Source organism: Carassius carassius, chromosome 44 (genome assembly GCF_963082965.1).
Source record: "Carassius carassius chromosome 44, fCarCar2.1, whole genome shotgun sequence".
Taxonomy (NCBI): Eukaryota; Metazoa; Chordata; class Actinopteri; order Cypriniformes; family Cyprinidae; genus Carassius; species Carassius carassius.
In genome coordinates, this window is record NC_081798.1 from 17,237,257 (window position 1) to 17,381,435 (window position 144,179).

A 144,179-nucleotide genomic window follows, 5' to 3' on the forward strand; every position below is an offset into this window, starting at 1 on the left:
TGAGTTACAGTTCATTTTAATGACGCGTGTCTAAATGAAAATCAGCGCAGACAAAGGCTGCAGACAGCACACCTTGTTTGTTGTCTTTATTTTATAAATGCACAAAGTTTTGTTTTTATTATGTCTGTATACAAAAAAGTAGACCTTTTACAGATTCAATTGATGTATTGCTCTTATCTGTACGATCAAAACTGAAAGTGTAATTTAAGTTATTTTCAGGGTTATCAGGAGAAAATGACTCATCATGCGTATACGCGTGAATCGACTCCAGAGGGTTAAATGGCTGGTAAGCATCCACTTGAGCATTTTGCAGTGCGCTTTCAGAGTCCATCAGAAACCCTCCACCTTCCTCAGCTCCACTTGTCTAGGTCTGCTATGGGTTATTTCATCTGCTATTTGTGCAGCAGCAATATCTCTTAAATACTCCCAGCACCGTATCGCCAAAAGCACTGGCAGTACGTTTCTGTACTTGATTGCAGCAGTAATCTACAACTATTCAGTTCAATTCAATTCAAGTTTATTTGTATAGCGCTTTTTTAAAATACAAATCGTTACAAAGCAGCTTTACAGAAAATTATGTTTCTACAATATTTAGTAGTAGCTTATAAGTGGTGACTATCAGTTTGTGCACGTATGACAGGATTTTTAGAAAAATTAATACAAGACGTAGTCAGCCAGACGATGAACATTATTAATATTATTAATAATTAATAATTATTATATGTTGCAGTCACACTTGTAGCAATATTTGTTAGTTCTGTTTGTTGATTCAGGGTTAGCATCATCTGGGGTCCTCTGAGGGTCAGCATCATCTCTTCTCAGGTGTTCTGGATCCAGACTGGAGCTTTAGCATAGCTGCTGATCCAACAAAGTAAAATTAATTAGTTTGACCCAAGCGAATGAATAAAAATGCACATTTGATCAGATGCAACTACACTCACAATTTAAGAGATACATTATTCGAATGCTTGGCGAAAGAGATGCGTTTTTAATCTAGATTAAAACAGAGAGAGTGTGTCTGAACCCCGAACATTATCAGGAAGGCTATTCCAGAGTTTGGGAGCCAAATGTGAGAAAGCTCTACCTTCTTTAGTGGACTTTGCTATCCTAGGAACTACCAAAAGTCCAGCGTTTTGTGACCTTAGGGTGCGTGATGGATTGTAACGTGGTAGAAGGCTAGTTAGGTACACAGGAGCTAAACCATTTAGGGCCTTATAGGTAAGTAATGATAATTTGTAACTGATACTGAACTTAATAGGTAGCCAGTGCAGAGTCTGTAAAATTAGGGTAATATGATCATATTTTCTTGACCTTGTAAGGACTCTAGCTGCTGCATTTTGGACTACCTGTAGCTTGTTTATTGAAGAAGCAGGACAACCACCTAGAAGTGCATTACAATAGTCCAGTCTAGAGGTCATGAATGCATGAACTAGCTTTTCTGCATCAGAAACAGATAACATGTTTCGTAGCTTGGCAATGATTCTAAGATAGAAGAATGCAGTTTTTGTAACATGGGAAATATGATTTTCAAAAGACAAATTGCTGTCTAATATAACACCCAGATTTCTGACTGTAGAGGAAGTAACAGTACATCCGTCTAGTTGCAGATTGTAATCACAATCACAAGATTCTGTGTAGTGTTTTTGGTCCAATAACTAATATCTCTGTCTTATCCGAGTTTAATTGGAGAAAATTATTTGTCATCCAATCTTACATTTTTAACACACTCTGTTAGCTTAGATAATTTAGAAGTTTCATCTGGTCTCGTTGAGATATATAGCTTAGTATCATCAGCATAACAGTGGAAGCTAATTCCGTATTTTCTAATAATATTACCAAGGGGCAACATGTATATAGAAGGAGACCTAGGACAGATCCTTGTGGCACTCTATATTTTACTGATGATAAATGAGATGACACCCCATTTAAGTAAACAAAATTGTAGCGATCGGACAGGTAGGATCTAAACCATCTTAGAGCCTGCCCTTGAATACCTGTATAGTTTTGTAATCTATCTATGAGTATGTCATGATCTATGGTGTCAAACGCAACACTAAGATCAAGTAAGACTAGAAATGAGATGCAGCCTTGATCCGACGCAAGAAGCAGGTCATTTGTAATTTTAACAAGTGCAGTTTCTGTGCTATGGTGGGGCCTGAAACCTGACTGAAATTCTTCATACAGATCATTTTTATGCAGGAAGGTGCTCAATTGAGCAGACACAACTTTTTCTAAAATTTTAGACATAAATGCAAGATTTGAAATAGGCCTATAATTTGCCAGTTCACTAGGATCTAGTTTTGGTTTCTTAATAAGAGGCTTAATAACCGCCAGCTTGAATGGTTTTGGGACGTGACCTAAAGATAACGATGAGTTAATGATATTGAGAAGCGGTTCTTCGGCTACAGGTAACAACTCTTTCAGTAATTTAGTGGGTACAGGATCTAATAAACATGTTGTTGGTTTAGATACAGTGATAAGTTTATTTAGTTCTTCCTGTCCTATAGTCGTAAAGAACTGCAGTTTATCTTTGGGTGCGATGGATGAAACTGAAGTGTTAGACGCTGTAGAATCTACATTTGCTATTTTATTTCTAATGTTATCTATTTTATCAGTGAAGAAATTCATAAAGTCATTACTATTAAACGTTGGTGAAATATTTGAATCAGGTGGCGTCTGGTAATTTGTTAATTTAGCCACTGTGCTAAATAAAAACCTTGGATTGTTTTGGTTATTTTCAATGAGTTTGTGTATGTGCTCTGCCCTAGCAATTTTTAGAGCCTGTCTATAGCTGGACATACTGTTTTTCCATGCAATTCTAAAAACTTCCAAGTTAGTTTTTTTTCATTTGCGTTCAAGACTACGAGTTACTTTCTTGAGAGAGTGAGTATTACTGTTATACCATGGCACAGTACGTTTTTCTCTAACCTTTTTCAATTTGATGGGGGCAACAGCTTCTAATGTATTAGAGAAAATAGTGCCCATGTTGTCAGTCATTTCGTCTAATTCATGTGTATTTTTGAGGAAAAATAGCAGTTGAGATAGATCAGGCAGGTTATTTGCAAATCTGTCTTTGGTGGCTGGAACAATAGTTCTGCCCAGACGGTAACGCTGAGACATATAGTTAATATCAGTGATATGCAGCATGCAGGATACAAGGAAATGGTCTGTAATATCATCACTTTGAGGTACAATATCTATAGCAGTAAGATCGATTCCATGAGATATAATTAAATCTAGTGTATGATTAAAACGATGAGTGGGCCTGGTGACATTTTGCTTGACTCCAAAAGAGTTTATTAGGTCAGTAAACGCAAGTCCTAATGCATCATTTGTATCATCAACGTGAATATTAAAATCTCCCATGATTAGTGCCTTATCAACTGTAACCAGAAGGTCTGAGAGGAAATCTGCAAATTCTTTTAGGAATTCTGTATACGGCCCTGGTGGTCTATAGCCAGTAGCCAGAGCCAGAGCAAGAGATACATTAGATTTCTTTTGCATGTCTGACGGTGTAACATTAAGCAGAAGTATTTCAAAAGAGTTAAACCTGTGTCCTGTTTTCTGGGTAACATTGAGAATATCACTATATATTGTTGCAACACCTCCGCCACGACCAGTCTGACGGGGCTCATGCTTATAACAGTAGTTTGGTGGAGTAGACTCATTTAGACCAAAATAATCATTTGGTTTTAGCCAGGTTTCAGTCAAGCAGAGTACATCAAAACTATTATCTACAGCAATGACCAACAGCAGCAGCAATCCAGCAGATCTATTCCGCCAAATACATTAACATTGTTAAATCAGTTAACATGCTGAAATCTTCCAAGTCTTGTCATGATAGAAATATATACATATAAAACAAATGGACACCAACATTTATCTAAATATTGTTCTTGAATAAAGATTGATTTGAAAAAAAAGAAGGAATTTACATTAATGTGATTTTTTTTTTTTACCTGTTCATAAATTGTCCATATGAACTCACTGACAACAAAGAAATATGCCTTTACACATATTTGGCTCTTAGTTCTGAACCTTTTGCCTGAAAGTCTTCAGCTGCACTGAATATTAAATTCCCAGGTGTGTCAGCTGAATCCATGAGGGGAACGGAGTTCGCAGACGAGCATGACTATGCCATATTTACAGTTTGTGAGGATTCTTCCCGAGTGCAGTATCACGTTCAGCAGAGCTGGGAGCTAATTTTCACAGTCTATGAGGAGGATGACCACATTAATCACTACTTTGAATTTTGAATCCTGGCACTTTCACGCAAGGCAGCTTTCCATGCCTTTGAGGGAGATAAGGCAATCTTTCACTATCTCTAATAGAAGGAAAAAAGAGAGAGGGTGAAGCAGATCGAAAAAGAGGGCGAGGGTGGGCGAGGAGTTTGTCCACCCTTGATTTGATCCAATCAGCCCATTGGACCATTCATTTACAAAATAGCTAAAAATGTATATTACTCATAAAAGTAACCTTTAGTGCTTCGACGGACTTGCCGAAGAGAGACTCTATGCAAATGCGAAAGACAATAAGATAAAAAATTACATAAGAGAAAATCTCTGAACTCGGAGAGATAAGCCACTGATGGCTTAGCCAAAAAGAGAGGCTCATTTGCTGTGATGATTATTCACATTTCAACAACAAAAGTTTATCTTTTATAACTGAAACGTACAGTGAAAATACTCATTAATATGCATCAAAAAGAAAACTTAATAAAGCCACAGAATTCAGCTTATTTTCATAGACAGGTATGAACAAGGCTTTAACAAATAGTTTAGATAGGATTGAAGCAACATGCATTGTGCTTTTTTAATAATCTGGTTTTAAAAGATTTTATTTGTCACTGCTATCTGCTTTTTTTAAAGACTGTTAAAAACAAATTTGCTGCACAGAATAAAAATAAACCATAGGCTTTAACTTTACACTTATGATCAATCTTTTAGCACAAGTAGTCAAATATTAAAGGATCACCCGTTAATGAGAAACAAAGACGGTCTTATTATGATTAATTTCTGACTGAATAAGCAAAGTCCCTCTCGCTGTTGTTCCAGAGCTGAAGACAACATAAAAAGATCAGCGGGCGGTAACCTGTCATGACTGTCGACTCACTTCATGCTTGGCCTCTAATGTGAGATGCTAGAGGTGTTTGATTTTTGCAGAGGGCTAAACTTTGAATGTCACATTGATCACACTTGCTGATTCGGCTGTCAGGATTGTAATTAATGGCGTTTAAGATGTTCTCAAACTGTCATCGCTGGTAAGAGTACAGATGTTCTGCATTGGGTCTGTGACTTGCGGTGTATTTTTACCACAGTGCCATTTATGTTTTAAAGGGCAGTTGACAGTCATATTAGCAGTTTATTTTAGGCATTTTGATACTTGGTTCCCAATGATGAGATATAATAAGTGGAAAATGAGGCCTTGTAGCAATGGGGATCACTAATATTGAGATATTGTTATGTAGAGCAAATTATTAAAGAACAATTATAACCTAAATAGACTAAACTAAAAATTGAAAATAAAATAAAAAACAGTCACATAATTTAAGTACAACTATAAGTGGATTTTACAGTAAATACACATTGAAGAGTAAATTAATATTGTTTATGCACAGCAAATTATATACAAATTACTCAAATCAAAAACATTTTTGTTATTATATTAAAATGTAGTGATGAATCAGAAATTACTTCAAATCAGTAAAAAAATTTTTTTTTGTAAATTCAGAAATTATATATTTTAATATTAAATTTACATATTCGGTGTATTAAAGTTATACACTGAACTTATGTTCAGCAAATTATAAAAGAAAAAATATAATTCAAAAAGATTAAACTAAAAATTATGAAAAATGATACAATTAAACAATAGTGCATTTTCTTGGAAATACAAACATTGGAGAGAATGTTAATATTGCTCATGTACAACAGATTATGAAAAGAAATGACTCTTAATCAAATGAATAAAAAAATAAAAAATTATACAAAAATATAGTGATGAGATAATGACTAATATATATATATATATATATATATATATATATATATATATATATACACATCAATGTGTCCCTGAGCAAGACCCCTAGTTGCTCCAGAGGCGTGTGGTCTCTGACATATATAGCAATTGTAAGTCGCTTTGGATAAAAGCGTCAGCTAAATGAATAATATATATATCGAGCTTAATCGAGCCTGGGCAGGTCTGTTGACTTTAGCTGGTTTAACCTGGTCTCCCAGCCTGACCAGAAGAATTAAATATGTGGTTTTCACATGCTTTCAACAATCAAGTCGAAACTTCCATTTGTCTTTTTTCACCAATGATATTAACAAAAATAAAAGAACAGCAGTATATCAGCTTATTTACTTTGTTAAAGCCACTTGGCAAAAATGTGACTGAGCGTGTTATTTTTCCACTAACTTTGCGTGTTTAGCACTAGCTTGTTTTGTGTGTCATAGCAAATTCTGGTGAATTTTGTACCTTCGTCATGGTTAGCAGAGCTGCAGGGTTTCCCAATGTGATTAGCTTAAAACTGGCTCTGAATCCTGCCATGGAGAAAGTGATTTGCTGGGGCGTTTGAAGTTGGCGGCAATTTTAGGAAGCCTTTGAGTGGCTGTTTGAACTGCATTTGACCTGTCCGTTCCATCCTTTCAGTGTTTGGTCTGGCGTTCGGATGGTGTTTGATTAAAACTTCACATTAGCCTTTGATGAGAACAGGCTTCTCCTTTGTAGTGCACTCTCCATCTGGCGCTCCGGCCACCATACGGCTTCCATCTTCATTGTGACATGCTCACAGTCCCTCCAGCCACTGTTAAAAAAAAAAAAAATCTGGTGTCAATAGACTCACTCTCATTCTAAATCCATATGAAGTGTTCTTTTTGATTTTTTACACATTAATAATAGTATTATTATTATTATTTTAAACGGGTCATATGATGCAATTTCAAATTTTCCTTTCCCTTTGGAGTGTTACAAGCTCTTGGTGCATAAAGAAGATCTGTAAAGTCGCAAAGATTAAAGTCTCAAATCCAAAGAGATCCGGATGACTGTTTCCTGAACCTGTAGACAAGCCTACAATGGGTCTGTGCTCAAAGGCTGTTCTATATAGTTTGCAAGGACAGTCTAGCGCTTCTGACTCACAGTCTGTAAGTACTGTACATGTTTTATATTTAAAAAATTTGCCAATGATGATTCAAACGCGAGTTTTGAGCAGTGTAGAGTAGGCTTTTTGTTTGCCGTTTCTCCGATCACAGATGCAGACATGGTTTTATGTTTACGCAGCACAATACACAACACTATGCATAAAAACACAGTATAAGTCATTACAATCTAGGGATGTCCCGATCAGGTTTTTTTGTCCTCGAGTCCGAGTCCGAGTCATTTGATTTTGAGTATCTGCCGATACCGAGTCCCGATCCGATACTTCTATAATACATAAAGAAATAATAAAGAAGAGCGAAAAAAACAGATCCAGGATGTTCAATAAATTACATTTTGAAATATATTCAAATATAAAACAGCTATTTTAATTAGGCTAGTAAAAATATTTCAAAATCTTACTGTTTTGCTGTACTTTGGATCAAATAAATGCTGGCTTGGTGAATAGAAGGGACTTCTTTAAAAAAAAAAAAAACTTAAGCTTACTGTTCAAAAACTTCTGACTGGTAGTATAGGCAACTTTAATTTTTCTCTAATTTCTAGCTTTTAATTGGCTTAGAAATCTATAAATGCTGGACAATAACAAATAATAATGATTTGTTAATATACTACAAACACTGTTTATCACATAATAATGCAGAATAGTTTCTATACTGTAATAAATACTACGTCAATCAGCACTGCATTTTTCATACTTTATTTATCACCTGCTGGAGATGAGTAGAAGAACAATTTATTGTCGTGATCGTATATTAATGTCTTCGTGTTTGCATAAGTTTCTGTTTTCCTGTGAGCACCACAGCATAGCTGGACGCTTTTGTCCATATTAGGAGTTTCCTGATATCAGCGCGAGAGCGCGCTCCGGCTTCGAGTATGAATGAAACACACACTGCATGAGAGTTTAGCGCTCTGTGATGTTCATCTCGCTGTATCATGGGTCCGAATGAAATATCAGGTCATGCGCAAACTATCATGTCTCTTTGAGTTTGAATCTATATTTATTCACACCAGCTCTTGAAAACAAAGTGATGTCATCCCAGACAGCAAGCAGTTTCGGCCCAGATCCGGCCCACATCTGGCCCATATGGATTTCACACGGGCCAGATGTGGGCTGGATCTGGGCCGAAACTGCTTGCTGTCTGGGATGCCGCACGCGTTGCTGTTTCTGTGTGGAGTCAAAAGGGTCTAACTCTGTGCCACTGCATAACAAAAGATGTGTTAAAAATGAATGAGAATATATATATATATACAACCCGAATTCCGGAAAAGTTGGGACGTTTTTTACATTTTAATAAAATGAAAACTAAAGGAATTTCAAATCACATGAGCCAATATTTTATTCACAATAGAACATAGATAACGTAGCAAATGTTTAAACTGAGAAACTTTACACTTTTATCCACTTAATTAGCTCATTTAAAATTTCATGCCTGCTACAGGTCTCAAAAAAGTTGGCACGGGGGCAACAAATGGCTAAAAAAGCAAGCAGTTTTGAAAAGATTCAGCTGGTAGAACATCTAGTGATTAATTAAGTTAATTGATATCAGGTCTGTAACATGATTAGCTATAAAAGCTTTGTCTTAGAGAATCAGAGTCTCTCAGAAGTAAAGATGGGCAGAGGCTCTCCAATCTGTGAAAGACTGCGTAAAAAAATTGTGGAAAACTTTAAAAACAATGTTCCTCAACGTCAAATTGCAAAGGCTTTGCAAATCTCATCATCTACAGTGCATAAGATCATCAAAAGATTCAGAGAAACTGGAGAAATCTCTGTGCGTAAGGGACAAGGCCGGAGACCTTTATTGGATGCCCGTGGTCTTCGGGCTCTCAGACGACACTGCATCACTCATCGGCATGATTGTGTCAATGACATTACTAAATGGGCCCAGGAATACTTTCAGAAACCACTGTCGGTAAACACAATCCGCCATGCCATCAGCAGATGCCAACTAAAGCTCTATCATGCAAAAAGGAAGCCATATGTGAACATGGTCCAGAAGCGCCGTCGTGTCCTGTGGGCCAAGGCTCATTTAAAATGGACTATTTCAAAGTGGAATAGTGTTTTATGGTCAGACGAGTCCAAATTTGACATTCTTGTTGGAAATCACGGACGCCGTGTCCTCCGGGCTAAAGAGGAGGGAGACCTTCCAGCATGTTATCAGCGTTCAGTTCAAAAGCCAACATCTCTGATGGTATGGGGGTGCATAAGTGCATACGGTATGGGCAGCTTGCATGTTTTGGAAGGCTCTGTGAATGCTGAAAGGTATATAAAGGTTTTAGAGCAACATATGCTTCCCTCCAAACAACGTCTATTTCAGGGAAGGCCTTGTTTATTTCAGCAGGACAATGCAAAACCACATACTGCAGCTATAACAACAGTATGGCTTCGTCGTAGAAGAGTCCGGGTGCTAACCTGGCCTGCCTGCAGTCCAGATCTTTCACCTATAGAGAACATTTGGCGCATCATTAAACGAAAAATACGTCAAAGACGACCACGAACTCTTGAGCAGCTGGAAATCTATATAAGGCAAGAATGGGACCAAATTCCAACAGCAAAACTCCAGCAACTCATAGCCTCAATGCCCAGACGTCTTCAAACTGTTTTGAAAAGAAAAGGAGATGCTACACCATGGTAAACATGTCCCGTCCCAACTATTTTGAGACCTGTAGCAGAAATCAAAATTGAAATGAGCTCATTTTGTGCATAAAATTGTAAACTTTCTCAGTTTAAACATTTGCTATGTTATCTATGTTCTATTGTGAATAAAATATTGGCTCATGTGATTTGAAAGTCTTTTAATTTTCATTTTATTAAAATTTAAAAAACGTCCCAACTTTTCCGGAATTCGGGTTGTATATCCGAGTCCTGATCGGGAGGTAACGTCCGATTCCGATCGAGTCTGAAACCACGCGATCGGGCCCGATTTCCGATCACGTGATCGGATCTGGACATCCCTATTAAAATCAGTAAGTATGTCCCCACTGGATGGAAGAAATGCCTCGTTTGTAATGGGTTTTATTGGTTTTGTCTCATTGTCCCGGGAGACTGCATCACAGTATAGTAAGGGGCGTAACACTTCCGTCACATGCTTGAGTTATTCAGCCAATCACAATGAACTGGATAGCTGGCCAATCAGAGCACACCTCACTTTTCATACGGATGAACTTTGTAAATATCAACCTGTTTCAGAAAGGCGGGGCATAGAGCAGAAACAATAATCCACATTATGTGGAAAATAATGTGTTTTTTTAACCTTAAACCAAATAAACACATTGCATTACACCAAATACACAAAATAATGTTCTTTTTAGCAACATCATATGAACCCTTGATATACACTCACCTAAAGGATTATTAGGAACACCTTTTCAATTTCTCATTAATGCAATTATCTAATCAATCAATCACATGGCAGTTGCTATAATGCATTTAGGGGTGTGGTCCTGGTCAAGACAATCTCCTGAACTCCAAACTGAATGTCAGAATGGGAAAGAAAGGTGATTTAAGCGATTTTGAGCGTGGCATGGTTGTTGGTGCCAGACGGGCCGGTCTGAGTATTTCACAATCTGTTCAGTTACTGGGATTTTCACGCACAACCATTTCTAGGGTTTAAAAAGAATGATGTGAAAAGGGAAAAACATCCAGTATGCGGCAGTCCTGTGGGCGAAAATGCCTTGTTGATGCTAGAGGTCAGAGGAGAATGAACCGACTGATTCAAGCTGATAGAAGAGCAACTTTGACTAAAATAACCACTCGTTACAACTGAGGTACGCAGCAAAGCATTTGTGAAGCCACAACACACACAAACTTGAGGCGGATGGGCTACAACAGCAGAAGACCCCACCGGGTACCACTCATCTCCACTACAAATAGGAAAAAGAGGCTACAATTTGCACGAGCTCACCAAAATTGGACAGTTGAAGACTGGAAAAATGTTGCCTGGTCGATTGAGTCTCGATTTCTGTTGAGACATTCAGATGGTAGAGTCAGAATTTGGTGTAAACAGAATGAGAACATGGATCCATCATGCCTTGTTACCACTGTGCAGGCTGGTGGTGGTGGTGGTGTAATGGTGTCGGGGATGTTTTCTTGGCACACTTTAGGCCCCTCAGTGCCAATTGGACATCGTTTAAAAGCCACGGCCTACCTGAGCATTGTTTCTGACCATGTCCATCCCTTTATGACCACCATGTACCCATCCTCTGATGGCTACTTCCAGCAGGATAATGCACTATGTCACAAAGCTCGAATCATTTCAAATTGGTTTCTTGAACATGACAATGAGTTCACTGTACTAAAATGGCCCCCACAGTCACCAGATCTCAACCCAATAGAGCATCTTTGGGATGTGGTGGAATGGGAGCTTCGTGCCCTGGATGTGCATCCCACAAATCTCCATCAACTGCAAGATGCTATCCTATCAATATGGGCCAAAATTTCTAAAGAATGCTTTCAGCACCTTGTTGAATCAATGCCACGTAGAATTAAGGCAGTTCTGAAGGCAAAAGGGGGTCAACACAGTATTAGTATGGTGTTCCTAATATTCCTTTTGGTGAGTGTATATATCATGTGTGTATATATATATATATATATATATATATATATATATATATATATATATACAGTACAGACCAAAGGTTTGGACACACCTTCTCATTCAAAGTGTATATATATATATATATATATATATATATATATATATATATATATATATATATTTTTTTTAATAAATGTATTTAGCAATAGTAAAATGTATGTAACATATCTATCTATCTATCTATCTATCTATCTATCTATCTATCTATCTATATATATATATATATATATATACATATGTGTACAAAAGCATTTATTTTGGACGCGATTAATCATGATTAATCATTTGACAGCACTACTTAAAATGAAGATTTTCTTTGTCTGCATCCCTCAAGCAACAAGCAGCCAAATGTCCCGTCTCATCCCATTTAAATCTTTTTTTTTTTTTTTGTGAGATAATCATGTTTTTTTATAATCCAAAATTATTTTTGGATGAGATATTTCTTTAAAGTTTTCATACACCAGGAAATGTCTTTGAAAAGTGTATGTCTGCAAGGTTGTATCAGAAAAAAAAGAGAGCAAGAGATGATGTAATTGCAACAGGAGAACAACAAGTCCTGCCAAAAACAGATGACGTAAGACAACAATGTATGCCATGATGCCTTAATACAGAGCAGTATTTTGCTAATACAATGTTTTTTTTTTGTAAATCACACTCATCTTATCCGTTTTCTAGGCATGAGCATGATTCATCGCAATACTAATTATTACATTTATTACGTTCTCCATAAATAGGCGTCTCCATTAGACTTCACGTGCGTGCTGCTGCAGGTTTATATATAGACCCGCATAGTGACCCTCACCATCTGGTGCCACATAGTGCCACAAAATGGCAGGCCACGGGGAAGCCAGGCAGGTAATTCAAGGCTGTCGTGTGCCAAACACGCCACCCGAGCTCCCCAGCAGTGCCTCTCATGCTGCTGTATGTTGGAGTTTATGAAACACTTGGAGGCAGACACACGGCTGGTTAGTGCGGGCCGTCCCGCATCACAGTGCAACAGGATGAGATGGGACATTTGACTGCTTGTTGCTTAAGGGATATGGACAAAGAAAATCTTCATTTTAATTAGTACTGTCAAATGATTAATCACATCCAAAATAAACATTTTTGTTTACATAATATGTGTGTGTAATGTGTATATCTATTATGTATATATAAATACAAAAAATCTTGAAAATATTTACATGTATATACATTTATATATTTGTATTCTTATATTTTATATTATATAAACATTTAATAATATAAAAATAACATTTTTTCTTAAATTTATACATGCATGTGTTTGTATTTACACTGAACAAAATCATAGATGCAACACTTTAGTTTTTGGCCCCCTTTTTCCTGAGCTGAACTCAAAGATCTAAGACTTTTTCTATGTTCACAAAAGGCCTATTTCTCTCAAATAGTGTTCACAAATCTGTCTAAATCTGTGTTAGTGAGCATTTCTCCTTTGTTGAGATGACCTGGCATATCAAGATGCTGATTAGACAGCATGATTATTACACAGGTTTGCCTTGGGCTGGCCACAATAAAAGGCCACTCTAAAATATGTAGTTTTATCACACAGCACAATTCTACAGATGTCACAAGTTTTGAGGGAGCGTCCAATTGACATGATGACTGCAAGAATGTCCACCAGAGCTGTTTACCTGTGAACTGAATGTTCATTTCTCTACCATAAGCTGTGTCCAAAGGCGTTTCAGAGAAATTGGCTGTACATCCAACTGGCCTTACAAGTGCAGACCACGTGTAACCACACCAGCCCAGGACCTCCACATCCAGCATCTTCACCTCCAAGATCTTCTGAGATGTGCCACCCGGACACCTGCTGCAACAATTGGTTTGCATAACCAAAGAATTGCACAATTGCACATCTGCACAAACTGTCAGAAGCTGTCTCAGGGAAGCTCATCTGCATGCTCGTCGTCCTCATCAGGGTCTCGACCTGACTGCAGTTCGTCGTCGTAACTGACTTGAGTGGGCAAATGCTCATATTCAATGGCGTCTGGTACTTTGGAGAGGTGTTCTCTTCCCAGATGAATCCTGGTTTTCACTGTACAGGGCAGATGGCAGACAGCGTGTATGGCGTTGTTTGGGTGAGTGGTTTGCTGATGTCAACATTGTGGATCGAGTGGCCCATGGTGGTGGTGGGGTTATGGTTTGGCAGGTGTATGTTATGGACAACGAACACAGGTGCATTTATTGATGGCATTTTGAATGCACAGAGATACATTGTTGTACCATTCATCCAAAACCATCACCTCATGTTGCAGCATGATAATGCATGGCCCCATGTTGCAAGGACCTGAACACGATTTCTGAAAGGCTGAAAACATCTCAGTTCTTGCATGGCCAGCATACTCACTGGACATGTCACCCATTGAGCATGTTTGGGATGCTCTTGATCGGTGTATACAACAGCGTGTTCCAGTTACTGACAATATCCAGCAACTTCGCACAGCCATTGAAGAGGAGTGGACCAACATTCCTCAGGACACAATCAACAACCTGATCAACTCTATGCACAGGAGATGTGATGCACTGCTGTGTACTTAGAAAATTTAAATGTTTAACAGCACTAACATATAAATACATATATATATATATGTATATTTGTTTTGGACATTTGTTTTGGAGATATGTTCTGCCAGGGAAACTACAGCAGCTTAATGATGAAGAACAGACTCCATGTTGTGGCGGTGTTAACGAGAGACGTTTCAGTCCCACGTGATCCGTCGATGTGTGATCACTTCTTCTTTCTTAGATCTCTTCAGCTCTTTCTCACAGAAGCACACAGTGTTTCTTCCACAAAATACCACTTGTCGTATGTTATTTTGATCGTGCCTTAATGATGTCCCATTGACAATTTCTTAGGAAACAAAGAGCTGCACTCGGAGAGAAAGGAAATATTCCTGATTTTAATGAGAGGTTTTGCTTATGAGCTATGAGATGTATGGTTTACGCTGATTGCAAGTTCTATCACATTCTCTCTCTCTCTCTCTCTCTCTCTCTCTCTCACACACACACAAACAAAATGGCTGTTTTATTTGTATCTTAATTTTTTTCTTTATTAACCTAAAGTAGGACAGAACTTGTAATAATAATAATAATCCACCATATGTGCAGATTTGACATCTGTGTATTTACTTAATTTTTTTGTGTGTTTTTATTTTTGCTGTTAACTCAGAAGTCATGCAAATGATGTTTAACTTCAGTGATTGCTCATGCTAACGTTAATAATGTAGAAATATATATCAAACAACCAGTGAACTCAATCATAATGCAGTAAACGCTAAAGCAGCTTTGATGTTGAAATGTAGTTATAAGCTTTAATCATGTGATTGTTCTTGTGGCACTTGTGGCAAGTTTTTAGGGAGCATCATTTGTGTGTGTGATTCTCCACGTCTGGTGAAAGGCGAACAGCTGTAAAGCTCAGACGCCGGGCTGCTATCGTCTCCTCCTGAAGATTAGAAACTGGAGTGCTAAAGAAGCCTCTGCTGCTAAAACGCTAATGCTAGTGCATCTAAAAGCACACTGCAGAGGAAATGAAATAATTTTCTGTGCCTCTGTTAATCTGAACACTATCTGGATATTCTAGGTGCTAAAGGAGTCTATTTGAAAGTATGAAATCAATCTGTATGATTTAGTCACCCATCCTTAAAATGTTCTAGTCTCTTTTCCACACGGCAGAGGCACAATAGATGTTCTTGACCTTAAAATAGGCATGTATAGAGGAACGAGCCGTAAACACTGCAAAAAGTATTGTTCCTTGTTAGAGCTTTGGTCTGGAAGATAGTGTATTATGTAATAAAGTTGTTTGCAAATTTGAATTGAATGAAAGCATATACGCAGCCATTTAAAAGTTTGAGGCTGGTAAGATTTATGAAGGAAATCTCTTATGTTCACCAAGGCTGCATTTATTTGAACAAAATATTGTAAAATATTTTTACAGTTTAAAATAATTGTTTTCAATTTTACTATATTAGAAAATGGTATTTATTCCTGTGATGCAAAGCTGAATTTTCAGCATAATTTCTCCAGTCTTCAGTGTCACATGATTCTTCAGAAATCGATCAATTTAATTAATCCTTACTGAATAAAGTATTTTAGCTGATACTGTATATGGAAAAACATGCTTTCTGCATTCATAATCCAAATGTTTTAACAATTATAACAATTACCATCTTAACTCATGTATATGAATTACCTTATGTGACATTTACTCAGTAGTTGTACTTGATTTTGCTAAAAATCTATCTGACCAGTGCCACTCATTGCACATTGCAGATGTGACCATCTGGATGTTTTACATGCTCAGCTATTTGTTCCTCGTTGCCAAGCAACATGACACTTTTATAATATATTTGTGAAGGTTTATTGTGTGCCATCATTGAAGTCTGTTAAAAATGAACAGAAAAAACACAGTTACAAATGGCTTGATTTGAGAAATCAAGATGTCTGCAGCACAGATGTTTAGTACTTTGAGTTATGGAATAGCTCAAGCACAAATGAACAGGCCACGCAAGATGTAGATGAGTTTGTTTGTTGTTGAGAAATTGAGCATTACATCACTTGCTCAACAATGGATCCTCTGCAGTGAATGGGTGCCGTCAGAATGAGAGTCCAAACGGCTGATTTAAAAACAGATTATGGAGTTATATTTTAACCAGAAGAAACTTTTAAAGTTAAAAAACATCTTAATGATGAGTTTGATTGTTGCAATCACAGCTTTTTTTTACCAGATGTTATCTGGAGTCATGTGGATTACTGTGATGTTTATTTATTTATTTTTTTAGCTGTTTGGACTCTTATTCTGACGGCACCCATTCACTGCAGAGGATCCATTGGTGGGCAAGTGATGCAATGCAAAATTTCTCCAAATCTGTTTCAATGAAGAATCTCATCTGTATTTTGGATGACGTGAGGATGAGAAAATTGTCTGCAAATGTTCTTTTTGGGGTGAACTGTTCATTTATTTTTAAGTATGAGGAATAACAACTGAGCAGCAATAGCATTTGAACAACATATAAGCTCTAAATTGGCCTGGAGTTCTAAATAGACGCTCTAGACTCATCCAAATGTCTTGGCCCTCTTGCACGTAGGCATCTTGCTCACAGGAGCTAGCTGTGACCCAGCACAACATCTTCCCTGTGTTCTCAGCCTGAGCAGGAAAGACATTGGCAGGCGAAACGCAGACCCTCCCTTTGGCCCAGAATCCCCCCAGTGTCTCTCCTTCCCTCTTCCTCTCATCTTCTGTCAGTTTCTCTCGCCCAGCTGCAGAGCCAGAGATGGAGCTAGACCCATTTGTGGTAGCACTGCTTTACTACAAACTTTTATTAATGACATTTGACAAATGCTTATTATAAAACAAATCATTCTAGTTCTGTTTAGAAGAACTGTAAAATTCTACTTACATGACCCTATGGAATACTTGACTTTGATCGGTCAATCGCAATATTCTTTTTGTCAGAAATTTTTATATAATGATATATTAAATTATTATAAAAAAAATAAAGATATATTTAAGTTTCATATCTCTCATGTGACTCGTGCACTTTCTTTTTGCATTGTGAAATAATTTGGTAACACTTTACAATAAGGGTGGGGGTAAAAATCGATTCATATATGAATCCCGATTCTGTCTTCTAGCGATTCGCAACAATTCACAAATTTCAAAAATCGATTTTCTAGATAATATAATAATAATAAAAACATGATGTTGTCGGAAGAAAAAACAGCATCAACAATGGAGGAGGTTTCAATGACTCGCAAATTAATAACGTCTCCCTCAGACCGGTGTGTTTTTATATCGAAATACTGGTGAGTTTGATGTCCACTGTGCACAAAAAATGGGATTAAAAATCGCAAATTTCCAAAAATGTATACGAATCGAATCATGAGGTATCGAAACATTCCCACCCTTACTTTCCATAAAGGTTCAGTTTATTAACATTAGTTAATTACATTACTTCTACATCATTTATTAATATTAACATTTATTTTTAAAATGTATACATTTTTCAAAACAAAAGTTCTATAAAAATTGTTAACGCACTATAAACTAATTCAAAAAACAATGAATGCATATTTCCTCACTTAGAAATGTCCTTAAATTATGATTCCGGGGTTTTTAATGACTTTTAATGACAATCAAACAATCAAACATATTGGTTGATGGATTGTTTACATTTGAGAAAATGAGCTATATGCATGAAGTAAATATGCAGCAAATTAGCATAATGTGTAACAAATATATTTTCCAAGGCCAAAACGTTTGTGCATTTCAGCAGAAATCTGAAATCTGTTATGCAAAATGTGTTGATGCAGTGATACACTAGCAGAAAAGGAGTGTTCTGTTGTGAGAAATTGAGATTTTTTTATGGATTAAGTTGAATCAATGTCAGCAAAAGCAAATAGTGACTCCAGTTTGGAGGTTGGAGGTCTAACTGAATCAGATATTGCCATGAGAAATGCTCTGAGAAGAGATGAAGCTGCAAGCCGATACGCAGACATCATTTTATCAGCACCTGAAGCACTTAATCAGAAAATCCATCAGACGACGACGACAGAGGTGGCCTCTTGTTCATAAATAATAACAGACTGATCTGAAATTGAATGTCCTGCTTTTTAAAAGGAGGGAGAAAATAATTTTTGATAAACATATCCAATATGCAGCATCACTTTGAGATTTTAAAGATTCTGATAAAGTTGTACTATTTATGTTATTCTTTACAGTACTATCACTCAGTAAACCAGTTTTGTTGACCATTAAATAATAAAAATTAGTGCTGTATTTTTAGCGTATTTGGAAAGAGTTGTACGGTAGATGCCATTTGAGATTAAAAAAAATAAAAAAACTATCTAGGTATTGAAAATACAGCAGAAAAATCTTAATAGGGTATCTGGTTCTAACGTTTGCTATATTCAGTCAGATTAGACTGCGTGTATGTATAAGTGTTTTAGTAGTGGGTTTAGTTGACTAATTAAACATTAAAATTTGCAGTGCTATATGCTGTCATAAAGGTGAAAAAAAATTATGCCTTATATTTTATTATTAAATAATTATTATTATATAATTATTAATAACTAATTTTTTAATTAGAAATAATAAAACATATAACTGTCAAATATATATATACTGTACATATACATACATACACAATATATATTACACAATTGACATTTTTTCTTATTAAAATCTGAAAGCAATCTTTTTTTTTAACAAATAAAATAAATACATTCAAAATGTATTTCTCAATTAAAATATGTATAGAAATGTGGCCAGAGATGTAGGAGCTATGCGGGATGTAAAACTAGGGATGTGCATATTCCAAACCCTTCCTTCTTATTGGCTGCTCTCTTAGACAGGCACTGCTGGACACGCCCCCATGCTGCGCCTGGTGGTGTTGCATGTGCCCAAGTGCAGGCAGGCAGTTTTGAAAGCAGTTTCTGATAGAAACTACTGCTCCGATTCTACACTGGCAGAGAACGAGAGAGGGAGTGAGCGAGGGCGAGGGGAGAGCGAACGAGAGAGAGACGGGGAGAGAGAGAGAGAGAGAGAGAGAGAGAGAGAGAGAGAGAGAGCTTTCTCCCCGTGCGCTGGGTCCACATTTGCACGATGGCATCAGATCCAGGGCTGCTGCCCCTCTTAGTGTGGACTATATCAATGCAGGTCCTGGGCTCCAGAGGAACATCTACCAATGAAGGTGAGCGTGGATGTGGGAGTGTGTGTGTGTGAGTGTGCAGCAAATATAGACAGGAATTTATGTTGTCTTTTTTTCAGATGACAGATTGATATATATAGGGAGATCGGGGCTAGTTGTCACAAGGGGAAGTTGTCACAAGCTTACTATGATTGTCAGTGTAAAGTTAATCAAATGTGTTTTATCTAGCTGAAGGTCTTGAATTTTAACAGTTTTTATTCTGCCCTCCAAACTAAAATTCCTTTATCATCATATTTTTGTTACAAATGTTAGATAAATGCAGTAAAACAAGAGTGACATACATTAAGATAAAAGCCAGCTATATAATGAACATAGATTTGAATCATGCTTTTTAGGACAAGGCTGTTTTTCATAAGTACGGTATTTAATTGGGGCAGGTTGTACCAAGTTATTTAAATGTTGCAATAATTTAATATTTTTGCATTCTACGTTTTCTAGTTTTGCATAATTTGGATTGAATTCCACTGAAAAGCCTATAATAGGATGTTTAAAGGTAGACTTCTGTTGTGACAAATAGTATATGGTGTGACAACATGCCCCGCTATCACTAAAGGTAAATCTGTGTTCAGTAAACTGCCCAATTATGGTGTAAATGGCTTTTTATGTTTAAAAAATATCGATTTTCAAAAATCAACCTTCTTTGAGAAATATTTAAAGTGTGACAACTAGCCCCTGTCTCTTCTTAGTGATACTTGGTGATTAAGTATTTGTATGCGTCTTTAATAAAGCAAACTTTATTTGAGGGAGACGTGCATGTGTGCGTATAAACAACAACAAAACGATTCTGCTCATGGAAAGTCCTTGTAAGTCATATAATCATATAGATGTGAGTGTGTGTGGGCTGATCTGTTGTTGTGAAAGAGGGAACACGCCGCCTGTTTGGATCTGTCATTGTGATTGAACTGATGCCGTCACTTTTTCTGAGATCTGCTGGACTCATCGGTGCGATGACATACACACAGAGAGAGCGTTTCTGATTCTTCTTAGGGCTGCTGATAGAAGTCTACCATCATATCATACACTACATGTGATTCTTAATAGCAGGGATCCTATATTTTTAGCACTCAATGGCCAAAAAGAGCACTGTCTGGAAATATATTAGATGTATTAATAATGTACAGCTTATCATATCTAACATCAGATCATCGATTGAGTTGTTCTTTTACACACACACACACACACACACACACACACACACACACACACACACACACACACACACACACACACACACACACACACACACACACATGCTGTGCATTGTTGTCTTGTTAAGTTGGCAGTGTCCTGTGTGCTCTGTCCGGCTCTGTCCAAAATAAAGGATGAAATAATCTGGTGGAGGAAAAACCTCTTGATAACCTCTGCTCTAGGCAAAAAAACATTTACATTTAAAATGATTTACCAATAGCTTTACAGTCTGATGATGTCTGCATGCTGATCTCATGCATAATGGAAGGTGTTTGTTCATAAAATGTGCATTTATCTTTTAGATAAACTAAAACAGAATCCTATGTACATATTTACCTTTACCTATTTAATTCATCTCTTTTATTATAAATACAGTATATTACAAATTATATATTTTGAATATATGTATATTTACTAATTGAATGTTTGTATGTATAAAATAGATATTTCTATGAATAAGTTTAATAATACTTAAATTGTTTTAGTTGATGCCAATAATTCTTTATTTAACTTCTTTACATATTTACAATTACATATTTATTTAGCTTATTATGAAATACAATATATTCTATATTAATATAAATCGCAAATATATTATCAATTAATCTTATGAATGACTCTATTCTATTCTATTCTATTCTATTCTATTCTATTCTATTCTATTAAGTTTCTGTTTACTAAAGTCTCAGATTCAGATTCACAAACAGTTTTACATACTGTATCTAAATTAGTTAAAGTAATACACAAAGTGTTTTAGTTGCTGTTAATAATTCTTTATTTAATATTTAATGAATTTAGTTTATTATGAAAAATATTATAAATTAAAATATATTACAAATATATTATGAATTCTATTCTATTCTATTCTATTCTATTCTATTCTTTGTAGAATATAATCAGAGATCTGATTCAGATTCACAAACAGTTGTACATCTCTGGATTACTGTCGATATTTTGTTGCGATCAGTAAATAGATGTTAACGTATCTTTTTTTTTTTCTTTTTACAAAGAAATAACTGTGTTTTAAATATCCATCCACAGACTCGCACATTACTGTGGAGAATTGTTGAAAACCCAGGCTGTGGAATATTACAGTCGTCAGTGGTTGATTTCTGTTTTATTGTCAAATCATATTTGTTTACTATGAGGACAGGACACAGTTTTGACCTGGTGACCTCATCCAGCCTCTGGATACGTGACTGTTTTCCCCCGGTTTCCAGCCGTAGCATGTTTTTGATCTCAGGGAGAGGGTTTGCGTGTGTGACACGGATGTTCTGCTCAGACACACTAAGTGAACACACGGTTTGCGTGATGTTTCTGCCTCTCCAGTCACTGTCACAGACGGTTCAATACAGCGTAAAGACCGCTGAGGTGAGAGAGAGCTCGAGAGGCAGTCTGAAAAACACTCCAGATGAGAGAATGGAGGAGACCGGGGCTAGTTCTCACAGTGGCTTTATCTCACAGTTTTTAAGACAAAAATCCAATGCATAAATGATATTTAAGATCAAGACTTTAAGTTGTGTGTCTTTACAGGAACTTTCAGAAACAAACCCATCCTTGAGAAATATCCACTGAAGTAAGACGTGTGACAACTAGCCCCGGTTTTCCTTATGCAGTATAAAAACAAATAAACCTTTCAATTTCACCTTTCAATTTCACCTTTCATTTAACACCCGATGCTTTCAAAGACTTCTCTGCCGAAATTTGGTTTGAACGAGTTGCAGTGACAAAAGAAAACAAGGCATCTATTTTGAGCTCTCAATTGATGAGACGCATGTTTGAAATTCAAAATAACTGTGTTCTTTAATGCTATGCCGTTCGGTGCATTACTGCTGATGCATTTGGTGTCTTGCCGAATTGTTCCATTAACCTACACAAAAGTCCTTTGAAAATTCCTGTCAAAACGCATTTTTACCTGCCCTATAAAGTACTGTAGCTTTTGTGCGAGTGCAAAATTAAGCTGGAGATGTGCAGTGCAAGTGATTTTTCTCTGTCGTGACAATTGTTGTGCTTATTCTTGTGTTAAAGATGAATCGTTTGGTCCGAGACGCTAAAACTAAATGCATGTTTTGTCATCATTTAAAAGGACATTAGAAAATGTTGACATCAAATACACTAACAAAGAGAGAGAGAGAGGAGTGATTATGAACAGAGCAAAATTTTTTTTATTTAATTAAATGTTTTAATCATCGGGCATCCAATCAAACATACTTATAACTATAGATTTGGATAATTTTAGAGTTTGATTGATAAATTGACCCAGTTCTAAATCTTTCTTTTTCTTTCTTTCTTTGCTGAAAGACATTAACAGAGGAAGATATACCCTGTTAATTTCACATTTCTGTTGACTGATGGACAAGTGCAAGGAAACATTATTAAGAGACAAAAAAAAGTTTCGTTAAGTGCCTTCTTGTCTAGAGTTTAGTTCTCCGCTGTGTTATTTTCTAGATTGGCCCTTAATCCAGAACATCATTGGAATACTTATCAGTGGATCTGTGCAATCCATATTAGAAACTAAATCAATTTTAGTCAGACAGTTTCTCAAAGACTCCTTGCATAGTGATAAATGAATGAAATCTTGTTTGAAGCTAGACTTTTTCCCCTACATGATTGGCACCCTTCTGATTAGAAAAGATTAGCGTCAATGTTGTTTCGTCAAATATTAATGCTCCGTTCATACACTGTAAAAATATTATTTCAGTATTACATGCTTAATTAATTGTTTGCTTTTTCAGTGTATATGAGCTACTCTTTTCTAAATCTTACTCTAGAAATTAACTACATTTAATTTGGATGAAACTATCTCCAATCATATATTTATGAGCACAACATGAAGACCATAACAGATTCATTTACATTTTTCATTTAGCAGACTCATTTATCCAAAGCAACTTGCCAGAGAGGAATATAGCAAGCGATTCATCATAAAGAGATAAATAAACATAAGAAGTGGTCACAAGTTTCGGACAACATTTAGATTAGTTCTATTATGATATTTTAGCAGCATTGAGATAGTATTATCGTTTGTATTAATATATAGAATTTTCTGTTTTCATTATAATTTTAGTTAAGTTTTTGGTTTGTTGTGTTTTTAACAGTTTTAATAGTTTTAGTGTTTATTTTTGTGTATACATAAAATAAACACTAAAACTATTAACTATTAGTAACTATTAGTAAACTATTAGTAAATCTATTAAAAACATTTTCATGAATTGAAATTATATATATATATATATATATATATATATATATATATATATATATATATATATATATAATTTTATTTTATTTCAATTCATGAAAATGTTTTTAATAGATTTAGTTTTAGTTTCTGTTTCAGTTAACTATATTAACCCTGGATAGATTATAGTAAATATCACGAGTTCATGAGTCATGGTTATTTATTTTTTCTGCATTAAAAAAGTGTTTAATTCATAAAATCATAATTGATGTACTGTATTATGTTTGTAAAATCTGAATATTTTGTAAAAAAAAAACAAACAAAAAACATGCATATTGTGTATAGTGCTTTGTTTTCTAAATTTAAGTATGATAGACTTAAGTGAAAATTCTTCGAGTGCAACAAACAAAACTGCTGATTTTCCAGCATTCAACAGAACATTCTACTTTATATTTTGTACTTGTGCAGTATGCGATCTAAATTCTACATGCTTCCATTTCTGCATGTAAGTTACATCAAAGCTTCGATGCCTTTAAAAGAGGGAAGAAAAGTGACTGTTGAAGTGTGACAGTGGGAAAGAAAAGATCCCAAAGAAAATCTTCCCATGAAGGAAACAATAATTCCCAAACAAGACTGTCAAATCCCTTTCGTCTCTTTATATCCATGTGGGAGGCCGAGGAAAGAGATGGCAGTCCTGCTCTGTAATTGGGGTCTCAGCATCACAGGGTTCATGCACGATTTCAGGTGGGTTACGCACAATTTCCCTGACGTGTCCTGCTGTTTTGAGGCCTCACACTGCCCTGCTTTTGCAGGATGCATTTGCTCTGATCTGTTTAGTGTTTTTTTACAGAGCGTCTTGTGTGAGATGCATTACGATTTCTTACATGTCCGTCCTCGGCGTTGAGAAAAAGCAGAGCCGAAAACCTGCATGTGGCTCTCGCCGTCTTGGGAATCTGATATTGATTGCGGTCCGTTTGTGACTTTGGTAAGTGTGAATTCAGCAATGGGTGAGAGACACTAGGCTTTTCAAGGGAGGCTGTAGTGCTTTACCATCTGACTGATAACACAAAAGGCTGTGGGTTCAGTTCCCAGAGGAGAACAAGAGGGACACTGAGAGCCTGTAAAGATTTACACTGCATATAATCATCTTACTCAGCCTTGGTTTTGCTTGCTGTTGCTCCAAAGTTTGGGGGAGTAATTTTAATGCAGTAGAATAGTGCTTTTACTCAAAAAAATAAAATAAAAGGATTGGTTAGATTGTTATTTATAATCAAAAATCAGTAAAAACAATACTATTTTTGAAATAACATTACGATTACAAATAACGCTTTTCTATTATTTATAATATATTGTAAAAGGTCATTTATCCCCGTGATGCAAAGCTGATTTTTCAGCATCATTACTCCATTACTCCAAAAAAAAAAGAATTATTATTGAACCGAGTTCTAGAAACTAAATGTAAAGGAAAAAAGTTATATTTATATGTACAAAAGTGACAATGGGATTCTGGGATGCTTTTTAGGTTATGCTTTATTTGAAGGTGTCCTTGTTACACATTACATATATACTATTATAATAACAATAAATGATGCACAATTGCATGCAAGTAACCCTAAACCAAAGCCTAACCATATAGTAAGTGCATATAGTTAACTACTCAAATGTATAATTACACTGTAACAAGGACAGCTTATAATAAAGTGTAACCCTTTTTTAAACACTATTCAAGGAGAAACATCTAAATGGAGCACCGTTTAGCCGATTTTCCTTTTAACCTTTTACATTTTATTTTTGTAAAAACTATGCATTTAAGCATAGTTGAAGTTCATGAGAAACCAAAGTTTACTCAAAGCACTGTTAATGTCTGTTAGTTGCCTTTGCCTGACTTGCACGTATGCAATTTGGCTAAAGCTGAGCAATTACAGTATGTATTTACTTCAAGTTCACCAGCCATTCAGGATCTTGCTTTGCTGAAATGTCTGTCTAAGGCACAGTGTTATCTGTGCACCATCAACAGATAGAGAGCATCTTTAACAGACAACACTGTTGACTGTCTGGGTTTGCAGCTGTGTGTTTGCAGAACTGAACTTGTGTTACAAGGATTTTTAAATCAATACAGGCAGTTTGGCGCTCGTGTTTAGTGCAGCCAGGGCTTCAGATCGCAAAAAACAATGAGAAGACTCCAGTTTGGAGACCCGATTCACAGAAATAGCATACATTATTTGATGTTGCTGAATCTATTTTGCATTTGTTCCCGACCCTATAGTGAAATGATGTCAGTCTGTGCAATTTGCTCTCTGCCAGCTGCAGTACAAGCCTGAAAGAGACGAACAGACCTGACAGGGAGAAAGAAAGAGCCACTTGCTGCTGTTTTTTAGGAGGAAGGGAAGGCGATAGAGAGTGTGAGAGCACTAGAACGAAAGGAGATAGATGGTGGAAAATGGAGTGGCCCACAGCAGACATAAACGAATGCCCGTGTTGAACTTTGTTGCAGTGCTTGTGCCGTGACAATCTACTGCTCCAGCCGGAGGGCCTGTTTCTGTCACGTTGACCAGATGCACCTCAGCCTCTCTGCGTGATGGAGAGCTCCTCAAATAGTGATTCTTCACCCCGCAGAGACGCTTCCTCCAACTAGAGATCAGCCCGCTCTTCGATGAAGGAACTAATGTGCTTTGAAATAATTGGATTAGGTTTCGTCCCAAACATTTAATAAACCGATAGTCGCCGTTAATTGTGCCAGGCCAGGATTAGGCTTTATCTGAACGGACTCCTTTTAAAGTTTTTGGTTATTGCCAGAATTGTGCACAATCTCATTGTTACATATGTATATACTGATTTTTACAAATTATTGAAAACTTTAAGAATGCATTTTTTTTTAATGTATGATGACATTCAATAAGAACATAAACACAATAAAAGTGTTTATGTTTTATTGTATTTGTTGTATTGAATTTATTTTATGAAATTCATTCTTATATTTAATTAATAAAAAAAATGTCGAGAGATTAAGAGATGTATTGCTCATAGTTTTTGAAAAGGCTGAAATTCTTTTAAAAAGAGAGGGAAACAGATAGGATTCCTTTTCATGGGGTTTATTTTATATTTTATATTATTTTATACATTTATAGTACATAAAATATATCAATAAAATACACACACACACACACACACACACATTTAGATATACAGTATAGATCAAATTTTAATATAATACTTTAATATTTTATTCGTTATAATCGAAATATTTTTCATTACAAATACAATACGAAATATATATAATTTATTTGTGTATGCAATATTCATATTTATTAATTCAACACTTTTACAATATTGTTAAATAAGCGTCTACATCATTAGGAGAAAATTGTTAGCCTGAATGCAATGTAAGTCGCTTTGGATAAAAGCGTCTGCTAAATGCATCAATTTAATTAAATATAATCTACATAAAATATTATTATCATTTAAAAATTATTATTGTTATATATAGGAGTTCATGATAATGTTAAGATTGGTATGTTTCTTAAAAATGTCACACACACACACATATTATAGATATTATTTTGAAATTATTTTATGATGTTTTCTTGAGGTCATACTATTTAGCCATGTTGGAAAAATATATATGTATATATATATATGTGTGTGTGTGTGTGTGTGTGTGTGTGTATTGTATGACCTTAAGAAAACATCATAAAATGACTTGCATGTTTAAAATGAGAATATTCTGTTACTTTTTACTTTTTGGCCTTTACAGTTTGACATTTGAGTTTTTTTATTTTTTATTTTTTATTTTCAAAAGTGTTTAATAACTCTATGTGTTCAAAATGAAAACAAATACTGAACTTCTAAGAACGAATTTCTAAGTACAGTTTTCCTTTCTTTTCATCATATTGGACGTCATTGACACGTTTATAAAGATTTGCAGATGCATGAAATGAGATATGAGTTTAAATACGGATTTATTGTGACATCAAGTCCTATTTAGTCTTTTTTTTGGGGGGTGTGGGGGGGGCTCTTCAGGTGCTCTCTGCAGTCTGAGATTGAATTGGGGAATATTTTGAGTCTGGAAGATTCTTCTGTGTTCCACCGCGCTCTGCGTCACAACACCAAACAGTGTGATACAGCGTTCCTGAAACTCTCTGTGATCCTCGGTGATGGATCTCTCCCTCTTTTTTCATGGTGGAAATGTGCTTTAAACCTCATAATCTGCACATAAATCAAAGGTTTAACCTAATTCAGTGATGGGGTGAAGGTGGTGGAAAGTCTACAGTGAGATCTCCACAACCAACACGCGCGCCGCAATATTGATGCTTCGCACTCTCGCACATTCATCACATTAAAAAGTGACGAATAAATTCATCATTTAAAGCAAGCGCAGATGCTACAGAAGGTAGAGAAATTAATAAAGATTATTTGAAGGAGAGAAGAGCAGCAAACGGAGCTCATTCTGAGGAAAAAGATTTATTTAATATCTCTTTCAACCCATTGCATCAGCGTACAACAAGTTTTTTAGGCTGCGGCTCAGATTATTGGAGAAATTATGTAGCTTCGCTCTAAAGGTTTGATAGAGGTCTAAACGTGAGGCTTGATATTTCTCACAAGTGAACGTGCGTTAAATAATCACCTGTTTACTTAAACAGCACGCTTTTCTGAGGCCTGCTGGGAAATCAAGTTTAGGTGATGAAAGAAATTGAGAAAAAAAAAGAGTTTTTTTTTTGTGTCGTTCAATTTTAGATGTTTTATAGTGTCATATTGTCATATCAGTGGTTTTGAAAGGCATTGGGCATTTTCAGTCGAGCGTGTCTTGTCATTTCACGGGGTACGGCTGAAACTGTCACACGCAGACGTGCCGTTCTATCAGCGAGAGATCGTTTAGTATCTGCTCTATTGTACTGGACTTATTTCCATTAAATGCTACCAGAGTGTATAGATTCACCTCAGTGCTTCCGATGAATGGCAGCCCAACACTAAAGCCTTTTATATGCATTAAAATATGTCTATCTATGACTGTCAAAGACTTATCGTTGTCCATCTGAGAAAGACTCGTGTCGCGACTTATCCTGACATAATGCTAAATGAGAAATCACACATTGCTTGGAAGGATTTACTCATTTGGATTAATAATTTTGGGCTTATGTTTGGAAACTGTGAGTGAGACGCGAAGTTTAAAAGAAGGCTTGTTTATGAATTTATAAGCAATGCAGATGTCTGTCCACCGCAGAGACACCGCAGGCCTGCAAGAGAGTGTAAAGATGATCTCTCTGTGACTTTGAGGAGTATCTTTTAGAAACAGACCAGTTATTTGAGGGACGATCAGGAGCTAGTGACATGGTAATGGTAACTATTTTATATATAGTTTTAGTTTAAATTAACCAAAAGTTACTGTAAGTGTTATACCAGGACCATTTTTATCAACTTATTAATCGAAACACTTCATTTTCAAGTAAAATGTTTCCTGAAATCTTATTTGCACAAATAACTTTTTTTTATGATTCATAAATACTTCCAGTAGGTTCACTTCTTTCAGCTATCTTTACATCTAATGTCAAGAGAAACTCTCTGTAATTCATCTAAGATGGTTCTTTCTAATAATAATTCAGTAGATGCTAAGTGTGCAAATATACAACTTTTGAGTTAAATTATTGATGATTTCTTTATTATAGAAATATGATTTATTTCTATTAGACAGTATAAACCTGATGTAGTGTTTTAAACTAGTACTCTGGGGTTGTAGTACCTTTTATTATCAACATGTGTGTCATAGAGAAAAACAATAATTATGACTTTTACTTGTTGTTGTTCTATTTGTTCTATTTCTTAAAGTCATGTTTAATTAAACACATAAAGAACACATGCATTTTATTTCATAATTTTATTTAATTTAAATTACCTGTAAAAAAAGAGAGAAAACTTCTAACTTCTAAAATCTTCTAACATTTTCTTTCATTTAATTTTTACTTTCTTTTTTTTTCTTCTATTAACATTTTGTCTTCTATCATCTTTATTTCTTTAATTTTTATTTTATTAAAATATCTGTTGAGGTTACTAATTTACATAAGTTATAAATAAGTTTAACCTTCTTTTTTTTAGTTTGTAAATAGTGTTCAATACTGTGGTATAGTGTACATTTTACCGGCATTAGAATAGAAATGTATATAAATTCTGAAATGTTTATTTGATTTAATTTTTGTCTTGGTCTGATCAGTCGTATTGGAACAGTGTAGGCTGGGATTTAGGTTTATCCACTGAAAATTGATTGGCTTGTGCAAAGTAGGTGTTACAGACTGTTTTTTTTTTTTTTTTCTCAAATTGAACATGAGACTGTCAGTGGTCTGTACCATTAAAACCCCTTTGAACAATAGTGAACATTCATCCCCATCTCATCACTGCTAACTAACTCGAGTGATACTAACTAAACTGTGCTCCACACAGTAGTTTAACTGTGCTTTCCCTCGTCCAAAAATATCCCTCCAGCAAACAAGTGCGCAAACACACCTCAGGGACCGTCCGGCTTTGACGCCGCGTGGCCGTTTTGCCACCGCGTCCTCCAGGGAGCGACGGCGCTTGTGTTCATGTATCTTCAGGTCTGCGCTCACCTCAGGCCGAGGAGAACATGAAGTGCTGGCATAAACCGATCCGTCAGACAGACAGTCTCCCAAAATAATTGAAGTGTCAGGAGAACAGACAGACGCATGTCGTACAGCAGGGGAATTTATCTCAGTTTCTGAACACCATCAACAATTCATTACAGTTCACTGAAGTAGTCCTGCAACTAAAAGCAGCCAGATATCAGACAAATAGTGGTGATATAATGACCGTTTCCTACAGGCGTGATGTGTTTTCAGCAGAGGGCCTCTTCGGGGCCTTGAAGAAAGATCATGAAATGAGTCTTCAAGGATTTCTCCGCTTCAGATGATAAGCTGAAGCAGAACGTTGTTTTAAATGCACGTGTCGTGTCATGTCGTGTCGCTCGCAGACTCCCCGCAGCAGCAGCTCTCTGTCGAGCTCGAGGGTGTTTAGACGTCCTACCTTTGTTGTTTTCCTTCTGAAGTGTTGAAAGGATGTGTCATTTCAAACGGAGCGAGGTGGCCGGTTTTCCGGCTGAGAAACAAAAGCACTTGCACATAGTCGCTGTGTGAAATCTGAAGTCAACTTAATTATAATGGAAAACAATATTTGTCAGATCGGCTTCCTGGTTAGGAGTCCTAACGTGAAATTTGCCTTAATCAGTCACAGCATGCTGAGAGGATAGATAACTAAGCAGCTGAAAACAACGGCCTGGTTAGGTAAGCCTGTTAAGTTGGTACCACGGCAAGTTTTTCTTCAGCTTCTGAATGTTTACTTTAGATAATTTGATAATTCTGTTAGATACCTGGTTTACTGTTAGCATTTTTGTCTATATATATATATATATATATATATATATATATATATATAATTTTTTTTTTATATCAGCTGAATACAAAGGCCTTGACCAGCGGTTCTCAATTCTAGTCCTCACGCCCTCTTGCTCTGTACATTTGGTATGTTTCTCTATCTTATCAAACGTATATGTTCCATTCAAAGTGCATTGAAGTATGCGAGACGTGAATTTAAATTGTATTTATTTACACAGGTATATGATGTCACACTTGTCTGTGTGTGAAGACGTTGCGCAGCGCAAATCTGTGAAAGAATGTTCCGAAGTGAGGTAAACTTGAACAGATTTCCCCTGCTCAGGGAGTAGGGAGCAATGAACACTGTGTAGGGACCATGTGAATGGGAACAAAGTTCATGCATGGAGCTCACTTCTAATGAGCTGATTATCTGAATCAGGTGTGTTAACAAAGAGAGACATACAATATGTGTAGAGCAAGGGGTCGAGAGGACTGGAATTGAGAACTGCTGCCCTAGACTATAAACTTGTTTAGATTGTGACCAGATTAGTAACTAGTCAGGGTTTTTTGAACACTGTAAAAAAATTCTATTTAAAAACTTAAGTCCAGATGCTGTCTTATTTTTTACGTATAATCAACTTGCTTGTAGTCATTTCAACTTACATTACATTACACCAACTTAAAGATCAAGTTGAATTTAATATAACTTAAAAAACAGTTGGATGTTTACTTCAATACTGGGTTAATCTGTGTTCTTTCATTTTATTTGTTCTATTTTTTTAAAGGAATGTTTTATTAATTTAGAAATATTTTATTTTATTTTTAATTCAATACTTGCCAAAATAAGGATCAATTTACATTATAATTATTTTATTGTGTTTATTTGTTATATTTGCAATTATTTGAGAAGCACTTGCATATTTGAATTTATTTAACATAAAATATTTTATTTTATTTTATTTATTTTAATATATTGTTCTTCAATTATTGGCAATGCTGTTAGATTCCTAATAATGTGAAGATCAATTTACGTTAAAATCTGTCTTGTATTTTCTTTATTTGTTCTATTTGTAAACACTTGAATATTTTATTTTAATATTTAATAAAATATTTTTTTGTGATGTTTCCTTCGAAATATTTCTCAATTAATTAAGCATTGCTAATTTATTTAAATAATATTTGAAATTTCAAATTAAGAATGGTATTCAATATCATATTAGTTTTTGCAGTGCAATTTTTTTTTATTGCGACAAATTACATTTCACCAGCGTTACATACTTCTGACATTTTCACATCATGACACAAACCATAACAATGTCGGCCTGAAATAGATTTTATTCATAGAGAATTGATTAGAAGTGAGTTGTGGTTGTAAAAAAAAACTGAGCTTTGTGCATCTAGAACAGAAGTAAGAGTTCAGGAGAAGTAACCATTGTCTCTAACCATGAACATGGCCAATTAGAAAGAAATAAATAATGACATTTTCCACACGTTATCCCCAAGAAGGGATAAAACTACATCTGTTTGTTTTTAAGGACTTTGCTTTTACGTGTGTTCCTTTCGTAGAGTAGAAGAGCAAAGGAGGAAGAGATAGATCAGTGATTTGACTGATCAGAATGGAATCAGTCAGCTGTGGAATTACAGCCATGCAGACATCCTGCTCATCAAAAGTAATCTTAAAACCTTCATCAGTACTTTGCAAAACTGCGTCTGTTGATGTTGCTCCATCTGGAGCAGACACGGAAGGAACAGATAGTAGGTTCAAAACTAGAATCATTTTTGCTCACCTTATTTATCTATGATTTATTTGAAGAAAGAAAGATCAGAGATTTATTATATACTTCTGAATAACATTGCAAGTTTAATCACTTGAGTCACATGAGTTATGTACCAAAGTTTAACATTCAGAATTAAACTTAATTCAAATCCCTAAACTTAAGCGTAAGCGATAATAATAGCGATTAGTGCTCAGAGAACTCCATTAATGTACTGCCCTACTTTGAGCATTTGAAAATGTGCTTTGAGTAATTATATATTCAAAAGAAAACAAACAAACACAGGTATATACTGTAGAATCCTCCTCTGTTTGCATCATTCACATGTCTGTTCATTAAAAATACATTCCATACTAATGATAAACATTATGTTCCTATTCCCATCAGGATGGCATACTGTACATATTCCTGACTCATTAAGAAAAGCTTTACATTTCTCTCCCAAAATGCATTGTGCTCAGTAGTTCTGAGACTATGGTGATGCATTTTCTGAACTTGCTGAGACGAATGCTTCACCCTGTATCGTGTTAGACACTGTAATTTCTCCGTCAGTGACCCCGAGTGTTCGGGCAACAGCGGCCCTCCATCAATCCTCAGGTCTGATAGACACTTCGCCTGAAAAGCCAGAAGAACCGAAATTGAGAACAGTTTTCAGAGTGTAAAAGGAAAAGATGGAAAAGTTAACCACTGCCTGCGGGACATCTCCGTTTGTGAATGAGCACAACTGTAAACTTATTTCACAACTGTTCTGTGACTTTTCTGGTTTTGATGGATAGACTCTTTAAAATTATATTTTCTGAGGGGGCAAAATATTAAAAATTGTTTTAAAAAGTGTACACCCAATTCCCTGCAGAGATGCTTTTGTTGAGGAAAGGCATTTGTCACCGCTGACAGGCATCTCCATGTGTAATTGGGACACGGGCTTCTGAAATTGGCTGTAGTAAACAGCAGGACGTTGATATTAGAATTGGTGAAACTATCAGGGTAGTCTAAAATACCTGTAGAAATCACTTTACCCAGATATGCATTGTGATAAATCTGTCAGTATGAGGAAAATGACTATTGATTGGCTGATAGCACTACAAAAACACAAAGGTGAAAGGCACTTTTCTCCTTTCTGTGTTACCTGAACTGAGAAATTCATGTTTAATTGCTAGCAAAAGTCTGCTGGTTGACACAAAACACAATATATTATATTAAACCAAATATTAATCCTCAGAAAGAGTCTTTAGATATGAAGTCTACATGTTCTATGTTTTTTTTTTCTGTGAGAATGAATGGCATGGTTTCGTCTACCACACATACTGTAGCATGCTGCTCTGAGGTCATTTTACCATTTGAGTGGAGAAAAATGACCATCATAACATTTATGCATAGAAACTTAAAGGTTTTAACGAAAACCAGTCAAAATAAAACCTCACTCCCAAGGATTTGACTCTGGTCAAGGCCTATCCAATAGGAGTAGACTGGGAGTGGCCTTGGGCAACAACGTGCCCAGTGCATTATGTGTGCTGAAATTTTCCTGTCTATATATATGCAGGGTTGTTTGATTAATAGAAGTGTAATTATGTGTAACAATATAAATTTATTTACTTTTGATCAGTATAATACACCTTTGTTGAATGTTTTAATTTCTTTAAAAATGTATAATAATTCTTAAAAAAGAAAAACAAAAAGGGGAAACAATTCTACTCTTTATCAAAATTATGTAATGCATTAAAATTATATTGCAGCAGAGTTTTTCCAAAACTGTAAGTGGGAAAAAGAATAGATGTAAATCAATAAATTATGAATAATTTACTGCTACTATGAAATGTGACTAATTGTAATAATGCAATCCATAAAAAGTAACTGTAATATGATTATGAAAATTTAAAATGTAATATAATTTAATTACAATTACTTAATTTTTGAAACTTTTAATAAAGATTAAGTTTATTTCAAAATTTGCTTTGATGTTTTCGGTGATGTGAGGTCCAAGGTGTCAGTTAAGAGCTCATGAGCCTACTGAGAGAACACTAACCTCGGCCAGATCTTCTGGAACCTCTGTCACAGTGTCTGGGTTGTGTTTCCTGGGTTTCCACTAGGTGTCCTCCTTTTCCACGGTGTCTGTCACCTTACCACTTCCTGTTCCCTTATTTGGTCACCTTCCTCCTTGTTTGAGTTAATTGATTGTTCCCCACCTGTCTCCTGTTTCCCCATTATCCTTTTGTGTATTTATATCCAGTCTGTCTGAGTCTGTGTCACGGACTTTAATGTTTATGTTTAATGTTCATGTTAAACCCGTTGTCTTGCCCTTGCTGTGTGTTCTTATCTGTTTTGGTTTATGTTTGGATTCTCTGGTTTTGACCCTGCCTGGACTGTTTACCCTTTGGATTTGCCCTTTAATAAAGTCACATACCTGCACTTGGATCTCTCCCGTGGTTCTTTGTAACACCGATCGTGACGGAACGACTCTATCACAGTAAGAACCAGCGGTATGTCTGCCTATGTCTCATCCCCAGCCACAGAGCGGGAGAGAGACGGTTTTGAGGGAACTCGCCTGGTGGTTTTCCGGGGGACCAGGGGAGGACGCCGAGGAGGGAGTGGTCGAGAGGAGACTCGGCATCGCTCTCAACCAATGCCTCCCTTCGACCCGGGGCTCGTGTGGAATGGGTCAGAGCCACCATCTCACCATGGCGGACAGAGAGGAGAGAAGAAGTGCACGCCCGCCATGGTGGCGCCACTGCCCATGATGGTCGCTATATCAGCGCCAAGAGGCAGGATGGACGCCAGCACAGCGCCACAGCACAAGGTGGTCACCAGTCCAGCGCCACGGTGCAAGATAGCCGCCAGCTCAGCGCCAACGCCCAAGATGGCCGCAGACTCATTCTTGGATTATTTCTCCACGCTGTCAAAGATCCTAGAGATCCCTAAGACTGTTCACGTCACAGCTGCTGAGCCAGCGCCACAACCCAAGATGGCCGCCAGCCCAGCGCCACAGCACCAGGTGGTCGCCAGCCCAGCACCACAACACAAGATGGCCGCTAACCCAGCGTCAATGCCAAAGATGGCCGCTCGTCCAGAGTCCTGGCCCAAGATGGCCGCCAATCCAGCGCCACCACACAAGATGGCCACCAGCCCAGCACTACAGCACAAGATGGCCGCTAACCCAGCACCGATGCCCAAGTTGGCCACCGGTCAAGAGCCACGGCCCAAGTTGGCCACCGGTCCAGAGCCACGGCCCAAGATGGCCACCCATCCAGAGTCATGGCCCAAGATGGCCACCAATCCAGCGCCACAGCACAAGATGGCTGCCAGCCCAGTGCCACCGCACAAGATGGCCGCTAACCCAGCGCCGATGCCCAAATTGGCCACCGGTCCAGAGCCACGGCCCATGATGGCCGCCAATCCAGCGCCACAGCACAAGATGGCCGCCAATCCAGCGCCACAGCACAAGATGGCCGCCAGCCCAGCGCCACAGCACAAGATGGCCGCTAACCCATTGCCAATGCCCAAGTTGGCCACCGTTCCAGAACCACAGCACAAGAGGGTCGCCAGCCCAGCACCACAGCACAAGATGGCCGCCTGTCCAGAGTCATGGCCCAAGGTGGCTGCTTGCCCAGCGCCGCTGCACGGGATTACCGTCTCAGCTGACCCTCCGGAGTCGAGTCAGGTTCCAGTGGACTCTCCAGGGTCGAGTCAGGTTCCTGTTGACCCCCCAGAGCCGAGTCAGGTGCCCATTGACTTTCCAGAGTCGAGTCAGGTTCCGGTTGACCCTCCAGAGTCGAGTCAGGTGCTCATGGACCCTCCAGAGTCAGGGTTAGTCACCGTCGACCTTCCAGAGCCAGGGTTAGTCACCGTCGACCTTCCAGAGCCAGGGTTAGTCACCGTCGACCTTCCAGAGCCAGGGCTAGTCACCATCGACCTTCCAGAGTCAGGGCTAGTTCCTGTTGACCCTCCAGAGTCAAGTCAGGTGACCGTTGATTTTTCAGAGTTGAGTGAGGTTCCGGTTGACCTTCCAGAGTCTAGTCAGGTGCTCGTGGACCCTCCAGAGTCAGGGTTAGTCACCATTGACCTTCTGGAGTCAGGGCTAGTCACCGATGACCCTCCAGAGTCAGGGCTAGTCACCGATGACCCTCCAGAGTCAGGGCTAGTCACCGATTGACCCTCCAGAGTCAGGGCCAGTCACCGATTGACCCTCCAGAGTCAGGGCCAGTCACCGATTGACCCTCCAGAGTCAGGGCCAGTCACCGATTGACCCTCCAGAGTCAGGGCCAGTCACCGATTGACCCTCCAGAGTCAGGGCTAGCTCCTGTTGATCATCCAGAGTCGAGTCATGTTCCAGTTGACCCTCCAGAGGCGAGTCAGGTGCCAGTGAACTCTCCAGAGTCAGGGCTAGTCACCGCTGATCCTCCAGAGTCAGGGCTAGTCACCGCTGATCCTCCAGAGTCAGGGCTAGTCACCGCTGATCCTCCAGAGTCAGGGCTAGTCACCGCTGATCCTCCAGAGTCAGGGCTAGTCACCGATTGACCCTCCAGAGTCAGGGCCAGTCACCGATTGACCCTCCAGAGTCAGGGCCAGTCACCGATTGACCCTCCAGAGTCAGGGCCAGTCACCGATTGACCCTCCAGAGTCAGGGCCAGTCACCGATTGACCCTCCAGAGTCAGGGCCAGTCACCGATTGACCCTCCAGAGTCAGGGCTAGCTCTTGTTGATCATCCAGAGTCGAGTCATGTTCCAGTTGACCCTCCGGAATCGAGTCAGGTGCCAGTGAACTCTCCAGAGTCAGGGCCAGTCACCGCTGATCCTCCAGAGTCAGGGCCAGTCACCGCTGATCCTCCAGAGTCAGGGCCAGTCACCGCTGATCCTCCAGAGTCAGGGCTAGTCACCGCTGATCCTCCAGAGTCAGGGCCAGTCACCGCTGATCCTCCAGAGTCAGGGCCAGTCACCGATGACCCTCCAGAGTCAGGGCCAGTCACCGATGACCCTCCAGAGTCAGGGCCAGTCACCGATGACCCTCCAGAGTCAGGGCCAGTCACCGATGACCCTCCAGAGTCAGGGCCAGTCACCGATGACCCTCCAGAGCCAGGGCCAGTCACCGATGACCCTCCAGAGCCAGGGCTAGGTAGCATGGACTTTCCAGAGACAGGGCTAGGTACCATGGACTTTCCAGAGACAAGGCTAGTCATCGTGGACCTTTCTGAGTCAGGTCAAGTCACTGGGTGGCCTTCTGCTCTGCCCTGTTGGACTCCGGCATCGACCACAGGGGCGTGGTGGTCATCTGCTCCGCCCTGGGGGACTCTGGCATCGACCACGAGGACGTGGTGGTCCTCTGCTCCGCCCTGGGGGACTCTGGCATCGACCACGAGGACGTGGTGGTCCTCTGCTCCGCCCTGGGGGGCTTCCGCTCTGACCACACGGACATGGTGGTCTTCTGCTCCGCCCTGGGGGGCGCTTGCCCTGACTACCCCGTTGTGGTGGTCTTCCGCTCCGCCCTGGAGGACTCTGGCGTTGACCACAAGGTTGTGGTGGTCTTCCGCTCCGCCCTGGAGGACTCTGGCGTTGACCACAAGGGTGTGGTGGTCTTCTGCTCCGCCCTGGGGGGCTTCATGTTTTCTTTTCCTGTGGTTTTTGTGTTAATTTCGGTCCCTGTTCCTTTCTGTTAGTCTGGCCCTCCGTCCCTCCCCCTGAACCTCCTCCGGTCCTCCTCCCTCCTGGTCTTCCTGTTTTGTGTTTACATTCTGGTGCCTGTTCCCCATGTTTTTCTTTTCTGCCCACTCCCCCCCCCCCCCTTGAGCCTCCACCTGTCCGCCTCCCTCCTGGTCTCTGTTTTGTTTCTGTCTTGGAGCGTCTAGGAGCCACTCCGTAGAGGGGGGGTACTGTCACAGTGTCTGGGTTGTGTTTCCTGGGTTTCCACTAGGTGTCCTCCTTTTCCACGGTGTCTGTCACCTTACCACTTCCTGTTCCCTTATTTGGTAACCTTCCTCCTTGTTTGAGTTAATTGATTGTTCCCCACCTGTCTCCTGTTTCCCCATTATCCTTTTGTGTATTTATACCCGGTCTGTCTGAGTCTGTGTCACGGAGTCCTTGTTTAATGTTCATGTTAAACCCGTTGTCTTGCCCTTGCTGTGTGTTCTTATCTGTTTTGGTTTATGTTTGGATTCTCTGGTTTTGACCCTGCCTGGACTGTTTACCCTTTGGATTTGCCCTTTAATAAAGTCACACACCTGCACTTGGATCTCTCCCGTGGTTCTTTGTAACACCGATCGTGACAACCTCTGGCTCTGATGTCTCTATAGTGGTTAAACATGAGATATAATTTGTTTTCTGTAAATCTAACGGGCAGTCTTTCGTCTCATTAATCTAACATTTGTATATCAGAGCGCTGCCTCTGTATTTTTTATTAAAGAATTAAATTAATAAATATTTTATATAAACAACAATAGCATTTAATATTGAGAAATGTATGTGTTCGTAATGGTTTAGTTCGTTTAGATCTTAGTTACATTTTTCTGCCCTTAGATGGCGACAAGAGACTTTTTACGAGTGAGTCACCAGTAAAGACTTTTATATTGAAAAAGGATGCTAATTTTTGTTTTTTAACAACGGTAAGATGCAGCCAACACATGCACTGAGCAGCGCTGTCATCAGAAATCACTCATAACAGATGAAAGGATAGTATGACAAAGATATCGCTTTCCTCAGTGGACATTCAAACTTTTTTTTTTTTTTTTTGAGAATATGAGATTGAGTTGAAGAATAAATGCTGGATCAGATACAGGTTATCAGTCAGTCAGTCCAGCTCTCTGTCTCATAATACTCTACTCCAAATAATATACGCTTTTTCTAAAGTGACATTTTAGAATAAGTAATGGAGGCTTGGCTTCAGCTGTTAAACTGTAAAACTTGAGATTTGAATCTGAGGTGGAAGGAAGTAGTTCTGCACAAAAGAGGGTTTTTATAGACACTCCGTCATTGTCTCTTTTTTTAATTTACACACTCGTAGCAGTGTAATATGGCTGTATATTGGCATGCAGCATGCGCAAATTGTGTAAAATTGCTCATAGATATTTCCAATTTTAGTATATGCAAAAATCGATATCAACTGTATAGCCTAAATATATATCAACTATATTGCATAAATGTAATAAAATAACTGCCAGCTATCTTTGAACATCAGTTATAATGATTTTGCATAATAATCACATTTTATATACATTTCACTGTCAGAACAAATTCCTTTTTTGAAGATTATTGGTCCAACACATTTTAATTATAAAGTCGAGTTAGACGTTAGACATTTTATGTATTGTCCCTTTTCAATGCAGTGTCATTACAAAATGACAAGGACAAGGACTTGACCTGCTGATATTGTCCCACTTTATAAATCCCATTTTTTCTTTGGTATTTACGGACTTTTGGAGGTGAATCTATATTTATACTGTACAGTGTGTATGTGTCATGAACGGGAACACAGGAGACTGAGGATCCAAGTGCAGTGTGGTTAATTAAGGGTAATCCAAATCAGAGTCAAAAACAAGCCGGGGTCGTAACCAACATAAATCCAAACAGAAACAAATAAACAAACAAACAGGAACAAGAATAGGAACTCAAGGACTAGGAAACGCGAGGAAACTAGGTGACGGAAAGTAAGGACTCCATAAAGACAATATGAAACAGACCGGATATATAGGCAGGGTAATGACTATCAAGTGAAGACACCTGAGTGCAATTAACAGGAGTGCAATTACTGTGATGAAGGGACAAGGCTTTGTGGGAATTGTAGTGCCTGCGGTGAGGTGCCTATGGGGAAGTGAGTCCACTAGTGGACACCCAGGGAAACAGAGACCAGACAGCATGACATTAGCCCTTCCTCCATGGAGCAGCTACCAGATGCTCCACCCGAACCCAAGACGAGACCAAGGAACACAGAGACCAGGAGGGAGGTGGAGCGGAGGTGGACCAGAGGGAGGGACGGAGGGCCAGGTAAAAATCGGGAAACAGAGACAAGAAGTGCAAAACAAAAACAGGGAGCCCAGGAGGGAGGTGGACTGGCGGAGGATCAGGGGGAGGGACGGAGGGCCAGGTCCACAGAGGGTAACAGAGAGAAAAGGGCAAAAAACTAAACAAAACAACAACAAAACACAAGTCCAGGAAGGACAGAAAATTCAGTTGCCCAGGGCCGAACCGACAGGGCAGTAATCCAGGGTGGAGCAAGGTAGAACTGGAGCCATGCGGTTGAGTCAGAAACCCACCAGGGCAGCGCAGAAGACCACCACAACCGTGCGGTCGAGACAGAAGCCAACCAGGGCGGCGCAGAAGACCACCACAGCCATGCGGTCGAGACAGAAGCCCACCAGGGCGGCGCAGAAGACCACCACAGCCATGCGGTCGAGACAGGAGCCCACCAGGGCGGCGCAGAAGACACCACATCCGTGCGGTAGAGACGGAAGCCCACCAGGGCGGCGCAGAAGACCACCACATACGTGCAGTCGAGACAGAAGCCCGCCAGGGAGGCGCAGAAGACCACCACATACGTGCGGTCGAAACAGAAGCCCACCAGGGTGGCGCAGAAGACCACCATATCCATGCGGTCGAGACAGAAGCCCACCAGGGCAGCGTAGAAGACCACCACAGCCGTGCGGCCGAGACAGAAGCCCACTAGGGCGGCGAAGAAGACCACCACAGTGGGATCGATGATACATGAGAGCAAGTCTGGATAGGCAAGTTTGAAACAGAGAACATGAACAAGTTAAGGGTGGCCTCCATGGCCACGACAGGATCAGTCGAGCGCTCAGAGGGTTTGGCTGAGACGTGAAGAGGCTCTGTTAGTTCAGCAGAGACGTGGAGAGGCTTTGATAGTTCAGCAGAGACGTGGAGAAGCTCTGGTAGTTCCGCAGAGTTTAGACTGGATTCAGGAAGATCGATGGTGACTTGACTCTGCTCATAAAGATCATTGGTGACTTGACTCTGCTCATGAGGAACATGGGTGACCTGACTCTGCTCATGAAGATCACTGGTGACCTGGTTCATACAGTGAACATACAGTTCATGGAGTGTCCACGGTGACTTGACCTGACTCTGGGGGGTCAACGGGAACCTGACTCGACTCTGGGGGGTCAACGGGAACCTGACTCGACTCTGGGGGGTCAACGGGAACCTGACTAGACTCTGGGGGGTCAACGGGAACCTGACTCGACTCTGGGGGGTCAACGGGAACCTGACTCGACTCTGGGGGGGTCAACGGGAACCTGACTCGACTCTGGAGGGTCAACTGTGGCTGTCATCCCGTGTAGAGGCGCTGTGCCATGACTACGGACCGGCGGCCATCCTGGGCAGTGGCGCTGGGCCGGCGGCCATCTTGGGCAGTGGCGCTGGTCTGGCGGCCACCTTGTGCTGTGGCGCTGGGCCGGCGGCCATCTTGGGCAGTGGCGCTGGACCACTACAGGAACTCAAGGACGAGGAAACTAGGTGACGGAAAGTAAGGACTCCATAAAGACAATAGGAAACAGACCGGATATATAGGCAGGGTAATGACTATCAAGTGAAGACACCTGAGTGCAATTACTGTGATGAAGGGACAAGGCTTTGTGGGAATTGTAGTGCCTGCGGTGAGGTGCCTATGGGGAAGTGAGACCACTACTGGACACCCAGGGAAACAGAGACCAGACAGTGTGACAGTATGACAAACTAGTTTGTTTAAACAAACCAGATTCCCAAAGTTTCAGGAGGGTGTGTTTGCAAGTGCATAAAGCAGAGTGACAAAAAAGCAAGGTTTTGTCATGCTACATTGACACACACACACACACACACACACACACACACATACAGAAGCTTGTCACCCTCACTTTTTGTCCATGACAAAAAGCCCCAGAATGTAGTTAACTTGCACAGTGTCATTGCCAGTGCACTTCCAGTGTATGAAAATATGTTGACATGCAGATGCTAGAGCTTCTGTCCTGTAGTGTGTACTTGGCATCGCTATTTCGAAAGCAGCTGTGCTACTGTCACACTACGGATAAATGTTAAGTTAGTATCAGCACTACTTGTAGTTAGTACCGCTTTCTACGAAGGAGCCAAAGAGCGAGAGGGAAGGAAACCAAGAAGGAGAGAGAGAGAGGCCATCTGTTCCTACTTTCTGACCCAGTGCTCTCATCAGAAGCAGCCTTTCCAAATTAGAAATCCAATCACATGTGCAATAATACTGCTGATTACAGACTGCGAGCGAGGGACAGAGACAGAGAGAGATCAGAGAGAGCTAAAATAAAGTTCTCTAAGTAGAAAATTAACCAGGTTGATGACATTTAAAAGAAATTGAAAAAAAAAAAATTGCACAGCCTGTAAATGAACAAAATGTGAAAGGTTCCCTAGAGTGCTGTGTTGCTTTTACATGTAAAATACAAGAAAAAAAGCTCACCTGGGGCCTGATGTACATGGGTGGTTCTTCTGTTATACGGTCAATTCACGTTCATGCATTCAGTTCCTTTTGAATAGGCAAAGAATAAATCTAAATAACCTTAAATAAAGAGATAGTCCACCCAAAAATGAGCCCTCCCAACATCCCATCATGAAGACGTCTCCTCTGACATTTGCCAGTGGAGGTATGTTTTTGCTGACTTTGAGGATTGCTTGGCTCATAACAGTTTTGAAGTTTCATAGTAAAAACATTTTCCCTCAAATAAAGATCAGTCTGTTATGTTTGTTTCCCTGCATAATGACAGACACAGCAGTAGTCAGACAGATCACTGGTCTGTGGAAATGTCTCTTGATGGTTGTCTGGATAGATTTGATGACATAGTCCTGTTGTCAAGCAGGTTTGCTGTATTGTGAAAGTTTAACATTAAACAAAAAATGAGTTCTTAAACCTTCAATTAAACGTGAAACTGATCACAACGATAACCCGAATGTGACCTCCACGACATTGTCCAAAAGAAAAAAGCAATGTGTTTGAGCCACGTATAGGCGTAATGAGTGGAATGTGGGGGTAACGGCAAGCTTAATTTGTTGTTTTGTGGTACCTATGGGATGCTGAAGCCAGTTTGTGTTATCTGTTAGCGCTCTACCCGACACACATCCATGTGGCAGTTGGCATTTTTTCAAATTGAAGGTGACTCCTTGTTTACCCATTTCCAACTAGATGGGTGCACTGAATGTAAAGCAGCATTCAGGGTGTCTGGGCTTATGGGGGTAAAACTGGGTCAGGTGAGTGGCTCATGCAGACTCCTCCTCGTGCACAGATGGGCGCATCTGTCACAGCTTCCCGCGTCAAGTGTCACGCCGGTAGCTCAGGGCCAGATGCGCAGCTCCTCTCGTCTTTCATAGATGGATGGGAGCAGGAAAATACAGTTTACAGTGTTTATCCGTGAAAGAAATGTAGCATGATTTGGCCCTCAGCTACAGTCACAGAGAAAAAAAAATGCTTGTTTTGTGGTGACCTTGATTCGTACCGAAAAACAGGCTATAAGTGTCTGGTCATCAATAAAACCGTGGGACGGCCCACTGCACATGCCAATGCTACAGCTTAACATGCTTCATCATGCTACATGTGGACCCCTGTATAAACTACACTGGAAGAAATGATTGTCTTAATTGTTATTTTGTCTTGTTTTATTTTTATATTTTTATTTTTTATTATTGTATTAAATTTTCTTTAAAACAAGACAAACCTACTTAGGAGAAACTATATTATCTGTAAACAAACTAACTGTTGTTTTCATATAATACATCTTTATTAAGTTCTTTTTTCTTAGCCTTTTGGTAAATTATTTTATGCAAATTTTTTTTTTTTTTTTTTTTTAATTGTGTATTCTGTGTTGTATGTATGGTTGTACTGCTGCCTATCTTGGCCAGGACACTCTTGAAAAAGAGATTTTTAATCTCAACGAGTACTTTCCTGGTTAAATAAAGGTTAAAAAAAATAAATTAAAGAAACATATGATAAAACGTGTTTTGTGTTCAATTTACAGTGAATCTCCTGGACACAACCAAAATATCAGGAGACTGGGGCTGGCTCACGTATCCTTCACATGGGGTAAGAGACGTGTGCTCCTTTATTATTGTATGTGTGTTGTGAAAAGTCTTAAAACTGAAGTGTGTAGTTATTTATGATACGATGCGTCTGAAGAGTGCAAACATTGTGGCTCCATTCAACTCTCCAGCATGTCAAATTGTGCTTTAACCTGTGGTGTATGATTAGCAGATGAAGTGTTTGCAATCAGAGATCATTTGAAAGCCACTAGTAAATGAACTTGCTCTTCCAGCTCAAGCCGGCTGGCTTTCAAATCGGCTTCTTTAGTCATTTTCATTTTCATTTGTTTGCCTTCGTCCATTTCTTTCTGGCACTAAACCTGCGGTTTTGTTGCACGATTTGCTTAGGTGTTTTATGATGAGTAGGCTATGTTATCAAAACCTATTGGCAGTGTTATAGGCCGGTGGCACAGAAATTACATAAAGCAGCTTTAAAGTCAGCATGAAATTAAAAAATGACCTGTTTATGTTCTCAGTTCACATTACTGGTCTTATTGTGAACAGCTGGTGCATATTATTCCAAAGAAAAATAATAAATAATCATTTCAAAGGTCCTTGTAACCATTCATCAGAATCTAATCATTTGATTCACCTGTGAAACGGGGGTTAAATTGGGCCAGATTGTGTACATTAATATATAAACATATGCATAAAAATGTATATAAATGTTTATTTTCAATTGGGCCAGATTCTAAATATTTATATACTCTCTATATATATGTGTGTGTGTGTGTGTTAATTTTTAGTTTTATATTTGTTACAGTCATTAAGGCTGCATTTATTTGAGCAAAAATACAACAAAAATAGAAATATTATAAAATTAGAATTGAAAAGAACAGGTTTATATTATAATATATTTGGACAATATAAATTATTTTGTCTATATTTAAAAAGTTTTGGGTCATGTAAATGTTGTTCTTTTCAACTTTCTATTCTTAAAAAAAAATATTTAAAAAAATAACAAAATCACAATAATTAAATTCACACACACGCACTAATTCTGATATTCTATTCTAAAAAAATAGCCTTTTCTGATATTTGTCACACTAGGAAAGTAAAATGGGCTGCAAAACATACCATGTTGACTTTAAACATTTTTTGAACATGTTGTTTTGCTTTTAATTTCTAAAAGGTTTGAAATTTATTTATTTATTTATTTTATTGTACGTTTTAACGTCAAATATGTTCAAGACGCACCCTGTCAGCACATATGCAAACACACACACACTTTCCCTAATCCCAGACTCCTCTGTCCCACTTGTCCCTTTGACACATTATTCAACCACTCTCAGCCGTAGAGACAGACAGAGGTGTGTTTGTGGGTGGGTGAGGAGAGGACAGAGCAGGAGAACAAAAAAGCAAGGTGATGTTCAGAGTTGGGTGTATTTGCATATTCTAATGGAGAAAATGATGCCTGAGGTATTGAATTAGCGGCGCACAAAGTGATCTAAGCGTTGAACTGTCACAATTAGCTCGGGTGGCTGTCAGAGGCTGATGGTGGTGTGATGTCCCTCAGAGCGAGGCAGTACATCGCAGTCGCTGAAGTAACGATCCCTCCATTATCGGCTCACATGTTTAACACCCGCGGACACAAGTAAATTCCTCAAATCAAAGCAGGAGAGTCTTTAAACTGGAAATTAGAGGTGCTCCGATTGATCGGCTACCGATCGCTATTGCTATAAAAATGCAGATATGAAAAAAAAACGATCTCAAGCTGATGACGCTGCTGTGAGATGTTTGGCATGACATGCAGCAGCAATGTCTCTGTCTGGCGCAAGTGAAATAATTATGCTGAAGGTGAGGTACTCACCTTCATATTTCTTCATTAAATAACTTATAAAGTAATTTAAAAACCTTGTGTGAGACGTAATTTCACAAACAGCATGAGTGAATCTCTGCAAGCATGCTCTCTATCTCTTTCTCTCTCAAAATACGCAAATGGCTTTAAATCAGCACACATCGCGTCTGTCTATAAGTGAGCAGCACGCTGCACAGTTGACACTTGAATTGTCACTTGCACAGTTGAGCGCAGTGTCACATCGCCACTAAAGTTTATAAATCGCATTTCTTTTTAATTCTTGCCAGTGTTTAAAGTGGTCATATGAGGCGATTTCAATTTTTCCCTTCTCTATGGAGTTTTACAAGCTCTTGGTGAATAAAGAAGATCTGTAAAAGTCTGCAAAGACTAAAGTTTCAAATCCAAAGAGATATTCTTTATCAAGGTTAAGACTCTGCCATGCCCCCCTAAAACAGCTCATTCAAACATGCTCCCACATCTCTACGTCACTATGTGGAAATATTTGCATAATGCCACCCAACTGTTGACGCAAATAAAGAAGGCATGGTTTCAGTAACCACAGTTAGTCATGAAGCAGCCATGTCAGGGAGATGCTGTGTGTTTCTAGACGAAAGCAAAAGCACTTTATTTGGCTTTCTGAAAGTAGATGCATTTAGGAATCCTTAAGATTACTTACAAAAGAACAGCAACACATTTTATGGACGACCGTTTCATGAACCTGTGAGAGGAGGTAATTCTGACTTTGCTACGACAATCTGGCACTTCTGAATCACTACTGTAAGTATGTTTTGTTATTAGTTTAAGTATTTGCTATTGACTGATCAAATGCAGAGTTTTGCACGTCACGTGTGTATGTGTGTGTGTGTGTGTGTGTGAGAGAGAGAGAGAGAGAGAGAGAGAGAGAGAGAGAGAGAGAGAGTCACACAGTGAAGTCAGCTGTCTTAACCGTCAGTGGCTTGTGTACTGCAAACACGAGCTTCATCACTGTGTCTGTTACTCGACTCTGTTCCCATTTCGGGCTTGAACTGATGGTAAAACTAAGGACACTATTATATATATATATATATATATATATATATATATATATATATATATATATATATATATATATATATATATATATATATATATACATGAATGTGTGTATGTATTTATATATACATAATAGATATACACAGTACACACACATATCTTGTACACAAACGTTTATTTTGGATGCGATTAATCACGATTAATCATTTCACAGCATTTTTTATTTTTATTTTATTTTATCATAGTTACAGTCATTTTATTATTATTATTATTGTTATTTTTGAAGAAATTAATAATTTATTCAAGGATGCAATATCAAATATTTTATTATTATTTTTTTTTTTTGCCACAGTGCCAGGTGGAAAATTATTATTATTATTATTATTAATTATTATTATATATTGATATTATTGAATCAATATGAATACTTTAGTAATGATGCTGGAAATCAGCTTTTCATACATTACAGTTTAAAATATATTCAAATAGAAAACCGTTCAATTCTAATAAAATTTCACAATATTGCAGTATTTTGGATCAAATAAATGGAACCTTAAGTGAGCATAAGATACTTTTTTATATAATCTTATTGACCTCAAACTTGCATGGTAGTGTGTATTTCTATAATTATTTACAGGTATGGTTGAGAATGTAATTTTAACAAGTCAGTATAAATGTATTTTGCCCTTGCTAATAAAGTTACCTGCAGATCTATTTTTACTCCAATTTGGCACTTAGTAAGTGTTAAGTCTGTTTCCTCTGTGAGAAAGAAAGAGAGAGTTTCTGAATGACTATACAGTCATAAAGGTGCTCAAATGAAATGGATTTCCTCTTGTACAGAGAGCACATTTACTATGACCTGAAAGCTTGAAAATGGGACATACATAATTCACCGAAGAGCGCTTTCGTTACAAGTCAACAAGCCGTACCGCAGAAAAACTGCCAGATAACGAGCATCCCCGTTTGCATTTGCCCTCTAATTACTGTTTGTTAAATGTATTCTCAGTGAATAATGCAAGCTATTTACTTGAACTTTGCCACCTTTCTCCGTTCACATCCACTCAATCACGTAAATAGCGAAGGCCTGGAACAGCGATTAAACCATCTCTTGCGGGAAGCAGGCAGTTATTTCCTCTTCTCTCAACTGTAAAAATTATTTCCACAAATAGATTATGGTAGTGTGCATATTCACACTGGAACTGCGAACACATCCTCCCCAATTATTACTTGACAGCTCGCTAAAATTAGTGGCGTACTTTAACAGCTCGGCATTAGTTAATGTACCTGTCTGATGTGAGCCCCGACAAATGCATCTCATTTACACAACGCAACCCTCTGCTGCATGTTTGCTTCTCTAATAGCTGTACTTTGCCTTCTTGTATAAGCATTCAACTTCAGATCTGTTGACTCCAAACACAAAGTCAGCAAAGAGGACAAAAGAGAAAAATAACAAATGAGATCTCTTTAAAATCTCAGTTCTTATAAGCTGGATGGCAATGAGATCAGGTGGAGAGCCATTCTGAGTTTTATTTCTAAGTGTGTGTGTGTGTGTGTGTGTGGGTTTGGTTTCAAGATAACAAAAGCTTCATATTAAGTTCTCAGACTTTAGATTTTGGCATATTATGTGAGAAGCAGGACTTCTCCATTTAAACTTTGTTACTCTTTTCTGGAGGTCTTCTAATAAAAGCCCCGGTCATTTAGTCTTGACTGAATGAGAAATATTCCAAAATATAAATATGATATAGTAATATTAATAATATTGTAATATTAATAGTAGTAATAAATTTATTTAATATTATATTAATATAATAATGGGTAATTTTTTATGAAGAAATTAATACATATATTTATATTCAAGGACGCATAATGCAATGTTTTATTTTATTTCTATTATATATATTTTATTCTACCAAAGTTATAATCAAGAGTATTTATTTATTTTATCTTTTTTTAAGAAAGTAATACTTTTATATTTATAGATATAAATAGATCATGTTGAGATCGCTTTTGTGTCTTAGCAAATGAGACATAAGCATTTACATTTGTTCAGTTTAATCTCATAATTTATTTTAAGCAAAAACAATTGAGATAATATTAAAAAAGATCCTGTCAGTAAATTCATATTAAAATATCATAGATAATTTATTCTGGAAAGTATTTGATGATAGGTTTAAGGAAACATCAAATTTTTTTCTTTATCTAACGTCATTGCTATTTATAAATTATAATGTTCTAGATAATTTATTCCTTATATAATCTGATATGATATATATATATATATATATATATATATATATATATATATATGATATATATATATATCATATCAGATCATATAAGGAATAAATATTTTATAAATTATTTTTTATTATTTTTTTTTTCCCTCAATATAATCTCATTGGTTTTTAGAGAAAATAAAATATATGTCATTAGTAATTTTTCAAAAACTTTCTATTTATATTTCCTAGATAATTTGGTTTTCAAACAATTTGACGATGAATATTCATTGGCCATTGTAACTTGAAAAAAAGAAAAAAGAAAACAATAGAATGATTACTCATGAGATCTCATAATTTATTATGAATTATATTGAATTATTTTTATTATCCTAAACATTAATAAATATAAGAATGAGTGAATGATCGGAGACATGCTCTACGCTTTCACTCTATACTTTTAGGCTTTATACTCAACAGTTGCCTCATTTGTTTCTGCTCGTGAAACACACATGTTGAGATCTCCATTGAGTCTGCTGAGAAACATCTGAGCAGTACATGATTCCTTCGAGACTCGACACACAGTTCCTGTTGTTGATCTGAACAAAATGCCTGTGCATGCTGATCACGTAGATAGTAAATACAGTTTGGTAGTCACAGGCCTGACCCTGATGTTAAAGCGCTACGCCGCTGTCTGCTGGAATCGCTATTGATGGATTAAATACTTCAGCCTGCATTGTGCCTCTGATTCCCATTTACAGAAGGATTTGCTGCATGGACACTTTCTTCTATATCCATTCGTCTTTTTCCAGGATTCGCCACTTCCATTTCCTTAAGATTCAGTCTTCCTCTGAATGCTGTGTGACTTGAGTGATGTGCGCCTTGCCTCACAATGCATGTTAACGTCAGGGACAAAAAGAGCAGAGCACAAAGAGATTGCACTTTTTTCCCGGTGTGTGCTTGTGACGTATTCATTGTCACTGCGGAGGGGCCGCCGTGGCGTGTGTGTGTCTCGTGGGTTTGGTGATAAAATGTTTTCCATGGCAGATTGTGTCTCGCGAGGAGGACTTCTGTAACTCTGGGTCGCTTTATACACTCGTTGAGCACAGCTAGAAGTAAATGTAGCATATGGTTAAAGAAAATCTGTCATGTGTCTTAACATGTACGTTGGGGTTGATGCTTGTTTGGACTTGAGTCTTAGAGACCAAAATGAGTTCACTTTCTCTGGTGTATAGTGCAAAATTATGTCTTGAACTACTAATCGTATGTAGGTCTTTGATTAGCATGTACTGAAAGCTTCATCTCACTCGTGATAGTAACTAATAGCAGGTTGTGCTCTCTCTGACAGCTGTTCAACACTTTTCATTTATATCTGTTCTTGGCTCTTGGGAGGTCTAGAAGCTTGTCATATCTCAATTTAGTGGGCCATATTTCAAAGCAGTTTCAGTGGAAGGCTAGAGCTTGATGTTATAGAAATGATTTTATTAATGAAGACTGCCACATACATGAATGCCTTTGTAGCTTCTGACTTTTTCTTTTCTTGCAAGAAATTGTACATGCAGTTTTTATTTATTAGTATATTATTGAAATATATTTTAATATAGCAAAATCATAAATATATACATATTTGTCATTAATATATTTAATAATAATAATAATAATAATAATTATTATTATTATTATTTAAAATAGTTTTTAATCTATACAACTTTACATACATTTTAACATATTTTTATTTCTTTTTCTTTATTTAATATACTGTACACATTTATGTTAAATATATAATTAAACATATCTAAATAATAAATAAATTAATTATAATTTGGATGTATTTAAATATATTTAATAGTCATACAAATGTTTTTATTTATTTTTCTTCATTTAATATGCAAATGAAATGTCAATAAATAAATAATGTTTACAAAGTTTAGTGTGTTTGTATATATATATATATATATATATATATATATATATAAAAATATATATATATATATAAAATATATTTATAATACATATAATTTAATATTTAAACAAAATAGATTTTCTTACATTTAGATATTTAACAAGTAGAAATAAGAATATAAATACATAATATTTATATAATGTTTTATGATTTAAATATCTTATTTTTCTTTATTTAGTATACAGATATATGTAAACAAATAAAATGTATATAAAGCTTAGTATATAATTTAAATATATTTGAACATCAAAATAATTAATAAATAAATATGATTTTGATATATAATAGGCAAGGCAAGGCAAGTTTATTTATATACCACATTTCGTACACAATGGTAATTCAAAGTGCTTTACATAAAAGAAAGTAAAATAATCATGAAGAAAAAAGTAATACATTCTATTTATTTTTCTTTAATAAAACTTTTAAAATGAATGAATGATTGAATGAATGAATTAATGAAATATACAAAGTTTAGTATATGATTTAAATAGAATTTATAAAATGTTAATATTTAAAATGTAACTAAAATTGATTTACATAAAATAAGGAAATAAAAATGAATATATCAAATTTATTTAAGGTTTTATATTATTATATTATTTAAATGTAATTAAATTTTATTTAAAATCGATTGCCTTTTTAACAATTATATAAAACAAATTTGTTTACATTTTGTTTAAATATTGATTAAACATATACAGCGTGTGGCTTGTAATATATATATATATATATACATATATATATTTTTTTTTTTTTTTTTTTTTTTTTTTTAATAGCTTGCACTACACTTATTCAATTAATTATTGTGTATCTTTTAATGCACTTTTGTGTGCGCACAACTCTTTTGTACACGTTAGTATGAATGAAAAATGAGAATGGGCTGCATTCTCAGCAGTAACCTGACAAAAGGAATAAAAGCCATCTCAAACTCCGGCCCGGGGAGATGGATTAAAATTGGATTAAACCAGCACCTTGACTATGAAATCCATCACGTTCCCTCATGCAAGCAGGAGGCTTATGGAAGTTTGTGCGAGCATAAAGCAGAAAGAAGTGATGAGGAGCTGACATGGACTGAAAAGTGAAGAATCGGAGCTCATTTTAACCTCTTCTTGTGTGTGCAGTTCACACCTGCTGCATGTGTGTAACCTATGGTTTAACATGGATCAAACCAGGAAATTTATGTCATAAATAACAAATACAGGAAAAAAAAGAGAGATATTGTACAATTGCTAAAAGTAAACACGAGTCATTCTTGCCACAATAAGAGGGTGTTCTGTGGGGTTGCCAGGTTGTTCTGGCTGTCTGAGTGGATGTCAAGTTGTTGCTAGGGAGTTTTGTGTAGTTGCCAAGGTATTATACATTTCCTATGATGTACTATTATAGCTTTACAAATGTTTTAAAATTAGATTTAATTTTTATGTATTTAGTAGTTGCAAGGTTGTTCTTGTTGGTTTACTATGTAATTTCTATTGTGTACAATTTAAGTTTTTATTTATGTATTTATTATTATTATTATTATTATTATTATTATTATTATTGATATTTTAAATGAGATTTCATATTTTTAGTTTTCATTTTAATTCAAGGTAGTTACCATTTTTAAAATATTTTTTTGTTTTTATTTCAGTTATAGTTTTAGCCATTTTAATTTACTTCGTTGTTTTATGTTAGAAATTAGGCAACAATTCTGGTTTTAATTACAAAAACAAATTTAGTTAATGTTTATCTTATAAAATACAAGAAAATAAAAATTCATCTCTTTAATATTTTGAATTAGCTTTTATTTTAATATATTCAGTTTTCATTTTAATTTTAGCCATTTTGTTATGTGCTTTTGTGATTTATATTAGTTTTATTATTATTTTTTTTACATCTATTTCAGTTTTATTTTGGATAATGTTAGTACTTCAATTTATTTTACTTCAGTTAGTTGCAAAGACAATATTTCTCATTTTTGTGATGATCAAGGTAGTGCTTTTCAATCTAATATTTATATTGATTTGTATTTGAGCATCATTTAGAACTGAATCGAGGATGCCTTTTAAATTCCAGTTAATTTCCAGAATTCTAATTGAATTGGAATGGATTCCTAGCAGACATACATCATGCAGAATTTCAGAATGCAGCAAGTTGAAAAATCGAGTACCGTATTTTTCGGACTATAAGTCGCACCTAAGTATAAGTCGCATCAGTCCAAAAATACGTCATGACGAGGAAAAAAACATATATAAGTCGCACTGGACCAGGGCTGGACTGGGACAAAAAAATCCCACTATAGACCCACTATATGATCATAAACACCACCCATCTTTGCACGGCCTTAATTATATGCATACCACTAATGCCATGTAATTAGTGAATATAGGAACGAGTGAGAGTTAACAGATGAAATAAGTCAAAATGTTATATTTATTAATACAGTTGAACTATACTCCACAGCGGTGAATCCTAAAACAAGCTATAAGCGGCTCTGGCATAGCAATACAAGTGTTTCTTACAGGATTTTTGTTAAAACTATGGTGGTGTGTCCTCGGTCCTTCTAGGGGTGTTCGGGGGCATGCCCCCCCCGTGAGAAAATTTTGTGCATTTTAATGTTAAATTCATTAATCTGGTGCACTTTGAGAGTTCAAAATTAAAAGCTCCAACCCATATTCAGTGTGCAAATTAAACAAAGAAAAATTCAAACCTCTTTTAGTTACAGTGTCTATTTACATTACACCTATACATAATAATAGTTATAATATTAATCCAATCACAGTAATAGCCATATTTTGTAAAACAAATGCACAAAAAAATAAACTTTCTTAATTAGTTGTACCAATTTCTATACGTTACTTCAAAGAGATAAGCACATGATCTTTTATTTTGACGCAAACTGCATCAAGCTTTTATTTTGGCGGAAAACATGGTTTACAAACGCCTCTTATTAAATTTCTAGTGAATTGCGGTAATCGTCAACTATGCAGATGTGGAAATAATCTACACTCATGACATGGCCTAAGTGTTTTGCATGAGCCTTACCGCAGGCTCTACACTTTCTCATCTCTCTCCTGGTCCTCCGTCCTCACTATCATCATCTGCCACAGGAGCTGATGAAGGTCAGAAAACATATATTTTGACACAGTTTACAGTGTCTGCGTTAAGGGCCTGGTTCTATTTTTTCACGCTATTTATCTGCACATTCCTTGCGTTTCTTCTCCATCTTTTTTTACAGATACACACTGACACTCCTGCCGCTCGCTCACTCGTTTAAAGTTGTGATTGGGCCAGCCCAGTGTCAATCAAGAAAAGAGCCAATGGGCCGCTGATCTACGTGTTTCATGGGCTGGTCTGTCAGAAAAAAAAACTAACACTGACTTTGACCAATGCATTACACCGGCACAAACCCAGCGCCGCCAATTAAGCAAAACAAGACAAAACGAATGGGTCGCAGATGTACAAATTTTATGGGCCATTTAAAAAAACATAAAATAAAAAAAAAGTATGAGTATGAGATATATCGGCCCAAAAAGCACGTCGGCCCACCGGGCAAATGCCCGGTATGCCCAATGGCCAGTCCAGCCATGCACTGGACTATAAGTCGCATTTATTTAGAAGAACCAAGAGAAAACATTACAGTCTACAGCCGTGAGAGGGCGCTGTATGTTTTCAGGGGTAGACTACAGGAGCACTGAGCAGCATAGAGCGCCCTCTCGCGGCTGTGGACGGTAAATGTTTTCTCTTGGTTCATTTCTCTTGGTTCATGTCAAATAAATTTTGATAAATAAGTTGCACCTGACTATAAGTCGCAGGACCAGGAAATATGAAAAAAAGTGTGACTTGTAATCCGGTAAATTTAGTGCTGATCATCGATAGTTATAGTGATTGTTGGAGATAAGGCATTACTAATACGAGTTACATAATCAGATTACTTTGTTTCAAGTAACTAGTAAAGTATTGCTTTACTTTTTAATTTACAAGAAAATATCTGAGTTACTTTGTTTTACCATTTATTGACATACAAGTCCCCCATATTGCGAGAAATCGGAAGTGTGCACTGTGTGAACATGATGCAGTCCTAGAGTAAATATGAATGTGCATTTATTCATCTCACTCACAAAAAAACTGATTTAGTATTCATCAGAATGAATTAAAACTGTGACATGACGCACACCTGCAATAATTAAATATGTTAATTAACACAAATGTGTCTAATCCCATTTATTAATCAGTGACTTTGCATCTGACCTTTGATGATCCAGTTCAACCATACTAATTAGACTAAATACTAAATACAACCATACTAAATAAACCAACAATTGTGCTTCATTGTTTTTAATTGCTGAAGAGTGTTGAACTTTCTTCTCTTGTGTTCTACTGTACAGATGTGAACTATTTTTCCTTCAGCCTGAGGTTTATTCATTACACTTTTTAGTGTGAAAGGGCTTTTGCATTTGCTATAAATATAACTTTCCATATTAAAAAAATCAAGCCCTACTCATAATTAAAAAGTAATGCAAAAGTAGCGTATTCCAGCGTTACTTTCCATTAAAAGTAACTAAGTAACGTAATTAGTTACTTTTTTAGGGAGTAACACAATATTGTAATGCATTAATTTTCAAAGTAACTTTCCCCAACACTGGTTATAGTGATGCTTACCTTAGCGGACGTTTTCTCAGTTGCTAGGCCAATCAAAGTATTAAATATTTAATCCAGGCTTACTGACATAACTGTGGCTCTAATGATAGATGCCTGGTGCTAGGTTTGTGTTTGAATGCATTGTTATGGATCCTCACCGCAGTCAGCCGGTCCTGAATCATTTATGGCTTTCATGAACTCATAGTGAGATGTCTTTTTACAGTCCAATTGAAGCTGGCAGTGAGACGGCTGACCCCGCGCCGACCCCTGGCAGATATCTCAGCCTTTCGCACATTCCTGCAGGCCTCCAGTCGCCTTCGACTGTCACTAAGCCAAATCAGTCAGGCCTTGACAGCTGCTGTCCGATGACTTCATTATGCTCCTATCTGGCTCATGTTTGCCGTGACACGTCTATTGACACCCACCTCCTTTTCACCCACCCACCACAATCGATAGCAGTGATAAGGCAGACAGAGACAATGAGAAATGGAGTTTGAGAGGGAGATGATATGGATGGATCTAGATGTCCCACTCCCACCGTTCCTGCCAAACACATCTCCAGATGTCACCCTGCGCTGTCGCATAAATACACAGCATTACTTTGGGAGTGAATGCAGCACCTGAATGCCGTCCGAACAGTCATGCATGTTTCGCTGTCACAGACGCGCAATGATTGCATCATGCTGTATTCACGTTAGGGCTGCTTGCAAAGGACTAAGAAACACCCTCGGGTGCCACACAGCAAACTTTAATGCATTAAAAGTGAGTAAATGAATGTTGGGTAAATACGTGACCAGCATTCAAACTAAGCAAGCAATAAACCATAGTCTCGGATAATAATAATTTGTAAAATATAATATGATTTTATGTTTTCTGAAGATATTTTGAAAAATATATAAAAAATATGTAAATACTAAATCAACCTACAGTTAAAACTCTAGAATTAATAGTAAAAATAATATAAAAACTATGTTGTAAACAATATATATATATAATCAGCCAATCAGATTCGAGGTCCAGAAAGAACTGTCGTAAAAATGAATCACAGATTGTTAATAAAGATAAGTGTATTTGAAAATTTGCTTCTATGTTTTTGGAGATGTGAGCTCCAGGGTGTCAGAGGCTGTTTAGCTCTCATGAATCACAGATTGTCTTATGAGAGGGAGATGAGAGGTTCTGCATTACTTTCTATTGGAGAAAGCGTAATGGTCAGCTTGGATAACATGTGCCTTGATAACCAATCATAGCCTTAACATCATTGAATTTCAGACAGATTTTTCAATTCAATTCAAGTTTATTTGTATCGCGCTTTTTACGATACAAATCATTGCAAAGCAACTTTACAGAAAATTAAGTTTCTACAATATTTAGTAGTAGTTTATAAGTGGTGACCGTCAGTTTGTGCGCATATGACAGGAATTTTCAGAAAAATGTATACAAGACGTAGTCGACCAGATGATGAACATTATTAACAGCAATTATTATATGATGCAGTCACACTTGTAGCAATATTTGTTAGTTCTGTTTGTTGATTCAGGGTTAGCATCATCTGGGGTCCTCTGAGGGGTCAGCATCATCTCTTCTCAGGTGTTCTGGATCCAGACTGGAGCTTCTGTAAATCCCGTGGCAAAACAGAGAAAAGAATAGAGACATCATTAGCGTAGCTGCTGTTCCAACAAAGTAAGTTTAATTAGTTTAACCCAACCTAAATAATAAGAATTTGCATTTGATCAGATGCAACTGCAGTCACAATTTATGAGATGCATTATTTGAATGCTTGGTGAAAGAGATGCGTTTATAATCTAGATTTAAATAGGGAGAGTGTGTCTGAACCCCAAACATTATCAGGAAGGCTATTCCAGAGTTTAGGAGCCAAATGTGAAAAAGCTCTACCTCCTTTAGTGGACTTTGCTATCCTAGGAACTACCAAAAGTCCAGCGTTTTGTGACTTTAGGGAGTGTGATGGATTGTAGCGTGGTATAAGGCTAGTTAGGTACACAGGAGCTAAACCATTCAAGGCCTTATAGACCCTGCCCCAGATTTCTACCCTAAACCCTCGCAGTCTTCCTTGGAGTCCACACTTTTGGGATGTAATGTTGCTTTGACAGTCGGGTAGAAGTCTGCCGTGGAGCTTGCAGAGTGTGGGGTGTGCATCGAGGGTGCACAGCAGCCACAAAAGCAAGCAAAAATTATGAATGGGAAACCCTACAGGCTTTTAAAGACACTTGTTGTTGTTTCTTATGTATCTATACACTGGTGCCATTGAACCATTGTTTAAATGCAATATCACACTTGTAGCTGTGAGATATGGCTGTATATTGGCATGCTGTGATTACCTACATCTTAATCACAGCAATGCCAATATACAGCCATATCGCACTGCAATGAGTGTGATATTGCTCATATATAGTATGGAAATAATGTATGAATATACTATAAAATTGTAAAAAGTAAAAATTTACTGTATTACTATGAAGGAATTTTCTGTATTGTTTTTTTGTTTTTAAACAGGTGTTTCATCTGTATTTTGAAGTTTAGATTTTTCAAAATGTACTGTATCTTTTCTAAACACATGATGTGAGGTTCTGATAGTTCTGATAGTTTAATGGTGGTTCTCAGTAGCTTTTGGAGTAATTACATTGAAAAAAAAAAGTCTACTTATCTACCTGGAACAGCTTCATCTTATTAAAAAGAGTAGGGATATCCTCTCTCTCTCTCTCTCTCTCTCTCTCTCTCTCTTTCCTTCTGTCTGCTCAGGAACACAGGAGCTTGAATAAATACTGATATTTCATCACCTCTGAAGTAGTGAAGGGAAAGCAAAGGTCTTGAGCAAATATTTAGTAGGGTCCAGAAGGTTGGTAGATGTTTGTTGTCAAGAAAATGTGTTTGTACAAGAGCATTATATCAGTGGTCAGTGAAGACATCTGCTCAGAGGAAAATTGAATTGCTCTTTCATAGCACAGGAGACTTACTGGAGTTCTGTGTTTAAAATTATAGTTCACCCAAAAATAAACATTTGCTGAGAGTTTACTCACCCTCAGGCCATCCAAGGTGTAAATAAATTTAATAAATGTATGCATTTAGCAGACACTTTTATCCAAAGCGACTTACAGTGCATTCAGAATATAAATTCTTTCCCCCAGTATGTGTGTTCCCTGGATGAGTGTGTTTCTTCATCAGAACAGATTTGTAGAAATGTAGCACTGCATCATTTGCTCACCAATGGATCCTCTGCAGTGAATGGGTGCCGTCAGAATGAGAGTCCAAATGGCTGATAAAACATAATCCACAAGAACTGTAATCCACATGAATCCAACACGTAATGTCTCATAAAGGAAAAAGCCATATTTCCATCATCAGCAGTGTTTCCATCATTAAGATTGGATTAACCATTGTTTAAAGCTAAAATAAAAATTCAGGAAATAAGCCGTTTAGTCTGAATCAGGTGAGAACTATGCACAGATCAAGCACGGTCTAGAAAACGAAACCATTTAAAACAGCTCTAAACAAATATGGTGGTGGATTTTGATTTGAGAGGAAAACAAGGTTTGGACTTTTTCCACTGGAGGAAGCTTTAATATTAATCATGGTTTTGGACAGTTTAATCTTTAAATGCCATAATGGTTAATTTGTTTCTTACAAACATGTAGATTTTTACTTCGAGGCTGTAACTGGTGGACTGGAGTGGTGCGGATTACTGTGGTGTTTTTATCAGCTGTTTGGACTCTCATTCTGACGGCACCCATTCACTGCAGAGGATCCACTGGTGAGCAAGGAATGGAATGGAATGATTGAATCAACTTAGAGAAATAAAAGCAGTCTGAAATGAGTGAATAGTTGACATGCAATGTGAACATATAGCTCTAAAATAAATGTGGAAAGCAGCATAAATCATTTAATATTTGCACAAATGTAATACATTTTTGAATTCATATTGAGAGACTTTTGATTGCAGACTTTGGTATCTTGGCAATTCCGAGCACCTTATTTTTATTTGATAAAGCAGTTTCAACATTGAGAAATGTCCCTTGAGAAAATAAAATCCCCACATTATTGGATAAGAATACACTGCTTTTGCTGTTTTTGCCAGTAAAATGTTGTAGTTAAGACCATCTACCAGCATGGCTTACAGAGATAGTTCAACCAAAAAAATAATGTTGTCATAATTTACTGACATTAATGTCATTTCAAACCTGTATGACTTTCTTTCTTCAGTAGAGCATACAAAAAAGCTAAAAGAGTATAGTAAAGGATGACAGAATTTTCATTTTTGGGTGAACTGTGCCTTTAAGTTAACCAGCCAAACCCTGACACCTTGGTACTTTTCTGTTAGTGTTATTTGCACCTTATTTTGGGAAAATGCTTACTGTAGATTTGTACAGAAGAAGTGGGAACAAATGCTGTTTGTGTGAGTATTTTTGGTGACATCTTCCATGAATGACTCTTGGGATGTGTTTTTGAATTGCTTTAATTCCCTGTAATGACTGCATGTATGTCTGCAGCTGTTTGTTCAGTGCTGCGCTCATTCCAGGAACAACGGCACGGATTATGAATAGATGTATTCAGGAGAACAATCTCCCCTGGTTCTGCACTGACGGGTTTGACATGTCCCATAAAAATAAACCAAAAAAAAAAAAAAAAGAGACACTTCAATATTTTAAAAAAAGTGAGTTAATGAGGGCCCCTGCATACATACATAGGGATATAATGTATTTATTTATAATTGTATAATTTTATAATGTATAATATAATGTAATTATTTAATGAATAAAAGTTTACAGTACATTATTATATTAATAATATATAGTAATATATAATAAAATATACACATTTTATATAATCATTAATTTATAATGACCGTATTTTTTATGAATTATTATTGTTTTTTGTAATTCTTGTAATAATGTTCTTCAAGTTTGAGTTTCTCATTGAATATAAGTTTTTTTGTTTCCCATGATCTGAGAAGCCATGGATCTGCATTTAAATAATACCTTTATATCGATATGGAGATTATGTAGATTAGTTCAATTTACATAAAAAGTGTCTCTATTAGATGAAAAATATCTGAGCTGAAGGATTTCCATTGCAGCTCATTGTACCGTCACTTTGATTCATTTCAATCATTTTCTCTCACTGATCGTCTAATATGTGATGTAGCTAAAACAAAAAGCAGACTTTTATCGGAAACCTCATGAAAGAACTAAGCGAATTACCCGCAGCCCTCGAGCCGACCTGCAAAGTGTTAGATTTGAACAGACTCTCTAATCTAATCATTAGTGCAAGGACAAATTAAATTTAACTGCTAAAGACTCAAAGTGGGAGGCTGGTTACGGTGTTTGTTCGAATCCAACATTTTAATTACCGCATCGGGCTTTTCGTAGTTTCCCCATGGGAAGCGTGGGCCGAGGTGAGGCCAGGGAAGCGAGGAAATCTGCTGCTTTGGAAGATGTACTCGTGAGGAGAGGCCAAGTTCACGGTGGCCGAGCTCAAGGCTCCTCTGAGGTCAGCGTTTTCCCTTTCAATTAGGACGGTCCTGTCTGTAATGTATTCAGAGGAGGAGATCTACCCAAGGCCAGTGGGAGCTGAATGCTAGTGTACTGGCTTTACTGTGACGGCCTTAAACTTCTGCTTTTTCAACCACTGTTTATACATTAGCACTTGTGCCCTTATTAGCAATGAAACGATTTAGTAAAACATGTTTTGACTGATAAAAAAGGAATACATGATTTTTACATTTTAGATTTCCATTTTTCTTTCTTCTTTTCTTTTAGTTTTCGCATTTATTTTAGTACTTCAACTTTTTTTCTCCCTGTTGGTTGTCAAGGTCATTGCCGATAGCAAATTTTTCTTAAGGGTTTTTAAAAATAGAATATATTTACATTTATTCATTTAGCAGAATCTTTTATCCAAAGCGACTTACAGAGGAGGACAGTGGAAGCAATCAAAAACAACAAAAAGAGCAATGATATGTAAGTGCTATAACAAGTCTCAGTTAGGTTGACACAGTACACGTAGCATGGGATTCTAAATAATATAATAAATAAAAAGAAAACAAATAGAATAAAAAAAGAATAGAGCAAGCTGGTGTTAGAGGTCTTTACACACACACACACACACACATACAATTGCATAATAAATGAGAAGAAAATAGAACATTAAAAGATTATAAAGGTAGTTAGATTTATTTTTTAAGAATAGAATTAGAATAGTGAGTGCTAAAGTTAGAGGGTCAAATAAAGATGGAAGAGATGGGTTTTAAGATGATTCTTGAAGATGGCTAAGGACTCAGCTGCTCGGATTGAGTTGGGCAGGTCATTCCACCAGGAGGGAACGTTTAATTTAAAAGTCCGTAAAAGAGACTTTGTGCTTCTTTGGGATGGCAAAATCAAGCGACGTTCACTTGCAGAACGCAAGCTTCTAGAGGGCACATAAGTCTGAAGTAGTGAATTTAGGTAAATGGGTGCAGAACCAGTGGTGGTTTTGTAGGCAAACATCAATGCCTTGAATTTTATGCGAGCAGCTATTGGTAGCCAATGCAAATTGATAAACAGAGGTGTGACGTGTATTCTTTTTGGCTCATTAAAAATTAATCTTGCTGCCACGTTCTGAATTAATTGTAATGGTTTGATGGAATTGGCTGGAAGACCTGCCAAGAGAGCATTGCAATAGTCCAACCTGGACAGAACAAGAGCTTGAACAAGGAGATGTGCAACATGTTCTGAAAGAAAGGGCTTGATCTTCTTGACGTTGAATAAAGCAAATCTGCAGGACCGGACAGTTTTAGCAACGTAGTCTGAGAAAGTCAGCTGATCATCAATCACAACTCCAAGGCTTCTAGCTGTTTTTGAAGGAGTTATGGTTGATGTGCCTAACTTGATGGTGAAATTGTGATGAAACGATGGGTTTGCTGGAATCACAAGCAGTTCTGTCTTGGCAAGGTTGAGTTGAAGGTGATGGTTCTTCATCCAGCAAGAAATGTATGTTAGACAAGCCGAGATGCGAATAGCTACCGTCCATAGTTTAGTTCATTCAAAATAAAACCGAAATTATATATATATATATATAACTTCGGTTTTAATTTGAATGAACTAAACTACTTTTAATATTATATTATGATACCTTGCCCACTTGTAGTATCTGTTTAAACACATCCCAGCCTTGTTTTATGTCTCCTGATATTTATCTCGCTGTATATCATGTAAGGTTTTGTAATAATATCCATAGAGGAGAAAATAGATGTGAGATTAGCCTTGAAGAGTATCAGGCTAATAAGAGAACATCCCGAGGCTCTCCACAGGCCGCAAAACCATAATTTTTTCATAACATAATGCTACGTGATGCTATTTTGCTGCTATTACTACGACTTAGGCCATAAATGCACAGATGCAGATGTGAAACCTTAGCATTATTTTAGTATTGTTTATATAATATTATAATATGTATTAATATTTTGATTTGGCTGTTTTTAATGTATTCATTTATAGAATGACAAATTTTCTGTTTTTATTAATATTATTTTTTTTAATAAACTTTATTTATTTTTTTATTTATTTTAGTGTTGTCAAATGATTAAAGGTCCCGTTCTTCGTGATCCCATGTTTCAAACTTTAGTTAGTGTGTAATGTTGTTGTTAGAGTATAAATAATATCTGTAAAATTCTAAAGCTCAAAGTTCAATGCCAAGCGAGATATTTAATTTAACAGAATTCGCCTACATCGAACGACCAGTTTGGACTACATCCCTCTACTTCCTGCAGTAATGACGTCACTAGAACCGTTTTTTGACTAACCTCCGCCCACAGGAATACACAAAAAAGAGGGGCGTGGTCTTGGTGCGCTCCAATGGAGCAGAGGAAGAGTTGCGTTTGTGTTTGTCGCCATGCCGTTGAAACGTTGTTATTTTCATCTCGGAGTCCAATCATCTTTGTTTGGCCTTCCAAGGGACGCTGTACTTAGAGATCAATGGTTACAAATAATGTTTAAGTCGGTTCCCGAAAATTATAATCCACATGTAAACTATGTGCAGCACATTTTGCTGAGGACAGCTTCCTCAATCTCAATCAGTTTAATGCCAGATTTGCACAAAGATTATTCTTGAAAGATGGAGCAGTTCCCTCTTTGTCTGGACCACAACCGGTAAGTGTATTTTATTATTTAAGTTGGTGCGTTTAACAGTTTCTGTAACTTATTACACAAAGGGCAACGCTGTTTAGCTTTGTTAACTAGATGGTAGGGCTGTGCAAAAAATGGAATGCGATTTTCATGAACATCTCGTCAGTAAAAACAAGATGAAAAATCTCCAGCACGTGCGTTCTTTTACTCTCTATGGTTGGTTCAGATCAGGATTGCCAGGTTTTCAAAACAAGTCCTGCCCACTTGCTTCTCAAAGCTTCTCCAAAACTAGCCCAATCGTGCCTCCAGGAGGGCAGCGTGCGCTCAGCTGCTGTCGAATCACAACACAGGAGCCGCTGGCACAATCAGAACTCGTTACGTATTTCTGAAGGAGGGATTTTATAGAACAAGGAAGACCTCAGCCCATTTTTATGACAGTGAAAACAGCGGTATATACAGATAGGTTAATTGTGTGAAAAATACTGTTTTTTTACACGCAAAACATGAACACGTTATATTGCACACTGTAAACACAATCAAAGCTTCAAAAAAGCAAGAAAAAATGGGACCTTTAATCCTGATTAATCACATCCAAAATAAAAGTTTTTGTGTACAGTACATAATATATGTGTATACTGTGTATATTATCCCCATATAATTAAACACACAAACAGAATATATTTTGAAAATATTTCCATGTATATTTATATGAATACAATTTATATTATATATATATATTTTAAATGTAATAACATAACTATTTTCTTAAATATATACATGCATTTGTGTGTATTTTACACACACACACACACACATATATATATATATATATATATATATATATATATTATGTTAACAAAAACTTCGTTTGACAGCACTAAATTATTTTTATTTCGTTTAGTTGTCTATTTTTTTTTTTTTTCAGTTTTAGTTGTTTATTTCAGTTCAGTTGGTAGCCAAGGCATTGGACAATCGGCAATCGTCAATTTTCACTTTTTTTTTTTTTTTTTTGTAAAATGATTTATATATACATTTCATTTCAGTGGTATTTCAATTTCAATTTAATTATTTTAATTAATTTATAATAATAAATAATTATTTTATTTCATTTTATTTTAGTTCTTTTTTTTAGCACCAAAAACACATTTATGGTAAATAAACTGGCAGCTGTGCGTGTCAGAACTTTACTGTAAAAAATACAGTATTTATATTTTATTATTAAACTGTTTGCAAAAAAAAAAAAAAAAAAAAAAACTTTAAAGTTACATTGACAGCCAAAAGATGTAGCACAAAAACACATTTATTTCAATTAAAAACAATCTACAAATGTGAGCAACCACATAGGCAGTTCTGGGAATTTTCGCTGTAAATTAAAAGATGACTTGCTCTTTTTCACTTCCAAAAACTGTACATTTAAGAATATTTTATTCTAAAATACATGGATGTATTTTAATTCAAGTTGCTAGCTATAAACATTTAATTTTAATCATTAGTAACTAATCAGAAACCTAACCACAGAAGATGTCAGTTTACGCTAATGGTGATATCATATTGTTTGCAGATTGTAATACAGCAACATTCATTATTCACAGTTTTCCCATAGTTTGCTGAGCTTCATCATCTGTCCACTCTGTCTATCCAGCAGCCCTCTGTTTGTAATTAGCAGTGAATATTCATTGCTGGCTCGCAGAGCTCCAGAGATGAAAACCGTGCTGTGTGGCGGCACGTAGTGGTCCTCCTCACGAGGCTCTACGCAGTCGACTGGATGTCTTTCACAGCGCCGTTAGCCTTCAATTCTCTGCTTCACTATTTCATGAGCAGGACCAAAGAGAAGAGCTAATTGCCCACAGACAGCTCTATCAAAATAAGGCCTTCACAGAGGACGGCCGTCCATACACTGTGCTTACACCGAGGAGAGAAGACTGCTGTTGTGCTTGACTGTCTACCTGAAAGTCACTCGTGTTCACGCTGATGAAAGCTGTAAAGCATATTTCATCAGTGTTTCTGGAAGTCTTGAGGAACCCAGATTTTAATTATTTATCATCAGTGTTGAGAAAGCTGCTTTATGAGTGGCAAGCTCCTGTATTTATTTCAAGCAGGGATAGAGAATAGTTACATGCTGCTGTTTTTGACTTTGTATATCCTGTGAAGTGGCATATTTTCTTATTAATTCTTATCAAATATATATATATATATATATATATATATATATATATATATATATATATATATATATATATATATATATATACTCACTACGAGGCCGTTGAATGCTTGAATCTGATTGGCTGATGAACGTTCTGAGGAAATTATTTTCAGGGAAACGCTCGGCTAATGAAGTTCTGACCGCATTACAGTTCCATATCACTTCACATAGTTAACAGTAATAACGGTCAGTCAGTTTGCACAAAAAGGTGTTGTCAACGTTGCCCTGACAATTTTATCAGTTAGCATATATAGTGTAGCAACTTAAAAGCTACACATGACATTTCTTACTAGCAAAGTACTAACAGCACTGTTTAGAGACGCTGCAGCAGAAGACTGTTGAGGGAAGCACAGTTGGCCTTATTCACACATGCTCTCTCTCTCTCTCTCTCTCTCTCTCTTTCTCTTTCTCTGTGTGTCTCTGTCTCTCTCTCTCGTTCTCTTTCTAATAACTTCATTAACAACTGCATTAAAATGCTATCAACAGCTCAAGCCTCCATTACCAGCTTTAAAATGAAGTTTTGGTACTTTGGTATCTTGTTTTTTCTTATTTACTTGTATTATTTCAAGCAAGGATGCAAACACTATCTATTATCTAAATATGCAAACACTATATACAGTATATATATATATATATATATATATATATATATATATATATATATATATATATATATATATATATATATATATATATATATATATTATAAGCTTTCTTAAATAGCTTCATTGTAGTTGGTTTCAAGTAAGAACTATTTGTCCTACAAACAATGATTATGATAATAAATTAAAATAATATGATTGCAAAAAGTAGTAAAATAACTGGATTTTGGATTTTAGTATTTTGAAAACAGCTCATGCTACTGAAAAGTGTAGTTAAATTAGTAGCAACAACTTTTAGTTATTTTGTCATCCGGCACAGTCATTTATTGGTTTGGTGTTCTGTGACCAATACAGTTGATGGTTGTGGACGGCTTCATTCACATTGTTCAGCATTTCCACTTTTGCTTCAGGCTCATGATATGAATTTTTAAGTTCATTTGCAACTCATAATAAAATATTTATTCATGCCTGATTATTTGTACTGCATAAGAAACTGCTTAAACCGCACAAAACCACACATGAATAACAAGGGATTCTGAACGTTATTAAGGAAATGCAGGCCACATTCATCATGATATTAATCTTATGCACTGCAATGCATATTTAAACGTTTTAAAGAAGCTATCATGCACATTCCTGTGAAAAGTGATATGCTGCTGAAATAATAATGGACTGATTTATAAGAATCTTCACACTGTAAATAAGTAAATCCACAAATAAGTCCTCAATTATCTTAAAGAGATGTTTGCAAACAGCACATTTCGAGCGTGTAGGTTAACTTTTTTCATATTCCACTGGCTTTATTTTATTTTATTTTATTTTATTTTATTTTATTTTATTTTATTTTATTTTATTTTTTATAAGATTTGATAGATAGATAGATGCTTTATTTGTTTAAATATTTTACTTTATTATATTTTGCCTAAGATATATACACACACACACACACACACACACACACACACACACACACACACATATATATATATATATATATATCTTTATATCTATCTAACTATCTATCTATCTATAAAAAAAACTATAAAATAAATACAATAAAACTTAATTTTAATAACAAAATACAACAAAATTAATTTTAATAATCAAAAATACATTTTAATAATGATTTTTATATATATTTATATGTATATAAAACAAAAAATAAAATAAATCTTAATTAAATTTGTTACATTTCAAATTTTTATTGATTTTAATTGTATTTATTTATATGCTATTATACTATACTATTATTGTTAATATTTTGTGTTATACTTTATTTAGATCTTTTTGTTTTTATTTAAAGTTTAAGTAATTTTGCTTTGTGTTTTTGGCATTATATTTTTTTTATTATTACTTTTTAATTTTTATTTAAAGTTATTTGTGAACTTAAATTAACGAAAATTGGAAATGTTGCAATGCCAACTAGCTGAAAAAAATACGTTTTTAAAATCTGTTATTTAAATTTATGTTTATTTCATTTAAGGTAATGATTAAAAAAAATTATTTAATTTTTTTAGTTTTAGGTAGTGCTAACAACCCTGATTATCTTTGTGTCTTTGCCAGTGGGATGCGATCAACGAAATGGATGAGTATTTCAGCCCCATCCACACGTACCAGGTGTGCAACGTTATGAGCCCGAGTCAGAACAACTGGCTCCGGACCAACTGGATCCAACGAGACGGCGCGCGGCGCATCTACATCGAGATGAAGTTCACGCTGCGAGACTGCAATAGCATGCCAGGCGTGCTCGGTACCTGCAAGGAGACCTTTAACCTCTACTACTACGAGACTGACCGCGATGTTGGCACCAGCATCTGGGAGAGTCAGTTTTCCAAGATCGACACCATCGCGGCCGACGAGAGTTTCACCAACGTGGACCTGGGGGTGAGGAGACTCAAGCTCAACACTGAGATCCGCGGCATCGGGCCGCTCAGCAAACGTGGCTTCTACTTGGCCTTCCAGGATATAGGAGCCTGCATCGCAATCGTGTCTGTCCGAGTCTATTACAAACGCTGCACGGGAATGGCTCGCAACCTGGCCATCTTCACGGACGTGGTCACGGGGGCAGACTCGTCCTCGCTGGTGGAGGTCAGAGGTCAGTGTGTGGACCACGCCGAGGAGAGGGACACTCCTAAGATGTACTGCAGCGCTGAAGGCGAGTGGCTCGTTCCTATTGGACGATGTGTGTGCAGCGCCGGCTTTGAGGAGCACAGAGACAACTGCATTGGTGAGTGACAATATTATTCTGCATACATTTTGAATAACTCAGACCAATGGATATTTTACATTACCTAGTCCAACTAATGATATTCTGGTCACTAGATGCAGCTTGAGTCTCTTCTTCAGCTGAAGGCAATTGTTTCTGCCTGTTTTATTATCTGCTAGGATAGGAGGGTGTGAGGTTGTTGAGGATGTTGCATGTGTTTGATAATTAGGGATAGAGGTTTGTAAAAATCAGTAGTCTTAGTCATAATGAGAACCATTAAATTAGATGTAGCCATTAATCATAAATGCTTGATATAATAAATAGGGAGGAGGTAAGAAGGAGGCTCAGTAGTTGATTGGTCTCCAACCATATATACTGTATATATGTGTGGGTGTGTGTATACACATTTGTGTGTGGATGAAAATGTCTTGTTGATGTCAGAGGTCAGAGGAGAATGGGCAGATTGGTTAAAGATGATAGAAAGGTAACAGATGGGCTACAACAGCAGAAGAGACGCACCGGGTGCCGCTCCTGTCAGCTAAGAACAGGAAACAGAGGATACAGTTCACACAGTCTCACCAAAACTGGACAATAGAAGATTGAAAAAGCGTTCCCTGGTCTGATGAGTCTTGATTTCTGCTGCGACATTCAGATGCTAGGGTCAGAATTTGGCGTAAAGAACATGAAAGTATGAATCCATCCTGCCTTGTCTAAATGGTTCAGGCTGGTGGTGGAGGTGTAATGGTTTGGGGGATATTTTCTTGACACACTTTGGGCCCTTAGTACCAATTGAGCATTGTTTAAACACCACAGCATACCTGAGTATTGTTGCTGACCATGTCCATCTCTTTATGACTACAGTGCACCCATCTTCTGATGGCTACTTCCAGCAGTATAATGCAACATGTCACAAAGCTCAAATCATCTCAGACATGACAATCAGTTCACTTTACTCAAATGGCCTCCACAGTCAGCAGATCTCAATCCAATAGAGCAGCTTTGAGATGTGGGGGAGCGGTAGATTCACATCATGGATGTTCAGCCAACAAATCAGCAGCAACTGATAATTCAGGATCCAAATATAATTTGGTCCTAATTTGTAAGACTTTTATTTTTTAATTATCTAGTTTCTCAGTTATAGTTACCAGCTAATTTTTGCAGTTCTCATTGCACTAGAATGAGCAGTCACTGTATATTTTAGAGGACACATGACTAAATGCTGTGGAATTGTTAGTAATTCAATTTCCCTCGTGTTGCCAGTACCGCTGCATTCTGTTTTGACCATATTACTCAAACCGTCTCAAACTCATAGTTTGTCAGGTAATTTTCTGCTCGATCTGTGGCTAATAGCACCCACGGCAATCCATTTCCTTTTCCTCTGCCTCCTTTCTAAAGTGCTGCCGCTGTCTGCGCGTGTCAGTGAAGGTTAAGTGTCTGAGCCGCAGAGTCAGGCTTTTGGTGTCTAAACTGGGTTGCTGTGCTAATTCTCTCTGCGAATGTGGCCTCCTCTAGTCACGCACATCTCAGGAACAAACCCGGCACAGCAAACTGGGCTGCTCTTGAACACCGCAAAACAAAAAAAACCTGGTTTTCCAACCTCAAAGTCTCGCCATAGAAGGATTGCATGTCGGCGCAATAGAAAATGTCAAAAGGCTTCCTGTTTTCTTTGCCCGAGAGTCGAGCGATGGGCTTTAAGTGGCGATCAAAACAGAGCGGTAGCTTAACGTCTCATTCCTGTCTGTTTCATTTTGGGTTTCCAGTGGCAGCCGTTGCTCCCGGGCCTTCCGGTCCAGCGTGAAACTGTAGGGAAAATATCCATTTCAGAGGCGATGAGATAGGTCATGCTCATTGAGATAGCAGGAGCCTTGTCAAATCCACTCCATTTGGTAACTTGATTTAACCTACTTAGATTCAAGGGAGAGCATCTTCCCCACATGTTCAGCCACCGCTGTGGGCTAACTTATTCATGAGTGCTTATAAACAGGCTTCTATGCAAAACAATTGTGTTTGGAGGGCCATGATGATGCTGTGCTGGGGTTAACAATCAGAAAATACTGTTGGCTCCAGAGGTCTCAGTTCATGCTTACAGTCAGGGATTGAAAATCCTGTATATCATTTTCTTATTCCTGTTCTTATTTGTACTTGAGTTATGTGTCTGAGATCATATGTTATTATTGGGGAATTTCACCAGCGTTGGACAGATTTTTTTCTAAGGCTTTAAAATACAAAAAATAGTATTTCATATTTCACGTACTGTATGTGTATGTTTGGAATCCCTGAATATGTTAGAAAAACAGCATTGATTTTAAATTGAAATCTTTTTGTGACATTTAAAATGTCTTTACTTAATTGGATGTGTCCTTGCTAAATATATGAATATAAATGAAGTATTAATTTCATTTTTAATTGCTTCACCTAAGATATCTAAAACTGAAACTGAAAAAAAATCGTATACATATTTTATGTCAATGACAAAACACACGACTACGGAGCCCCGCACATGACATGCAAGAAAAAAATGTATAAATTGTGCGCACAATTTACTAATTCGTTCCCTCAATGTACTAAAACGTGCACACGATTACTATTGCATTCCCTCGATTTACTATTGCGTTCAGTCGATTTGCTAAATCGTGCGCACGATTTAGCAAATCGAGGGAACGAATTAGTAAATAGTGCACACAATTTATAAATAAAGGTGAACGAAATAGTAAATCGAGGGAACGCAATAGTAATTGTGTGCACGTTTTAATACAATGAGGGAACGAATTCGTAAATTGTGCACACGATTTAGCCTTCTCTTTTTTCCTGCATGTCATGTGTGGGGCTCTGTACACGACAGAATTACTTAAACTGAAATTAGTCTCAAAGCAGAAATATAAATGTATTTTTTTGCTGTAAAGAGGATGAGACAATAAAATATTTAAACATATTTAAAAAATATTAATAATATTAATTGTTTTATGATGTTTAACACTGAAATAGTAAAGAATTATATATAATATATATGATAAAAATATTAGCAAAAGCTATAATAGTATGTCAATTATACTAAAATAGCACTTATATAATCTATGCATATCAAAATCTATATACACGTATGTGTATACATTTCAATTTCAACTTAATTTTGTTCTTTTGAACTTTCTGTTTATCAAAGAATAAGTGATACTTTGTTTTAACCTAAAACAAGCGGTGTAATACAGTATATCATGGCACTGATAGTTACCCAGCATCGCTCGCACCGTAAAAGTGTGTGAATCTGTTTAAAGTGGGCATTCATTGTCTGCTGAAGGTGTACATTTTTTTGCAAAATTGCATTGTTGTGCTACACGGCCAGGTTTGTTATTGCTATACCATTGATGTTGATTGCCAGTTTTTACTCACTGTGAGACATTAGTGTGACATTACTTAAGTCATTTTGAATAAACAGGTAGTGTTGGACATTACAATATAGACATACATCTTTGGCACACATGTCTTGTCTATGATTAACAATACCCTGAAGAAATTGCGAGGGCACCAAGCGAAGCTTAACAAGAATGCCGTACGTTGCCTAAGAAGAAATAGCGTTTTTTTTATTCTGAAGGGCTTCAGAGTTCAGAGTTGTTTATTGAAGTCTTTTGTTCGTCATTGAGTTTTGTAAAAAGCTTACAAGTCTGACTTCGTAACATTTCCTGACATTACATGATTTCAAAGCCAATCAAAAGCTACTGTACATTGTTGAAGAGGCCAGCTTTTCACAATCCAAGCCACCAATTTCCACTTTTCTTGCACTCACAGATTATAATTATAAACTCCTCCATACAATCTAGTGTGTGCTAGTGATTGTTAGGCATCTCGCTGGCTTTCATGAGGCGACACATCAGCAGCCCGCTGGCGTAAGGGAATTTCAGAATGCTTTAGTCTGTCACTCTTAGATAATGATATTTATTTTCTGACAGCGTACAATCGAATGAAAAGGAAATCAAGAGAGCTGTAGAGTTTTAATATATACTTCATTAGATCATACGTCTGAAAGCAGTCAATCAGTTTATGGATTCATGTCACATAGACACTTAATAGACCTCCAGCTGTAAGTTATTTACTTGCATGTGTCATCTGTGTTGTTTTAGGCTTCTGTTCACTGTAATGCACATCTCACAGATTGGTTTTATGTGGCGCGATGAAGTCTGTTTACATAGGAGGACATCATATGTGCTCAAACAGTAAATAAATCAGCTGTATAAATGTATTTTGCAACACACTTCGTTTGAAAATGTAATAATCAGAAATGTTTCTTGAGCAGCAAATTATCATGTTAGAATGATTTCTGAAGGATCATGTTGCACAGAAGACATGATGCTGAAAATTCAGCTTTGTGTCGCAGGAATAAATTACATTTTAAAATATATTAAACTAGGAAAGTTATTTGAAACTGTAAAAAAAAATTCTTTATAATTACTGTATTATTTATATAAAAGCAGAAGACCATTTTTGAAACCTCATTCAAAAACTTTTAAACTACTGTATAGTGTACATATTTTTTTCCCCTTTATTGATAAAATGGGAAAAAGTTTCTATGGATGAACTTTGTTATGTAAAAGTCCACTAGTTGTCTTAAAACTACTAAACAGTTTTGTTCGGCTATTTTTTACATGTCATCCAAAAGTTACCTGGTCCTGACATTTTACATTGATTGCATTACACTGCTTATTGTCTTTGTAAAAGCATTGCGTTAAACATGTTTTTCTCCACATTTTACTGACAGAAGAGTCCAGACAGTGGCAATCAGCACTATGTCACAGAACTTATATTGAACCCAGAATGTGTCTATATGTCTGTCGGCTCGTAGTTAATATCCAACATGCAAGTAGTAATTTACTGTTTCATTTGAGCCACATTATATGTCAAATAAAGCAAAACAATAGCAGCCAACAACACATTGGTGGCCTTGATAACAAACCCAGATACTGCGGCAGTAAATGGAAAGAATGAGGATTTGTGAGAGGGGGCGGAGTGGTAGGGTGGGCGACTAATTAGCCTTTTCTGTGTCTTAGCTGGGCGTGCATTGTATACAGCATGAGGGTTTTCTGGCCAACATATTACATGGGGATTAAATGAGGAAACGGGGGGCTCCAGTGGACAATATTAAAGCCCTGCACGCAACTATGCCATTGTGGTGACGGCGTTTAATCTGTCAGACCACCACGCAGGCGGGCGGACGGAGGAATAGTGCTGGAGAAAGGCAGAGGAAAGGGCTTTTTCCTGATAAAGGGATGAATTTTATCTCAGCAAGACTGAGCTACACCATGTCACTAAAAATTTCGGCCCCCTCCCCAACCATCAATATTGGCACTTGTATCAGAAATAGTGAGAAACAGTTGGCAAACAAAAGCTACGTTCATTTATTCCATGCAGTTGCCATCCATATACTGTGTGATAATTTATGGGCTCTGTAGATTCAAATTCATGTGTTTGCCAATGTAATGACACTGGAGGGACGTGAATGACAGTGTGCTGTTGATAATGAGAAAAAATTATTAAACACGTTATATAATCTGATTTTTAGATTGTGATTTTCTTTCTTGCACCTTTTTTTTTACAGTTAATTTAAACCAAAGGCCTGCCTCCCCGTTTGCAACCCAAAACCGAATGTCTTATCAGCCTATTTGCATTGCCATTGTTCTCACACAACAAACGGGCCGTGTGATAAAAATCCACAAAGCTGCAGCATCACAGCAACTTCATAAGATAGATTAAGTCTGTGTAAAGACTAGAGAACAGGAAAAGCATGCTCGGCTTTTCTCTGGTAATTGCCACACACAAAACATCAGAGTTTCTCATTCAGATGACTTCTTTTTGTCAGAGGCACTGTAAGCGCCTCACTCCGCATGCTTCAATTAGACACGCTTAGATAGGTGACAGCAATTCAATCAAACAATTAGCAGCCATTTAATGCTCATTAACAGAGATGCGTTTGTCTCATTTGATGTGGCTGCACAATATTTCCAAAGGAAAATGTTGTTGGATTTTTGCCGTACGCTGACTGTTGCACAATACCAACATGAACACCTGTTGAACAGCAAACGTTTAATATGTTATTCCCATGAAATACAAAATGTGAAAAAAATGACAAAAATTGCTACAAAGAATTAGACTTGCTATAGTGAAAATCAGTGTTATAGGCCTATATATATATAATATTAGATGATTCACTAACATCTTGTGCCAGCGCAAACCGTCTTTTGTCGTTATAATTTGTGCCATATTTAACGCCAAAAAAATAAGCATGTCTTAAAGCTGGCTGCGTCTGTGAAAATCAGAAAATCACCCGCAGAATTGTGCTCTAATGCTAATTTATTTACCCTGTTTAGTAAATCTGGCCCATAATCTGTTATGAACATTTTGTATTTTGTATAAAATAATATTGAATTAGAAATAAATGCTAAATATTTAGACTTTTGGACTCCACTGTGCATATTTAATGAAAATAAATCATTATTCTTTCTCTTCTAATACGCAGAAGGAAAAAAGTGAATATTATGGCAAGATATAATAAAGGTTATTTAAATCAACTGAGTGACTAGTTTTGCTAAGCCTATTGCACCAGAAATGGAGATAAATGCTCTTTACGCTCTGTGCCAACTGGGGCGGCATCTAATCATGGACTCGCTTTGCTACATAGCTTACGCACTTCCATCGCTGCTAAAATTAATGCCAGCCCGTGAAGATTTTAATATCTGTGCTGAGGTCCCTTCTTCCACCAGGATTTGTTAACGTGGTGCCATGTTTCATTTTTGCCTATTAGTGCATGTAAGAGACGTTTAAGAACATAATTAAAGTGGGACGCCCCTGTGGGAGCGTTCAGGTAGATTAAACGACTTCATTAGCTTCACGCTACAGCAAGTGTGCGATGTAGCCACCGGACAGAAGCAGTGGTCCGAGGTGCAGGGCTTCCCTGCTGGGAGTCGACTGCCAAGGATCGTACAGCGCGTGCAGATGCATCTCGTTAGTGAGAGTTTCGACGGCCAAGCAAATTATTACCTCGCTGGTTGAGATATTTTTGAGAACTTTTCAAACCAGTTTGGACTAGTTTATAGTATTTTAAATGGCCAGTGATGGTCCGTTCAGAATTGAAAAAAAAAAAAAAAATACCTAAGGTGGTTTGCTAGTAAATGGTTTGATTTAAAGTGCTAGTTCACCCAAAATTAAAATGCTATACAAGTTTCTTTCTTCTGTTTAACACACAAGAAGCTTTTTTGGTAACCAAAATGTTGGTGGTAGCCATTGACTTTCATAGTATGGAAAAAAAAATCAATGGCTATAAGCAACTTTTTGGTTACCAATATTCTTTAATATATCTTTTGTGTGTGTGTGTGTGTGTGTGTGTGTGTTCAACTTCATAGAGGTTTGGAACAACTTGGGTAAGCAAATGATGACAGAATTTGTAATTTTGGGTTGTTTATTTTTTGTTTAATTGTTTATTTTGTTCCACTTTATGTTTTTGCAAAAGCAATTTTTCAAAATGAGTCATAATTCTCCACTTCAGTAGCACTTACATCCATCAGACTTTACAGTTTTATTCCTAATTATATTCTGAAGGTGTTTACAGAGGGATCAGTTCATGCATCAGTTGCCTGCTTTTATACTCAATTTTACAACAAATTTTATTTTTCTGTCTGTTGACAGTATTTTCTGATTTATAGAGTGATAAAAACTATTAACAACACTTTTTGTAAAAATCTTTAACTGTGGTAAAAAAAAAAAATAAATAAGACTTTTGAACCATGCTTAACTAATGTTCAGGTTAGAAAAACTGCAATCAATCAACTGGGGAAGAATAGTAATTTCTATTAGTAAAAAAAATAAAAATAACTTTATTCACCTGGGGTGTTTTGCTTGAAAATCTACTCTGTCTCAGGCCATCCAGGATGTAGAGGACTTCATTCATTACATAATTTACTAACCAATGTATCCTCTGCAGTGAATGGGTGCTGTCAAAATTAGAGTCACCGGACAGAAGCAGTGGTCCGAGGTGCAGGGCTTCCCTGCTGGGAGTCGACTGCCAAGGATCGTACAGCGCGTGCAGATGCATCTCGTTAGTGAGAGTTTCGACGGCCAAGCAAATTATTACCTCGCTGGTTGAGATATTTTTGAGAACTTTTCAAACCAGTTTGGACTAGTTTATAGTATTTTAAATGGCCAGTGATGGTCCGTTCAGAATTTAAAAAAAAAAAAAAAATACCTAAGGTGGTTTGCTAGTAAATGGTTTGATTTAAAGTGCTAGTTCACCCAAAATTAAAATGCTATACAAGTTTCTTTCTTCTGTTTAACACACAAGAAGCTTTTTTGGTAACCAAAATGTTGGTGGTAGCCATTGACTTTCATAGTATGGAAAAAAAAATCAATGGCTATAAGCAACTTTTTGGTTACCAATATTCTTTAATATATCTTTTGTGTGTGTGTGTGTGTGTGTGTTCAACTTCATAGAGGTTTGGAACAACTTGGGTAAGCAAATGATGACAGAATTTGTAATTTTGGGTTGTTTATTTTTTGTTTAATTGTTTATTTTGTTCCACTTTATGTTTTTGCAAAAGCAATTTTTCAAAATGAGTCATAATTCTCCACTTCAGTAGCACTTACATCCATCAGACTTTACAGTTTTATTCCTAATTATATTCTGAAGGTGTTTACAGAGGGATCAGTTCATGCATCAGTTGCCTGCTTTTATACTCAATTTTACAACAAATTTTATTTTTCTGTCTGTTGACAGTATTTTCTGATTTATAGAGTGATAAAAACTATTAACAACACTTTTTGTAAAAATCTTTAACTGTGGTAAAAAAAAAAAAAAATAAGACTTTTGAACCATGCTTAACTAATGTTCAGGTTAGAAAAACTGCAATCAATCAACTGGGGAAGAATAGTAATTTCTATTAGTAAAAAAAATAAAAATAACTTTATTCACCTGGGGTGTTTTGCTTGAAAATCTACTCTGTCTCAGGCCATCCAGGATGTAGAGGACTTCATTCATTACATAATTTACTAACCAATGTATCCTCTGCAGTGAATGGGTGCTGTCAAAATTAGAGTCCAAACAGCTGATAAAAAAATAAAAAAAAAAAATAAATCACTATAATTCTTAAATAATCCACACAATCTTGTGAAGTGAAAAGTTCCATGTTTGTAAGAAACTAATTCTGATATCTTCAAACCTTAAAAACTCATCTGAATCAGGAGAGAAATATGCACAGATATATATATATTGGTAGATTTTGATTTTTGAGTGAAGTATGCCTTTAAGATGGATTTTGTTTCCATTAGCCCAACTTGACCATTCAAAACGAGCATAAATCAATAAAATCATGCCTTTTACTAGTCTTTTTAGCTCATCCAGGTTTTTTTTCTTTAGTCAGTAGGAATGATGTTAAATGTTTAGCAATACATTTCAAATGAATTCGTAACAAATCATTTGAATTCTGTTTAATCATTTATTCATGTCTTTTTCCATATCACTGGCAGTCGAGTCTATCTGCGCAATCACAAGGATTCTCCAAGTCAATAAAGTCGCCGGCCGCATTTCTTCTTCTACTGTTAATGACTCTTCAAGGTCGCCCCCAATTTAGACAAGTTGGTCTCCATCTATCAAGCACTTAGAAACAGGCGCCACTTCTTCTTGAGTAAATTGATCTGATAGCAATTACCCTCCTGCGCTTGGAAAGTTTAAGATGAGATCTTTGGAGGACACAGTCTAACCACAACTACAGACAATAAGATTAAGGGCCAAAATAGAAAACAGAAGCAAAATTGGATGCACGTCCACACAGACCCACACACACATATATCTATGTGTATTAATGCAAGTATTTGAGAGTAAACTAGATAATAGACTTCTCTGGCCTCGTGCTCTATGCCACACAATGTAGTTAATATCAGATTGCGAGCCACAAACAATTAACTCCTTACGGCCCTCTTATATATCCATTAAAAGCCTCCCTCTGGGATAAACAGACATTTTTACACATGGCCGGTTTCGAATTAGGCTGCTTTCTTCAGGCCAGCACAACCCATTTTCACAAATTAAGATATGCTTGTGTGTCAAAGGTATATGGCTATTTTATGCATAGGGGGTTGTGTTTATTGGCTTTATAACATATGTACTTCTTCTTCTTATAGCCTTGGGATCAATTAAAGGAATAGTTCAATGAAAGTTTGTCCTCTTTTAGCCCTATATTACCCCAACCCTGTATTAGTTCCCTTTTTTAATAGACGTACATATACGCATACATTTAAGATTTATGTATATGAATTGAATAAAAAAATGTTTTACCCAATTTTAACATAAACCAATCAAATTAATGTGATGCATATACTGTAAAAATAAATAAATAAATAAATAAATAAATAAATAAAAAATTGTCAAGTTATGGATAATAATAATAAAAAATTCTTCTCTTTCTAATTTAATTTGTCACATTAAATTAATTTTCTGTAATTATTTGTGAAATTTCTAAGTATAAAATGGTTTCAATACCATTTTTTTCCCCAGTCATAAATAAATGAAACATTTTCAGCTATTTGACTAATCCAAATGCATTTTTGAAATATTCATATTTTAAATAGTCAAAATATTTCCAAAATGCATTTGATTAATGTAACAAAACAAAATTTAATAATTAAATTCCATTATATGTAAAAAATAAATAAATAAATAAAAATAAATAAATAAAAAAGGTTAATTGTGAAAACTATATAGTTAAATATAGTTACATTCTATATCTATATAATATATACATTCTAAATGTATGAACAGAATTAAAATATGGCTAGATATGGAATTAGCAATATTAAATTAGTTAAAATGTATGAGATTTATAGAAATGTGATTTATAGATGATAAATATATGAACCCGGTCATTGTGTACATTTATTTAATTATTACTATTACAGAAATTGTATCTGTTTCATTTATGTATTACTGACAAACATGCATTAAAATGAGTTTATTAGTTTGTGTTAAAACTGTCTAATCCAAATGAGTATGCAAATTTTAATTCATAAATCATAAATATTGTTTAAAGTGAATGTGAATGTTGCAGAGCCTGGCCCAGACGTCCACTCAATGAGAAATAGAAACCAGTGTTGAGTGTTTTTTAAGCGGTTCTCTGTGTTGTTTTGATGAAAAATTACTTCTATTAAAATAATTTGTGGTCAGAATGAAAATGGGGTGGATTACAAAATGTATTTTTTTGAGTGCACTGTGCCTTTAAAACCGCAGACGTTATTATGACTGAAGTCTAATTTGCAGGTAAATCCTTGTATTGTAATGCAAAATACGATCCACGCTTTTAGAAATCAAAGACCTGTCTATTTAATGACTATCAAAAGGTCATGTCTGTATTCGCTGTTATTGTACTCTTGGTTCTGCTTGAATTTCATGCATGAATTGGCATTTTGATAGTCAAAGACGAAGCTTGAAGGCCCAAACATTTGCGAGCAATTCATCTTCTCCCCTCTTATCCATCCTTTTTTATTTCTTTATTTATTTTTGCTCTCTGGTTGTTCGATCTTGAGACTCGTTCCCTTGTGGTTTCAGGGCCAGTCGGCATTAGGTCTTATCGTGGCTGCACGGCTTCGGGATCTGGACGGTGCCAGTCATGCTCGGTATCACTGCTGCTGCTGGGATTTTTGCCTGGGGACGGATTGGCCGGCTCCAAATGTCACTAACCTTGAATAATGTCACCCCTAAGATTGCTGTCATGGAAAAAAATGGCAGAAGCTTATGCTTTATGATTTGAGAGAAATAATACAGCAGGTGCACAACCTGTGGAAATGCTTTGCCTTTTGATAGTTAAAAGACAATGTGCATCGCAATGCAGCTTCCTCTTCAGTCCATCCAGGAGATAACTCGGCATCAAAAACAGGTCTTTCAGGAATCTGCTTCATGGTAAATGCTCCAGAGAGAATTGATTTTTAATGATAACATTCAGTGGGTTCAAGGATTTCAGTCTTGACATGAGCATGAGCTGATATGCCTCAGAGGAGCATTTATTTCTGTAGGTATGAGATTCTAAATGTTTTAAAGTAAATACAAATATGTTTTTGCTTGTATATGCAAAGTGCCATTCAAAAGTTTGTGTAAAGTGTGTATTTTTTCATTTCAAATAAATCCTGTCCTTTTGAACTTTCTATTCAAAAAAACTAGTAAATTAGTAAAATATTTTTTTTTTGTACAAAAATATTGCACAAAAGTTTGAACCGGTAATAAATTAGAAATGTCTATAAGCATATTAGAATGATTTCTGAAGTATAATGTGACACTGAAGACTGGAGTAACGATGCTAACTGAGTTTTATCACAATAAATAAATTATATTGCATTAAATTGAGTTGGGTTATATGTTATAGGTTATAGTTTACAAGTTACCCTATTTAAAATGTAATAAGTAGTGTAACTGTTTCAATTACTTCATTAGAGTAATGTAACTAAGTACATCTGATTTATTTTTGATTATTTTTTATTTATTTATAATAAATAAGGAAAGGCATTTATTTTGTTTATAGGGCTATATTCATTATATTTAGTAAGCTACTGTTTTTAATCTATTCCATATTATTTCTTTAGGTGTGTCTTGTACCTATTTGTTCTTTCCCCAATTTTCTAATACTTGAACTTTTTAAAATTGAAAATATAACTATAAATAATACTTTTATGAAATCGAATGGAAAAATACATTCAAAACTCTGAAACTTCACTGTTGTTCTCTACATTATTCATAAGCTCATTAACATATGACCGCCCACTTTAGAGATTTATGCCTATTCAACAACTACTACTATGGTTGTGATGGGTTATCCAATCATGACAGAGTTTTTTTTTAGGATTTTTTAAATATACAGTAACTGTTTAATAGAGTCAAAAATTGCATTATGAAATTATGACTTATTGGACTTAATAACAGTGCACTTTTGTATGGCCTTTAGGGATTTAGCCAATACGTCATGTTAAAACAACACAGCAGAAATGTCTGCCTTGTAAATAAGAGGCTGAATGGGAACATCTGTTTTATGGCTCTCACAGGAAACAATTATTACAGTAACAGTACAGCAGGTCTCCATGCATCTTTAAAATGGTACACTGCTGTGCTGTACATGTGGCTGGTCAAAATCTAAAGGAGGACAGCAAGTACAAGGCGAATGACACACTAACATGAGTGTACTGGATGCGTCTGGACCCTGAGCAATCAGAAACCCTTTCAGTGGAGATGGGGACATTTACAACACGTATGTTTGGAGGACCTGTGATGGAGTGCCCCATTTCCAGCTATGATTTCACAGACAGAATCATTCATCACTCAGACAATCCTCCTAGCTCATTAGCAGCTGTTGTTTGGCTCCCATAAGTGTTCTGAGCTGTTTGTGAGCAAGAAGAATGTTTCCGTGTGTGTTTTAGTGTGTTTTCAAGGATACTCATTGTTAGTCTCTTAAAGAAATAGTTTGCCCAAATTAAAGTCCTATCGTTATTTATTCACACTCATGTCACTGCTTTTGTGTTCCACAGAAGAGAGAAAGTTTGAAACAACATGAGGGTGTGCATGATATATAGTATATGATGAGAGAATTTTCATTTTGGGTGAACTATGCCTTTAAAATTATATGGTCAAATATTTGACCTGTCAACTCTAAATTTGGAAATTCACAGTTTCAGGACATTTTTAGAGTTATAATCAGACATAATCTTTTGCGTAACACCACATAGATCTTGTAATCATTGGCCAAAAAAAATACTTTAAAATGTATTATTATTATTACTATTATTATTACTGTTGTTGTTTTCAATGATTTACGTTATTTTGGACAAAAAAAATATTGTATTAAATTTATTGTATTTCTGCAGTGTAATTGTGGACATGTAAACGCATATTAGCAAATGCATTATATTATATTATATTATATTATATTATATTATATTATATTATATTATATTATATTATATTATATTATATTATATTATATTATATTATATTATATTATATTATATTGTGATTTATATAATTTTTTGTACTGATTAATCTTTATCAGTTGTATATTTTTTTATTTTAACATTTGTTATCTTTTTTAAATAATAAGGATATTAAGTAAACAATAAGAAAATATTTTTCTTATTTACATGTTTTAACAATAATGATATTATATTGTATACTGATTAATCTTAAAAGTTGTCTGATATAGTACATCTCTTTCAGTCTTATGATTTTTTTAAATATCTTTTATTATGTTTAAAAAAAATCAAGATAAGTAAACAATAAGTCAGTCTATTCAAAATTGTAGCTAGATTCTGTTGTTGGGGTTGCATTTTTAATGTACTTAGATTATTTTCAAGGTTTATATTATTGTTACGGTGTGTGGCTGTACAGAAGCGCACGACGCAGAAGTAATCCCAATAAACAGTCTTTAAATCCAACTAAAACTCAATAAACAGGAGAATCACCAGGAGAACTAACAACCTAACAACATCAAGCCGGTTGCCTGGCTCAGCTACTATGGCTATGGGCAAATTAGGGGCCCACAGGCCAGGATGGGCGCTCTGTAGGAGCAGAGTTGGTTGATGAAGGAGCTTTGGGCTGACCTTTCTGGGACTTTAGGATTTGCAGAAAAGCTGGTTGAGACCAGTGGAGACACAGGAGATGAAGGGCAACTGGATCGGACCAGCAGAGACAAAGGAGACTAAGGGGAGCTGGACGGGACTGGCAGAGATGAAGGAGACGAGGGAGGAATGGACGGGACCAGTGGAGATGAGGGAGTAATGATGGGACTAGTGGAGACTTAGGAGACAAGGGAGGGCTGGGCGGGACCAGCGGAGATGAGGGAGTAATGATGGGACTAGTGGAGACTTAGGAGGCAAGGGAGGGCTGGATGGGACCAGCGGAGATGAAGGAGACTCAGGAGATGAGGGAGGGCTGGACGGGACCAGTGGAGACAAAGGAGACCAGTGAGGGCTGGACAGGACCGGCGGAGACGAGGGGAGACTCAGGAGATGAGGTAGGGCTGGATGCGACCAGCTGAGACGAGGGAGGGCTGGACGGGAAAAGCAGAGATGAGGGAGGGCTGGACGGGACCAGCGGAGACGAGGAAACACAGGAGACTCAGGAGATTATGGAGGACTGGATGGGACCAGCGGAGATGAAGGAGACAAGGGAGGGCTGGACAGGACCAGCGGAGACAAAGGAGATGAGGGAGATGAGGGAGAACTAGACGGGACCAGCAGAGACGAAGGAGGGCTGGACAGGACCAGCGGAGATGAAGGAGACAAAGGAGGGCTGGACAGGACCAGCGGAGATGAAGGAGACGAGGGAGTGCTGGAAGGGTGGGACCAGCGGAGATGAAGGAGACGAGGGAGTGCTGGAAGGGTGGGACCAGCGGAGATGAAGGAGACGAGGGAGGGCTGGAAGGGTGGGACCAGCGGAGATGAAGGATATGAGGGTGTGTTGGATGGGTGGGACCAGCGGAGATGAAGGAGACGAGGGAGTGCTGGAAGGGTGGGACCAGCGGAGATGAAGGAGACGAGGGAGGGCTGGAAGGGTGGGACCAGCGGAGATGAAGGATATGAGGGTGTGTTGGATGGGTGGGACCAGCGGAGATGAAGGAGACGAGGGAGTGCTGGATGGGTGGGACCAGCGGAGATGAAGGAGACGAGGGAGTGCTGGATGGGTGGGACCAGCGGAGATGAAGGAGACGAGGGAGGGCTGGATGGGTGGGACCAGCGGAAATGAAGGAGATAAGGGAGGGCTGGATGGGTGGGACCAGCGGAGATGAAGGAGACGAGGGAGGGCTGGATGGGTGGGACCAGCGGAGATGAAGGAGACGAGGGAGTGCTGGATGGGTGGGACCAGCGGAGATGAAGGAGACGAGGGAGTGCTGGATGGGTGGGACCAGCGGAGATGAAGGAGACGAGGGAGTGCTGGATGGGTGGGACCAGCGGAGATGAAGGAGACGAGGGAGGGCTGGATGGGTGGGACCAGCGGAGATGAAGGAGATAAGGGAGGGCTGGATGGGTGGGACCAGCGGAGATGAAGGAGACGAGGGAGGGCTGGATGGGTGGGACCAGCGGAGATGAAGGAGACGAGGGAGGGCTGGATGGGTGGGACCAGCGGAGATGAAGGAGACGAGGGAGGGCTGGATGGGTGGGACCAGCGGAGATGAAGGAGACGAGGGAGGGCTGGATGGGTGGGACCAGCGGAAATGAAGGAGATAAGGGAGGGCTGGATGGGTGGGACCAGCGGAGATGAAGGAGACGAGGGAGGGCTGGATGGGTGGGACCAGCGGAGATGAAGGAGACGAGGGAGTGCTGGATGGGTGGGACCAGCGGAGATGAAGGAGACGAGGGAGTGCTGGATGGGTGGGACCAGCGGAGATGAAGGAGACGAGGGAGTGCTGGATGGGTGGGACCAGCGGAGATGAAGGAGACGAGGGAGGGCTGGATGGGTGGGACCAGCGGAGATGAAGGAGATAAGGGAGGGCTGGATGGGTGGGACCAGCGGAGATGAAGGAGACGAGGGAGGGCTGGATGGGTGGGACCAGCGGAGATGAAGGAGACGAGGGAGGGCTGGATGGGTGGGACCAGCGGAGATGAAGGAGACGAGGGAGGGCTGGATGGGTGGGACCAGCGGAGATGAAGGAGACGAGGGAGGGCTGGATGGGTGGGACAAACTCTTGAACTGAAAATACAATGAACATTATTATATTATATTATATTATATTATATTATATTATATTATATTATATTATATTATATTATATTATATTATATTATATTATATCATATTGTTTTTCTAATCTTGACACCTAATCCATTAGTAAGGAGAATAGGATATTTATTAATGAAATATGTAATTCCAACACAGTTTTCAACACTTACTATGGAAAAGGCACCCATTCATGACCATTTAGTTGAGCGTGTTATGTCACTCTATGGTAAATAAAAATATTGTACGTTTTGATGCTTTAATCACCTTGTTCTGCTACAAGACCTTGCATAGTCTGGTAATGAAAAACACATTGGCGGTTATTATTTTCAAACCATATTTATTTAACCATCTAGGCAAAGAATAAAAATCAAGGTCAGTATACAATGGCTGTAAATATTCATTAAAATTCATTGTAATGCAAATTTGGATGCAAAGAGAACGGTGCTCTGACAGGTGCTGACAAACCAAACAGTGTGCCAATGTGCAAGAAAACTAAACAAAATACCAGAGAACACAGCAGCCCTAATGTAGTGTATGTAAACACTGCTGGATAAAAAGCAACGGAGTCTCTTCTCACCCCTCAGGCTTTTTTCTTATCTTTTCTGCTTTGAAAAAAAGAGTTACTAAGTAGAAAGAGTCTTAAAAGAAGGATTTCAGCCCAAACAGAAAAGGTCACCAAAGTTCATCATGATTAAGTCACGTCTGTCTGTCGGTGTGTATGTCGAATGTATGCTTCTGATTGCGTTGCCAGAGGTATTCTGTCAAAAACTTCAAAGCGCATAGACGTCACTGTACTCCATGAGCGTACGGCCCCAATGTTTATCGTGACCTGCTTTTCAACTCAGGAGCTTTTCAAAAAAACATCAAGGGAGGGAAGGATTAATCGGATCAAGCCAAAAGGAAAAAAAAAACATACAAGAATAAATACTGCAAGAAGGAATACTTTTTGGACTCCCTCGGGTTTCTGTCAGTGGAGATAAAGAACTTGCTATCACTCTATGTTAATTCTCGATTCTTCCCCTCCCCAAAGCTCAGATTCCTCACCCTTGTACTTGTTGTCCTCACTTGAACATTCGTTTTGCAAACTCTGAACCGCTACACTTGAGAGTGACTGTGCTTGCTCACAACCTGTTGCATTTCATTTTGTTCAAATAATGTTCAAAACTATAAAAAATGGCGATTTCAACCCTTTTTTACTTGCATAATGTGATGTATTTCTGGGTTAAACAGGATATTCAAATGAGAAAGCATGTACACTCTTAAAAATAAAGGTTCAGAAAGGAGGAAACTTGTTTCTCCAATCAAATAAAAAATTGTTCAAAGCAATTGCAACTTTTTTATCTCACAATTCTTTTTTTCTTGGAATTGCGAGTTTATATCTTGCAATTTGGACTTTATATTTCACAATTGTGACTTCATTTCTCAGAATTGCAGGTTTATATCCAACCCATGGCAATTTGTACATATTTTACAAGGTGGCAAATTTTTGCTAAGTCGTATGTATTTTACGAGTTCCCAAATTCATATGAATTTGTATGAATGACCTACCTCTTACCCCTTGTTACTGGGATCTGGACAAATTGTGTGAAAAAACAAAATTTTTTGTGGGATCTGGACAAAAGTGTGAGGTGAGGTCGGATGAATTAGCAAACTCATAAAATATGTAAGAACTGGTCGTGGGAGAGCATTGTTATATCTCACAGTTCTTGAAGAACCAGAGTGAACCTTTCAGTGAACCATTGTTGAAAGAGCCATTTAATTTATATATTTATTTATTTTTAGTGTTAAAGAACCTTTTTCCCCTTTTTTTTCACTGCAAACAACAATTGTGAAAGGTTCCATGGATTCTTTAAGGAAACACCTTTATTTTTAACACCTTAAAAATTTTTGGTGTATCTTGTATTTTTAACACACTAACCTCTACCCCCAACCCCTTGTCATCCAAGATGTTCATGTCTTTCTTTTTTCAGTCGAAAAGGAATTAAGGTTTTTGAGAAAAACATTGCAGGACTTTTCTCCATGTAGTGGACTTTAATGGTTGATGGGTTGAATCGCAGTTTCAGTGCAGCTTTAAAGGGCTCGACATGATCCCAGTCGAGGAAAAAAGGTCTTATCTAATAAAACGTTCTGTAATTAAAAAAAAAAAGTTATACACCTTTTAACCACAAATGCTCATATTGCTCTCCAATGCATGTCTGTGACTTCACGCATTACGTAATCATGTTGGAAAGGTCATGTGTGGTTTGTTCTTCATCTGTATATTTCCATTCAAAAGGACAGGGTAGGGTGAAAAACTCCATCTCATTTTCTCCTCCAACTTTGTTGTTTGTTTGTTGTTTTACCTTTTTTTTTTGTAAAGGAAGTTTCATGTTCACTTTGTAAACACTGGGTCAGTATTATTTCTTTAATCTATAGCCTACCAGTCAACAGTTTTTGAACAGTAAGATTTTTAATGTTTTTAAAGTCTCTTCTGCTCACCAAGCCTGCATTTATTTGATCCAAAGTACAGCAAAAGCAGTAATGTTGTGAAATATTTTTACTATTTAAAAATAACTATATCTATTTGAATATATTTTAAAATGTTATTTATTCCTGTGACCAAAGGTGAATTTTCAGCATCATTACTCCAGTGTCACATCCTTAAGAAATCAAATCATTCTAATATGCTGATTTGCTGATTATCAATATTTAAAACATGAGTACATTTTTTTTTCCGGATTCTCTGATGAATAGAAGGATCCAAAGATTAGCATTTATGTAAAATAAAAAGCCTTTGTAACATTATACAGTATATAAATTAAAAAATATATATTTTTTGGAAAATAAATTATAGAAATTTATATTTTTATTTAGCAAGCTTTAAAATCTCAATAAATTACATTTTGAAATATATTCAAATAGAAAACAGTTATTTAAAATAGTCTAGTAAAAATATTTCTGTTTACTGTTTTGCTGTACTTTGGATCAAATAAATGCTGGCTTTGTGATCAGAAGAGATTTGACTGGTAGTGGATATTATAGGCAACTTTAATTCTTCTCTAATTTATAGCTTTTAATTGGCTTAGAAATCTATAACTGCTGGACAATAACAAATAATATATATATATATAGTACAGACCAAAAGTTTGGACACACCTTCTCATTCAAAGAGTTTTCTTTATTTTCATGACTATGAAAATTGTAGATTCACACTGAAGGCATCAAAACTATGAATTGTATATGGAATTATATACATAACAAAAAAGTGTGAAACAACTGAAAATATGTCATATTCTAGGTTCTTCAACGTAGCCACCTTTTGCTTTGATTACTGCTTTGCACACTCTTGGCATTCTCTTGATGAGCTTCAAGAGGTAGTCACCTGAAATGGTCTTCCAACAGTCTTGAAGGAGTTCCCCGAGAGATGCTTAGCACTTGTTGGCCCTTTTGCCTTCAGTCTGCGGTCCAGCTCACCCCTAAACCATCTCGATTGGGTTCAGGTCCGGTGACTGTGGAGGCCAGGTCATCTGGCGCAGCACCCCATCACTCTCCTTCTTGGTCAAATAGCCCTTGATGCCTTCAGTGTGACTCTACAATTTTCATAGTCATGAAAATAAAGAAAACTCTTTGAATGTGAAGGTGTGTCCAAACTTTTGGTCTGTACTGTATATGAAGAGTTCAGATGCAAAAGCCTCTAAGTGCCATCTGAAATTTTCATCTAATATTAGGATTTTTAGCAAGCTCTTATGCTTAGGTTGAGTCATTTTACTTTAAATAATAACTGAACATAAATATAGGAGCCTGATAAAAATCCTAATTTTAGATGAAAATTTCAGATGGCACTTAGAGGCTTTTGCATCTGAACTCTTCATATATACTGTTACACTGTTTTGTTCATATACTGTATTTATCACCTGCTGGAGATGACTTGGAAAAAACATATATTGTCGCAATGGTGAATGTCTTTGTGTTTCCATAAGTTTCAGTTCTTCTGTCAAAACAACTGTTTTCATACAGCGATAGCTGGGCGCTTTTGTCCATATTAGGAGTTTCCTGGAATGACCTTCTGCGCGAGAGCGCGCTCCGGCTTCGAGGATGAATGAAACACACACTGCATGAGTGTTTAGCGCTACGTTAAGTTCATCTCACCTTCTGGGTCCGAATAAAATATCAGGTCATGCGCTAGGAGACTATCCTGTCTCTTTATTATAAATCTTTATTTATTCACACCAGCTCTTGAAAACCTCTATGCGAACACATTTGACTGAAAAAGTGCGGGGAAGAAAATCCATGATATTAAAAGTGGGGGGGACACGTCCCCCGCGTAATCTACGCCCCTGACATTTTCATTCTGGAAGTGAACTAATCCTTTAAACCTGGAACAGAACATCTGTCTATTTAATTTTATGTTGACTTAAAAATATTTTAGGAATATCTAAGTGGCAAAAAAGCAGATTGTGCTGAGTTAAACTCTGTTTTTGTGTTTCTATTAGCATGTGAGGTGGGTTTCTACAAGCCCGTGGCAGGAGATCAGCTCTGTGGGAAATGTCCACTCCACAGTCACTCTGAGACAAGAGCAGCTCTAACCTGTCCCTGTGATGCCAACTTCTATCGTTCCTCTACAGATCCATCTTCTTCTCCCTGCACAAGTGAGTCTTCATGTTTGCAAATCATGAGATCAAGAAATCTTCAAACTTAAAATTTCTTTAGAGACCGTGGCCTAGAAAAGTATTTTAAAATCCATATTTGGATGCCGATACGTAATATACATAATATACATTTTATTTTTATTTCCTTTTATTCTATACTTTATTTAAATGTCTTATTATATAAATCATTTTGATCAGCATGCATGGTGAAATAAATTAAATTAAATTAAAAATATTCAAAAAAAATTAAGTAGAATTAAAAATATTTTTTTCTTATTTTTTGTTTTAATTAATACATTTTTAATTCATCTGTAATTTGTATTTTACATTAAAAATATGTGCTTGTGCAATCTGTAAAACAAACTGAAATATTTTGAAATCTAATTTAATCATAAAAGTTTTTTTTTTTTTTTTTTTTTTTACTGCTTTGAGATTCCAAATACCTTCTGTTTTTTTTTTTTTTACTTTTAATGAGTGGAAAAATTGTAAGGCAAGATTACTTGTTGAACCGGGGTCGTGTGGTAACTGAAGTGCAAATTCAATCATTCTCTTTTGATCAGCTAGCCCGATAACCACCAATTCCTTTAACCTCACTAATTAACCTATAATTAAGAACTGCCTAACTTCATCCTCCCCGCAGGACCTCCGTCAGCTCCGGTAAACATCATCTCATCTGTGAACGGCACCTCGGTCAGTCTGGAGTGGGGTTCACCTCTGGACACAGGAGGCCGCAGTGACATCATCTATGACGTCCTTTGTCAGAAGTGTGACAAAGTTGGGGCGCAGTGTGAGGACTGTCGGGTGGGTGCCGGAGGGGGTAACGGGGTGGGAAACAGCAATGGGGGTGATGCAGACACCAATGGAGCTGTTAGCGGGACAGTTGGAGGAGGAGGAATCATGAATGGACTGGTGGTGTCCCGGACAGGAGTGGCCCTGGTTCGCTTTATCCCTCAGCAGACAGGACTGACAGAACCATGGGTGACGGTGCTGAATCTCGCAGCTCACAGTAACTACACCTTCCGTATTGTTGCTCTAAATGGAGTCACACACCTGAGCAACGAGCCGCCACACTCTGTGACGGTCAATATCACCACAAACCAGGCAGGTAGGAGACTCTACTGGGTCATTAAAGTTTGATTCCATTAACTATTCGCATAATTCCTAAAACACTACTGCTTAAAAATCAAGGTCTTACTAGCCTATGAGGTCTAGTCTAGTCTAGGCTTTAGCTTACTTGCCTAGTCAAAACTTAACTGACTAGTCCATGATTTGTTTTGAAACTTGGTCAACCTCAGTCAAAGTTTTCTAAAAAGGTTGAAATAGGCCCCACCAGCTAGTAATCTAACTTATTAACCACCTAAACTAATTTGAACATGCTAATGACCATATTGACCAGTTTTAAATAGAATAGTCAATGTAATCTAACCAGGTTGATCTCAGCCAAACCAGCTAACGTAATCTAATTGATGAACCTCCTTTTTAGAACTACCTTAAATGACTAGTTCTGAACAGCTTTGTCAAAGTGGTCTTCCAGTCCTAACCAGGTTGACCTCCACTAAACCAGCTGTTAATCTAATTGAGCTAGCACCAAGACAAGTTTAAACTAGCCAAAGATCATGAGTAACCAGTTTTGAACAGCTTAGTCAAGGTTGTCTACCAGTTTTCAACAGTTTAGTTTAGGTACCAGTTTAGACATCAGGCCTAACAACATTGAACCTAAAGTAGTTTGAACCACCTAATTAGCATAAATAACTAGTTTTGAAACCATCTAAAAACAGCTAGAACCCATCTAAAGCTGGTATGAATAAACAGTTTTGAACTGCTTAGTCAAGGTTGTCTACCATTCCTAAGAAGGATGACCTATGGTCCTTCAGTAGTCTAGTCTAGCTGACTAACCTGTTGAAAAAACAAAAAAAAAACAAAAACAAAAAACAGCATATGCTAGTAGGTACTGTATGTTTTGAAGCATGTTAGCTGGTTTGAGCTGGTTTAAGCCTTAGCAACTATGCTCAGGACCAGGTCATTACCAGTTTATAACCAGCTCATGAACAACTAAGGACCAGCTTAAGTCAGCCAATCTCAGCTGCCATGCTTCAAAACAAACCTAACCAGCACATGCTGTTTTTTTTTTCACCTAACCACCTATAGTTTTAATCACCTAATAACTATAAATAGTACGTTTAAACAGTTTAGGTACCAGTTTAGGCATCAGCCCTAACCAGGTTGACCTCTGGCCATCAGCAAACTAGTCTAGCTGATCTGCTAATCCAAAACACATTCATCTTGACTCTACCAGCAAGTACACTTTCTAATCAACCACCTAAACTAGCTTCAACTAGCTAATAAAGATTTTAAAAAAGTGACGTGACATGACATGCAGCCAAGTATGGTGACCCATACTCAGAATTTGTGCTCTGCATTTTACCCATCCAAAGTGCACACACACAGCAGTGAACACACACACCATGAACACACACCCGGAGCAGTGGGCAGCCATTTATGCTGCGGCGCCCAGGGAGCAGTTGGGGGTTCGGTGCCTTGCTCAAGGGCACCTCAGTCGTGGTATTGAAGGTGGACCCCCCACCTACAATGCCTGCCGGCCCGAGACTCGAACTCGCAACCTCACTAAAGGGCCCTTCATGTCTTTGTTTTCACAGCTCCGTCTCAAGTGATGGCCATCCGACAAGAAAACGCCAGTCAGAACAGCGTCACTCTTTTCTGGCATGAACCAGCGCAGCCCAATGGAGTCATATTAGAATATGACATTAAATATTATGAAAAGGTAATTTCTTTATCGTTGTGATTACACTTCAGGTCCCAAAAGAGTGATATTTATTCATTAACTGAGAAGGTCTCATCACTGAATGGCTTAAATGCTTAATGAAGGTTCAAATTTTATAGACTAGCCTGGAGTCAAATATCTCAGTTTAACCACTTGGTTTATTGGCAGCTCAGGCTAATTGAAAGGAAATTACCAACCAATAGTGCTCTCAGACTGATTTGGCGAGATTATTTAAAGTGACATTGAAGGCAAACACAGAGAGCCCTGCCAAACACTGGAGGGAAGTTAATTGTTGCGTAAGCTGGGAGCTTTGCTGCCTAATGGTGAAAAAAGAGATCTCAGCTGTGACAGAGATTTAGTATACAGTGCCTAGTCAACAATGTCGCTATGTAAATGTGATTTACGTGCATTCCCTGTATGCCAAGCCGCTGCCCGTGTGCTGGATCCTGGGGAAGGGTGCTTAACAAAGACCACGCAGTGGTTTTTGATGGATATACGGCGCTGGCAGTCTCCTCAGGGGACAGAGGAGCATCAAAGGCTTTTTAACAAAGCGAAATGCTTCGGAGGGGATAGAGTTCACGGACGCAATGGGGTGAAGCAGAGAATGCTAACAGATTAGTGAGCACTTCAGTTTAATCGCTCCAATCCTCCAGCATGGGTCTCAAAACAATGATTTTGTCAGGTCCTGGTGTGAATTGTCCATTATTATCTATATTTATGGATTCAATGACCTTAAATAGAATCTTTATTTGAACATAACCACTCACTGACTTATCGGCCCGTTTTCACAGGACAATGAACAGCAAAGTTATGCTACGCTGAAGTCAAAGAACACTAGTGCTAAAGTGTCAGGTCTGAAGCCCGGCACGAGCTACATCTTCCAGATTCGGGCCAGAACCTCGGCTGGCTCTGGACGATTCAGCCAATCAGTGGAGATACAGACTGGTAAAGCAAGTGAGTGTTAAATTATTACTAGTGCCTAGTGCTACGGAAATGAATAATACTTAAATCATGTGTTCATGCTTTTATTAATTTTTTAAGTGATAATTGGATTTTCACCAGAGAGAGTAATGTTGTTAATGTGAACAAAACATAAGGAGAAAACAAAAGAACAAAAGTGTGTAATGTTTTTTTTTTTGTTCTTTTACACACACACACACACACACACACACACACACACACACACACACACACACACACACACATATATACAGTTTTGCTCATAAGATTATGTGCCCCTTGCAGAATATGCAAATATGTTAATAATTTTAAGTAAGAGGGATCATGAAATGTTTAATGTAATTTTTTATTTAGTACTCTCCTGAATAAGCTATTTCACATAACAGATGTTTATATGTTTACTCCACAAGACAAAATAATAACTGAATTTATAAAAAGGACCCCATTCAAAAGTTTTGAATCTTAATACTGTGTGTGGTTTCCTGGATGATCCACGGCTGTCTTTGTGTTTTGTGATAGTAGTTCATGAGTCCCTTGTTGGCTCTGAGCAGTTTGGTTTTCCAACATTTTCTACATATTTAAACCCTTTCCAAAAGTGACTGTATGATTTTGAGATCCATCTTTTCACATGGAGGACAACTGAGGGACTCATACATAACTATTATGTAAGGTGAAAACATTAACTAATGCTCAAAAAGGAAACACAATGCATTAAGAGACTGGGGGTGTAAACTTTTTGAATTGGAGTATTAAATAAACAATAACATTCAATTTTCATGATCCCTCTTATTTTACTAACATTGTTAACATTTAGCCTATTCTGCAAGGGGCATGTCAAATTATGAGCACGACTGTATATATATATATATATATATATATATATATATATATATATATATATATATATATATAATTTATGTTTTTCATTTATTCATTTAATAATTATTACGTTTAATATTTTTAATGCATAAACCTGACACATGAAAATGTAAAATAATGAGGTCGAAATAGTAATAAAAACTGAGTCAGTAAACAGAAAATAAAATGAAATACATTTAATTTAATTGTGTTACATTTAATCTCTTCTTAATCAGCATATATTTATAATTGTTATTTGTTTTTTGTACATATTTATATTTGTTTATGACTTTTATTTAAAATATATATTTTAATGTTTTTAATTTATTTATGTATATGTTAGTTAATTTTTAAAATTATAATTTAAAATCATGTCAAAATTGTGTTTAATATTTAATTCTTTAAAATATGATTTTAATATAAATATATTGCGTTCGCAGTGCAAAAGGTTGTGGGTTCGATTCCCAGGGAACACATGTTAGGTAAAAAATGTTAGCCTGATTGCACTGTAAGACGCTTTTAATTTTAATTTAATTTAATATTTAAAATGGTGGCATGAATATAAATTGGAAGAAGTGAGCTTTAATATAATGTCAGCGTTTTATTTATAATTTTATTATATGGTATATTTGTTTTAAGAACACTAGTATTTCTCATTAATCTCAAAGTGTCTCAAATCAGTGTCCTATATCAGACACCAAAAATGATTTGAAAAATACAAATGTGTACAGTATAGCTTCAGTTTGCATATTTGTGATGCACCGTATACTGATGGTTTCATATGCTGATTTCGTTTACACAAACATGCCAATTCTGTCCGAAAGTCTCCTGCAGTGAGAAAACTGGTGATGATTCAGAGTGTTTAATGACGCGTTTGTGTTGATATTTGGGTTCTGTTTTTCTTCACCAGCTCCCCTGCGAAATACCAACATGACGATTATCTGGTTCTGCATGGCTTCAGTAACGGGACTGGTGACATTTCTAGCCGTTGTCATCTGCAGAAAACGGCAAGAGGAGTACTTTGAATTGTCTGCATTCATTTTCCCTGCTTTATTCTGTTACATATGTTAAAGGGATAGTTCATCTAAAAATACATTCTCTCATCAGTTACTCATGCTCACGTCTTTCAAACCTGTATCACTGTATCACTGACTGAATGAGCTGAATTTTGAATTATTCTGAACTGAAGCAAAGGATTTATTAAAAATAAATAATAAATAAATAAATAAATAAATAAATATATATATATATATTAGACTCAAAAGAATGATTTATTCACAAATAAAACATCTCTAATGACTGCTTCAAGAAGAGTAGGGTGGATGTTTAGATTTTAGTTAAAATATTTTCTGTTGCCATTGCAGAAGTCATACAGGTTTAGAACAATATGAGTGTGAGTACAGTTGTCATTTTTGGGTGAATTGTTCATGTAAAAGAACATTCTTGCCAGCGTCCCATCCTGAAATGATCCCACTTAAACACCTCAATGACTTATTCTGTAATTATCTAAGAAAGGGGCTATTTTTAGGTATGTGTACACCCTGAACAGCATACCTCACAGTGGAAACTTGACTTAATTGATTTTGGACTAATAACACTGCAAAAATATCCTTAAGTCACATATAGCACAGAAATAAAAAAAAATCCCATTCATTTTCTCCATATAAAAAGAAGCTGCAAAATATCACAAAAATCCCGAAGCACTGTGAATGATCCAAAGTAATGCTTGCGTAAGTTTGAATATTTTGTTATAAAGTTCTAATGTATTTCATACATGCAATCTTATTCCCAATAGTTCAGTTTTATACCATTGTTTCTGATTTAATCATTTCTTTCATCATTTAAAATACTTTTTTGCTTCGAAACATATGATTCATCTCAGAGCTGCTTAATTTGGCTCATAACTTGAACTCTCTATTGAAGAAGTTTATGGAATCTCAGTGGAGAAAATGAATTTGAAAACACTGAAAAGTGGGTGGTTTCTGTTGCTCTGTTGCTTTTTGATGACCACAACTTAAAGTTTCGGTTATTATTATACTTTATAATCATTTACTTCAATGGACGGACACTTTCTCAGTTTGTTTGATATCTATAAGGCAGTGGATTAAGACACAGAAGATGTCTAGTATCCACATGTGAAGCAAAAATGTCTTGAAGTTCTTTGTTAATTAAACATCGAGTTAATTACATTTTTTTACATGCTTTATTATTAACATGTGGGTTGTAAATCACAAGGCTCTTTAAAAAAAACACTATTTCTGTTTCTTCTTCTGGTTTGCGTTACAGACGTTGTGGGTACAGCAAAGCTTTCCAGGATTCAGACGAGGAGAAAATGCACTACCAAAATGGCCATGGTACGAGAGACACACTTTTCCCCCATGATTTCTCTTTTAATGAATTTTAGGCAGGAAACTATTGCTTTTTTGGTCCAATATCTTGCTGTAGCTGCTGTCTGGGCCCTTCAGAGATTGTGGCTGTGACTGAAAATTGCTTTCATGCTGCAATATGTGACCAAATGCTAATTCTGTTTATTCTAGTATCATTTCCAGAAGCCAGATTTTATATTGATCCCCACACATATGAGGACCCCTGCCAGGCTGTCCACGAATTTGCCAGAGAAATTGAAGCGTCCAGGATCAAAATAGAGAAAATCATCGGTTCAGGTACAGCTGTCCTCTGTGATTGCGTGAAATACACCTGGGCATCTGGGGAATACGTGAGAAATGTTTGGAATAAGATCAACAGAATATAAAGTTCTGCTCAAAGAATATGCAAGATGCTTATCAATTTTATTTGAAAAGTGATGAAAAGCCATGGAAGAAAAATGTGTTACTTGAAATAAAATAAAGATTAACTGCAATAAAATACAGAATATAAAAAAATGCAGCTTCATCAGGGCAGTGCTAAAACAACAACATATTTTTACAATTTCCACGATTTGTTTCTTATTTAAAATATCTAAACATCTCGTGAGAACCAGTGTGTTTAAAAGTATCGTTTTGGTATCAATGTTAAAGCGGTCAGATAACATGAGTTTCATTGTGAAGGTTGAAAGTGTTCGAATGTAAACCCAGCACAAGTGGACACTGTCCAGTGTCTGATCTTCTTTTCTGGCACACTTCAGGAGAGTTTGGGGAAGTGTGTTACGGCCGGATGAAGCTCCCGGGGAAACGTGATATCCCAGTGGCTCTGAAGACTCTTAAAGCTGGCTACACCGAGAAACAGAGGAGAGATTTCCTGGGAGAAGCCAGCATCATGGCACAGTTCGATCATCCCAACGTCATCCACCTGGAGGGAGTTGTTACCCGCAGTGAGCACTTTACAAGACTATCAGTGAAGGGCACTTATTAATGGAAACTCTTTGAAACGCATTATTGTGTGCAAAAGTATTCTCCACATCTCAAACACATTATTTGATTTTGATTCTATTATTGAATAAAATATAAATAGATTTTTATAAGAATACAGGTTAACACTTTAGTATAGGGACCAATTCTCACTATTAAGTTCCTTATTAGCATGCCTATTATTAACATACAGTATTAGCTGTTTATTAGTGATTATAAAGCACATATTCTACGTGACCATTATTTTACATCCCTAATCATACCCAATACCTCAACTACCTTAACAACTTCCTTATTAAAAGTAATCGTTAATGGTTTGTTAATAGCAAGAATTGGACCTTAAAATAAAGTGTTACCAAAATATATAATACATTTTTTATACAAACTCAGTTTTTATTATTGATTAAATAAAAGTATCATTAGTACAAAAAATGAAGATGATGGGTTTTAAAATTGTGAAATAAATTATGAAAAAATATTTTATATAATTATATGAAATACAATTATTTAAAAAATAAATAATCTACAAATAATAATATACTATTTAGTAGTAATTCAATTTACGTTAAAAGCATATATTCTTTTTTATGACTTTGTATATATTTTAATATAAATTTTATGAGAATTATATATATTTATATATATATATATATGTATATATATATATATATATATATAAAATTCCTTTTATGAGATACAAATTTTGAATTCTGAATTCTTTAAATCAGTGTTGTATCTTTTTACCCTATTAGTTTCATGTGTCTTTTATATAAATAATGTGTATAAAAATTAAAAATAATATAATTTATAAGATATTAAATGCAACAGTATATCTCATTAATAGCTATTTTTATTTTTATTAAATTTTTTATTAATCATTGTTTTATTACATTTTCTTATTAGAATAAGATTTATATTACAATATTTTATGTGTTTGTGTGTTTAAGATATAAATTACATTTCTCCTGTGTCTGTGTGTGTGTGTGTGTGTGTGTATGTTTATATATATATATATATAATATTTTATGTATATTTATTCTCACAAACTCAAGCCAGTTTATCTGTCTGTATTAATTTATGTATGTATTTTGTAAGTAGTCTACCCCTTGAAGTTGATATAGACCACTTCATCTCACACTGGGGTCCTGATCACCCTGTCGAGGCTTATTTCACAATAACAATCTGATAAATGTACATCACTACTTCACCCAGTAAATAATTCACCCAGAGTTGGGTAAAAAGAAAAGAAAACCCACAGTTCTGTTTCTCTTCATTCACACTTGCATCACCTCTAGCATCTCTTGACAACTTTCTCTTGTTCTTTCCCCTGTTTTGGCATTCTCTACCAAGGCAAACCGGTGATGATCATCACAGAGTACATGGAGAACGGCTCTTTGGACTCTTTCCTGAGGGTGTGTAAACATGTTTGTGTTTGTTCTCATATATCTCTGTAGTTTCGCATTGCCTTGCTGAACCTCCCTGTGAACTGAAGCTAAACTTCACAGATCTCTCTTCCTCTTCCTGTTCCCCCCCAAAACAGAGACATGACGGTCAGTTCACCATCATTCAGCTGGTGGGGATTCTGCGTGGCATAGCAGCTGGCATGACATACTTGGCTGATCTGGGGTATGTCCACCGGGACTTGGCTGCCAGGAATGTTCTGGTCAACAGTAATCTGGTGTGCAAGATTTCAGACTTCGGTCTGTCACGCGTGCTGGAGGACGACCCTGATGCAGCCTACACCACCAGCGTGAGTTTACGAAACTGGGAGCATACTCTACAATGCCTGGTATTTTTCAGACATGCTTTGGTTGTGTTTTCTCCCTAATCTTTGTGGTTTTCTGTCTTCACTGGATTTTAGGGAGGGAAGATCCCGATTCGCTGGACGGCGCCGGAGGCCATCACATATCGGAAGTTCTCCTCCTCCAGTGACGTGTGGAGTTATGGAGTGGTGATGTGGGAAGTGACGTCATATGGAGAACGGCCATATTGGAACTTGACCAACAGAGATGTGGGTCTAAACTACACTATTGACTACATATATGTTCAGAATAATGCAGAGTTATTATAGTTACAAAATAAACATTAACTGAAATAAATAAACAAAACTATATAACTTTATATATAACTCTCTCTCTCACTATATATATAAAAATAAACATTATATGTATTACAGTTTTAAATTGAAATGTTTTAGACATAAAAAATACAAATAGTAAAATGGAAACTTTAAGCAAAAAAATGCAAACAATAACTAAAAATTCTAAATTTAAATTAAAATGTAAAAATAAAAAGTAATTAAACATAAAAGTAGCACATAAATTAATCTTACATTTTCAGAATCGTTGATTTTTTTATATTTTGACTACAATTTTGAAATCAATTTTTCTTTGTGACCAACTTTTTCTTTTCTCGAACAAAATAATATCCATTAAAATCCATTAATATCAAATAATATCCATTAACATCCATAACATCCAATAATTTCTAAAAAAATCTAAAAAAAAAGGTAAAAAAAGAAAAACAAATTATATTATATTCCTTGATTTAGTCCAAATATGTCAGAAGAAAAACATTGCCATGCACCAGTGGCACTAGGTTTAGCCTTGTAAATGTGTCTGTTGTACCTTCAGAGGTTACTATCTTAAGGAGGCTATGAATCCAAAATGTTTTTGCACATACAATTCTGAAATATTATTATTATTATTTATTAATTTTATGTGTATCCTGAGAGTCCTTGGGAGTTCCTCTCTAAGAGAGTACTTTGCGTAGGATGTGTGCGGTCCCACAAATCACAATCTTCTAAGCTTCAAAGGCACTTGGCTTCCCTGGGATCTGATCCAGATATCAGTGGAAACCTTTATCAATGCATCCCAGGACTCCTATCTCACGTGTTCTTGTGTTCCAGGATCTGTTGATGTTGATTCCCAGGCTTTTGTACTTGATGAGTTTGTTGTTTTCTTTTTCCACAACATAGTAGTCTACTGGCATCGTGACATCAATGAGCAAAAACATCTTGTCCTTTTTGTTATGGAAAATGATGGTTTGTCTGGTGGTTTGCACTGATGGTCAAATCGATAAATGCACCCTTTTCCCACATGATGGTACATTCGTTGGTGTTTACTGCTGGTTGTAGAACATTCTCATACCACTTGTCGGGAACTTCAACACCAAGTTCTTTGCAAATTCTCCAATGGATATAGCTTGCGACTGTTACCTCAGTTACTCTACATGTTCAAAATCTACCGTCGACCTGCAGGTTGAGGATCTTGTGTTGATGGTGTCTGGTGTTAAATGCTTGATGGGCAGGCTCTGCATTTCTCCTTTCAGGCCAGAACTTTGGAGCCCAGCTAGACTGTATTACAATATTAAAATAAGAACTGATTCAAAATATTAATAAAAACAAAAATAGCATCTCAATTATTCTAAAATAAAACTTAATTAACAGCAAAAAAAAAAATATGAGTATTTTTACATTATCATACTTTTTTTAATATTTAAACTAAAATGCTATTTCTATTTTATTCAGCTGTTCTGAGTTCAAAACCTGACTTGAGGACCTTTCCCGATCCCGGAAAGGGATCTCTCTCACTTTGCTTCCTGTCAGCTCTTTTCTGTCCTATCGTAATAAAGGCAAAAAAATAAAAAATAAAAATAATCATAATAGTAATTAAAAGCATGTATTGCATGAAACTGTATTTCCAGTGTGATCCAGAAGTAATATCAGCTGCAATTTATTGCATTTTGTCTAATACCATTTAAGACATGTAGACTAATATTTGATCAAACAAATACACACCTTTTAAATGAAATGAGCATAATGTGATCATGTCATAACAATGTAATATACTGCTCTTTGTTAATTATTGATCATTGCACAATACAGAATAAAAATATAAAAATATTTTTAAATAGGTATGTAGTATGTAGTGTACTTTGTACTGTGCAGCAAGCAGTGTAGTAATTCCATTCCAGACATAGCGGAACATCAGCCATAGTGGAATTATTTTGGCAAGACAAACAGACAAATCAGTGCAATTCCCCAACTTTTAATTCAGTCTGATTGTTTTTCTGCAGGTGATCAAGTCTGTAGAGGAGGGCTACCGGCTCCCGGCCCCCATGGGCTGCCCTGGTGCCCTCCACACCCTAATGCTGGACTGCTGGCAGAAAGACCGCAACGAAAGGCCCAGATTCTGCCAGATCGTCACGGTCCTGGACAAACTGATCCGGAACCCCGAGAACCTCAAGTCAATGGACACATTATGCAGGTGAGCGGCCAGCAATCGATACGCCGCCTTCAGAGGGATTTACCCGACAAATGCACTTTGTCTGCGTAAGATACGATCCGTTTTGAAAGTCTTGCAAAGTTGACGAGAAAGTTTTATCTGAGTGGCTGGGAATAAGGCGGGCCGCTTTAAGACGCAAGTGTAGATTTTCCAATAAGCTCATCTAAAATAGATGTGTTCGCTGTTAAATAAAAGACCTCTGCGGTATATTGACATTGATCTGCCAAGAACCGAAAAAGAACGCTTCTGCTTTCACAATTGGACTTGTATAAATTGCTCAGCTCGGAGCGCATGTCCTGTCAAGTTGCCGGTGCATATCCAGATGTGCTGATGGGAAGAAATAGGGCTTTCATCCCTTTATTAATCTACCCAAACCGGCCAAATCTACAGCCCCCCCCCCAACTCCAATCATTTTAACTCATATTGATTTTCTGCCCATGCTCGCCGCATTTCAAAAGTACATCTCGTACGCGCCTCCTCACTGCCCCTGCTCTCATTTCAGACTAAACAGTCCTTTGATGAACAGAAGTATTCCTGATTTCACCAGCTGCAGATCTGTGGACGAGTGGTTGGACACCATTAAGATGGGCCGTTATAAGGACCACTTTGCCGCAGGGGGGTATCTAACTCTAGGACATGTGATGAGCATGAAACAACAGTGAGTTGATTGAGTTCTTACTCTGTAACACGATGGACCGCTTTAGATTGCTAATGCAGAAATGAAGCCTTTGAGATGCATCATCACTGGGTTCCAGCTGGCTACATGGAATTTAGCGGAGAGGTAGCTATTTATTGTCACCTCCTAAAGTCAGCATTAGATGCAGTTTCAGGACTGTGTGTCCATTGTCTGTCCAATGGGTCAGTCAATGCTATACCTGTCGGTCCAGTTTTAGTGAATTTGTAGACATTGCAGCCTTCAATCAAAAGTTTTAATGGCTAATTTCACGTTCTCAGACCTCTGCTGTTGATTTGATTTGTTTCAGAGATAAACATTTACTATATATTCTAAGTCCAAACTCATATGGAGTCATTTCTTCCTACTTTTTCACTATATGCCAAGTCTTCTAAAGCCATTTGACAGGTTAATGTAAAGGAAAAAAAAGCTTGGTAAATCATAGTGTTGATACTGTGATCTAATACTAAATTAAAGTAATATATTTTAAAATATTAGATGAAAACTTTAACCTAATTAAAAATGGAAATAAAAAGTTAAATGGAATATAGAAATGTTGCCTTGCCAACTAATTGAAAATAGTTAAGAATAAAGTTGAAATATTGAAAAATTAAGGCTACAACTGACATGTAGTAAAGACAAACTAAAAATAAAATGAAAACTGAAAATAATGCTAAAATCGAATTCAAAATATTAACCTAATATGAACAATTTATAAATTACTACAATAGCATTCAAATAATACTAAAATAGTACTGTTTAATGAATTAATTGAAAGCAGTTTTGTGGTCTTTTAGGGCTATTTTTTCGTACTTTCTCCATTTTTTCTTAAAGGGATAGTTCACCCAAATCTGAAAATTCTGTCATTAATTTCTCACCCTCATGTCATTCCAAACCCGTAAGACCTTCGTTCATCTTCTGAACACAAATTAAGATATTTTTGATGAATTCCGAGAGCACTCTGACCCTTTACATAAATAAATTAAATTAAATTAATTTATGCATTAAGCAGACACTTTTTTCCAAAGCGACTTACAGTGCATTCAGGTTAACATTTTTTACCTAACATGAGTTCCCTGGGAATCGAACCCACAACCTTTTGCGCTGCTAAAGCAATGCTCAACCAGTGGTTCAACCGTAATTTTCTGAAGCTAAAAGAATACTTTAAATAAGTAATTTATACTTTAAATATTTTAAATAACTTTAATCTATAATTCTTGTACTCCTCGTTACTCCTCAATGTATGCAACATATGTACACATATACATTGTTTATTGATTGATCTGAACGTAAACTATGTATAGTGTATTTGCATACATATGTTTCATATGTTGTTTACGTATGTGATACTCTCCAAAATGGCACTACAGGGTGACACGGAGGAGACAAATTGTTGAATAAAGTTGTTATTTTGTTTTCTGTGTGCACAAAGCATTCTTGTAGCTTAGTGAAATTATTTTTGAACCACTGATGTCACATGGATTATTTTAACGACCTCCTTGCTACGTTTCTGAGCCTTGATCGTGTTTGGTCTGTGCCGTCTATGGGATGGAGGGTCAGAGAGGTCTCAGAATGCATCAAAAATATCTTAATTTGTGTTCAGAAGATGAACAAAGGTCTTACAGGTTTGGAACGACATGACGTTCAGTAATTAATGACAGAAATTTTATTTTTGGGTGAACTATCCCTTTAACCAGGCAATGTGTCTTTGCCATCCCAGTGGTCAATTTTGAATCAAATGCTCTGTTTTGCTCAGCAAAATGCAACTAGCTCATGATTCTTTATTAGATGTGGTCATAAAATCATCCATAATGTCTTCAGGGTTTATGTTGTGTATAAAACATTCTTCCTTGACCAGCTGCGACTGTGCTGTTTGCAAATCATTTGTTTGTTTCAAAGGTTTTTAATTAATCTTTTAACATAAAAAGCTTATAATTGGAGCGGCACAGTTAATTGCATAATTAATCATGTTTATGGTTACAATGGCCGTGATTAACTAATCTTGAAAAGGGTCAATTACTGCAATAGAAAGGTTTGTGTAGCATTTAACGAATCGTTCCAGTAACTTTGGACGATTGTGGAAGCCATGGGATAAATTTAAAAATAAAAATAAAAATAAAATAATAGGTAATTTGGGATTTTTTGTTCCACAGTTTTTTTCTTACATTTCCTAGTTAGTCAGAATTGCATTATAAACTCAGAATTGTGCAATATAAACTCACAGTTCTGAGAAAAAAGTCTTTTAATAATAAAAATCAGAAGTAGAATCAGAATTCAGGTTAAAAAAAAAAATTCTTTATCTCATAATTATTATTTTATATCTGTAGTTAATTACCTTTTAAGTTTTTACATTTCTATTTTTTTGCATTTCTTGTTTTCAGAATTGGAAGGAAATAAGTCAGAATTGTTAGATAAAAAGTAGCAAATATCTCTTTTATGTTTTATTCTGTGGCAAATAATAATAATAATAAATTGTATGTATATATATATATATATATATATATATATATATATCCTTTTTTTGTGGTGGAAATAGGCTTCAATAATGAACTCATATTTCTGCTTAAAATTTGTCTGTAGCCCACAAATAATTAGTGTGTTTTAAGTTTACTGAACACACTCCTCAACTCGTATTGGATGTTTACATTCAAAATACATTTCATGAATCAGATATAATAATCAAAATTATGAGGGAAACAAACCAGACTCTCCAACACCAGCATCTAATCACATTTCTTTGTCCACTTGTGTCTCAGTGACATCCAGAGGTTGGGAGTCACATTAATGGGCCATCAGAAGAAAATCATGACCAGCGTCCAGATGATGAGAGCCCAGGTACTGAACCAGAGCGTGCCGTCGGTGCACATATAATCACGGACCTCGCCAGAACACAAGTACATATCGATCTGATACATGTTTGGGTCTTGTGTATGTACTCCAAACGACTGTCCCTTCCTAAGCGAAAGCTGACATGGACTATTGTTACTGGGATAAGGATGGAGTTTTTCTTCTTCGGCGGGACTTTCTGCAATTATCTCTTTTACTTTCTTTTGTAAATGTTTGGACTGCCTTAAATGACACATTATTTAAATGTTGTACATGGATAAAGATTTTATGAATTATAGAGTCATGAATATGTAAAGAGTGGACCTAGTCATGAATATTAAAAAGATGGAAATGAATATGCATAGTGTATAATTTTCGTCACACCCACCGCAGCAGCACAACGGCATGGATGAAACTTCACGAGTGCCTCAAGTGCTGAGACACGACGCTGAATAAAAGACGAAATTCAAGACGAAACAATGAGACGCCACAGGAGAATGCGTGTTAAGCTACAAGCATATAATCTACGACGAACCGAGACCCTCAAGAGGAAACATTTGGGCTCCTGACAAAAGCTGCAGAGCGCACAAGAATACGGACAAACGCTGAATTAGTCTCTGTTTTGTCTCTGTGGTCATAAAATGGGAAAGAGGCAATTATGTATGTCATGTGTTTGATTAAACACTCTGAAACTCAACCTGCTGTTATTTATTGCGTGCAGAATGGCGCCGGATCCCTCTGGAAATGGGAGGAATAAATATGTGCAAATGTTGGTCTGCGGGAAACCAGAAATACTTTTAACTTTTCCTTAGTCTTGAAATCTGTCTGAAATGGAATCTGTGTCGCTGGATTCAGAGTTCAGGCCACTTTTAAAATATTTATTGGTAAGAAAATCATTGAGTATTCTCAGTGTTTGGGGTGTTTTATATCAAATAAATCATTGGTTTTGCTAAAACGTAGAAATTAAAGATACGGTAATGAACTTGTGTCGTGCTAAAAGGCATATTGCACATAATTGTGTGGATGTTGAAATAGTGGGACTAACTAATTAAAGTCAGCATGAAATCAAAACTGACCCTGTTTACTTGGCTAGATGTTGCTGGTCTTATTACGAACGATTCATCGGTGCATGTTTTTCCAAATATGTTTGTTTTTGTGTCTTTCACCAGCTGAAAGGACGTTCTCCACTTTTCATTATTCTATAGAAAAAATAAATAAATAAATGAAATAAAGGAATTTGCGATTAACTTTTTATCTGACAGAATTGTCAGCATTGTAAAATATTAACAACAATTCTAATAAGAAAAGTAAGAAATATAAACTCAGAATTGTGAAATAAAAGTGTGAAAGATTAAGTAAATTCCCTTTTTAATTTATTTTTAATTTTATTATCCTGTGGGAGAAAAGATCCTGCCATACATTACATTTTCTTGTTGAGTTTCCTTTTCAGAGAAGTTAAATGGGTTTTGAATGCCATTTCATGTTGACTTTACAAAAACATTGGACCTCATTTAATTTTTGAAAACAGGGTATTGTCAGAATGTTCATCTTATTGTCTTTATGTTCATCTTTTTATTTATTAAATTATAATTATTCAGTTTTAATTATTAAAATACCTAATTGTGCATTTGTTTGTTAGACAAAGATGAATGGAGGGAGTTTCCCATGAATCATATATGTAAATATTAATAAAATAAAGTTTTTCCTGCTCTCTCTATATCTCTCTCAATTTCTTTGTAAAAGAGCAATATCTATAAGAAAACTGGACTGTGCAAACTGTGCAAATAAAACAAATCACTCCTATATTGTAATGATTGTAATCAATCAGAGAGGACATTTAAATGTAGCATGTCCTTATTATCAATATCATAATTTTTAAAATCCCCCCATTCAGAATAAGCCATGTCAACGCAACATGAGTAAATCTGAGTCATAAAGTATTTTACCTCAAATAATTTTTTCAGTGTTTTAATATATATATATATATATATTTAATTTCCTTCATTGTGAGATTGTTGCATTTGTTTAATTAAATGTATTTATTTTTCTATTATTATTATTAATATTATTATGACTTCTCCTTATGGTAATGGGGAAAAAAATGCTGTGCACACAATGTTTTAAATTCATAAATATGAATTATCCATTAAAATAATTATGCATTGCAAAAAAAATCTTTTTTTTTTCTTAAGTATGCATTGTTTTTGTTTTTTCCTGTTGATCATGGTATATTTTGACACTTTTTGACAGTTTTTGTGGCATTCACCCACACAGGTATTTGGTGGAACATTATCATGCATTATCAAGTGTATGTGCATATTCTGTCCCATCTCTCCGGTCTGAATTGCAAGCCGACAGCACTTCAGTGACAGCAGAGCAATTGCTTTTAATGTCCGCTGGGCTTTAGCGCTTTCCTCTGAGAGGTTTCTTCATTACTTTAACATAAAGATGTGAATTTAATGTCTTAAAAATGAATCATGACTACACTGCATATATCAAGACACTGTCAGCTTGCATTATCACATTATGAAAGTTGTCATCTACATGGAGACCAAATATTAGCAACTGTTTTGTCTGTGTTTGCCTTTGCCAAGAGTAAAACTTGCCCATTTGGATGGTTCTCTGCACGCTGAAACCATTCGTGCGCAAATGTCACCTTGAAGCGGATTATAGCCAGAATTCATTTCAGGTGAATGATCACATTTACAGAACCTGTACATGCCCAACAAGCATCATTATACAGCAAAACCACTTCACTGCATAAAAAAATATAACTGTGACATTTTAAAAGTTTATAATTTTAGAATATAAGTTTAGAATAAGTAGAATGGAACACAACATGTCAATATGATTTTAAATGTAAATGTTGAATATTAGCAACACTTCGTAGTTTGGATATCTATCTATCTATCTATCTATCTATCTATCTATCTATCTATTCATTACTTTTAACTCCATTGACATAAATAAAATACTATTTTGTTTCGTTGTCCAGTGCAAATATCCTTAAATCAAGAAGATACACTTCAGAAGTAAAATTACACCAAATAAGAGGCCTTGTTTTCTGAGAAACTGATCAAAATTAAGTAGCTTTATGATTAAAAAAAAGAACAAATATCTGCCAATGTCTCAGAAAAATAAACTTAATTCAAAGAGAAAACAAATTTGCATTCCCCACACGTTAGGTCTTTTTTAAGCATAAACTTTTTTTTGATTTTGTTCAATTTCTAAGAAAACAAAATGCCATATTTGCATCTCAAGTAAATATATCTAAGAAATTTGTACTAGAAAACAAAAGATGAAGATATTCCTTTTTTGCAGTACATGTAACGTTTAATTTCATGTTAGCTTGCATTTCAATGTGATTAGCTTTTAATTTAAATTATTAAATTTAAAATAACAATAGATGTGTTGTTAAAAATGTGGATTTGGAGACTTAGTGGTCATTGATGTAAAAAAATGAAGAAAGTAAACTTAAAAATTAGTTTTTTTATTTGTTATTTAATGCAAAGACTTTCAGATAGGTTTTTTTTTTTTTTTTTTTTTTACGTCCAAATGCATTTAGGGCTTCTTCTTGACTATAAAGAAACAAATTGTCAACACTGAACTGATATGCACTTTCCACAGACAGTTAAAGTGACTTTCTTCTGCAGTTAGATGTCAAATATTACTCTGTCCCACAAAAGTCTTAGATGAGACGCATTAGATTCAAAGACAGCCTCGTTTCACAGCCTGAGCCTGTCAGAGATAACAGAGTTCACTGTTGTGGCAATGCACGAAACTTGTCCTCCATCACTTTCTCATTCCTGTTGAGTGAGCACAGTCAGATAGTACACCGGGAGGTCACACAACAAGCTGTCCCACAATGTGCCGACCTCCCACACTACATAATGCAGACTACTAGAATCAGATTATTCCACAGATTATGTTTCAAAAACAGTTAAAACTTAACCTTCTGGCCACCAAACTTTATAATTTAACCTAAAATCTTTAAAGGTCAACAAAATGTGTGACAAAATGAGTTGTATTACATTTTTATGAAAGAGCAAATATTTTAAATAAAAATATATTAATATCTACCTATCATCCCTGACCACCAATAAATTAAATAATGTATAAAAATAAAATAATAATACAAAATAATGAAATCAAATAAATAAATAAAGTTTTGTTTGGATGTCACAGCAACTGCAAGTTATAAAAACGATCCTGATGTCAGAATTCAGGATGCAAAGCATGTTCATTATTAATTTGGACACTGTAAACAACACCATAAATTGCTTTTGTCACCAACTGAGTTTAAAACAAATACAATTCAGTATGAGTGTCCACAGTTATCCAAAGGAACAAGCTGCAAACATTGTGGCCTTCTTGTTGTTTCCCAAACATTTGCAATACGTGCAGTTTATACAAACTCCTTGATTAAAAATTCATGAGCACCTTGAATGTGGTTGTGTTTGCATCTGGTTTGTTGTGGTCTCAGTACATACATTCGAAAAGAAGTCCACATGACCCACTTGTACAATGGAAAAGGTGAACTTGTGGCAACAATAACATGTAAAAAAGAAAAAGATCACAAATAAGCTGAAAAGAACATAATTAAAAATGTATGTCCTACAGATATATTCTGCATGCTTCTGTGATGTATGTAAGCGGCTCTTAATTAGCCTAATGAATCTAATGATTATAGCATGAGTCATAACACTCTCACACTTGCATGCATAAAGAATTCGAGAGATTCACAGTGAGTGACCTAATTACCTGAACAAGTCGAATAAGGATTTCCCTACCCTGAGAGCAGATATTCATAAGTTACTAATAAAATGTAATAGTGCCCTCATTAGCATATATGCAAATCGGCATCATTTCAATGCAAAACCTTTACTCTGCTGGCCTCGGCGTGCACCCTAACCACTCAAACTTTCCCTTTGATGTTATAAGCGAATTCTGTCACCGACGATCCTTATTTGCATGAATCTGATACAATCCATGCCTTGGAAATTATCATGCCCCCAGAGATATCAACCAGACAGAGGAGAAATTAAGCTCTAATTCCGACGATAAGATATTTTAAGGGCCGAGAAAATGCATATGGTACGGGCTGAATGCTGAATCAGTCGGTTCTGTGGTGTTGTTGGCCCAGATTAAACCTTGTTAGTCACAGAGAGGCCTGACCGACGATTCAACTTCACGGAGCTTATTACCGAAAAAAGATTCACATAATAGAGCTCAAAGTGTTTCCGTCAGTTCTCAGATTTACTGTGCCGGAATTTTCTGGAGGGCTAATTCAATGAGTAATGAATGCATTCCAGTGTTGTCGTTACCCTAAGACATGGATGCCCAAACTTGGTCCTGGAGGGCCCGTGTCCTGCAGAGTTTAGCTCCAACCCCAATTAGACACACCTGAACCAGCTAATCAAGATCTAAGGCACATTAGATACTTCCCAGCAGGTGTGTTGAGGAAAGTTGGAGCTAAACTCTGCAGGACACCGGCCTTCCAGGACCGAGTTTGGACATCTCTGCCCTATAGCAGATTGTTTTGAACACTAAAATAAAATGTCATTATCAATTATTTATCATTCTTGTGGGTATTTTAAATAACAAGAGATGGCATAAAAGACATCAGTCACATCAAAACCTTAATTATTTTTTTCATTCCAGCATGCTCAGCAAGTCCAAAGTTAGACCAAAAAAAAAAAGACCAATAAAGCTAACTATATTTGCTCAGACAAATAAGAAAAAGAAAAAAAAAGTCTTTCTATTCATTAATGGTACGGATTTTTCAATTCAGTCTACTCTTTCTAGAGGTTACGTAGTTACTGTCATTTACTGACTCAATCAACCGATTATCTTATTCCTTCTTTATGAGTGTGTCATTTGAATCATACACTAAAACGATTCGTTCAAAACGCTGATTCATTCAGGAAGGAAATGGGAGTATGATAATTGTTTTTGGCGGAGAAAATAACTATCTATCCATCTATACATCTATCCATCCATCCATCCATCTATCTTTTCTCCCTCAAAATTGTGATTCCTATTATAGGCCTACTCCATGTTTTCGTTATTTTTGTCATGAAAATAACTACAACGTAAAAAAAAAAAAAAAAAAACACAATAGGCATTGGACAATGATATTTATTATTATTATTGTTTGTTTAGGGTGGTATTTGACCCACACGGGATTTGAGATCTATTCTTGAATGTATGGTAGCAGGCTACAAAATCTAAAAAAAATTAAACTTGGCCATAACAATTTATGCATAAACCCTAACAATGTCCCCTTCAGTTACATCTTTTCTCTTCCGAGGCTGTGTGTTTGGAAAGCAGTGTGATTATTTGAAAAGGTAATTTGACTATAGGAACTGTCCTAGTTAACGCACTGATCTTGCCTGTGGATTGTTTTCCCAGCATGCCTTAGCTCCCCACCGTTGTAGTACAAGGGGGCGGCAGCATGTTTTCAGGCGCAGCGATGGGTGCGTTACCCCAGACGGAGTGTCTGTCTATTCCTTTCAACATTTCTGAAATTCAGATCCATGGATATGACCTAAAAGTTTCAGACTTTCAAAAATCAAACAGAACATGAGATTTGAATAGTTTTTGAGTTAATCCATTGAGCCAGTGTGTTGCTATGCAATTTCTAAGGTGTTCTAATGATGGGCCTCTTTATCCATGTCAGTATGGGACTTTTAACTTGTTTTTCTTTGATTTGATTGATTAGAAAGTGCCATACCTCTCTTTATGCTTGTTTTACTATTGACAAAGCTATCATATGCCCACCACATAGTTGAATTACACTGCAATTCAGTGACCCAAATAGAAATGAATAGATGTAAATCCACATATGGCTGTAGTTATGGATAAAAAGAAGGCAAGCGAGAGTTGCTGGCAAAATTACACACCTGTCTCAGCGTGCATGTTTGTGTGGACAACAACTAAGCAAGACTGATTACCGTTCTGATTACTCTATGCAAATTACACTAATGTCCATGCCAAAAATACATTTCAGGGAATCAGCACGTTTCAATCCGGCTCTCATTAAGAACTCCAAAGAGGAATAGAGGTGGAAAAAAAACACGTGTGGAAATGGAGCACAGAATTTATGTGCATTGATCTCCAAACCCCTGGAGCCTCAGTCGAGCCCTAGCCTGATTTTCTCCTCCGGTTCGTCCTCTGGGCGCACATGTTCGCTGCCTGAACCTCTCACTGCTGGTCTGACTCTCCCATGTGTAATCTACAGGCCAGCGAGCTTCCTCACGGGTTTTGAGCAACAGTGCTTTGTGTCTGATAACATCTCCTCCAATTTGAATGGAAATAAAAGTTCAGCACTATGGATAAAAGAGAGCCGCTTCTGTCTTTATGCAAACGAATTCTGCAGTCAAATTAGTAACACACTGTGCGAGGTCTGAACCCTAACACTTTCTCACCTTCAAAACCTGAAAACGTCCTCAAGATAGACGACCATGGCAGCAAAATAAATAAGGCATCAGGGTAGCAGTCTAACTGATGTGTACAATTATAGTCCATACTACATCTATTAGAACACTGTAGTCCTATATGTTAGAACGTCTTGGTTACGTATGTAACCCTCATTCCCTGAAGGAGGGAACGGAGATGTTACGAATGGGATCTCGCCCGATAGCCCAATCACCTTTGAGTGGTACAAAACGAGCCAATGGTACACAAAGTACCTTGGTCTGCGGGATTTGCATCGCGAGCTCCGCCCCACAGAGCGGGTATATAAGGAGCAACGCGAGCAACTCGCATTCAAGTCTTCGCTGAGGAGCCGAGCCAGTGACCCGGCCGTTCAGCGGAACAGCAATGTGGCAAGGGGACGTAACGTCTCCGTTCCCTCCTTTAGGGAACGAGGGTTACATACGTAACCAAGACGTTCCCTTTCAGTCGGTCACGTTTGACGATACGAATGATGTCCCTTACAAAATGCCACATGGCTGTCTTCCAGCGAGCCGTGTGAGTGATAGCACCCTGTCGCGAGGCCAGCACGGGTGAGGGCTCATAACTTACACAGAATACACTGGGTAGCATATTCCAGCTGGACATATGCTAGCAGGCTGCCTGCCCGTGGGAGGACTTACAGAAGGCAGGTGGTGTTACATAAGAACTCTGAGGTACCCAGCAGGGTGGAAGTTTCAATGACAGAGCTGGCAAGGGGCTTGCCAAGGGAAAGACACATGCTGCGGAAAGACTTACTGTGGACATACACACGTGGGATTGCCCAGAAAGGGGAATCACATCACATGGAGGCACCTAGTCCCACACAGGGCTGACCAAGGGGCATGTCCACAAGTGTTGGACATTAACAGTGCTGGAGGAACCCAGGGTTCTGACTGAGGAACTCACCTGAGGGGAATAGCGCACGCATCCAGTCCGCGGAGTGGAATGGCGCAGCAACTGGATTGAGACCGAGCAGGTCCTTACTGGCCCGAAGGGGCGAGTACCCGGGAGGACACGGGCTCTACACGGAGATTATAAAATCTCGCGAATGTGTTAGGTGTCGCCCAGCCCGCAGCTCTACAGATGTCTGTTAGCGAGGCGCCATGCGCCAGCACCCAGGAGGAAGCTACACTCCTAGTTGAGTGAGCTCTCACCCCTAGGGGGCATGGCAGGTCTTGAGCCTGATAAGCCAGGACAATAGCATCCACTATCCAGTGGGATAACCTCTGCTTGGAGACAGCCTTTCCCTTCTGCTGGCCTCCGTAACAGACAAAGAGCTGGTCTGAGCTCCTAAGGCACTTAGTTCTGTCCATGTAGGTGCAGAGCGCACGTACTGGACAGAGCAGCGCCAGGGCTGGGTCTGCCTCCTCCAGGGGCAGTGCTTGCAAGTTCACCACCTGATCCCTAAAAGGAGTGGTGGGAACTTTGGGCACGTGCCCAGGCCGGGGTCTCAAGATAACGTGAGAATTAGCCGGCCCGAATTCCAGGCACGCTTCGTCAACTGAAAATGCCTGCAGGTCCCCGACCCTCTTCATCGAAGCCAAAGCCGTCAGGAGCGCAGTTTTCAAAGAAATAAACTTTAGCTCAACTGAGAGCAAGGGTTCGAAAGGAGCCCTCTGCAGTGCTGATAGGACCACTGCGAGGTCCCAAGAGGGGACTTGCTGAGGGCGAGGCGGACTGAGCCTCCTTGCTCCTCTCAGGAACCTGATGATCAGATCGTGCCTCCCCAGAGACTTACCTTCAACAGGGTCATGGTGAGCCGAAATGGCGGCCACATAGACTTTGAGGGTGGAAGGAGACAGCCTTCGTTCCAACCCCTCCTGAAGAAAGGAAAGCACTGACCCAATCGGACATTTCCAGGGGTCCTCACTCCATGAAGAACACCAAGTGACGAAGAGATTCCACTTCAAAGCATGACATGGCTCTAGCTGAAGTGATGGTAGCTACCACCTGTGGTGGCAAGGTACCTAAACCTTCCATGACCCGTCCAGGACCCACACATGTAGGTTCCACAGATCGGGACGTGGGTGCCAGAGAGTGCCCCGTCTCTGAGAAAGAAGGTCATTCCTCAGAGGAATTGGCCAGGGAGGGGCTGTCGCGAGGAGTACAACTTTGGGGAACCAGGTCCGGCCGGGCCAAAAAGACGCAACCATGAGTACCTGCTCCTCGTCCTCCCTGATCTTGCACAACGTCTGTGCAAGAAGGCTCACTGGGAGAAACGCATATTTGCGCAGGCCCAGCGGCCAGCTGTGTGCCAGGGCGTCTGTGCCGAGAGTGCCCTCGGTCAGGGAGAAAAACAACAGGCAGTGGGAATTTTCTGGAGAGGCAAACAGGTCTACCTGAGCGTCTCCGAATTGTTCCCAAATCAGCTGAACCGACTGGCAGTGGAGTCTCCATTCCCCAGGGCCAGACTGCTGCCGTGAGAGCTCGTCGGCAGCACGATTGAGCCTGCCCGGAAAGTGAATGGCACGAAGCGACCTCAGATGCTTGTGACTCCACAAGATGAGATGGCGAGCGAGTTGCGACATGCGGCGGGGGCCTAGACCACCCTGATGGTTGATATACGCTATGGTCGCAGTGTTGTCCGTACGGACCAGAACATGCTTGTCCTTCAGCAGGGCCCTGAAATGGTGCAGAGCAAGCCGTACTGCTAGCAACTTGAGGCAATTGACATGCCACTGAAGCCCGACGCAGCATGCCCGTTGCACATGGCACCCCAGCCCTTGGCAGAGGCATCTGTTGACACAACAACATGTCTGGACACCTGTTCTAGGGGCACACAGGCCCGTAGAAACGAGGGGTCCAACCACGGGGTGAAGTATCGGCGGCAGGCCGGAGTGATGGTCACTCGGAGCGTGCCCTGTTGCCATGCCCATCTCGGGACTCGGTCGTGAAGCCAGTGCTGAAGCGGTCTCATATGGAGTAGCCCGAGCGGTATGACCGCCGCCGCAGATGGCATATGCCCAAGGAGCCTCTGAAACAGTTTCAGTGGAACCGCTCTCTTGCCCTCGAATTGTCTCAGGCAATTCAGCAGTGACTGCACGTGCTCGTTCGTAAGCCGCGCAAACATGGCGACCGAGTCAATTTCCATACCAAGAAAAGAGATCCTCTGCACAGTGGAGAGCTTGCTCTTTTCCCAGTTGACCTGAAGACCCAGTCGGGCAAGGTGTCTTAGCACCAGATCCCTGTGCTCGCACAACCGCTCTCGAGAGTGAGCTAGGATCAGCCAGTCGTCGAGGTAGTTGAGGATACGGACACCTTGTTCCCTGAGAGGAGCCAGGGCTCCCTCCGCGACCTTCGTAAAGATGCAGGGAGACAGGGCCAACCCGAATGGGAGAACCTTGTACTGATATGCCTGCCCCTCGAAAGCAAACCGAAGAAACGGGCTGTGAAAAGAAAAGTACGCGTCCTTCAGGTCGATCACTGCAAACCAATCCATCGGACGAATGCATTCGAAAAAATGCGCTTGGGCGTTAGCATCTTGAACGGGAGTCTGTGCAGAGCTCGGTTCAAGACACGCAAGTCCAGGATTGGCCGTAACCCACCTGTCTTCTTCGGTACTATGAAGTAAGGGCTGTAAAAGCCGGACTTCATGTCGGCTGGAGGGACCGGCTCTATTGCGCCCTTTGCCAGCAGGGTCCCGACCTCCGCGCGCATGACAGGGGCATCTTTGCCCACCATCGTCGCATGGACACCCCGAAACCTGGGGGGACGCCGGGCGAACTGAATCGCGTAGTCGAGCCTGAGCATCCGGATGAGCCAGCGGGAAGGCCTGGGGAGCTCTAGCCAGGCTCCCAGGAACCGAACCAGTGGGGTCAAGGGGACTACAGGCGTACCCACAGTGGGGCAGCATGGTGGAGCAGACAGCCCCGGCATGGGAGGCATAGCGTCCCTTAGCGGGGACGGAGTGCGGTCACTAGGTCGGTAGCAGTGCGCGCCTCTTGCAAAAACCCTGGGTCAGCACTGCCCTCGTGCAGCTGCTGGAGCAGCTTGGCCTGATAGACCTGAAGTGAGGCCATGGCATGCAGGGCAGAAGCGGCCTGGCCTGCAGCTCTGTAAGCCTTGGCCACAAGCGTGGATGAGAACTTACAGGCCTTGGAGGGCAGCTTGGGACCAAGCGGAGGCGCTCTGTGGACACAGTTGCATCGCAACAGAACGGTCCACCAGGGGAATCCCAGCATACCCCTTGGCCGCCCCGCCATCAAGGGCAGTGAAGGCGGAGGAAGTACCAGAACAGTTTCGGGCAGTTAAAGTTGCCTTCCATGCTTGCTGGCCCCCAGGAACCAATCATCCAGCCTCGAGCACTCGGGACAGGGCGGAGGATTCCACTCAAGCCCGATGCTCTCCGCTGCCCGGGAAAGCACGGCCGTCAGCTCGGGATCGGACTCGGACAACGCTGGCACTCCCGAGGGAGGCAAGGCAGCCGAATCAGATCACCCTGGCCACCAGCCGAAGTAGCCCTCTTACGAGAAGAAGAGCTAGAACGGGGTGTGGCAGAGGGGACTCTTTACCTTTTAAGGTAATCGAGTCTCGATCTCATTGCCGAGATGGTCATGTCCCCGCAATGAGAACATGAGCCATCCACGAACGCAGTCTCAGCTTGCTGGAAGCCCAGACACGTGACACAACGATCGTGGCCATCACGAGGAGCGATGTATCGACCGCACCCAGAAACACACGGGCGAAATGACATCTTAAAAAAAATGCAAATTGGCCCGTATCTCTATTGTGAAAGAAATTTGCTCTTTCAGAGGTCTTGAAGTGCTCAGGGGAACGCGGGAGCTGTCGCAGGAAACTCAAACAAACCGCTGAATCGCGCCGTCACACCAACACCAGTGACTCTTGCTTGTAGCACTCCGGTGAAAGCAGCACACGATGTGCTCGGCTCCGAAGCGAAAGCTTGACTGCGAGTTGCTCGCGTTGCTCCTTATATACCCGCTCTGCGGGGCGGAGCTCGCGATGCAAATCCCGCAGACCAAGGTACTTTGTGTACCATTGGCTCGTTTTGTACCACTCAAAGGTGATTGGGCTCTCGGGCGAGATCCCATTCGTAACGTTGAACGTGACCGACTGAAAGGGAACAGGGGTTCCCAGTCGAACCCCTTTCATCTAAATAATTTACTTGAACTATCCCTGAGATAATAATATGTTCTAGCTTTTCAGTAAATCAAGATTTTTACAGTTTCTTCAGAAATTGAAAGCTATATATGTCTCTGCAAAAGCAGACACAAAAATGGAAACACAAAGTAATTTTTTGAATTGGTGTTTTTATTGTTTTGATACAGTATGTGGTTGCTAGGGTGTTTTGGGTCGTTACTAAGGTGTTGCTAGGTGGATGCATAATTTTTTATATAATTTTATGTCTGTAACTTAGTCATTGTCCCAAATGTGTTTAGCACCAATGTGTTCTAACCTTTACTGCAGCTGTAATATACACCGTAAAAATTATTTTTTAAAGTTGTAGATCAATTTAAAAACCTACTTTTAAATTTCTTGCAATTTTATGTAACTTGCTATTTCTATGCGATCAGTTGTGAAATTTACTAGCAATTACTGATGGAAAACTATTTCTACAACCAAATCTTCAGTGTATATAATCAATATTTATGACAGTGTTACACTACAAAGATGACATTTCGAAAAGTTATTGCAAAAAATAATCTGGAAATGTTCATTTAAAAATATCAGAGAATAGTTTTTTTTATTTTTTTTTTATTTTACAGTTTCAATTTTACAATATATGTTCGTATTGACATTACATTACAATCTTTCAAACCCCCTGCAGGCTCATCACAACCTCTATTATAAGACAGTTTTTGCACTCCACCAGTTTGTATGTAGGTCCCATTAAGCTCGGGTTTGTTTGCAGATCTCTAATTAGAAAAACACAGATGGAGGACTGATTAATCAAAAATGATTCCAGGTGGAGGTCAAAGAATGGAGTTTGTTCATCATGCATGGTCTGTTTTTCTTTTAAACTTTATTCAATCTGAGTCACGCAGACTTCAGAACAGCAGCAAGGCCTAATGGGTCGCTCTGCCTATGAGACCGCCGGAGCTGCACGCACATTCAGACCGTGCCGGTTTTGCATGGAAACAACCAAGTGCCATCACTCCATCACCTGGTCTTGCCATCCAGACTCACTAATTCCACGTTCTGGCCACCACCAACTCTCAGTAGAGAAAATATTACTTATTAATATATTTTCAGCATCATATAAATGGGCTGCCTTTGCATGTTGTGCTGCATGTGAAGTGTGTTTGTGTCTGTGTGCTTGAGCGTGTGAGCCTGTGGAAGTGAAGCGGCTCGATTCATTAGCCATGATGTTTCATTCATGAGAGAGCTTTTCACTCAGCTTACACACCGCAAGACTCAGAGTCACGAAATGAGCTGCACATGCAAACTCGCATGAATTCAGACACACAGCACTTCGATCCACAGCTTTCTGTTTCTGGCTTTGCTGATGTTGTTAGACCAGAGCATCATATGTCCATTCACTTGACTGCTCATGGACCATATGATGAAGAGCATTCATATGTAGTATTATTATTACTATAAAAATGTGTTTTGTTTTATAGATTAGACATTTTGAATAATAAAAGACAGATACCATTTGTTCACATGGTACATAACCCCGTAAACAGGATTCTTAGCTATCACAAATTTCAAGTCAGGGACAATGCAAAAGTATAATAAATGAATTATAGTCATCCAAATCAGAACGTCATTATTATAATTAAATCAATTATAAAAGCATAAGCAAAATATCACAAAATATTTTATTAATGTAATTTTTCTAATCCATACACATAAATGTTTCAATAAAATGTATTATCCATACATATGTTTAAAACCTGTCCTGTCTCAGCTGAAATGTTCGGCATTTAGTGTGTAAATATTACACTACATTTTCAAAATTTTTTACCTATTTCAATATAAAAACTTAAGTTAATTTGCTGCCTTTATTTTTTAAAGTATAATCAACTTGATCGCATATGTAATTAGAACTTGTATGTATATATGTAACTGAACTTATTTTGAGGAGCTAAAGTAAAGTAGTTTCCACGACTGATAATTTTTTACTCTTATTTTTATCTCTTAACTCAAATAAACCTTTCAGTCATGGTGCATTTTATTTTTGTGGTTGTTAATTTAGCAGTTTTAAACTTGGTAAATATGTAATTTTGTTACTTTATACAATGACACTGTCTAAATATTAACTTTTTAATTGGTACACTCCTAAAAATAAAGGTTCTTTATTGGCATCAATGGTTCCATGAGGGACCTTTAACATGCATTAAATCTTTCCTTTCCACAAAATAATCTTAATAAAAGTTCTTTAGGTTATTATAATGGTCTCTATACGCAGAAAAAAAAAAAAAGAAAAAAAAACAAGAAAATTACTGAAAGAAAAGATTCTTTGGGGAGCTAAAAATAGTTCTTCTATTCTATTGCATCACTCCCACTTTTTTAAGAACCATTAAGTTTATATTACTTTTTTTAAGCTAACAATCGAAGTTCCAGATGTTGTTTGCCATTTGCTTCCTTCAAGCCGAGACTTAAAATGATAAGAAAGTCACCACGAGAGAATAGGAGAAACAATTTCAGCAGTGCCACATCTGTGTAGTACGGCTAAATTGAAGAGGCTATGTGAATGCGCCATTTGATTTGATTGCTTCTGTAGATAGAGCCGGCAGAATGTTTCCTCTGAACCTGTTTGCACAGACTTGAGGTAGAAGTAAATCCTGTCTGTGTCTACAGCACTCGGAGGAAGACAGAAATGCATTACTCATGCGGCACCTTATCAGCTAAACGAGTTTGGCTATTGGTGTGCAATTAGACGTGCTAATCCTTTACTTAAGAAAGAGTAGTGAAAGAGTCGCCATGTTGGGTGGGCTCTGACAGTCTCAACCTTACCTGAGTTACTAATGTTTTTGTTTGTGGAATGAAACCCAAGCCCTTAATACCACTGGAAACGTCCATAAAAATTATATTTGTGATTTTTGTCAAAATATACAGGTGTTAACATTTAGAAGATTGCACAGATAAGAAAAATAGCTTACACTAATAATAAAAAAAGATGTTGAAACAGTTTTCACTCAGAAATTGCTAGTACATTTCACAATAATAAAGAAGTGGCAAGTAACACATTGAATTAACACAATCCAATCAATGCCTGCCCTGTATTATGTCGCACTGTATATTCTTTATCCTGACTTAATTATACCTCCCTTGAAGCTAAATGTGTTGCAATGTTTTTTTGTTTTGTGTGTGTGTGTGTTTGCGCTTTGTTTTAAGTTTAAAGGTATTATTTGGTTTTGTCGTTTGATACTGGCTTATAACCCAATGGTTGTAGGTTCAAATCCCGCAAATCTTCAACATTACCCATCACTTTTGAAAATCTGTTTATTTTAAATCAGAAAAAGTATGTAAAAAAACAAAGGACAAGACACTAATATAATCACTTAAGCAAATATTTATTTTAACCTTATGTAGTATATGATCATTAACTGGGCAGTAAGTTTAAGATCCCACAAAGTTGATGACAGGAATGTGTTTTAGGGCGAGACTCTTGCCTGACAAATATTAGCATGTGGTGAAGAAGACACACTGACTTGAGTCGACTGCTGAGAACAACAGATGTCACTGCTGGAGACGTCCTTGAAATGACACCAGGATTACAAAATTAATTTGCTCGGATTTGCCCTATTCAGGGGTGAACCAATTAGTAACACTGTTCTTTAAAATGCAACTTACTTACAGTACCTTTGCCCTCTTGCACTTTGACCCTGAACATCCATTAGGCACAGTGAGTTTATGCTGTCATTAGCGATACACATATTTTAGAGGAAATTAATTTAAGGTTGCACTACAAATCATAAATGCCATCACAATATATTGTTAAAATGTGTATAAGTAACAAGCTGTCAACTTTTGGGATCTAATCAACCTACCTGAGCATTTAAAGTCAATATAAATTATTTGCAACCCATTTCTCTTCCATAATGTTTCATTTCAGAGTAAAAAAAAAAAAAAATCTGATTCGATCATACAAAATGAGTGTTTTCCATATGGCTTTTTTTGTGGCAAAATATACTGTATGTAGAGTATATTCTTTATTTTTGTTATGTGGATCAAAGACACATTTTCGTCTCAGAAAACTACATTTTGATCTAATATTATGAAGACAAACTGTACATTTTTTTATTTTAAAATTATGAAATTATGTTATGAAATTATTTTTTTTTTTTTATTTTATGTTGAATTTAAAATCATATATAATAGCCATAGTTTGTGCATTATAATGCAACATGTCGAATTCCTCAAACAAGATCTCATTCACTCCTCTTCTTCCAAATATTTCCTCTCTTCTTTCCACTATTCTTCCCACTGTCAAAGAGATGCAAAGTAAGACATTCATTTGATGAAACATGCTTGTTATTGCAGTAAATATACAAGGCCTGATTAATCACTTGGTTTATTGAAGTGTTACCTGCAGATCCTGCCCTCATTTGCATTATTGTGACCTTACTTGGATACCATTGCTTTGGCTGCTGCCCAGCATACACTTAGCTTGGGAAAAGTCTGGAGCTCCTCCAGTGCCTCTGTACGGCTGGCAGGCGGGTGCTTCTGGGAGTCAGGATTGTGTGATAACACTTTGAAATGATAGTTTAGCCCAGGAGAGCATTTGACACGCAATATCTTCCCTGCTCCGATCGACAGGCAAAGCAAGCTTAGAGCAGGGTAAACATCGGCTCAAGGCGTAGACACATGGGGAGATCCAAAGGAAAGAGCGCTCATCACACGCCGAGATGCAGGAACGCATCCGGTCTGCTGCACAATTACCACTCTGTCCATCACGGGTCTCATCACCGGAGGCTTTTCTCACCCACCGTAGATGCATTTATTCTCCTCTTGGCCTGTCTGTGTATTCAGCCTCGACAGCTGCAAATAGACAGCAGGTAATGTATTGACAGTCTAATAAAGAGTGTTGGCACTGGATATAAATCACACAGTGCTGCATGTTTATTTTTGGGGGCGACTCTCACCTCTTTGTCATATTAATATTTATCCAGATGAGACAAAGAAGGTGTCAAGGGAAGGACGAAAGGTGTACTGGCACTGAGAAAACAACCAATTGTGAGTTTACTCTGTTTACTTCGTATCTTGTGAACAAGTCAACCTGTCGCTCTCGCTAGACAAAGACTGTTAGGCTCAAAATTACTCAACTGACGGGTCACAAGCTGTTTACTGGTCTGAAATGGGTCATGGATTGCTGGGGAAAACAATGCTATATATAAAAGCACTACACTACTATTTTAAAGTCTATTTATTTGATCAAAAATGCAGTAAAAAACTATGGTGGTCAAGTAGTGCACAACCAGTGTTGAGTGAGCTGTTCTGATTACTTTACTTCAAAAGTATTTAGTTACATTAGTAGTTACGTTACCTTTTTCTCCATGAAATCCCAGAATACATGCTCCTGATAAATGTGTTACTAAAGCATCAACATTCTCAGAACACAATAAATATATGCATAATGAATCTTTAATAAAATGCCTACTATTCGTGTATTACAATGAGAGGATTCGTGAGCATGCAAATTTCAGCACTAGCCTAAATAGAAACTCTGCATACGCTTGCACATGATAATCGTTTATATTTTTTTATTAGTTAATGTTGCTTTTGTGCAATAGATGAATAACTTATTTATTTTAGATATTGTATGTTTAGATATTTCTATTTTGCAGGAGTCCTGTGAATCATTTCATCATCGACTGCCTACCCGCCTGCACCAGCATCTTGTCCCGTGTGCTGCATTCTGTTGCATCGGGTCTCGCGGGAGCAGGTTTCTAATCCATTGGAACTTGACTCAACAGTGCATGTGCTACATCCTTTTTACAATCTCTAGATTAAAAAACACTGCATTCTGTCAGCAATGTAACATGGTAGTAATATAGAGACCTCAGCTTGCAACTGTACTCCACTAGGTCTACTAAAAAAGTAAGTTATACTAAGTAATGTGTTACTGCCCAACAATGTGAACAACACAGCAAAATCTCCATAACACAGGGGAAACAAGACGCAACAAAATGAAATTAGCATAACACAACAAAAACAAGTCGCAACACAGCGAAGTTAACACAACATAAAGGAAACAAGCTGCAACACAATAGAAATAAGTCGCAACACTGCGAAATTAGCTCAACATTAACGAAACAAATTGCAATGCCTCAAGCCTCATCAAATCCAGTTAATAGTACATAATCACTTGGCCAGCAGTGATGCTTAACTGACCACTGTTTCTTTCGGCAAATGAATATTGGTTGTATATTAAATGTGTCAGAAGACAGAACAGATTAAAAAAATTTCTTTAAAAATAATAATAAATAAAAAAGAAATAATAATAATAATACAAATAAGTACTATACGTACTTATGGTAGGAAAACATATACATTATTAAATAAGTACTACTTGGAGCACTGTTCCAGACTACTGTTGTGCAGCACTCTTTACACTTTAAGTGTGAATTTTCCCAGATGTTTTATTTGAGGAGGGTCTGTCTGAGACTTCGGTCGACCTTCACACCACAGAAACAACCACAGCAGCGGTGAGGGTGGACTGAGAGTGTTTGACAGCTTACATTTAAGGAGATCACAGCAACCTTGGCTGTATGCAATCATCACACCAAGGACTTTACTGCTCCACAATCCATACAAAGTATAGAAACAACTCAAAAGAGTGCCCAGAATAGTTTAAAGAAATGGAAGAATATTACAATACATTAGAATTGATTATATTCACTCAATAAGAATCTCATTGAGGTGAATGGGAATGCTAACCAGAGATGTATAGTAACGACAGTCGTGGCCAAAAGTTTTGAGAATTACATAAATATTGGAAATTGGAAAAGTTGCTGCTTAAGTTTTTATAATAGCAATTTGCATATACTCCAGAATGTTATGAAGAGTGATCAGATGAATTGTATAGTCCTTCTTTGCCATGAAAATTAACTTAATCCCAAAAAAACCTTTCCACTGCATTTCAGTGCTGTCATTAAAGGACCTGCTGAGATCATTTCAGTAATCGTCTTGTTAACTCAGGTGAGAATGTTGACGAGCACAAGGCTGGAGATCATTATGTCAGGCTGATTGGGTTAGAATGGCAGACTTGACATGTTAAAAGGAGGGTGATGCTTGAAATCATTGTTCTTCCATTGTTAACCATGGTGACCTGCAAAGAAACGCGTGCAGCCATCATTGCGTTGCATAAAAATGGCTTCACAGGCAAGGATATTGTGGCTACTAAGATTTCACCTAAATCAACAATTTATAGGATCATCAAGAACTTCAAGGAAAGAGGTTCAATTCTTGTAAAGAACGCTTCAGGGCGTCCAAGAAAGTCCAGCAAGCGCCAGGATCGTCTCCTAAAGAGGATTCAGCTGCGGGATCGGAGTTCCACCAGTGCAGAGCTTGCTCAGGAATGGCAGCAGGCAGGTGTGAGCGCATCTGCACGCACAGTGAGGCCAAGACTTTTGGAAGATGGCCTGGTGTCAAGAAGGGCAGCAAAGAAGCCACTTCTCTCCAAAAAAAACATCAGGGACAGATTGATCTTCTGCAGAAAGGAAAGGGAATGGACTGCTGAGGACTGGGGCAAAGTCATATTCTCCGATGAAGCCGATTGTTTGAGGCATCTGGAAAAAGGCTTGTCCGGAGAAGAAAAGGTGAGCGCTACCATCAGTCCTGTGTCATGCCAACAGTAAAGCATCCTGACACCATTTATGTGTGGGGTTGCTTCTCATCCAAGGGAGTGGGCTCACTCACAATTCTGGCCAAAAACACAGCCATCAATAAAGAATGGTACCAAAACACCCTCCAACAGCAACTTCTTCCAACAATCCAACAACAGTTTGGTGAAGAGCATTGAGAACTTGTGGTCAATCCTCAAGAGGCGGGTGGACAAACAAAAACCCACTTATTCTGACAAACTCCAAGAAGTGATTATGAAAGAAGGGGTTGCTATCAGTCAGGATTTGGCCCAGAAGTTGATTGAGAGCATGCCCAGTCGAATTGCAGAGGTCCTGAAAAAGAAGGGCCAACACTGCAAATACTGACTCTTTGCATAAATGTCATGTAATTGTCGATAAAAACCTTTGAAACGTATGAAGTGCTTGTAACTATATTTCAGTACATCACAGAAACAACTGAAACAAAGATCTAAAAGCAGTTTAGCAGCAAACTTTTTGAAAACTAATATTTATGTAATTCTCAAAACTTTTGGCCACGACTGTACTTCACTACTGTACTTAAGTACTAAAAGGCGGTATCTGTACTTTACTAGAGTATTATTTTTTTCTCCTACTTCCACTTTTACTTCAGTACATATTTTCGATGAGTTTAATACTTTTACTCCGATATTTTTTTATGTGCTGCATCGTTACTCGTTACAATTGTAAAAATGTTACGAATCATTCCATTACAAACAGAACTGTAGATGGCAGGTTTGATGAAGCTGGCACATCATTGAGCAAATCAAGCGATTAAGAAGACTGCACGTGCTGACTGAACTGCTGTGAAGAGAAAGATGAACACCGAGCCGAGCCAGATAATGATTCGTTCACGAGTCAAGAACCGGTTGCATCAGTTTTCGAATCACCAGTATTTCTTTCTGACAGTTCGATTCAATAAACCAGTTGAAGAAAACAGTTCACCGGTTCTTTTGCGCTCGACGTAATTGCGTCATTGGCGTTGACTGCAAGCCTTCGGTTTACCCGCGCTCATAACATTAGCACAGAATCAGTTCAGAATCAATCACCAAAAGAATCAGTTCGGTTCAGAAGCTCTGTGTGTCGGTTTGCTTCACGCTGAATCACACATGCGCAGTATCATCAGCTCCTCGGTTCTCGAATTGGACACGTCTGACAGAATCGGTTCTTGACCACTGATCTATAATATAAGTTATATATATATATATATATATATATATAGATCAGTGTTCTTGACTCGTGAACGAGTCAGTCTGTTGTTCGTTATCTGGCTCGGCTCGTGTTTATCTTCAGTTCTCTCTTCACATCAGTTCAGTCAGTGTACTGTTTGAGTAAATGAATTACTCCGGGATATTGGTTCCCTTTCGAGAGTACTCTCGTACTGCGTAAGCTAGCTTACGCTATGGGAAAAGGTCCCCTTTTCTCGAGAATATGAAGGCAAAAATTATCCTTAATTTTTAAATAATGTAAAACGCAGTGCTGCAGCACAGCAGACCCAAGCGAAGCGGCTCGCGCGCTTATTGGCTGTGCTGCGGCAACTGCAGCAACCTATGGTGAGGCGGCGGAGAGTAACGAACCAATGGGGGCGCTTCGCGCCCATTGGACGTCAGAGCGCGCCAAAATAGGTGTGGCTGGAACTATATAAGCCACCGCTTCACCATAGGGATCAGATTTCATCTCCTTCAGCGATCTCACCTGCACTTCGCTGTCTTCTCCGGAGAAGCCTCTACACGCCGTCGAAAAGCCTCTCAGCGGGATAGCACTGCAACGCAGATCTGAGGACGCCGGCTCGTGCTTCATCTCGACGCCGCCTTCAGCACTCGCTTCCTGCTGCGCCATCCGGCGTGACTATATCCTTTTCAAAGCTAGTGTGTTTGCCGCTGCATCACACTTTTTTCCTCCAGAATTCGAGGCGTTGTTTCAAATGCCTCGGGCCTGCGCTTCCTGCCGAGGCCCTCTGCCCAGCGAGGACCGCCACATCATCTGTGTCTCCTGCCTGGGCCGCGAGCATGCTGAGAGCGCACTCTTCAAGGGCGGCTGCCCTGAGTGCGACGACATGGCTATATCGACCCTGCGGGCTCGATTAGCTCAAACCAGCCACGATGCTCCACCCGCTCCGCCTCTTCTCTCTCAAGTGCCGCGTAAGAAACGCCGCGATCAGAGAATGCCTGAGCATACTGTTACACGCGAGCTCACGCCGGAACACTCCCCGCGTGCCTCGCCCGCTCTCGCTCCTTCGCCTGTCCTCTTCGTGGACGAGCAGCGCCAGTCCCTGCTCACCAGCGCCCCCTTCTCCTTCGGAGCGCCTGAGGCGGAAGAGGACAGACACGACAGGCCTTCTCTCGCCACGTCCAGTAGTGAGGAATGGTCGGGCTCCATTGCGGACCCCCCCCCCCTCTACAGCACCCAGCTGCACCGGACAACGCGCCGATATCGACGCGGAGCTTACTCGCGTGCTTACAAGGGCTGTCAGCGACCTTCAGCTCGACTGGTCTCCTCCAGACGAGCCCGCTAAAAGCAGGCTGGATGAATGGTTCCTGCAGGGGCGCCCTTCGGCCCCTCCGCAAAGAAACGCCCCCTTCTTCCCGGAAGTTCACAATGAACTCACGAAGTCGTGGAAAGCCCCATTCTCCGCACGCTTGAAGACTTCTGTCTCGTCAGCGCTCTCCTCTGTCGACGGCGCCCGAGACCACGGTTACGAGAGCCTCCCCCCTCTCGAGGAGGCTATTGCTGCACACCTCTGCCCGCCCTCAGCCGCTGGATGGCGGTCGAAGCCTGTGCATCCATCCAAGCCGTGCCGCACCACCTCAGCTCTCGCTGGCCGAGCTTACACCTCCGCTGGTCAAGCCGCTTCGGCTCTACACACCATGGCTGTGCTGCAGGTTTTTTAGGCCAGACTTCTCCGTAACCTGGACGAGTCTGCCCCAGATACCTATGACTTTAAAGATCTCCGCAGCGCTACTGATCTAGCCCTGCGTGCGACAAAGACCACAGCACAAGCGATCGGCCGAAGCATGGCAAGCCTCGCTGTTTTAGAGCGACACCTCTGGCTCACGCTCACGGAGATGAAAGACGCCGACAAATCCGCCTTTCTCGACTCTCCTATCTCGCCTTCCGGCCTCTTTGGCCAGTCGGTTAAGGGTTTCGCTGAACGCTTCACTGAGGCTCAGAAAACGTCGCAGGCAATGAGACACTTCCTGCCGAAACGCTCTAGTTCTGCTGCGGGACGCCGTAGAAACGCGCCGCCCCCTCAGACCTCGAAGCCATCGCAGCCAGACTTACAGTCTCGCCCAGCGACCAAAACCCAGCACCGCTCTCGCTCTACGAGCCGCAAACCGCCAGAGAGACGGGGACCTCGGCCCAGGATTGTGCTGAACCCCGAGCCTCCGAAGCCCTCCTGACCTTCGGGCTGAAAAGACCGTGGTTAAGTCCCGCTGCGGCCGGACCACCACACAAGAAACCTCACATGCTTCCTCCAATCCCCTCACTAAAGGCGGTTGGAGATGTCTATACTGCAGTAAACGAGCCTGTTACAATGCACGCACGCCTGCACACAAACGCCGTTTTTACGGCGACCTCAATAAAGCACAAAAAGAGCTTTTTCTATGTAGGCAGTGTGCCCACTACACAGTACGCACCCCTACATGTATACACACTCCCCCAAGTGTCACAAAGACTCACTCAGGTCTCCTTTCATGCCCACCTTCCCGCTCGCGCCGGAGGTGCTCTAAATGTAGCGCGCGTGCCCACTTCTCAGTGCGCAACCCTACAAATAAGCGCTGTCACCACAGTGTCACAAGCACAGCATACTCGAGCTACTGGTCCCCTCATAACAGGCGGCCAGTGCCCGAAGCACATTCAACCCATAGCCGCACGAGCCGCTGCATGGCAGGCCATCCCCGGCATATCAGATTGGGTTTTGAATATAATAAAACGAGGTTACTCGCTCCAGTTCGCTCGCAGAGCGCCGCGCTTTCGCGCCGTGGTCGAAACGAAAGTGAAAAGCGAAATGACACACGTCCTTCGCGCCGAACTGATAAACCTTCTTGCAAGAGGGGCGATAGAAACTGTCCCCCCTGCGCAGCGCGAGTCAGGCTTTTACAGCCGCTACTTCCTCGTACCAAAAAAGGATGGCGGTCTCAGACCCATCCTAGATCTCAGACGTTTGAACAAAGCGCTTATGACGCGATCGTTCAAAATGTTAACTACCAAACAAATACTCGCGCAAATTCGCCCGAGGGATTGGTTTTTCTCAGTGGATCTGAAAGACGCTTACTTTCACATTCAAATAGCACCCCATCACAGGCCATTCTTGAGATTCGCCTTCGAGGGGCAGACTTATCAGTACATGGTTCTTCCATTCGGCCTCTCCGTAGCGCCCCGTACGTTTACGCGGTGCATGGATGCCGCTCTCGCACCCCTGAGAATGCGGGGAGTGCGAGTATTGAACTACCTCGACGACTGGCTAGTTTTAGCCCATTCCGAGGAACTACTGACGACACACAGATCCTGGATCCTCAGCCATTTAGAATGCCTGGGTCTCACGATCAACACTGTCAAGAGCGCTCTGTCTCCCAGCCAGAGGATTTCCTTTTTGGGGATAGACATAGACTCTGTGACATGTACAGCGCGTCTGACGTCACAGCGCGCTCTCACTATTCAGCATTTAGCCGTGTCGTTCAAAGCCGGGTCTCTTTACCCGCTCAAACGATTTCAGGAAATGCTAGGTCTGATGGCATCAGCCTCTGCGGTTCTCAAACTGGGCCTGCTGCGCATGCGCCCACTACAGCGCTGGCTGAGAGACCGTGTTCCAGCGCGCGCCTGGATTTCCGGCCGCGCGCGCATCAGGGTGACCCACGGCTGCATCGCAGCTCTGGCCCCTTGGAAAATAGCCAACTGGTATCAGTTTGGGCGCTGTCTCGAAATGGAAAGTAGTCTCGACAGATGCATCCAACCTCGGTTGGGGCGCCCTGTACGAGGGCAGGTCTGCCTCCGGCCTCTGGTCGAGCCCGGAGCGACTGTTACACATAAACTGTCTGGAGATGATAGCGGTCGAACTATCCCTGAAAGCTTTCCTCCCATTTTTAAAGGGCCATCACGTTCTAGTCAGATCAGACAGCATGTCAGTGGTGGCCTACATAAATCGCCAGGGTGGTGTCAGGTCAGAAACCTTGCACACCCTGACCGAGCGTCTTCTGACATGGGCACATTGCAATCTGCGCTCGCTAAAGGCAGCGCATGTACCTGGCATCCTGAACCGGGGCCCGGACATGCTTTCCAGGGCGAATGTTCCCCCTGGGGAGTGGTCTCTTCACCCAAAGACGGTTCAGTTGATGTGCAGCATCTTCGGCAGGGCAGAGGTCGACCTCTTCGCCTCAGAAGACAACGCTCATTGCCCAATATATTTTTCAAAGAGCAGGGCCCTCGATTGGCCCAGACGCCCGCTTTATGCCTTCCCACCGGTCGCGATGCTGCCGCAGGTCATCGATCGGGTCAGGAAGAGCAGATGTGCTATGCTGCTAGTAGCCCCACTCTGGACGACCCAACCTTGGTTCTCCGAGCTGATGCAGCTGTCCAGTACAGCCCCATGGCCAATACCGCTGCGGAAAGATCTCCTCACGCAGCTGAAGGGCGCGCTCTGGCATCCCCACCCCGAACTTTGGGCCCTTCATGTATGGCCCCTCAACGGGTACCCGGGAACCTCCCTGAGGGAGTGTTAAAGACCATTACGGAAGCCAGAGCGCCCTCAACCAGGCGCCTATACACGCAGAAATGGTCAGTGTTCTCCACCTGGTGCGGGACACGGAACCTAGACCCTCACTTATGTGACGTGTCGGAGGTACTCTCCTTCCTACAGGAGCGTTTAGATGCGGGCAGATCCCCGTCTACGCTCAAAGTGTATGTGGCAGCCATTGCAGCTTCTCATGCTCCGGTGGCCGGCCTATCACTGGGAAAAAACGAACTGGTCATTCGTTTCCTTAAGGGAGCTCGTCGGATGAACCCTCCCCGACCCCCTTCAATCCCTTCCTGGGACCTGTCCACGGTCCTAGAGGCCTTAAAGGGCCCCCCTTTTGAACCGCTTCAGTCTGTCGATATGAAGCTTCTTTCGTTCAAAACCGCTTTTCTACTGGCTCTGGCCTCAGTCAAGCGAGTGGGGGATTTACATGCGCTATCTGTAAGCGCTGACTGTCTCGAGTTTGGGCCTAATGACTCCAGAGTCATTCTCAGACCAAGACACGGCTATGTCCCCAAGGTGCTCTCAACACCGTTCAGAGCGCAGGTCATCTCGCTGTCAGCCCTTTCCTCGCAAAGCGACGAAAGCAACGAAAGCTTCATCTGCCCCGTCAGGGCTCTTAAAACCTATATTGCGCGCTCCGCCTTATTCAGGAGGTCGGACCAGCTCTTCATATGCTTTGGTGGGCGCACCCGAGGTCTCGCCACCACGAAGCAAAGCCTATCGCGATGGATAGTAGACACTATCTCGCTGGCTTACAAATCTAAGGGCCTTCACTGCCCGTTCGGCATCAGAGCCCATTCCACCCGAGGTATGGCCTCGTCATGGGCGTGGTCCTGCGGGATACCACTGGATGATATCTGTGCGGCGGCAGGCTGGGCCTCTCCGTCCACATTTATTAGATTCTATAATCTACAAGTCCCTGCCCTGCAGGCCAGGGTACTTTCTATATAGACGTGCTAAGCCTTATCACGTCCCCCTTTTTTAGTTCCCTATATAAAGCTCACTAAGGTTGGCTGTTGGGACTGGGATTTCTCCTGCTATAAAGCCCCGAGCTCTCGCCTCGGGCTGTGACAGGTCGAAGTTCCCGAGCACGCACGGCGTTTTACATTGTGTTCCCATAGCGTAAGCTAGCTTACGCAGTACGAGAGTACTCTCGAAAGGGAACGTACTCGGTTACTAACGTAACCTCGGTTCCCTGAGATGAGGGAACGAGTACTGCGTAACCTGCCGTGCTATGTGCTCGGACCGGGTGATCGCTTCAGTCGATTTAAAACCTGATCCCTATGGTGAAGCGGTGGCTTATATAGTTCCAGCCACGCCTATTTTGGCGCGCTCTGACGTCCAATGGGCGCGAAGCGCCCCCATTGGTTCGTTACTCTCCGCCGCCTCACCATAGGTTGCTGCAGTTGCCGCAGCACAGCCAATAAGCGCGCGAGCCGCTTCGCTTGGGTCTGCTGTGCTGCAGCACTGCGTTTTACATTATTTAAAAATTAAGGATAATTTTTGGCTTCATATTCTCGAGAAAAGGGGACCTTTTCCCATAGCGTAAGCTAGCTTACGCAGTACTCGTTCCCTCATCTCAGGGAACCGAGGTTACGTTAGTAACCGAGTACGTTTGTTTGAACTCAGAGGGAGTGTCGGCCACATTAAACAAGTTAACAGCTTAAGTCATTTGTGGATTAATGCGTATTGGAGATGCGAACCGTTTAAAACGATTCAGTTCGATTTGGTGAACTGTTTCAAAAAGATCCGGTTACATCGAATGATTCGTTCGCGAACCGGATATCACAAACTGCTTTGTTTTGAACTGTCTTACAACAGACACGGAAGAGAAGACAATGCTGAATAAAGTCGTAGTTTTTGCTATTTTTTGGACCAAAATGTATTTTCGATGCTTCAAAATTCGGGTTTGAAACAACATGAGGGTAAGTTATTAATGACATAATGTTGCAAATTGGGCGAACTAACCCTTTAATCTGTTTTTTGTTTACAAAAAGTTACAGTCAAAGGAATTGTGATTGTCCTTTAGGTTAATCATTTGAAATAGTAAAAACAATATGTTCAAACTTTTGACTACTTTCTTTAATAACTACATAACACAATACTTGTACTTTTACTTTCAGTACTTGAGTAGTAAATTTTCAAATAGACTACTTGCAATACTTAAGTACAAAAAATGTTGAATACTTTAGTACTTCTACTTAAGTGTGGTGCTTAAAGAGCACTTCAACTTCTACTCAAGTCATTTTTTTGATAGAGCACTTGTACTTTTACTCAAGTCTGGGTCTCTAGTACTTTATACATCTCTGATGCTAACAGATAGCTAGATGACAATAAGATCGACACTGAAAGAGGACTTTAAATCTAGACCACAAACTTGTTAAATTAATATGTTCTCGAAATGTGGATAAACAATGAGAAAACACTCACAATTCCGAGTTTATATTTCACAATTCTGACTTTTTTCTTAAAAATTGCAAGTTTGCATCAGATAATTCAGACTTTTTTTTTTTTTAGAATAGCAAGTTTATATGTTAACTCACAATTGTAAGCAAGCCTCACATATATACAGAATTACGAGAAAAAAAGAATAAGATCAGTATTAATATTGTATTAATATCAGTATCGCAAAATAAAAAGTCACAATTACCTTTTTTAGTTAAAAAAGTAAATGATCATCACTTGGCAGAAACAAGCTTCCACGCTTTTATGAATTCCAGCACAGCTCAACCAATGGTGTGAGTCTGGGGCGGGACAATCTGTTTGCCTGACCAATAGCAGATGGGAGGAGTGTTCATTTGAAACCATTTAAAAAACAGTGACCATTTTTAGATTACACAAAATTTATTTTAGAGAAGTTCAGGTAGGAAACCCATTATTTTGAGAAGTCTAGCCAATAACAGTTATGTTGATACCTCTGACAGCTTATTAGCACCACAACAATGATTTGGAGTATATCTGAGGTGGATTTGCCATAATTAGATTCTCTCTATCTCTCTCTCGCCCTCCTGCTGCACTCTTTCATTTGAGTGAAAGATACACATTTTCACATTTTCATCAAGAACTTCAAGGAAAGAGGTTCAATTCTTGTAAAGAACGCTTCAGGGCGTCCAAGAAAGTCCAGCAAGCGCCAGGATCGTCTCCTAAAGAGGATTCAGCTGCGGGATCGGAGTTCCACCAGTGCAGAGCTTGCTCAGGAATGGCAGCAGGCAGGTGTGAGCGCATCTGCACGCACAGTGAGGCCAAGACTTTTGGAAGTTGGCCTGGTGTCAAGAAGGGCAGCAAAGAAGCCACTTCTCTCCAAAAAAAACATCAGGGACAGATTGATCTTCTGCAGAAAGGAAAGGGAATGGACTGCTGAGGACTGGGGCAAAGTCATATTCTCCGATGAAGCCGATTGTTTGAGGCATCTGGAAAAAGGCTTGTCCGGAGAAGAAAAGGTGAGCGCTACCATCAGTCCTGTGTCATGCCAACAGTAAAGCATCCTGACACCATTTATGTGTGGGGTTGCTTCTCATCCAAGGGAGTGGGCTCACTCACAATTCTGGCCAAAAACACAGCCATCAATAAAGAATGGTACCAAAACACCCTCCAACAGCAACTTCTTCCAACAATCCAACAACAGTTTGGTGAAGAGCATTGAGAACTTGTGGTCAATCCTCAAGAGGCGGGTGGACAAACAAAAACCCACTTATTCTGACAAACTCCAAGAAGTGATTATGAAAGAAGGGGTTGCTATCAGTCAGGATTTGGCCCAGAAGTTGATTGAGAGCATGCCCAGTCGAATTGCAGAGGTCCTGAAAAAGAAGGGCCAACACTGCAAATACTGACTCTTTGCATAAATGTCATGTAATTGTCGATAAAAACCTTTGAAACGTATGAAGTGCTTGTAATTATATTTCAGTACATCACAGAAACAACTGAAACAAAGATCTAAAAGCAGTTTAGCAGCAAACTTTTTGAAAACTAATATTTATGTAATTCTCAAAACTTTTGGCCACGACTGTACTTCACTACTGTACTTAAGTACTAAAAGGCGGTATCTGTACTTTACTAGAGTATTATTTTTTTCTCCTACTTCCACTTTTACTTCAGTACATATTTTCGATGAGTTTAATACTTTTACTCCGATATTTTTTTTATGTGCTGCATCGTTACTCGTTACAATTGTAAAAATGTTACGAATCATTCCATTACAAACAGAACTGTAGATGGCAGGTTTGATGAAGCTGGCACATCATTGAGCAAATCAAGCGATTAAGAAGACTGCGCGTGCTGACTGAACTGCTGTGAAGAGAGAGATGAACACCGAGCCGAGCCAGATAATGATTCGTTCACGAGTCAAGAACCGGTTGCATCAGTTTTCGAATCACCAGTAGTTCTTTCTGACAGTTCGATTCAATAAACCATTTGAAGAAAACAGTTCACCGGTTCTTTTGCGCTCGACGTAATTGCGTCATTGGCGTTGACTGCAAGCCTTCGGTTTACCCGCGCTCATAACATTAGCACAGAATCAGTTCAGAATCAATCACCAAAAGAATCAGTTCGGTTCAGAAGCTCTGTGTGTCGGTTTGCTTCACGCTGAATCACACATGCGCAGTATCATCAGCTCCTCGGTTCTCGAATCGGACACGTCTGACAGAATCGGTTCTTGACCACTGATCTATAATATAAGTATATATATATATATATATATATATATATATATATATATATAGATCAGTGTTCTTGACTCGTGAACGAGTCAGTCTGTTGTTCGTTATCTGGCTCGGCTCGTGTTTATCTTCAGTTCTCTCTTCACATCAGTTCAGTCAGTGTACTGTTTGAGTAAATGAATTACTCCGGGATATTGGTTTGTTTGAACTCAGAGGGAGTGTCGGCCACATTAAACAAGTTAACAGCTTAAGTCATTTGTGGATTAATGCGTATTGGAGATGCGAACCGTTTAAAACGATTCAGTTCGATTTGGTGAACTGTTTCAAAAAGATCCGGTTACATCGAATGATTCGTTCGCGAACCGGATATCACAAACTGCTTTGTTTTGAACTGTCTTACAACAGACACGGAAGAGAAGACAATGCTGAATAAAGTCGTAGTTTTTGCTATTTTTTGGACCAAAATGTATTTTCGATGCTTCAAAATTCGGGTTTGAAACAACATGAGGGTAAGTTATTAATGACATAATGTTGCAAATTGGGCGAACTAACCCTTTAATCTGTTTATTGTTTACAAAAAGTTACAGTCAAAGGAATTGTGATTGTCCTTTAGGTTAATCATTTGAAATAGTAAAAACAATATGTTCAAACTTTTGACTACTTTCTTTAATAACTACATAACACAATACTTGTACTTTTACTTTCAGTACTTGAGTAGTAAATTTTCAAATAGACTACTTGCAATACTTAAGTACAAAAAATGTTGAATACTTTAGTACTTCTACTTAAGTGTGGTGCTTAAAGAGCACTTCAACTTCTACTCAAGTCATTTTTTTGATAGAGCACTTGTACTTTTACTCAAGTCTGGGTCTCTAGTACTTTATACATCTCTGATGCTAACAGATAGCTATAGATGACAATAAGATCGACACTGAAAGAGGACTTTAAATCTAGACCACAAACTTGTTAAATTAATATGTTCTCGAAATGTGGATAAACAATGAGAAAACACTCACAATTCCGAGTTTATATTTCACAATTCTGACTTTTTTCTTAAAAATTGCAAGTTTGCATCAGATAATTCAGACTTTTTTTTTTTAGAATAGCAAGTTTATATGTTAACTCACAATTGTAAGCAAGCCTCACATATATACAGAATTACGAGAAAAAAAGAATAAGATCAGTATTAATATTGTATTAATATCAGTATCGCAAAATAAAAAGTCACAATTACCTTTTTTAGTTAAAAAAGTAAATGATCATCACTTGGCAGAAACAAGCTTCCACGCTTTTATGAATTCCAGCACAGCTCAACCAATGGTGTGAGTCTGGGGCGGGACAATCTGTTTGCCTGACCAATAGCAGATGGGAGGAGTGTTCATTTGAAACCATTTAAAAAAACAGTGACCATTTTTAGATTACACAAAATTTATTTTAGAGAAGTTCAGGTAGGAAACCCATTATTTTGAGAAGTCTAGCCAATAACAGTTATGTTGATACCTCTGACAGCTTATTAGCACCACAACAATGATTTGGAGTATATCTGAGGTGGATTTGCCATAATTAGATTCCCTCTATCTCTCTCTCGCCCTCCTGCTGCACTCTTTCATTTGAGTGAAAGATACACATTTTCACTTGTTCCTCTACAGCCCATAAATATGTTATTAATGAGAGAATAATTTTTTATGGCATGTCATGATAGCAATAAATGACAGAATTAGTTACTGCCAGGAACGCTTGCGGCCAGATGGCTGTTTTTTCTAAAAAAAAAAAAAGGATATTAAATAATTAAGTATGGAGAAGAAACAACAAGACATGCTGCAAGGACACAAAACCTGCCTTTTTTTTAATCAATGAGTTTTTTCAGCATGTTTTACGTTATGTTTGTCAATTAAGAACACTTAGCAGTAATGGTGTAACACGCTAACCTCTGATAACATTTACTCTTGCTTCTCAATAATTAACAGAGTTCTTGATATCTGTCCCCCTGGAGCATTTGCACATTATAGCTAACAGCATTTTAATTATCCTTCATTAAAATATATGACAGTTTGAAAACAAAAATTGTTCTCATTGGTATTTATAGTTATTTAACACATGTTCATTTTAGTAAAATTAAATAGGCACTGAAATATATGCTGTAAACCAGTTTAAAATGTAAATGTAAAAGAATGGGATTGTGCCTGAGGTTTGAACACAAGATTTTCAGAGGATTCACAAAATGTACTGCATATACTGTACATAGATTTATGTTTTAGATGCTGTCAAAACACTATGATCTTATACATATCATTGAATTAATGTACAAAAATCTATGTGTATATTTTACGATTCTTTACAAGTTTATCTTCAGTTAGCCTCATATGGACACAATTATGATTGTATCTAAATGTTATTAATTATAATACTGTTTGGATTATGTTTATGGTAACTGAGTATTAAAAATTGCATTTGGTAATTTAAATAAAATATTAATATTAAATAAAAAATGAAATAACTGAAATAAGTTAAATAATAAAACTGCTAAAAATCTAAACTGATAGAAAATAATTTAAAACAGCAAAACAAATCAAATTAAAATGAAAACTGAAATTATTATATACTAATATATTATATAATAAATGTATAAAACCTTTTTTTTAATATATGGTGCTTATTTCATACTATTACAACAGCAACAAAGGCAACATAATTTTTTAAATTAATATTATTTATAATCTTGATTATATTAAACCTCTCTCTCTCTCTCTCTCTCTCTCTCTCTCTCTCTCTCTCTCTCTCTCTCTCTCTCTCTCTCTCTCTCTCTCTCTCTCTCTCTCTCTCTCTCTCTCTGACAGTCTGTAATCTATAATAACTGTTTCCACCCTTTTGCCATCATACAGCTGTGTTATTGTTTTTGTTTATTTTTTTCTCCCAATTTCTAGAGGACCACAAGATGCCATAATTCTGTATCCATAAACCAGCTGTCCCAAGATCTTGCAAAACTTCCTGGCTCTCAAGTTCGGTGGATTTGCATTTGACATGTGCCTCGTTTTAACCGTACGCACTGGGCTATGTAATGAGAGGCGGCTGTATGAACGGCTGATTGTCTCCCAGAGTTGATGTATTCTGCTGGGAGGGCAGGAGGTGAAGATCCCATTGCTGTTATACCTGAGGCAGCTGGTTAAACCCCTTCAGCTGTGGAAGTTACGACGCCTCCTCCTCTGACAGGAGCAAACTCCTGATTGAGCTGCACTTTTGTGTGCCATCATTATCGTTAAGTAAGCTGCCGTCTCCCTGCCTAATGAAGACTGAGATCATTCAAGCAGGACATTATGAATAAGGTAATCAAAACTGAAGCGACGCCCTCTCTAAAATGATTTCACGAATGGGTCACATTTATTTATGGATATGAATATGGCAAATGAACAAGTGCGTGTGTTAATTTTGTCTCATAATTGTCCTTTTATTGCAAGTTGCCTCCGTTTACAGATCCTTAAACAGACTCCAAAGATGACTTAAAGTTGATTAGTACTTGTTAGAAAAGCTACATCCTCCTTTAGATTCCCTTATCTTGTCTCTTATTGTTTTCTAATTGTCGTTATGCATCCTAACCACAGATTATACACTCATTCACTCCTCAAAATAAAGCGGATGCTTTCAGATACTCAAAACACCTGCTGGCCACAATTCCACAATCAGTGGCGATGAGTGTACAAGCCTAACTGAATAATACACAATCTAATGCCACATTCAAGTCAGAAATGGAAACAGTGACTGGAGTTGAAATTCCATTAAATTCATGCATTTGTAAACGTAGGAATTTAGTATATTTGAGTGCCTAAACTTACCTCCACCCTTATTCTAACTTTTATCCATTTAGAAGACTTCCAGATTGGCTTACAAAGTGACTAACAAATATGGAATTCAATCAATTCAACTGAAAGAGACTATAGTAATATTGTGAGTAATACAACGTTTTAGACATTTTAGAAGAGTACAGCTAGAACATGAAGCCATTAAAGGGACAGTTTACCCCAAAATTACCCTGTTGTTTACTCACCGTCAAATCATTCTAGGTGTACATGATTTTTGACTTTTAGATGAATACACTTGGTTATATATAATAAATAAATATATATATATATATATATATATATATATATATATATATATATATATATATATATATATATATATATATATATATATATATAAAGAGAGAGAGAGAGAGTGAGAGAGTGAATAGCTGTTGATATTCTATGGGGGGCCGTACAAGCCGTAATTCATTCTGGCACACTCACAAACATACATTCTCCTTACATATACATACATTTCTACTCTCACACACTTACATTCTCCTTACACATACATATATTTCTCCTCTCACACATTTACATTCTCCTTACACATACATACATTTCTACTCTCACACACTTACATTCTCCTTACACATACATATATTTCTCCTCTCACACATTTACATTCTCCTTACACATACATACATTTCTACTCTCACACACTTACATTCTCCTTACACATACATATATTTCTCCTCTCACACATTTACATTCTCCTTACACATACATACATTTCTACTCTCACACACTTACATTCTCCTTACATATACATATATTTCTCCTCTCACACATTTACATTCTCCTTACACATACATACATTTCTACTCTCACACACTTACATTCTCCTTACACATACATATATTTCTCCTCTCACACATTTACATTCTCCTTACACATACATACATTTCTACTCTCACACACTTACATTCTCCTTACACATACATATATTTCTCCTCTCACACATTTACATTCTCCTTACACATACATACATTTCTACTCTCACACACTTACATTCTCCTTACACATACATATATTTCTCCTCTCACACATTTACATTCTCCTTACACATACATACATTTCTACTCTCACACACTTAAATTCTCCTTACACATACATATATTTCTCCTCTCACACATTTACATTCTCCTTACACATACATACATTTCTACTCTCACACACTTAAATTCTCCTTACACATACATATATTTCTCCTCTCACACATTTACATTCTCCTTACACATACATACATTTCTACTCTCACACACTTACATTCTCCTTACATATACATATATTTCTCCTCTCACACATTTACATTCTCCTTACACATACATACATTTCTACTCTCACACACTTACATTCTCCTTACATATACATATATTTCTCCTCTCACACATTTACATTCTCCTTACACATACATACATTTCTACTCTCACACACTTACATTCTCCTTACACATACATATATTTCTCCTCTCACACATTTACATTCTCCTTACACATACATACATTTCTACTCTCACACACTTAAATTCTCCTTACACATACATATATTTCTCCTCTCACACATTTACATTCTCCTTACACATACATACATTTCTACTCTCACACACTTAAATTCTCCTTACACATACATATATTTCTCCTCTCACACATTTACATTCTCCTTACACATACATAAATTTCTACTCTGACACACTTACATTCTCCATGCACATACATACATTTCTACTCTCTCACACACATAATTCTCCTTTCACATACATAATATTTCTCCTCTCACACATTTACATCCTCCTTACACATACATAAATTTCTACTCTCACACGCTTACATTCTCCATTCACATACATACATTTCTACTCTCTCACACACATAATTCTCCTTACACATACATACATACATTTTTTTTTTTTTTTGCTTTCGCACACATGCATTCTCCTTTTACATATATATATATTTCTACCTTTTTTGGTATCCATTAATTCCTGTTTAAGCAGGAAGTCACTCTCAGACCAATAAATACGTGTGCAAGACCTGCTCAGCTCTTCCTCACAATTTTACAGTTATGCTATTCAAAGTCATCCTGTTTTCTTTTCAAGTATATATTTTAAGTTTTTATTTTTAACATATCATTATGTAACCTATGTTTTCTACAGATCTGTGTTGTGTACAAGCTCTAAGACACTGATTTTGATCGTATTAACAGGGCTTAACGCTAAAGAAATTTTCTACTGGTCCTGTTCGGCCACTGGTTTATTTTTTTTTTTACTTGCCGAGAAATGTATGTGTGTGTGAAAGCAAAAATATATGCATATGAAAGGAGAATGTATGTGAGTGTAAGAGTAGAAATGTATGCATGTGTAAGAAGAATGAAAGTGTGTGAAAGCAAGAATATATGTATGTGAAAGGAGAATGAAAGTGTGTGAAAGCAAGAATATATGTATGTGAAAGGAGAATTTAAGTGTGTGAGAGTGCCAGAATGAATTAAGTCTTGTACGGCACCTCATAATATTCAATAGTATATAGAAGTCTAATAAAGTTCATACACGTCATCTGCTGGAATGCCGCTCTCTGGTGAACACGGGTATGAAAAATATAAAGGTATTAAATTATATTATAATTATACAGGTTTAAATATGGATTATATTGTTCTATTATATTTATACAAATGCATCCAATCATTTCAGAAGGCCCCCCTTTTTTTTTTTTTTCTTTTTTTTTTACCCCCGGAACCATGTGGAACCCTTTTTATGATGGATTTTATGCATTTTATTTTGCTTCAAAATCTTGACCACCATTCACTGCCATTATAAAGCTTGAAGATGCCAAGTCCCTAGCTGCATTTGCTGGCACTATGGAAGCACATATTATTATTTTT

At 38.1% G+C, this 144,179-nt stretch overlaps 1 protein-coding gene and 1 long non-coding RNA gene across 4 annotated transcripts in view; both read left to right on the forward strand.

Moving 5' to 3' along the window:
• Positions 1-19,181: 19,181 nt before the first annotated feature.
• Positions 19,182-107,546, forward strand: LOC132126335 (ephrin type-A receptor 8-like). Of its 3 annotated transcripts, none has more exons than XM_059537532.1 (17): positions 19,182-19,462; positions 44,949-45,013; positions 69,118-69,781; positions 90,962-91,117; positions 91,758-92,222; positions 93,775-93,899; positions 94,691-94,853; positions 96,628-96,745; positions 98,004-98,071; positions 98,255-98,380; positions 98,842-99,027; positions 100,415-100,476; positions 100,605-100,814; positions 100,926-101,075; positions 103,142-103,332; positions 103,853-104,008; positions 106,780-107,546. In XM_059537532.1, the coding sequence occupies exons 1-17, from the start codon at positions 19,375-19,377 to the stop codon at positions 106,892-106,894; spliced, it is 3,108 nt and encodes a 1,035-aa protein (XP_059393515.1). In that variant the 5' UTR covers positions 19,182-19,374; the 3' UTR covers positions 106,895-107,546. The 3 variants fall into 3 exon arrangements, with proteins under 3 accessions (XP_059393515.1, XP_059393516.1, XP_059393517.1); XM_059537533.1 differs by having other exon boundaries at positions 96,628-96,733; XM_059537534.1 differs by having other exon boundaries at positions 19,183-19,462; positions 96,628-96,724.
• Positions 107,547-140,560: 33,014 nt separating this feature from the next.
• LOC132126308 (uncharacterized) overlaps positions 140,561-144,179 on the forward strand; it is a 15,852-nt gene continuing 12,233 nt past the window's right edge. The window contains exon 1 of the long non-coding RNA XR_009427375.1: positions 140,561-140,786. This is a non-coding gene — a long non-coding RNA (uncharacterized LOC132126308). The remainder of the gene's footprint in view (positions 140,787-144,179) is intronic.

Bases quoted from the DNA above. Each gene is read 5' to 3' on its own strand.
- LOC132126335 (XM_059537532.1), top strand. From the start codon at position 19,375: ATGGCATCAGATCCAGGGCTGCTGCCCCTCTTAGTGTGGACTATATCA. The intron at 93,900-94,690 runs GTAATTTCTTTA...CCGTTTTCACAG, and splicing joins ACATTAAATATTATGAAAAG to GACAATGAACAGCAAAGTTA. The intron at 104,009-106,779 runs GTGAGTTGATTG...CTTGTGTCTCAG, and splicing joins GTGATGAGCATGAAACAACA to TGACATCCAGAGGTTGGGAG.